The 121,896-nt window shown below is 44.8% G+C and overlaps 1 protein-coding gene across 2 annotated transcripts; it reads left to right on the top strand.

Moving 5' to 3' along the window:
- Positions 1–42,015: 42,015 nt before the first annotated feature.
- LOC117771988 (ephrin-A5b-like) lies at positions 42,016–121,236 on the top strand. Of its 2 annotated transcripts, XR_004615696.1 has the most exons (6): positions 42,016–42,903; positions 98,465–98,757; positions 105,967–106,032; positions 106,122–106,202; positions 107,092–107,623; positions 121,202–121,236. XR_004615696.1 is itself a non-coding variant. In XM_034602900.1 (5 exons), exons 1-5 carry the CDS (start codon positions 42,776–42,778, stop codon positions 107,214–107,216), a joined length of 693 nt encoding a protein of 230 aa, XP_034458791.1. In that variant the 5' UTR covers positions 42,016–42,775; the 3' UTR covers positions 107,217–108,568. The 2 variants fall into 2 exon arrangements, 1 of the variants encoding a protein (XP_034458791.1); XM_034602900.1 differs by lacking the exon at positions 121,202–121,236 and having other exon boundaries at positions 107,092–108,568.
- The last annotated feature ends 660 nt before the right edge of the window (positions 121,237–121,896 follow it).

Here is a 121,896-nt window from a genome sequence, read left to right on the forward strand (position 1 = left end):
GTGACGTTTTTAAAATCTGTATTTTAAACAATATCCTACAAACCACCAGAAAGTATTTGTCTACACCTGGTGAAAACTGGTTTCCCTATGATTTTCCCTTTTATCATCCATCCATCTCCTTTTGGCACCTCCCTTTCTCGTTGCCATAAATCCCACAATGCTTTGAGAGGTGCCGTACCCGCATTCCATAGAGAACTTAGAAAATCTAAAGAATTCGATATTTTTCTTGTCGTCCACTCCCGTGTTCCGACACCTCCCTCTCCTCTCATGTATGAGCAACCCTCAGAAATGTTGGAAGAGGTCATCTCAGTCCAACAGACGACTATCATTAGTGAACCACAGTCTGTGCCAGAGTCCCCACACTGTGATCATGAGCAGATTTTCAAACAGATTTCTGTCCCTGTCAGATACGACATGTCAGAGCCACTGAGGACAGCAGAGACGTCCCCTGTCACTGTCGGGACCTCTTACTCATCAGGTTAACACATTGTGAGCTGTGTCATTTTAAATGTCTGTCAGTTTAACAATAGAAGTTAGTGGTTATAGAATCATCGAGCGCGAGCAACTGAAAGACTTAAGGAAATGAACGTGTAATTAATTTGCCCTTTGCACAGACGTCGCCCTGCTACAGTGGAGTAACCTCCCATGAATTAACAATACAGTGCTCTTACTGCAATATCTTTGTTGACAATTTAGGCTTGTTTAATTATCTCAAGTTGGCAAATAACCCTGAGATTGCAGTTTGTGCATTGTGGGACTATGAGCCATGTTTCACACAATATTTTGTGTGTGTGTGTGTGTGTGGTCAACGTATTACTCATGTAAATCTTATTACACTGTCACATTAAGTTTAGGATAAGGTTAGGCTTAGAGTAAGTCCCCAGGAAATGAATGTACGTCAATGGAGAACTTTGTGTGTGTGTGTGTGTGTGTGTGTGTGTGTGTGTGTGTGTGTGTGCGTGTGCGTGTGTGTGTGTGTGTGGGCTTTTTAGTCACTTCTCTAAATGTGGAAACCATCTTGTCCACGTGCAAAAACCAAGAATCCATCCATCTTTCCGTTATGAGGCTCTGCAGGACAATAAAATCAAAGTGCAATGAGCAGACGCAGCTCTTCACTCGTAATTAATTTTCCTGACTATGAGGCTTCGAGGAAGAAAAAAAGAAAATGGGAGGAAAAGTCCTCGAGAGCCTTGTCAGGATTATAACTCCTCTCCAGACGCAGCCAGCACCGCGCTCAACAAAGAAAGCTCTTGAAGCTTTATTCTGACGTGCTGTGCCTCGCCGTGTGGACGGACTGCTCTACCTGATAGATAATGTGCAGCCGTAATTAGCTTGACATTTCCTGCTAATAGCACGAGCCTGTGTAATTGCTTGTTGTTGTGAATTGTGATGTTAAGTGTGAGATGCTGCACGAGCGTGCTGTCGGCCCACATGTTCCACTTGGACGTACGTGGGGTAAGGCACCGATTTTTAAGTTACACAAATTGTGTAAAATGAACTGATCAATCTGATTTTTTTAAGCGGACTCGTTTATGTCAAAGCATGAGTGACAGATAGAATATGAGTGGTTCAGAGAGATCTCTATAGTGTAAGAAGGAGTGATAATAGTCTGAGGAGATTGGATGACTGGTAATAAAGAGGTGAGCCGAGATGAGGAGGTGTAAACCTCTGGTGTCAGTGGGAGTGTTTTATTCATGCAGTCTCATGCTGTGGAATAATGGGTCATTCCTCGGTGCATTTATTCAGAGCCCTGCTCACAGATCATCACTTTCACATGACTGGACACAATGAATGAGACAGGTGGAGGGACAGTGGAGGGACAGTGGAGGAAAGATGGTGAGGGAGGAAAAGGGTCAAGTTAAAAGACATTTTATATCAAATATTATGTGTGTTTCATTATTAATTTGTGTAGATATAGAAAACAGTAAAATTCAGGAGTATATAGTGAAGCACAGAGTAAAGGTTTCCTCCTGAAGAAGTGCACACGTCTGAGGACAAGAGCAGGAAAGAGGGAATTGTTCATGCTGCGAGGGACCACATGATTTCTCTCCATCCCTGGTTACGCATCAGCAGCGTACTTATCAACCATAATGCACCGCAGGTCTGCAGACACACACTTCTCCGGACGGTGATGCTGCACTTCTTCCCTGAGTCACGCACACAACATCCTGAATGCTGCTTCTGGACCACACACACACACACACACACACACACACACACACACATACACACACAGGAATCACATTTCAAACTTGACACCCTGTCACCCTCCATGCTGTTGTGTCCCGCTGAGGCCTCTGTCAGCCGTGACTGACAGGATGACGGGGTGGGGGGGGGGACGCTGTTACGAGTCATGCCTGGGCTGGTGGCCTCGCGGCACCACACCTGGGTACCCCGGCTGCCAGCCCCCAGCAGCCAGAACAGCCGCTGACGAGAGAGGAAGAGAGACGAGCATCGCTCAGAGACAGCGGCTGAGATTCCAAAGAGATCATTCGAGATGGAAGGCGGACGTTGAATATGGATGTGTGGCCGACTGAAGAGGCTCGTGAGGTGAAACCTGCGTAACGAGGGGCGATTTGCAGGCGACGCGCTTTGCAACAACAAACCAAAGACAAAAGGGGAACGAGTGGAAAGTTTGATTGGGGGGGGAGGACTTGGGTCCAAAGCCACAGAGCTTTTTGGTGTAGATGATGGGATTAAAGGAATATTCTGTGAATCTAGTCAGTAAGCCTCAGTGATTGCTGTGCACACACGACCCTGCAGCTTCCAGCAGTGAGACGCTGATGGGTGTTTACACTGTTTAGACTCGTCACTGTCACACAAAAATAAATAAACTCTCAGGGTCTCAGCTCGCTCCTTCTGACAGCCGGTGGATTCAGGAACATAGCTGTGAACTTGACAGAAAGTTTGACTGAATGAATCCAGCTCCATGACGCAGGGCACAAACACTACAACACACTAACAGATGAAATTCGATGAAACTCGTAATCAGAGTTTATAATTTTGTCCAGGGCCAGAAGTCACCATATTTGGAGGAAGGAGGGGGGGGGGGCCTGACTGTGGGCTCTAGAACCACTAACTCGTGTGACCTGCACCCATTGGACGGTCCTAGCTGTCAATCACATGGAATCCACCCCTCAATACGTACGGTGCTTTATGGTCTTTTTGACTCTAAATGGATCATAACTTACAAAATGAACATCAGCCGCACAGAAGAAGACTTGAAACGAGAGATTGAGACATAAACTCCTCAGGAAAATGTTTCCTGACTTTTTAAATCAGATGAGAAGTGGAGTCGTTTTTATCACAGACCTCCACAGAGTTGAGAGAATAGAGATTTCATATTTCACATCTGCATTGGCTTCACTTTCTGGACCCAGAGTCTACATCCATCTTTATATCCAGCCTGTGATGTGTTCACATAACCGATGCGACTGTATCACCGCCGGCCAAGAAACCCGCAGCTGTGAGCTCATTAGTTTTCGACACGCACAGACATGTTGGCAAACGCGGAACATGGTCACCTTGTTTACTTGTTTACCGAGAGGAAAAGTTGGCTCGGCCGTAAGTTCTTGGGCGACTTCGCCCATCAGCGGCTAATCACGGTGCAGCAGCCGAATGTACAGTGAGAGACGAGCCCTGACCCTGTGACAGTCACCTGGCCGAGCCACCGGGCCTCAGATGCTGCTAATCCAATCACCTCATCCACATGGCAGCCCACTTCCCCTCACCTTGTCACCTTGTCTTTCAGAGGCACACACACACACACACACACACACACACACACACACACACACACACACACACACACACACACACACACACACACGCGCACACACAGTCTCCAGAACTTGTTGTACCCCAGCTGGGACCGGAGACACCCAGACACCCAGACACAGCTCACTGGAGCAGGGACCAAACCAGCACCTGCTGCCTGGCTGTGAAAACCACACACACACACACACACACACACACACACACCCTCATGATTTGAACTGTTTTGTCTCTGAGGTTTTGTTTTAAAGTGAATTCCCTGCCCTCCCTCATGAAGTGACCTTCACTTGTGCATTGGGTCCTTTTGTTTCTCCCTCGCTTTCATTCTTTCATTCCTCTAGTTTGTCTGCTTGCTCTATTCGGCCTGTTTTCACTTAAATAGATAATAAACATCTATGCTCAAGTCCAGTCCAATGATTTGAACAGTTTTTGAGGCTGCGACTTGCAAAAAGAGGTAAAAACTAAGGGTTGGGAGCAAATCACTACCCAGAAGCTTGAGAAAACACCAAAGAATATATATATGACATACATACGTCCTGTTGTCATCCCCTATGTGGGCTGTGTCCTACCGATACTTGACAGTGATTGGTTTGAGTGGTATTACTACCAGTATCACCAGCGTCGGGTCAGGCTCAGAACTCCACACTAGTTCAAATGCACCAAATGAACGTCCTCATCGTTCAGACATTATATCGTCGGATGTGAAAACTAAAGAAATCCTGTGAGCTGCTTTCTCTTCTGTTTCTTCTTCTATTGTTAAATGCCGTCTCTACTTCCTGCAACTGGTGCGAAAGTCTGTTGTCTGCGACAGTTTGATTCCGGCTGAGTCACCTTTCACATCTGTTGTTTTGGTTTGGACTCAAGTGGAAAGTCTGAACGTTCAGACCAAACGAGGTGAACATGAAAACACCCAAAGACACAAAAGGTGAATTTCAAAGCCTCTGACAGAACGTGACACACGCACTGCAGATACAGTCAAACTCCGACCATTAGTTTGCAGGCTGTAGTAAATACAGGAGAATTATCATGGGTGGGAGGTGTGTGTGGATATCCGTTGGCAAAATCTTTGTTTGCGTTTGTGAGACCTGTGGAGATTTTATTTATTAATTTCTCCCTGGTCTTCCTGATCTAACGGCAGAGAGGAAGTGTGGGCGGAGGCCAAGCTCCCAGGAACAGATCTGGGCTGCGAGCCAGACTGATTTACTACAAGTTCCATGTTCAATCGCTTGAGCCACAGTGGCCCCAGAAAAAAACCCTTTCCCAAATAAAATCGGCGGAAAAAGGGAAGGTGAATAAATCCGTCGTGAGTCACGCAAATATGATGCAAATGTTTTCCTTAATCTATTTGGTCGGAGGGTCCAGAAGAGCTGTGTGAGTCTTTAATCCTACTCATGTGTGTGGGGAGCCAACGACAAGTCAGATCAGCGAGTTGAGCTGGTCCCTCCGAGTCCTGCGCTCACTTCAATAATAGATCACCTTAAGGAGACAAAGGATTATTTAACCACTTAACCACCGACCTCTGGGGGCAACAACTCACCTGAATAAGAACTGCTTCATATGTTCAGAGTTTTCTTTGGATCAGATTCATCATGTCGCAAAGTTTTATTACAGAAGAGAAAGAAATAGAACAGAAGTTATTATCTGAACTGAGCATTTCATCGTCTCCTGCATCCCTTCCTCTGAAAACAAGGAAAACTACGATATAAAAACTCAATTACTTTACAGAATGCAAATGAATTGCATGAAAAAATGTTGGTCATAAACATAATATCAGAAATGGCGTTTGATTGTCTTGTGTCACGCTAAGTGTCGCACACAGACAAGACGAGATGCGTTCTGCACCTTGTTGTCCTGATGCTTTGTATTTCAGTTTGTGTGCAGCTGCAGCACCTGAGCCCACATGTCTTTATTTTATCTTTAACTGAAGAGGAGACGACTCTCACCAAAAGAAAAGATAAATAATGGTACAAATTAATGTGCAGGCCGATGCTGCAAAGCCCTGTAGATATGTTTAGTTTTTTAAATGATTTCTTAACGACTTTCCTTTCGATAATGTCGGCCTGTTTTGGTTCTGAATCCCCTGCTTCCTGGCCAAAGACGCCCTCACCATGTCTGTGATGGAAGGATTTGAATTGGAGATGGTGAATCGTGGAGGCATGGCGACACCACATCTGCTGCCCCTTCTCTGTCCATTTTTAGCTCATTACAGACCCGAAGCTTTTCTGGCTACTGTGATAGTCACAGTCAGTGGTCCAAGAAGGAGGCTGGTCCTGCTGAGTGCATGTGTCAGTGCATCCTGCACAACTGCAAAGTGCTGCTGTAAAAAAAAACACCAAAATACAAGAAAAACCCATCGAATGAGATCACACAAGAAAGTCACTTCAGAACGGTTGAAAACCAGAACAACAGTCAATGAAGAGATGAAGGTTAGTCTATGCTCAGCGTTTCGGACAAAGGGGCGTGGCCTTCTGTTGAAAAATGAAAATGAGCAGTATCGCCGAACATCGTGGAAAGGCCGAGTAGCCGATAGTTCAAGTGAGACGATCACAGAACACGAGGAAGACATTCCAACAATGTCCGAACCTTTCGAGGACGAATATATGATGTTACTTTCCGTCACGTCTTTTTACTTTCGCGTCATAACCTCGAAAAGTTTGTTGTTGTGATAAACTCTCGACTGTGGATAAATCGTTTAACAACCATGCCAACGGAAAGGATGCCTCAGTTTTGAAAAGGACGTACGTCTCTTTTCACACATTAAGGCAGAATCAGGGAACTCGTGACCAACAAGAGGAAAAGCTCGATGTCCTCCTCTGCAGAGATCAGCGATCACCCTCTGACAAAGGCAGGTCTGGCCCCGAATTAGCCTCCTGGAAATCACGGCAGCGAGTAAATGAGGATGTCACTGTAACAGTAGAACATCCTGCTGGTCATTTTCTAATAATAGAGGTGATAGAATAAATCTTAGTGTCCAGATACAGTGCGACCGCTGTCCTGATCGGCAGCGGGAGACACTGCATTTATCACAGCAGCATGAAGAGACGTGGACTTTCTCCCTCTGGTGCCGTTAATGCTCTGATGTTGTAGTTTTGGTTTCTCCAGTGAATGATGTCCAACCTTCTCCATCACCTGAGCTTTGCTGTAGCTTCTGGATATAACTGAAATGTTATCTCACATTATTTTTTTACCTCTGATGAACAGCAGTAATTTTTATAGATGAAGCTTCTGAATCTAAATTACCTTAATGTATCTCTCTGCTTTGGTTTAGGAACCACAGGACACAAGGCACCATGCAGGTTTAGTTAAAGAGTTGCTTCCATAGATTAAACTACTTAATTCAACTGAGCTTGTATTAGAAATATTTCCCAACTTGTGAGTTCATTCCTCCAAAAGAAGCAAAAAACTAATAAATGAATAAAAATACTCACGAATTAGATCAAAATCTAAGACATGTAATTTTTCTGAACCAAACACTAAATACAAGCAATTGCTAAACAGTCAATTTCATTACTTTATCGTTATCTTCTGTTTTTCATTTTAACTTCTGTAAAGCAGCACTGGAAGTTGCAATTAAAACAGAAATGAAAACACGTAGATGAACTAAACACAACCATTCAAAAGTTCAAGATGTTAGAAACATTATGAGTGGGACACTGGTGACTATTAAAATCGTGTGTTAATGATATTTAAATGATGATTTAACTAAATTGGGTGAACCTTCTCTGCAGATATAAGAGGAGGACACAGGCAGTTGTAGGTAAAATAACCTAAAGCATGATATTCAAATGATTTAACCACACAGATATTATGACCTCACCTTAAATATACTGACAGTGTGTGACCATATTGATGAATTAATGATTTAGCATAAATTCCTGTCGGTCCCTAATGAGCCGTACAAGCAGCAGACAATACGAGTTTGTCTCCTTAAAAGCCATCAGTGTAATTTAAACAAAAAAAACATCAATATATTATGTGAGGCCACGCCTCCCAGATAAATATGAACTGTTTTATTATCATCTATAATACACCAAACGACCACACTCATGATTAGGTTAGGATTCTGAGCCGTGCCCCCTCTGAGACAGTGGAGCCTTCATGGGAGGCTCCCGACCGGCTGCATATAAACTCCTGTTTCTTCTGCATCATTATTTGACAGAATTTCAGGGATGTGTCCACTGGTCTCTTTCGCCGCTTCAAACTAACTAACTATACTGTGACCACTCTGTAAAGTGGAGATTGCGTCGACTGCTGGGAGCTGCTGCTGGCATCCGGCTGCCCATTGTGTCATATGTCACCTGTGAGCTGGAGCAGGGCTCGTGTAGGATGGAGTTAATGGGGAGGAAGGCCTGTGCGGAGGCATTACTGCCCGTTAAATGCATTGCAAAAGAACAAGTCATTATTGAACAATAGAGCTAATGGAACCTTTAGGGCGCGCTATCGATCAGCGAGCTGCCACTCTTACAGACTAATGTGATCATTAATTCAGCCATAGCCCGGGAAAAAAAAGAAATCATACAGTGCCAGTGGCGTGGCACTTACTCCTCTGACTCCTTTTGAGAAGGACACCTTCCGACAACACATTTCCATTTGTGAGACTGCGGTGAAAGCTGCATGCTAGGTAGACGCTCTTAATACCTTGTGTTCACGGGAGAGAGCAGCTCTCGATGAAAGGCGGGCCGCTGCTCCTGCATGGTAAAATGGTTCGGATAATGGGATGGAGGGGATGCACCTGAACTTCGGACAGGGAGTAGAGAAGGTGAGAGGTGGATATGAATAGAGAGTGAAGGGGGAGGAAAAAGAGAAGAGGTGAGAATCAGTGTGACAAAAGAGAAACGCAGCTAAGAGCAGTTTCATCACGGGGACAAAGGGAGAGAAAGTATAGGGACCGGAGAAACTTGAACCTTTGAAGATTCAGGTTTCCAAGATCCTGGAGACACGGAACTGAATGAATAGCCATTTGACATTGGAAATATAAAGAAATATCCAATATATGAACATTTTTAACAAAAAAATTCAAATAATCAAGACATTTTGATGTGACTTGTGAATATTTTCAGTATTTGAAACGGGGACGTCAGGGGGAATAACTGAAACTTGTTAATAGTTTTTGTCGTAGTGTTTCCAACTGTCCCCAAAAAAACGTTTAAATCCCAGTTTGACCGAGTTAAATATGTAAATTCTTTCCTGCAGTGTGTTTGAAATAGTTATTTTGTGAATGTAAAAGTTCTGTGGTTTTAAAAAGCCAAAAGTCTGTAGTAGAGGAAGCTCCTGTCCTCCACAGAAAACACTGACGCCCCTGAAACACCTCGTCAGTCGTGGAGAAAAGTGAAGCTGTCTCCTTTAAGTTTTAAGAACATGTGACTCGTTGTGCTCGTCTATGTTCACTGAGGTGGTGGTCAAGAGATTACGTCACGTCCGATCTCGTCCCTCTGGCTACAAGGAGATGAGATTATTTTACTTTGGATAAAAACAAGAGTCACGTTCCCCCTGCCCTGTTTTCTCCTCCGACTGTGACGTGAATCGGGGACAACGTCACCATCACTCAGGATGTCTGTCCGTCCCTCGGCCTGTTAGTCTGACAGTTTCTCACCATCACAGAGGGTGTGAGTCCCGCTCCGTGTTTCTCTCTGATAGTTCTTTGAAAATGATTTGACAGCGATTGATCCCAGTCGTTTCTTATAAGGTCGAGGATGACGAGCTGCGGAACAGGGACTTTCAACAAAATGGCTGCGTCTCCGTCCCTGTGACCGTCCAGCTGGTCCATGCGAGTCAACCGCTGCCTCTGCCAGCCTCGCCACCCGGTGACACAGATCCCTCTCACTTAGTCATTATCTGGGCAGATACGCCCCAGGCCTGGATGACTCCTCTGTCCTCCTCCGGTTGCTCTTTCCTTCCTGCTCTCTCCATCTTCATCTCTTCTCCATCTCTCCTCTCTGTCCTCCCCCTCTTCCTTGCAGCACAGGCCCGGTTCTATAGTGTTTTCTAGACGGACGTAAACACAGATGGACGAACGCGACCTCTGCTAAAGCACATGTGAACTTGTCATTGGATAAATAATTTAGCAGGAAGTGAAATTTGTATGCTCGTGTGGTTTTTTGGACATTTATAAAGTTTTTGTTGGAAGTGACAAAAATGTAACATGAATTTACGACATGTGAAACATAAACTATATAATAAACTTCTATATAAGCAGATGTGGTTTTAGGACATTTCACATGTGAAAGGATATCTTGCCAACACGATCACTTCGGGGAAACAAGTAACATAAAATCTGATTTATAGCGAGAAGGAACCAAAATGCTGATGACAGAGTTGGAAAGAAGTGCAGCAAAGAAAAATGATCAAATAAACAGGTTTACAGTCACTGGTAGGCAAACAATGTCCATAAATCCAAAACTAGAAATCAAGAGGTATACACAGAAGGTAAGAAGCTTCAAAGTAAAACAGGAATTGACTAATACAAAAATCCAAATCTAAAATCCAATGAAAAATGTTTTGCCAGAACAATAAGAAACAAACAGAACAGCCTCAGTCAGGCCTTAAAAAGCTGCATAATAAACTTCACCCACTCATTACTACCTTTCCATCAATTATACTTTGCTTCAAATTCTGAAAGAAAAAATGATAACACAGCTTTTATTTCCCACTTAAGTGCAGCACCGTGCAGCGTTTTACCTTAAAACCTTAAAATATGGTAAATGGTCTGAATTTAATTAGCACTTTTCTCGTCTGGATCACCACTCAAAGCACTTACAGTTTATTACCAGCCACACTGTGCTTTCAGGGTTCAGTTTTTTTGCCCAGTACCTTCTGCATGCAGATGGGGAAGATTGGGATCGAACCGCCGAACTGTTCGACCTCCTGGTTAGACGACAACCACTCTACCCCGTCAGCCACAGGCGCCTCCAAATAGCATCTTCAAAATGAGTTTGACAAGTGCAGTGTCTGTTCTAAATATGTCTGTTCATCTCAGATATTCAGCAAAGAAAGTTTAAAAACAAGAAGAATCCTAAACAAAGTTCAGTGGATTTGTCACAGCGGCACATAGGAATTAGGACGCCGGGGATGATGGGTAATATCCAGCGTTCAGTTGGGTTTCGGTTCAGTGAGTGGGACGACACACTCAGAGCTCCACTGAACATATTCATAGACTTTGTTCTCTACATGAAAACTATTTCATCGCCCGGACACGGAGCCCAACAGACTTTAATCAGCACGTGTGTCTGCAGAGGGCGCTGTTGCTCAGTAAAAGTGATGTGGTGTTGCTTTAACTCCACGTTGCTGCTTCAGTTTCCTGGTGTCCTGTAGCTGTGAACACTTGGTCCCTGTCATGGTTTACTGGGACACATAAATAAAACTCAGCCTTTGTTAAGGTCATTAGTAACAATCAATCACAAATTCTGCCTGTGCACAGAATTATATTAATGTGTTTATTGTCCTATATATATATATATCTTTTTATATTAGATTGTCTCTTTATACAGCTCCCACCTTCTCCTGTCTTTATAAATGAGGCACGTTAGATGTGTATACGTTTGGGTTGACGGGTTTTAACTCTTCTCCTCTTGCTGTATGTTCAATATCTATCCGTCTCTCTCCGCTCCTCTTCTTTCTCCGTCTCTCCCTCTCCTCCTTGCCTCCGCTAACAGAATTACACAGATAACCGTCCTCGAGAGGGTGCTTGTTCCCACACAGATGAATAGGCAGGCAAACTGGCAACATATTCACCTCCTCATGTTCCGACTTCAGTGCAAACAACAAACAAGTAAAAAAAAAAAAAAAAGAAATCCTCCCAGCGTCCCGGCGCAGGTTTGATCAAGGCTGCTTTTGACTTTATCAGGCCCACGGGTGCTTTTACTTTTCTCGGCTCCATATACCTCCTCTTCAAACTGCACGCTCCTGAAAGAATTAGCAACCTGCAATAACAGAGTGCCGGGCTAAAAGCTATGGTCTGCTACACAGCGTCAGCTCCACACACGCTGTTCGGCTGCTTATAAATCTCCTAATAAACATCTGGGTTTTCTATAACGAGGAGGGGAGGTGAGCTTGTGCAGCGTCTACCTGACACCAGATACTCCCTGTGACACCGGGCCTTAAGGACACCTAGAAACAACTTAGTGCTTTTCCACTGGTGTAGACGTGCATGAAAGTCCCGGTGTTACCAAGCTGGAGGTTTATTTGGGAAACTTGCACCGTGTTTCCACACACCTTTGCCCCTGCTCCCAAGCAGAATTACCTTGTATATACAAGTTAAACCTAAAACGTATAGAGCCTGTACCTTTACCTGCTTTTATCAATTATGCCGTGTAACACAATATTTGTGCGCTTCTGGGGATTCGCTGAAAAACGCAGCATTGGCCTCACACTGAACTAGAGATTTCTGTTTCCTTCACGAGGGTCTGACAGCAGTGAATAGCTCGAGTGTGCGTCTGTGCGCTGAGAGCCGGATTACAAATACGCCGACTGACATATTAGCTGGTGACAGGATCCATGTCAGGGCGCCGGTTTATGCTTCCAAGGCCGCTGATCCCTATGCCTGACTGAAAGTGGGTTTATAGGACCCAGGGACCTGGACTGTTCCAACGTGACACGCTAATGGCTTTATATGTTTAAACGGTGCACGCTCTGCCATTTCCCTGCACGAGGACTATCTGCTAGATCTGACAAGTTGATTCCCCGGAGGACAGATAAGAGCCAATTTGTTAGTCCTGCAGGATTAACTACGCCCCTGCTCTGGATTGTGGCCTTGGCTTCAGAAGTGAAGGACAGAATCCAGCTGTTGGCCTCAGCCTGGGAGGCCGGCGACGCGGTGGAGTCGGGCTGAGGATGCATCGCAGATCACGACTGTTAACTCATTAATCGAGCTTTGTTCCATCACAGCTTTATTCTGCCCGAGCAGCCGTGACACCCAGGAGTTTGCAGGTTTGACTCAGACGACAGCCAGAGTTTTGGTGAAGTGAAAGCTGAACTTCAAACCTCCTTCGGGAATGTTGCTCCTGGCTGCGTTTTCAGCCGAGGCCCATCTGTTGAAATGCGATTATGTACACTGTGTGGGGCTCGCAAGAGAAATTCACACAGAGACACATTAGTTATGCTTTATGTCATACGACGACTGAAAAGCTGCAAAATCCCCAAAACAAATGAAAGGATAGAGTTATATCCAAGCAAAACCTTGTTTCTTCTCATTCTGACGAATCAGGAAACCTTCGCATTCTGACGGACGTTTATGTTGAATCATGACGTACGAATATATTTATGTAGAGTCGGCTGTCTGTACGTCTGTCAACAGCGTCGTGGAGGTGAACTGTTGTCATCTATTACCTTCCAGACTCAAAGTAAACCCGAGTCTGATTAATCTAAATCAAGAACAGAACATCTTTCTTTTCTTTTCCCCTCAAACAGGAAAAGTTCAAAGTTTCTCTCTCTCCTCATTTATCGATGTAGCGGCTCAGTTTCTCTGTTGGCAGCGCCGATCCCTTCCTCTCTGCCAATCCGCTCGACTCTGTACCTTCTCTTCCTGTCCAAGGACGCTTGTGGTTTCTGTAACAGTGGGTAAAGGTCTAGTATTGCCCCTCTGCACCTCTGATTTATGTGGTACGTGGGGTTTAGTGGATACATATTAAAACACAGCCGCCTCATTGGCTGCCAGCAATAACAGGCTGACTGGTTTCCTCTGTAAGGTTGCTTTCCTTGCAAGGGGCTTCTGGGACAGCGAGGCCAGCGGAGTCACAATCCAGAGGAGGGGGGGAGGGAATGAGAGGGAATTAAAGGCAAAAAAGAAATCTGGATAGGATAGAATAATAATCATCATCATCATATGAGGAGCGGTTCCCATGTGAATGCATTGGTTTTCTAAAACAGAGACAAAAGAGAGAAATGCAAACATGGCTCAGTCTGAACTGTAACAAGGACATGACCCCGGGGTCAAAGGCACAGTCTCGGTTGTGGAGAGCGGAGACTCGGATGAGGAGGGTTTCCTGTTCCGAGGGGTTTCCTGTCAGTGGCTCCAGAATCACGCTGACTGTCTTTGTCGTCGTCCTTCAACGAGAGGCTGAAACTGACCCGTTCCCGTGGCTTTACAGAACGAGCCGACCTCTCTGCAGTGTTGCAGCGTGTGTGTGTGTGTACGGTGTTGAATGAGGTATAAGAGGAATAGGCTGTCACATTTCTGGCTGCAGGACAGACGTCTTTGCTAAATCAGCGAAACTGTGTTTTATGTGCAGCTATTGTTGACATTTAACGTTCGTTAGCTACCTGGCTTGGATTCGTCTTCACTGGAGTCTCCACTTCCTCCCAGTATGCAGAAATGAAGCCAAATGATCCTGGATACGACAGCTACCACGATGCGCCGATGATGCGACCCGCCTCCTCCACGTTAGCAGATGGGACATGGACCTAACCAAAAAGTCAGTGGGCTGCAAAGGTCTGGTTCTTCTTTCTAACTCCACCCAGGCAGAACCCTAACCCTAACCCTTTTTTTATAATTTTCAAACTTGTTGTCTTCAGACCCACCGGATAAGTGCATAGAAGCAAATCATCAAACTTTTAGCAGCTCCCTCTTAGACTTAATGAAATCCTTTTTTTTTAAGCTTTATGACACTTGATGTACAACCGATTCGATCAAGTTCCACTTCAGCACAGGGTTTGTTTTGGTCTGAATATCCATTCAGGGAAAAGTCATGCAGCCAAGAAATTTAGGCTTTTCCAGGTGTGGACGAACGTCTCTAGAGGAGAAAATTATTAGTTCCTGGGATTCACATTTCACATTCCCCTCCAGATTATGTCTACGACCGCAATGTCTACCTTTCATGCATATGTACTGTAACACCTGCAGAGGTTGTGGTTAAAGAAAGAACATTTTACAAGCAGCTATGTCTCTACCCGTCCATACAACCATGCATCGTTGTGCCTAGAAGCAACTTCCCACACATCCAGCTGATTGCGACTGAAATCACAGAATCAGGACTTTGTGTGACACGGGGGGGGGGGGAACAGCAACATTTCCAAACCGACGTATCTCTTTCAGAACACCGTGACTGTTTTCACAGTCAGTGATTCTAAAAATGAACCGAACCCCCCGATGATAAAAACAAAGGGGCCAAAAATGAAAAGATCAGGTTCTCTTTGTTTTACCTCCGGGAACATGATATGTTGACGGTCAGAAGTGCTTCAGCCACCAATAACTGTTTAAGAGTTTGTGTTGGCAAAGACCTGAAACCTAAGAAGGCTTCACAGAATATAACAATGTCAAGTAAGGTAGAAGATTAGAATCTTATGGTAAAATAGGATATGTTTATAAACCAGAGACCCTGGATATTAGTGTAAATATACTGCATCTATTAGAAATATCTGGTGGAGGGTTGTGTGAAGGACGTTTGCAACTGTGGAGGAATGAGTGACCTTTTACTGCAATCTGGAAAGAAGAAGATATATTTAAAGATATATTGACAATTCTTTTAATTAAAATATCTTAAAACAACTAGACCGATGTTATATATAATAATTAAACTCACTGGTAGCCAGTTAGCCAGTCAGCTGTTCTTTCCTTCGTCTGTTAATATCGGTAATCGTAATGGATCACGTTTATTCATTGGCATTTACCGGGTAACGTGAATAAAACAACGTCAATAAATGAACATGAGCTTGAGTCGCTTCAGGTAGATTTTCATCGGCAAGGGGTTGTGAAGACAACAACTCCCATGATGCAACGCTGCTTCACGACGTCATCAAACTAGGTCTGTTGTCATGGTTTTGATTCATAGTCCTCTAGTGGCTGAAATTACACGTTGTACATTTAAGTGTCCAGACACATGTCGAAGCCACGAGAGGCTGCAGAGTGACCGAGGATTCTCTTTCACATAATGTTTTCTAAATATAAAGATATTGTTCAGTGTAGCTTTAAATAAATAATAAGCAATTGAGAACCCCACATTCCCGAAGCCGATATGTGAGGGTTGTAGCTGCTGTACACGAGGGTGGATGCACTTTAGGGATTATGGGGTGTAAACACATACCTACCCTGGTTTACATGCCAGCTGGCCTGAGGCATGTGAGCAACACTGGAACACATTTAACAAAGGCTGCTCCAAATCCCTGTGCACCTGAACACTGGGGCCTGTGGAGCAACAGCAGGATTATCAATAAGACAAATATGCTGACAGCCGTGAGGTGGAGGTCATTCATTACACATGTGTGCATGCACAGGCCTTCACTGACGAACACACAGGTACATGTACAGTATGCAAACCACATCCGTTCTGCCGAGGGGAGCGAGATGTGCCTTCATCTCCTGCCTCATTAGTCTTACATATTATATATACACACACATGTATTTATAAATGCACATACACGTGTGAAATAGCTGACACTGGGATGTTGCTGCTTGTTACCAGGACACAAAGAAACATCTTGAACAATCCAAGAAAATACATAAAGTAGTGTGAAGAGCTTCTCTCGTCTCTCCGCCGCGAGCGCACTGCACGATGGTAGATTTTGCTCGGTTAGCCACCGTCGGCTGTGCACTGCTTTTCACGATGCATTGTGGGAAACAATGAGTGCACGACATCAACTTTGCTAAACATGCAAAATGGACGAACTCACTACACAGTGCATTGTAGTGATTAGTGAGTGATTTGGGACACGGCCCAAGAAAGATTACTTATTATTTAGGGAACGTGAACAATATCAAAGCTCTATGATGTCAGCATCCGTTCCACTTGTTCTCATTGCCTCAGTAATCAGGGGCAGATGCTGCCTGTAATGAGGCCAGTCCGTCGACAGCTGTGGGGAGTCGCTCCATAAACGCAGCTGATTGATCGCCTTACTTTGTCACTGGTTTAAACAGCTTCAGATACACTGACATGAGCACACGTGTGTGTATGTGGTCCGGCTACGCTGTCATCCGTCCGATTAGAGGCCAAAACAACCGGAAAGCAGACGTACATTACACATCGTTAAACAAAATGTCCGTCTACCGGAGCAATGACGGCTTCACTCTCTGTTCTGCAGCCTTGGATCCTGTATGACCTTACATCTATTCACAAACACCTTCAGCAGCACGTCTACCACTCGCACCGTATTAACATCTGTTACAGTGTGTGAGTGTTGTCTCCATTGTGCTACCAGAACTAGAGGTGGTAATGGACGGGCGGGAGTTTGACATAAATATCTTTCAGTTCAGTCACAAGACAAATTCAACAGCAAACGTCTCATAGTTCTAATTGACTTTAGCAACCTATAGAAAGTGCATCACACAGAGCGGTTCCGACGAGGACAGGCTCCGCTTGACAAACAGTTGATTGATCGATAAAGACTAATTAGTTTGAGTGTGTGTGTGTCTTTCTGTCTCAGGCTAATTTGGTGACAACAGTCAACTGAGGACAAGCAGCAGATTTTGGGGGTCTTTGGTTAGGTGTAGGTTGAGGGTAAGTTTCCAGGATGTAGGTCTCTGTGTGTGTTTCTATGTGCCTGTGTGGTTTGTGTCTTCATGCAGGTTGTCGATATGTCCCAACCCTGGTCTGTCGTCTTATCAAAGCCTCCACATCAGGAGTGGTTCGGAACCTTTTTCGATTTTTTTAAAGCATCCTTTGCAGGCCGTACTAAATTATTGAACATATCTCGTCGCTCTCTAATGTATTGGCTGCAAGTGTCTTAGGCTCGGCGTCTGATGTCAGATGGTATTGATGATGGTGCTTATGGCAGATGAGGTCTCCAGGTTTGGGGTCTGGCAGTCTTCTGCAAGAGACCACGTTGGAGCTGTGCTTGTGGGAGGGGTGTTGCACGTACAGTTTGGAGTTTGTTGCCGTGCAGCTCAGTACTTTTGTGTTGTGGGTTTTCACATCAACTGATTCCACGATTCAGGGCTTTGGAAACAAAACAAAGAATGGGGTCAGACTTGGTTAAATTATCTCTCCACATTTTAGCCCTTTTCATCATTGCATACTTTCTTAACAGTTGCCATGTTTCTTGTTAGCTATGAAATGTAGCGTGACCTGCCTAACAGGCGTACAGCCAGTAGGACCCTGCCTGAAGGACGTGCTAGTCTACTGGTTTTTCTTTTTATCCCAGAGAAACTAACCATTGCTGCCATGAGAATGGTCTTTGCATTGCACTGAGTAGCTTTTTCTTGTATTTATGAAGTGTCTCGCTGGCCGGATCAGATTGTCTCAGGGGCAGTTTACGGTCGGGAGGCTGGATGTTCTCCACCCCTGCTCTGCGATGCTGGCTCCGCGTAGTCAAACATCAGGTGATTCCAATTAGAGGCTAAATGAAATTATCTAATGTCATTACCATTTTTTCCACATTACTTATAAAATGATTTGACCCAAAACTATGTTGAATACCTCAGAAAGAGGGATAGGTCTGCAGCGGTGTGTTCTGTGCCCACAGTTCGTCCCAAAGCCATTGTTCTACTTACGAGAGAATTCCTGAGCTCATGTGCTTTCCTGCTTTTCCTCCGCTCGGTTATTTCCCTGCAGCACAGCTGCAATCAGTCATACGATGTTCCCACTTCCTTGATAGACCACAAAAAACATCACTTTGCATAATGGCTGGAAAAATCTTTCAAAGAGGTGGAAAATGTTTTATTTATTGTCCTGCCGGTGGATTCAGGGTCATTTTAATCATTATAACATAATGTTGGGTAAATGAAAAGTCTCATTGCTCGGAAATGGAAATGATTCACTTCATATTGCTTTGTTGTCTTCATGTCTTCTCTACCGTTATTATTGTTTTAGATTTTTAGATTTCTGTTTTCTAATAACCATCAAGTCAGGTTAGGTTAGTGTTATATGTACACTATAATTAACAATTATAAAATTATAAAATACAGCTGTAGCAATTATAATTATTTAACTTAATTTGACTATTGTCTGCATTTAGCTTTAATAATTTCATGCACATCAAGTCACTGGATTTGCTCAGTGACCAGAGAGAATTATTGGGACTGTAATTGCTTAATAACAGTAAATTAACATTTTAATCTACATGAATCTATAATAGATAATATAATTGAATTTTTGTATTATTTGGCCTAATAGAAACTTGTACATTTAAATATAAAGACCCAATGATTCAGCCTTGGGGAACTAATGAGAACATAAGACTGTATGTTCTCATTATGAACATAAGAACATAAGACTGTATGTTCTCATTATGAACATAAGAACATAAGACTGTATGTTCTCATTATGTTAAAGAAAAACAATAAAACATATTTACTGATGGAAATGAGCTGCATATAAAGATCATTTCAAAAGGGGACGAGGGCAAAGTGTTTGATTGATGGACTGTCACATCCAGACGATGACCTCGTCCTTTGGCTGTGACACAGAAGATGTTTTTATTCACATCACTGAGGGAAAAAAAACATTCTTACATTTTCAAAAATAGCATCAACAATTATCTTTGAAACGCTCGTTCTTGATTCCCTGTTTATTTCTTACCTGTGAGAGATTAATCACCAGCCACATATTTAACTGTATTTGCAAACCCATTAATTACTAATCGTCTGATCCTATTATTTTTCTCATCCCAGAAACAGTTTGAGATAAAAAAAACAAAACAACAAAACAACAACGATATAACATCTGAGGCGTTCACATTAAACAGAACAAACATTATCTGTCACAATATTTAATGATTTTGCGTCTTTAATTTGCAAAAATCATTAGTGGTGTTATTTGCCTGCTGTGCTGAGGTGTTAGCAGCGCCGGCTAATATCAGCAGTGAGTATGCAAAACCATGTTGTCTATCAGTCTTTGAACAGTGTGTTGTCTCTGCACGCCACCAGCTGAGCTGCACATCCACTGTCAGCATCAATTCCCAGTACGCCCGTGTGTGTCTGTGTGTGTGTGTGTGTGTGTGTGTGTTTGTGTGTCTCTTTGTGTAAGCCATTGTTTATCATTAGGCCTTGGTAGACAACTCAATATGTTTGCGGTGGCTGACATCTCTGTTGATGGGCCCTGAGGTGATCATGTGACGCTGTTTTACTGTTTGTGTGCATTTGTAGTTCGACATCAGCAGGCCCCCCCCCCCCCCACACACACATGCACACACACACACACACAACACACAACACACACACACACACACACTCTGTGATTCTGTTTTATCAACACACAGACAAACTACTGGGTTCAGTTCCAGGAGGAAACAAGACCCACACAAACAAATAAGTGATGATGATTCACTCCATTGATCCAGACACATTAAAAACATTATGTATTATCGTTGTTTATATTCCATATGGTTGTTTTTAGTAGCGTAAACTTTTTAATAATAATACGAATATTTACCAGAATTTCAAAATAGAGTTGTGTCCCTTCACTGTAAAGTGTATGGATATTTTACAACTTTGTAGATGTGTGAACTTAAAATATTTCCCATTGTATCAATTAATCGACTAATTTTAATTGGAGGATAATTGATGAGCAGGAACTCTGACACTTTAATGACAAAACCTTCCAACATTTAAATATATAGTTTGAACAGTTGTCTCACCAACTCATTTCTAACCCACTACAATCTGAACATTCCAAGTGTTTAAGAAATGATATCCTGTAAGATATTCAGCGGAGCCTCCGTGAAGATCCAATAAATATTTCATTAAAGTCAGGTACAAGTAATTAAACATCAGGATCCGGGTAATTCACTTAGTTCCAATTGTGATACGATATTGTATTTTCTCCCTCTTGCGTTTCGCCGTCTTGTTTCCTGTCCTGTCTTGCTCTCGAAAGACAAACTTGCTTTGTTAAAAGAAGCTTTATAATCAAGTTACTTCTTTTTATTGGATCAAATCAAGTCAGAAACATTAATAAATTCCTAGAATAAAAGGTTTATTTTACTGAAGCCTGAGCTCCAGCGCTTGCTTGTTTTCTGTAATTCAATCTTTGAGTTCACAGTCTTGGTGATATTTGGATGTGTAAAGCTCTGGTCGGGGGGGGGGGGGCGCTTCATCTCTGCAGCTTCCACACCCTTGTGATGACTTCATGTGAAAAAGCCCCGACTGGCTTCCTCAATAATGAAGAAGATGCCGATGAAGATGTCCACTTGGAAAGACGAGGAGATTTGAGAGCTTTTTTAAATAAGGGTCGTCATATACGTCATGTCCGGCCTCCTGCTGCTCTACTCAGGCTCCACCCCCCCTCGCCGTTGTGAACAAGTCTGACCCGGACAATCTCCTGCTGCTTCTTCACATGTGGAAGACAAACTGTTTTCTAAAAGAAGAAGTTTGTAGGACTTAAATGTGCCAGTTTACCAGAAACATTTCTCCAAGTGAATGATTACATTGCTCAGTATCTGCAGAATTAAGAAGAAACAGTTTTAACCTAATTAACCATTTTAACCAGCTTAACCAGATAAGTCAGTGTTGCATTGGCAGCCGGTTTCTGCTGTTGGACACTGGCACCATGCGGAGAGGAGGGAAAGTCGGGGATCACAGAGTGAATCAGGATTGTGGGCAAGCACCTGATTGGGTGGAAATGTGCATTAGTGTTAGGGTTGAGTAAACTTTTCAAATTGGGACGAGCCGCAGCTTAGGCTTCAATCACCGGGATGTAAAATGTAACCAGTGTCCTCTCACGGAGCTAAGGAGGGCCGTGCCACGACCTCTGACCCCTGCTGCGCCACAGGTCGCTACGCTCATGCGGAATTAAGAGCTATTAACTCTGAGGTCATTGTTAATGAGGACCCCTGTCTGGACGTCCGAGCAGAGCTCCGTCTGTGGAATGTGGACGGCTCATGTGCTCCGCGAGGAGTTAGCACCGCAAGCTCTCGTGACGCAGGATAAGGTGACAAAACATTAACACAACACACTTAGGCAAGTCCAGGGTGTGGGCGAGATTTACCTCATTAGAAACAGAAGTTGGTGGTGATACAGTTCAACAACAGGCTTTTGTTCAGAGTCATGTTTTTGTTTTTCATCCTCACGGTGGATTTCCTTTTAAATTTGCTGTTTCCCGGCAGCAGATGTGCCCTAAAGCGCTTGGTGACCTCTGACCTCTGCCGTAGTGATATCATCAGGTCAACATCTCCCTTTAACCAGTAGTAGTAATAATAATAATAACACCATACAAATATTTTAACAATATTTAATACATTTACACAAGTATAATACAATAATAGGTCTAAATTTTGTATTAAATGTTAATACAATTACGTTTTAAACAAATATCAGCAGATTTTGAATTCATACACTTCATGAAACACCTGTATTCATTATGAAAATCAATAAGAGGCACAAGACTATTGAGTCGTTTGTTTTTTCACATGAGCTTTAATTGTCCAATTTTGATTGACCTCACTGACCTCACAGCTGAATCAGCTGATTATTATTTTCATTCAGTTTTTGATTAACTCCTCATTAACTCCCCCCTCTGTGTCTGAGGAGGGTGGGAATTAGTCGGGAGATGTTTTTCTCTGTTTGTGCTGTGATCTCACGCCAGCCTGGCCGCTCGCGCTCAGGCACCAGGAGGCGCTGCAGCCAGGTCACAGGGGGTCAGTTAGTTTGAGGTCTACAGGATGAGGAAATGATGTCAACTCCTGTGAAGCTCTGTTGTTTCAGAGAAGAGAACAGAGACATGAACACTGGACGTCACAGTTACATATTTGTATTGTACATAAATAACTTTCTGTTTTAGCAGCTTTTGAAGATAAATACAATAAATTGATGCGTTGAACAATAAAATATCTTAATTCCGCTTAATTACCCTTGAAGGAAACTACTTTTACAATTCTGTTGTGTAAAAACAGCAGCGACACAAAATCACAACCTGGTATCAAACCATCACCACCACCCCCCCGCCCCCCCCGCTCCGGCCATGAGATAAGTCACTGTTTACATTCCTCTGTTTTCAGATGATTAAGGTTGATTAGCTTAAGTTTGTGAACTTAGCTTATCTGAACCAACACGGTGGGAGAGCGGAGAGGAGGTTTGTGATTCCTGCTGCTGTCACTCATTCAGATACAGAGACGTAAAGACTGTGAATCCAGCCGAGTCAAGACACAGAACCAGTCTTATAACAACGTGTTCTCATCAAACTGTTTCTAGGATTATCTAGAATGAAACCTCATTGATGCTGAAATTCCATTTAATTTACTTCTCTACCCATAAGCGTTTGAAAAGGCTTCTAAATGATTTTTCTCCTCGTACATTCTGCTAGAAATGTGTGAAATAGAATTTTAAAATGAGATTTAATGGCTCCTCTTACATTTGTTATTTCAGCTGTGTTGCAAGTGTAATAAAATCCAGACGAGACTTCAGATACTCACATGTGCACTTCATCATATAAACTGTACGTGTCTCTTTTGGCCGGATCACAAATCTAATTACAATCTCGTCCCGGCTGCATAGAGATCAGGATCGGGCCTCCCACACTCCAGAGGAAGGTCGGAGCCTGGAGCGGTTTAATAAAAACACCAGAAGAAGAACTTTTGTAGTTTGGTTACAATGATAATCATTAAGTAATCATCAGTCAGTTAACAACTACACATAAAGTAACACAAAGACATGAATGACTTGTGTTTATGAGCTCCGAGTGAAATACAAGTTTCACCATATAGTTGAAAAACTTTCCCCCTGTTCCCCTGGTTCCTGGGAAACAGACGTGTCAGTTACGCTGCAGCAGCCTCGTTTCGCTTCTAAACAAAAAAAAACACACAACATCCGCTCGGTGATGCTTCCTGGTCAGAGTCTGTCTGTAACTTATCACACTGTAGGATGATTTGACCACGTTATCTGTTTGGATCAGTCTGGGATCGACAAGGGGGCCCCATAACCGTCAGGCAGCTGACCTGAAAATCAGGCAGATTATCTTCTCAGTCTGGGGCCAACATGAGAGACAAGATCTCTGGAAAACAGACAGAAAATAATTTGGTGATGTCCACGTGTCTGAATGTGTGATATTCCCCTGCAGGGGGCAGGAGTCTGTATCCAGCCCCGTGTGTCATCAGTGTATCTGCTGCTGCTGAACCTGTGACAGTTGCCACATAATGGATCGCTGGGGTGGCAGAGTAAACAGTCCGGGGCGCGATCCGTGTGCAGGGGAGGTCACACGTTCTGATTTATTGCCTAAATGATAAATCACCTCCTCTCTCAGGGAGGAGGTCACTGTCAGATCCTCTTGACTGAGCAGCATCTGTGGATTCAGCTGTGGCCCCGTGACCTGCGGACGGGCCCTTCGATGCAGCCCGGAGCTTCAGTGCCAGTCACATACTCCTCTTACTCCATGTCAGTCATCTCCTCCTCCGCCCCCTTTAAACCTTCCTCCTGCGCCTCCTCCTGCTCGAGTACACTGAATTTGCCATCTATCTTGTGCTCCTCGTTCTCGTGTTCCTTGTCCTCCCTTCACTCCGACATGTCTTTGTCCTCCTGCTTTTCATTTCTCCTCACTTTCTGTCTCGGATTTCACAGAAAACCTCGTTCCCCTCCATCATTCTGATGCTTCTACTCTTTCACCGTTTAACCTTCTCCTCTTCTCCTCTTCTCCTCTTCCACTTCTTACCTCTCGCTGCTCCTTCTCCTGTCATTGCTCATCCTCTCTCCCCAGTAACAGGTAGTAATGGTGTCATTTCCCTCTTCTTCTTTCTGTCGTATCATACCGATGCATATGTGCACATTGAGAGTTAGGGACATATTTGAGAACTTTTAATCATCAACAATGATTTTGGCTTATGTGCTACTAAAAATAGTTTAAAAATAACTAGTGAGTTACTTTTTAAAAGCGTCAGTTCTTTTATTAATGCTCACGCAGCTCTATATTGAGCCTGTGACACGGAGTAGGACACGACAACTGTGAAAATGTGTCCGTGGCTGTGCCTATTATCAGTGTGATGAAGTAAGCAGTGGAACAATAAAACACAACTGACGTGTTGTGATAGGCCTATTCATTGTCTCCTCAGCAGGACTTAAATCAAGCACCAAGTCAGTAATAGAGTTTTGCTGTGTGAGATGAATAACAACTGATTCTCCGACATTTACCAGCTTCTTCAGAAGATTATAATTACGCTCGTAGATGTGGAGAATGTCTGAATACATATTTGTGTCCTTGACTTCGTTCCCAGGATAAAAAAAACCTGGTGTAACTCGGACTGTCGACCGCTGTGTGTGTTTGTAAAAATGCTTATTGACTGAATCAGAATCGAGTGATGGGTCATTTGTCTGCTGTGGTCTGTCACTGTCCATTTCACAGGAGACAGAATTGATTTTACCTCATTATTAAAGTAATTAGTTACACTACTAGTCATTGCTATAAAAGTAGGGGGTTACTATACAACATACAAACCCAACGCTGCCCAGTTTATATTATCTGTTGGGTGTATTTTTCCTGTTTCATCCAAGTCCTCAACGGCTTTTTGATAGAATTTTTCGTTTTTTTTAAGACAGAATATTTTTTTAAACCAAGGCAGAATTTGTAAAATAGTTCAGGTGGATGTGAAATAACGTAAAACCTGATATTACAAATGCCCTCAGAATTCTAGAGAATTTGATAAAGACATATTCCTGGATCCACGACTTTGTCCAGATCTCTGCCGAAGATTTAAATCAAATCAAATCAAATGTTATTTAGAAAGCCCATATTCACAAATCACAATTTGTCTCATAGGACTTAACAAGTTGCGACATCCTCTGTCCTTAACCCTCAATAAGAGTCAGGGAAAAACTCCCAAATTTAATGAGTTCTTTCTTAGACAATGTTCCATCCTTCAAACTTATTTTGTGGAAATCTGTTCACTAGTTTTTGTCTAATCCTGCTGACACACAGACACACAAACACACACACACACACACACAGTGGTGAAAACTGTGAGTGTCATTCCGTGATCAATGTCGCTGATCAGCTGATCTCTGTGTCTGAGACTGTGACGGGAAGGAATCACTGTGGAGATCTGTGTTTGTGTTCTCGCTTCAGCTTCATGCAACATACGTGATTGTATTGGTATGTGTGTGTGTGTGTGTGTGTGTGTGTGTGTGTGTGTGTGTGTGTGTGTGTGTGTGTGTCACCGGACCCTGTCATTCGATTACAGGTCACACTAATCTAATCATCCAGCTGTGAGCTCAGTGAGCATGTGTTTATGAAAGAACTGTAGTCCCAGTGAACACCGACCTCAGTCTGTCAACACGTTACCTTTTGCTCAATGACAAGCTGTGTCTGGGCCGACTGATAGCTGCCGGCTGTTTCCCAGACTGATTACTGTGGGAGAGAGCGGCCGCTGCTTCAATTCATGCACCTCGCAGCTCCGCTCAGACGCATACGTTTAAACGAGAGGTCACGCCTGGCCTCCCCCGGCACACTGCGCCACGCACATCTGCATCTGGAAACCTGGAGGATGTCCAGGTGTGACTGAGGACGGAGGGCGTCCCTGAGATAAAGCTGTTATCAGTGGTGACTTACGGGACAAGCGCTCGCGCTGCTCCCTGAAATCATATTGACAGGAAACGTGCTTCTCTCAGATGAACTGGGAGGCGTTCTCCTCCGGGTTATCATTCTGGGCCTGGCTTGTGAGGGGTTTGGCGGCTGATACAGATTTTCTCAGGCTCATCCGTTGAGCGGCTTGAGGGTAAAAAAAAAGAACGATCAAGTACTTTCATTTTTTAACACAGAGGCAATATCGACCGCTGAACGGGCTCTTCAGTGGGCACGGGCCGACTTTCACCGCTGCGATAAGAGGCGTATTATTTAATCATCATCATCTTTCATTTGCTCCTCTCTTATCTGTCCGCCCGTACACAAGAAAATGGTTTAGGAGAAGGTGGCAATAAGAAAAAAGCTTCAGAGCGCCGCCGAGTCACAGAGCAACACAGACGAGTGGACTCACCTCTGAACCGGGCACTTCTTATTCTGCTGATTCAACCGCAGCTAATAGGATGACATGCTGCTGCCGGGTTGTGAAATCACAGAGTTAATTAAAAACCCTGATTCACCAGTGTACCACCCCCGACTAATCATGCAACCACTACTTCTAATACCAGTAATTGCTGCTGCAGTTATAATAATAATAGTGGTTTTACCATAACCACCACTGGCGTTTTCAGCGGTGCCACCACTGTCACTACACAGGGAGAAGTAAATGTTGTCAAAGTGGCTGCTGCGTTCAGGGGCATTGATTTACTCCCAAGTCTTGTGGTTTTACTAGCTGCTAACAGGCCGCAACATAAACTGGGTGCACGGGCGTGTTAGGGTGTGTGCGAGTTCTGTGGTTTGCGCACGGTCTCGCATATTTTGAATTTCCTGTGAGGACCGTGGAAATAAAAGCTCACATGGAAAAAATGTTCCTGAGTCGAGGTCCCAGATGAGGCTGAACCAGAGCAGGTCTATGGAATTGTTTGAATGTCACAGTTATTTAGATCCTGTATCGAGTAAAGATGGAGCCTCCACTTCCTCCTGTAAAGTTAAAACTTTCCAGATACACGTGCTGCCATCGAGGTCACACGAGCTCGGCCAATCACGAGTCAGTCTCATCCATGTCCATGTCCCAGCTGCTAACATGGAGGCGATCCAGATGACTTGGCCTCACTCTTGGGAGTTGAGCGATGTCGCGTCGTCAGAACAACTCGAGTCCTGAGCTGCTGCTGAACTTTGAACTCTGCAAGTGATTGAACGATGTCAGTTTTACCATCCGATGTAATAACAGAGAGGCCACAAGACAATGTAATGGTCATATTATCATAAGTAAATTATCAAACGCATGTATTCATGACCACACACACACACACACATGATACAGAGAACAATGGACTGATCATGTTCCGTCCCGCAGCCTGATGGAAATCACCAGAGTCTTGTTCCATCACAGTTTGTCAGGAGCCGCAGAAACAATGAAACTGCTTATTGGAATTTTATTCATTGACCAAATTGGCAGAAGAAATACAAACCATATTCATGAAGTGGCAATAAGAGACGGAGGCAATACAAAGTTAATGGCCATGCTTGCGCAGCAGGGCTTATTGTTTCTCTGCTGTAATAGACTCTCAAGGATAAAGTATTTCTCAGAACTGGCCTTAATGCTTACAGAAAATCACATAATTATTCTGATAGATGGAACGCGGAGGAAGTCAGCTCGGGTGTTTTTGCATTTTTCTTGAATTTAATGTTTTCATGCTCTCATAAGTACTAGATAAACACCCCCCCCCCAAAAAAAACCCAACAAAAAGATATTTCTTGTCCTACAATCTAAAATGTATGTTAAATTTTACTTGTAAAAGTTGCATGAACTTCATAGTCATTATTCATATGTTTTTTACATCTATTTTAAGTGTTTCTCTCCATTGTAATATAATTAAAAGAAAGAACAAACACGTTACTGTTAGTTGTACCAAACAATGTCATATATAATGGTGATATGTCATTTAAAAGAGCTACAGTAAAAATAATAGTATATAACCAGCATATTTCAGTTAGATATAGAAATGAACTGGGTCTGAGACTGGAACCGATGGCTGCCGGGTGAAGTCATCGATCTTTGTGTTGGTGCCGTATTGACCCACATTGGTTCGATTCTGACCCAGTTATGTTCGGTGTGTGCACTAACACTGGAAGTCAGTTTATCAATAACTTTATCTTTCATATCGTTCATTGAGCTGCTATGTGAGGATTTATCATTGTGCATTTAGTATATTTATGTTTTGGGCTGTTGGCTGAACAAAGTAAAAAAATCTGGTTATTTATTATTACATTAAACAACTATTTGATGCAAGATTTGATTCTTAAAATAATAATTTGTTGCAGCCTTATGAAACTAGTACCGATTCTTATTTAATTTTTATTTATTTGATGAAGAGCCCTGGAGAAAAGAACATTTAAGAATAGAAGTAACAAAAACCTTCCTGGATCTGCCTCTTTGTCTGAATTCATCCCAAAGTCTAGTTCTCCCCCCCCCCCCCCCCCATGTCTCATCCCTCCACCAGGTTTCAAATTCAATCAGTAGTTCTTGAGTCGCCCTGCTGACAAACAAACAACTGGACAGGGGTGAGAACATAACCTCCTTGTAAAAGTTCTATTCAATAAAAAGTTTTAATAGAGCACTTTGGAGATAGTTATTGAAGTAAAGACAAACTTCTTAGTCCTACTTGACAGTGTTTTGATACAGGACCCACTGAGAATGCTGCACTTTAGCTGCGTGAACAGTCTTTGTGAAGCTTCAATAGAAAGACAAAGAAAAGTCTTTCAGCTCCACAGCCTCTTTATGAAGAAGACAAATATAATGGACGCACCGCTGAGCCGTGACTGAGGCACCGCTTATACACGCAAGACAAAAAAATATCCAAGAAGACGCAGTTAAGGAGAATTGCAACTGCAGGAACGAGGACTAATTCGGCCCCTTTGTTTTCATAAAGGTGACAATAGAGACTAAGTGTGTCAGTTTAAGCATCGTCTTCATCGTCGGGTTGCGTCTCGACCTCGTCTTCATCGCTCCAAAAAGACAATCGTTCGCTCTGGAAGCAGAAGAAGTTGCCGCTCAGCTGTTTTCTCCTTCCTTTGTGGAGGGGAAGAGACGGAGCTTCAGTTCAGCTCATGATGAGAATCCTTTGTTTTTTTCATGACAAGGTTACAATAACCAGACACCTCCGTCCCTGGAACACTGATTACCTTGAGCTATCACCGCTGCTCCCATTCAACCTTGTATGAATCACTTCAGCTGCGTCCATTGTGTGACACAAACCAGGGGCCGAGAGGAATTTACTCACGCTGTGGAATCCTGCAGGTAAATGTCAAAGTCAAAAGTTTCTCTGCTAGTAGAAGGAGAAAAAAGAAGCGTATTTATAGATTGATGAACATGTTTTTGTTTTTTTTTAAACATTCGCTTTCTGTCCAGTTTAAAGATAAAGTCAGAAGAGAGCTGCTCTTCCTCCCTCAAAAACAAATGACCCCTGCTTTCAGGCCGAGCAGCCCCTCACAGATTGACCCAGTAATCCTCGCTGACAATTCACCAGCGAGGGCTTTCAGGATTGTGAAGGAGATTAACTAAACAAATACATCACCTTTGGAGGCTAAATCTGTCTTCAAGGAGACCGGCGAGAGATGCGTCTCTGCACAGGGGGAATAAAGACCACGAGTGAGGCGAAGGTGTCTGTTTGTGTCAGCGGGGGGGGGATCCGATAGCCACCGAGGGCATCCTGCGACTTGGAAATCACACATTTCATCTTCACGGCAATCACTCTGTCACTCACCGTTGAAGTGTCCTTGAGCTTAAGCTGAAGAAAAAAAAATACATATTTTCTGCCGGGGGCTTCCACACCTCTGGTTTACATGACCTTTCTTTCTGAAAATACAGGGGAATGAATAAAAGCGAGAGAGCTTGCGCCTTATCACCCTGAGATGGAGCGTTGAGTTAAAATGCAAAGAGACATATGACGGTTTTTTCCTCTAGTGTCATATATTGGTTCTGAAAGGTTAAAAAGCCTTAAGTCCGGGATAAAAGGTGAAAACACAGATTCTGAAAGTCCTCAAACGCAGCAAAACATGTTAGAAAACGTAAACTGTGGCGCGTTGAACTCTGTCGTGTGTCGAGCTACGGCAGCTGAAGTCGTTCACTGCGTTCTTGTGGCAGAAATCTCAGTAGATGACATTTATTTAAATAAGTGTTTAATAATTCAAAATACGCTTTATGTTACAGTCTCTGCTTTTTGCTGTCAGGAATAGCAGGTAATGGTTCTTTCAGTTTGATGCAGAGCTTTCACTCGACACCCTTTCGCTTGTACTCGAAATCGAGAGATGTTTCACCTTGCACAGAAGTGGCCGTGAGTGCGAGGAGAAGAGCTGAAGCTGAAGAGCAGGAAATCCATCTAAACAAATCTACGGACAAGCGGAGGCTGTTTGAGTGCAAGCTGCAGGGTTTTGAGTGAAAAATCTAAAGGCACTGATTTTTTAGAAACGACAGGATTCATTTACTCGTTGCTGCTGATTGGTTAACACCTCGTGACACACCCACCAAACGGGAGAAAAACGCACCTCGAAGCCTCTTCACACGGTTTTGAGCAAACGTGTTGTTCGACGCGGAAACTTCCAGTATCAGAGTAATCATGGTGATTGTTATCTGTACAGTGGGAACAGGAATCAAAGGCTCGAGGTAAACACTGTAGTTACCTGCTCTTTGTTGTCGTCGTCCCTCTTTTCCCTCTTTTCCATTTGTTTTCAAAATCAAACCAACCTGTATCACATCTCTTCTCTTTATTGTGTTCCCGCCTCGTCAACTATAAAGACTCCACTCATTTCCTTTGGGAGTTGAGCAATTTGCTTCTTGTTTTCCTCCTCGTATCTTTTCTCCTCCTCGCGCAGATACATGTTTTTCAATTTTGTTCACATGGATTTGTCTTCGCAGGCAGTTTACGATGATCAGGAATCATCTGCTTTTGTTTGATGAAATAGAGGCATAACTCTATATATATATATAATATACTATATATACCTCTATTTTGAAGGCCTCTCAGTAACCAAAGCACTGCAGGGAAGTCTCTGCCTCCTGATGTCACTCCTGCTGCACTTGTGCCTGAATACAGGCCCTAAAAAATCTACGTGAATATGAAAATCTCCCAGTGCTTAGATTTGGTTTCACCCACTGTTGGAGGTAATTGAAAAATAGCACCGTTAGTGCTCAGACACTAATTAGGGCACTTACCGCCTGCTTATACAGTGTAGGATTACACTGCATAATAGAAAATCCAGAGGAGCCAACATACATAAGGTGTCTGTTTGAAAAGTTGTAGATTTTATTATCTGATTGTAGCTTTCCTCGGGGTTGTGGAAACGGCGAAACGAGCAGAATAAGAGTGGAAACTCTAACAAGCAAAAGGAAAAGAGCTGCGTTGCTGGAGGAGGCGAAAAGAGACGAAGAAAGAGAGACGTAGAAACGAAGGAGGTGAACCTCAGACAAGTTCACACGATGGAGAGAGGGATTTATTTATATATTATTTCTAGTAGGTGAGTAAGTGGGTTGTATTGTTTCTTTTATCCAGATTAAAACTCTTAAGTACAAGATGGAATAAGTGAAGGAGCAGATATTTCGCAGCTGTCTCCCTCCACTAAGCCCTGCCTGTGCCGCTCTGCCGGGCTGGCACAGAGACGCCTGTGATCCATCAATACCAGCCCCGGCCAATGCAGTGTCACCTCAGCCCCACACTTCTCCGCAGGCTGTCTGCTAATTAGGAGAGGCAGAGAGTTGTGGAGTAGCTGAGCTGTAATAACGTCTACAAGTCATGCATGCGTGCCCAATGTGGAGCGGTGATATTTTAGCCGGAGCTCGTTGAGGGGATGTTTAAATACGCCGGTATATCAAAAAGTTTGGCCCTAAACAAGAGGTAACTTCCACCGGGGAAAGCACAGAATTAGAATGAAACGTGAAAGTTGGGTGCAGGAGACAAAAACAATTATAGGGTCCATGCATCATCAGATTTAAGACATATATCAGATATTTGTCAATTTTATACACGGCATGAATACATCTACTTCCAGGAGAGGTGTCGGTAAACGCCGATGACTTTCAGGTGATCCTCGGAGTGACGTCATCCATGTCGCCCACGTACCGGTGTTACCACATGTTCCCGCCCGTCGCTGCCGGGTGGCTGTGTGACAGTTTCACGATGATTCGCTCGCTCCCAGGATGCATTGCAGGATTTCCTGGTGCGGAGCCACAGACACACTGTTCAAACTGACAGCTCATGTTTAAATCTGAATCTGAATCCACGTTAAAGTTGTTCGGCTTTATGCTAAATGTGAATTACATGAGGTTGATTGTTAAATTGATGCACTTTCCCCTTCAGGCAGCACAGAGTTGTTTCAGCTGGATCCTGTCAGTGTCTTTATGGAGACGTTCAGAATGAGACTGAGCTCTAACGTCATTATTGTGATGGGAGGATGTCGCTTGTGAGAGTCTCACATCTCGACGCTGTTTCCTCTTCACTGTAGGTGAAAACTGCAATCACTGCTTGAGTGCTGTATTTTAAACTATACGGCCGAAACACTTAGATTTTATGATCTTATACGATGGCATTCCAAGAACCATCCACATTAATTTGCAGCTATAATCGGCTCCACTCTTCTGGGAGGGTTTTCCACCACATTTTGGAGCCCGGGTGCAGGACTTTACTTCCATTAGAGCCTGAGTGAGGTCGTTCACTGTCGCTGGCTGACGAGGCCCAGCGTGCAGGTCATCTCACGAGGTTTAGAGTCAAGTTCTTCCACATTAAACTGGGAGAAGCATCTGTTTATGGGCTGATTCACGAGATTATGGGCTGGACTCAGAGCAGAAGAAAGAGTCAGACAAAGTTTTAAAAGGTTTATTAACAATAATAAAAAATAAATGTTCTGGTCCAGACTCGCAAAAATGGAGAAAATCATAATCTGTCGCCAAAATATTCTGAACACACATTATGATTTCTGCTCACGGGGACTGAGGCACAAACTTTGACAAACAGACAAAAGTTCAAATCGCAGGTGAGCATGGGCGTCCAGTGTCTCAGTGTGATTTCTATGCATAGCAGGAGTTTCGTCAGAGGTTCTGAATAAAACATAACGAAAAAATTCAATCTACAAACTGCTCAAGGCAAAATTATTGGTTCACAAATACAATTTTTTAAGAATGTTCTGACGTGTCTCCTCGATCCCGACTGTGCCGCTGGAATCTATTGTCATTTATATGAAAAAATATTCAAAAGGCCATTGAAGATTGCATTTTATTTTTTAACCAACTTCTCAGCAGAGTTTTATTAAGAAAGGTTTCAATGTGAACTTTCTAAACAAGAAAAGCAAAAGTGACAGAAATCATCTGATTTTTCTAATATTTGGTTTTTGGAGCGTTAAATCAAATTAGCTGTTTGAATATAATATTTACACCATTTTAAAATGTTCTTTTTAAGCTTTTAGTTTATAGACAAAGCAAAGAGTCATATTTTATCATGTGTTTTCATCATTACGCCTTAATTAGGTAATTTGTGTGATTTGGTGTTTTTTCTATTCAGTGAAGAGTTTCATTTTCACACGGACTCGACCGGAGGGGGATCAGATATCTGAGTCGGACGATGTATTACCCCCCCCACCCCCTTTACCTGTCGAGATGTCGACCTGCCAACACATGATCCCCCCCCCAACCCCCCGACCCCTCTACCTCATTCATCGCACGGAGACACATGAGCTGATGAGTCCTTTTCCATCATTGGCGTCAGATAAATTTTACCGCGCTCGGAGCAGTTCTGCTCCAGCAGTCGGACTCGCCGCTCCCCGATGTCTTGTATGAAAGTACCCACTTCGGCTTAAAATGCCTCAGATCAGGGGCTAATGAATAAAAGCTGGCTAAGCTAATTTCCAGACGTTTTCATTCGATGAACTAAATGGTGCGAGAGCCGCATGTATGATTAATCACTGTGATGGAGAAGAAGCAACTTGAAACGGCCATCTCTTTGTTTACAGGTGCCACAGGCGCCTGAGGGGGTTTTTATGTTTCTCAAGGACCTGCGCTCAATACATATGTTAATCCCATCTTTCTTATTCCTCTCCCAAATCTCATCTCGTTTTTAAAAAATAAGCCTATTCCACACAGACAGAATTGTGTTATGAGAATGGGGGGGGAGGGGAAGGATTGAAAGGGCAATAAGGGCGGATCAATACGTATCTGTGCGCTGGACCTTCAGCTCCACAGTGTGTGACTCCCTGAGGCCGACTCAGCTTTGATTTGGATGAGGCCCTCTCATTTAGTCTTGACCGGGAGCCGCTGACAGCTCTGTCTGTTCCAGGATTTCGAGTGAGGCGGCAGAGCCACTGATCCTGGGTCAGACCCGCTCACCTCTCCGTGAACTGCATGAATCAGTGTCGTACACAGATTCTTGAGGGGCCGAGGGGGAGAATGATGAAGGGCCACGTCTCCTGCCTGGTATTTGGTCCCATTGTCGCATGAGAAAAGGCGTCTGAGGTAACCACAGGGGGAGTTTGGCTCATTGAGCAGACCACTTGGTTTGGTCACAGGGACACTTTGGGAGACGAAAGGGTGATTGAGTCTTGGCGTCAACTAGATGAATATTTGATCTGCCACAGGGCACTTGGGACATTTGATGGACAGGGCTGTTTGGACTCACTAGAACGGCAATTTGATTACTCCAAGGAAACAAAAGTTGACCGGAGGGCGTTCAGACTGATTAGAAGAGCAATTTAATGACCAAAGGTTGCACATTATTCACCTAGAGGTTCAAGTTGGTTGAGCACCGTGTCACTTGGGTCAACCAGAAAGACCCCAGAGGCCCTGGGCACTTTGGTCCACTAGAGCGACACTTGAGCTGAGTAGAAGAGCCAATTGGTCGAGGCTGGACTGGTACAGCTGGTGCTGCATTTTGGTTTACCTTCTTTTCACGTGCTCGGCCAATCACGAGCCAATCTCGGGCGTCAATCGTGATGTTTCACCTCGTTTTCATAGCATCAAATACGAATCAAAACCGAATCATCAGAAGAATGAAGCGGCATGGGGCTGACAGGGCTCAGGGGAATATCCAGACACTTTATTCAACCAGCACTTCATGGTTTGTTAGTATAACTTGGAGACACTTACAGGGACGTGATCTGTGTCCTTGGGTCGACCAAGACAACACTTGGATTGGTTGGAGATATTTTTGGTGAACCAGAGGGACAAGAAGGGCAAGTTGACTGAACTCACGGTGACTTGGATTGAGGGGAATTTGGATTGACGGCTTTGAGCGACCCGACAGGCACTTGGGGTGACCACAGGTGCACTTCAGGGCCCTCTTCACTGATCACAAGGCCACAACAGGATGGATGCTTAGGCCAAGTAAAGGGGCACTTGGGGGTAATTTGGAAGGGCAAAGGTGCACGGTGAAACAGAAGGAAACTCGGGCCACCCAAGTCCAGTTTGGGTGTGAACAAACCTGAAGCACGAAAACCTGGAAGATAAAGGCCACAAAAAGGGGCACTTCATCTTGCCACCCCCCCCCCCCCCCCCCCCTCTCTGTGCACGCCACTGGAATGAATGTACAGATCTGGTGAGAACCTCCCCCATCAACATAGCTGGCATTCCAGTGTCAGCGGCGCTCAGTTTGAATGACTCTAAGCAGGGCGGGCTCCACGGGTCACAGACATTACTTACCTACATGCAGGGAAACAGCGCTAAGAAAACATGGATGGAGAGGAGGAGCTATTTTCTCCATAAAATGTGTGTGTGTGTGTGTGTGTGTGTGTGCGCGACCCTGCACACACTCTCTGGCCTTTGTATGCAAGTGTGAGCTTGTGTATTTGTGTTTGCAGAGGTCATGTATACAAAAAGAGTTCAACCAGGTGCCACACACACAGACCCACAAGTGCAGATTCGACAGGAATAACTTGGACCTCCCACGTCTTTCTGCGACCGAGTTGTCATCGTGCATCTTCCTCACCCCCCCCCCCCCCCCCCCCCCCCCCCCCCCCCCCCCCCACCCCCCCCCCCCCCCCCCCCCCCCTTCGCCCTCTTGTCCAACTCCTATTTCACTTTAACTTGTATATTTTTCCATCATGGCCAAATCTTTTATTAGAGGCTATTCCTCTTCTAACCTCAACACCTTGGTCCTGAGGCCTGCGCTGCACGAACGAGCAGATGGGAAGGTTCTCGCTGGAGTTTCAGACGGAGCGATGGAGAAGGAGAGACGGAGGAATAAACCGCTCCCTTGGGGGAGAGATAAACATTTACTTTTCCATGAGGCGACGGTAATCGCATTACAAGCAGCGGAAAACAAAAAGAAAAGAGAAGGAAGTGAGAGGAAGTGGAATGGGACAGTGAGAGTAGAGGAGCGGGACAGAAAGGGAAGTACACGTCTCATCAGTCTGTTTATGATGCAGAGTTTATTCCTATAACAGAGCAGAGCTTGTAACACATGTGACCGTAACCAGCACCAGACACAGATCTGTAGCCGGGGCGAGTTCCTGCAACACCCTGTGGGTTTCAATAAGAGAGAGTAAGCAGAGCGAGCTTTGATTGGTTTAAAAGTGAAAAGTTTAATATCAGCTCAGTCTGATCTCATTTGGAAGAAATTGATTGCAATTTGTTTTGCATCTGATAAAACGTCCGTTTACAGAATCCTAACCAGAGCAGATGTAACTTTACTTTGACCTTGACATTTAGGATGAATTGATAATGTGACTGTCACGCTGCTGCAACAAAACAAGATAGAAGAGGGCGACTCCACTGGGTTTGGAAGAAGTGAGTCTATTAGAGAATGATTTATGACGTCAGTAAACATTTGCCAAAGGAGTTTATGTCTCAATCTCTAGTTTCAAGTCTTCTTCAATACAACATCATGTTCATTTAGTAAATTATGATCCATTCAGGAACTAAATCAAAATGAATACAAACATTCTGACAAAGAACCAGACAGAGGATAATGTAGAAATCTGACATAAACAAATTTTGAATTGAGATTTAAAAAAATCAACTTCCACATTCATATGGTAATTTTACAAATGTCTGCATGCACCAAATAATCGATGTATAGAAAAGATAAAGAAAAGAAAAACATAAACAACACTTTAGAGGTTTAAATATTTGTAAAGCTATTTCATGTCCTATTATACATTATTATTATTCTGCCCTGGGGAATAATTGTGAGCAACAAAAAGAAAAACACATTTAGAGAAAAGCATTTTGTGTTTTCAGAAATATCAATGGATTTATTGCAGATCCTTTTTCTTCCACGTCCCTGATTTCTCCGCCGTTTTGTATTATTCGGTCTTTGGACAGAAAAACGAAAAAAGATTTCTTCTCCTCACATTAACACCAACAGATCTTTGTTGAAGTCTTCAGAAATTAATACACAAAACAATAACAACTGGAGTGGGTGCAGCGAGACAACAGAAACAATTTGTTCTGGGCCCGAGTTTAGTTAGGAATATTGAAATGGATTTTTTTCTTTGCGGAGCCACAATCTGTTTACCAGCTGCTGATGGAGGACGACCGGGGGGGGGGGGGGGGCTGTGATGTCTGTGTCACAACGTAAACACACAAAACACAAAAAATCGGAACAACCTGCAGCTAAAACTGTGATTTACTCTACATGTAGCGCGTTCATTCCTCGTGTGTGTGTGTGTGTGTGTGTGTGTGTGTGTGTGTGTGTGTGTGTGTGTGTGTGTGTGTGTGTGTGTGTGTGTGTGTGTGTGTGTGTGTGTGTGTGTGTGTGTGTGTGTGTGTGTGTGTGTGAGAGACCTATAAGGCCATGAGAAACATTAGAATGCGCGGCTGTGTGTTGTGCTCGCAGCCCCACTGACCCTAATTTATAATGACTCCATTGTCTTGGGGGACACAGACATATATCAGCCATAAATGAAGTAGGACAGGCACTTTAGCTGCTGAGATGAGGTGATTATAGCTCGTGGATTAGTCTGCCTGGGCGAGGTGATGATCAGCCTAACACACACACACACACACACACACACACACACACGAGTTCACATGCAAAAAAAAAAAAAAAGCCCTCAGACGTGCAGGGGTTGTGTATGCACATGAATGCATTGACAGGTCACACGCGTGCACCCAGTGACCTCACCACCACACCCAAACAAACACAGTGTGCGGAGGATTTACTGTAACGCCCGGTGGAAGATGATTATGATGCTGTCAAGTGTAGGTTCGGCTCGATCCTCGGTGATTTGAGGAAGTGTGTGTGTGTGTGTGTGTGTGTGTGTGTGTGTGTGTGTGTGTGTGTGTGTGTGTGTGTGTGTGTGTGTGTGTGTGTGTGTGTGTGTGTGCAGCGTAGGAGCAGACGTGCACAGAGAGGGTTTCGTGACGTCACGCTGCTGCCGGTGAAACCAGGTTTATTTCAGGAACTCAGGCTTCTCATGACAACAGGAAAATGTTCAGGAGAAATCCAGGCGAGCAGCAGGAGGCAGGACGTGATGTATAAATTCTGCTGTGGAAAGATCTGTGTTTTTTGTTTATCAGCAAAAACTCACGAATCTCGTCGTCTTTGTCAGTTCACATCTTCATCTGTGTCTCTAGTTATTCTAAATATGACGTTATTATAATCAGTACAACAGAAGCTGCACAATAACTGAAGGGGAACTTGCTGATTGTCTCATTTTCTTGCCTTGAATTAAAGCTGGGGCTGCATTTAAAATATCAGGGCAGATTAAAGCCAAATCGTAACTTAATATGTTCATTATTTTTGACTCTTTGTAGTGGTTATAGAAGAACACTCATATTCAGGACATGAACCTCCGTTGTCATGATTACAAGCAGCCGCAGACGGAGCAAACAGAGATCAGTGAGTTTGTCTCGGGTCCAAACCTGAGCTCACTGCCGGATTACAGTTTGAAAACCTTTTCTGAAGTTTTGCTTTAATAGCCGATGTAGTTATTCTTTATGCTAAATGTTTAAAATATCCTGTGTCTCACAGTCATGAACTAAACGAACTCTGACCTCAGATCAGCTCTAACCTGCTCATGGAAACTTTAATCTGCTTCAGTTGGTAAATATTTTTACAATTGAAGCCTGTTTCTCTGCTCCAACTTTATGAAACACCCGTCAGCTGTAATCGTTTTTAGAGCAGAACCCATCTGTGGATCCATTCAGCTCTCTGAGTCCTTTATGTTTTTCATATTAACAGTGAATCAAACTGGGATGAAACCACCAGGCTCCACCTGCTCAGCTGCAAACTACAGTTAGAGAACATGGAGCAGATAAAGAGCCTGAACTGCAACAGGAAGGTAACGTGCACATTCTAACTACTTTCTTCTTAATGATTTACTGATTATATTTGATAAAACAGTACACAAATACTATACATACAGTATTAAAATTCAAAGTTGCACAGCACCTTGGTATTTTCTTTATTTAAACTTCATCTTGTAGCCACATTTATCCAATTTTTCATGTTTCATTGATTTCAAACATTTGATTCTACTGTGTTTTTTACTTAGAAGGTAGTTTGTGCTTAAACTTGAAAAGTGCCACATAAATCTCAATGTATTATAATGTAAATACAACAAGAACAGTAAAGGAGCATGTATATTTACAGCACCACAGTGTTTGTGCTCCTCTATCAACCATCTGGACGTCAAAGATACGACCACATCCATTTTCAGACCTCTACATTGAAACCTATTGCCTTGAGTTTTCTCAGCAGTATCTAATGATCCACTGTGACAAATGCTTTTCGCAGCGCCGCTCCGACACAGCGACGTGCGCCTCTTAGCTACCGCGCAGCTAAGTCACAGGCAGTAAAGTATTTGATGTGGTATCAACCCATCGCCCCTTTTCTATTTCACTTCATTCTGCGGGTGCTCACCCCAGAGCTCGTGTCCTGCTGAAATAAAAAAAAATACACACCTCATCACGAGAGGAATTATCCCGACTCGTCCGTTATAAAAAGCTATTTCACTTCTGTGCTCCGCGAGGCCCGACACTTTCCGAGCGAGTGTGCACGCAGCGGGGGTATCAGGGGCCAAACAGATGGAGAGGAGCTGTGGAGCGGGCGTGATGGAGTTCACTGAGCCCGTTCAGGTGGAATAAATCAGGCTGTTTGTGAACCGAAGCCACCGTTTGAGGAGACTGTTCAGTGTCTCCATAAAGTTTACAACCCTGCTGCAGGAGCCCAGGCCAGCTTCCCCAGTGGTACGGTTGTTACGAGGAGGATTAGTTCAACCACCGGGCCGAGCTCCATGCGTCTCTGCACGGACTCACTGATGGACCATCTCCCTGGTCCACCCGGTGGTGTTTATACAGACTAAATACTTCATATTCCTCTATTTTAACCCCCAGCGGAGGATAAAACTGCCTCCTCTTTAATGAGCAGGGCGTTAACTTCCTACAGAGACTCATTGTGGGTCCTCGAGACGATTTCAGACGTGACCTCTGGAGCATGTTTGCAGACTTTCTGCGTAGTTTGTCTTTTACACATGAACAACGCAGCAGGAGATTCTCTGTGCATTCATAGCAACACAGAAACTTAAAATATTAATATTAACTAACCCTGACCCTCTGGAGAATGTCCAGGGATCTCTGTCATCTCAGTTTCACTTACAACAACGGCTCGCACTGAAAGAAACCAGCCACATGATGTCTCGTTTATTTTCAGAGATGCTTTTACTACATATATCGTTAGTACATGCTTGGTAGTCAGAGGGATCTAAGTGCTTATTGGGGGGGAAATGCCACCGCACAAGTCAACACTGAGTTAGAGGAAGATCCTTTTGCAGGAGGTGTTTAAAATCATTTATAAAATCACCACATATGGAGCTTCTTGCTTGTCCTCTTGATTTAATCCAGCTCAAACCTTCTCTAATCCACACGCTTCTCTTTTAACACTGTGGTTTATAATACTATGGTTTATAATATGGTTTTCCCACGACCACCACTACGTGGCGCAGTGAGTCCTGGTGCCTCTGCAGATCTACAGCCTTGGAACCTGCAGGAGCCTCAGTTTCATCATGACTGTGAGCTGAGTTGAATGTGTGGCCAATAAAAGTGCCGAGGACATGAAAGCTGATTTTGTGCATGACTATAAAATGCTTCGGTTATTAAGTGCAGAGTGGAAATATTGTTTCCCCCCAAAACAACTGGAAGCTGTGCCAGATGAGCCTCCTGTCAGCAGACTGGTTTCTGGGCATCTCTCTGCCAGTTAAAACCAGTGTCCTGCAACCGGCTGGAGCGATATCATCAATGTTGGTCACCTCGTAAATTTGGTTCATTTGCAAAAGGAAACAGCAGAAGTTCGGCTCCGGCAACAAGAGGATGACAAATGACTGTAACTGGACAAATGTTGAAAAGGGAAACTTGGACAAATTGAGCTTATTATGGGTTTGACTTTAACCGGTGGAAGGAGGCTTGTTATGCGGCGTGTTTATGAAATGATGTGAGATCTGTGCGTCGGCCTGGGAAGCTCAGATACCCCCCAGGAGGAGGGATGTTGTTTTTGTAAGCGAAACGCCCGTCATTCAAACTCCAAGCCAACGAGATCCGTGCGCAACCGTGAAACTGTACACTGCAAGAAGTGAGACAAAAAACCCCTACGTGAAGACAACTGGAGTAAGACTGAGCTGCGTAAAACCTGTCGTCTGTGCAGGAGTTTGACTTCTCACGTGTGGATGGAGACGATTCTTCTAACACATGTGACAAAACGACGACATCTGGATCAAACCAGCCCCTGATTGATCCATTTCTCATGTCCCCATCGTTTCCTCTGAGAAAACCAGCTCCAGGGATTTGAAGACTCGACGCCTCTGCGGCCAAGACGAGTCATTTTTTGCAGCGTGCTCCGGCTGGCACGGTGGGAGGGGGGTGGGGGAGCTGGAGGCGGAGGAGGGGGTTTGGTCTGTGGGAGCATGGCCGCAGCAGCAGCCCGCTGACTCGGTGTGGTTCCTCCACATTGACAACACCGCGTCCTGTGCGCTCTCGGGTCGGAGTTGGAGCCGCTCGTCCGGACTGATTTTCCCCCGGTGACGGTGCGTTTTACGCGCGGCGGAGAAGGTTCCATTCACCCGCGCGTCCTGTTGTTGTTCCGCGGGGCAGGAGCGGGTTCAACCGGAGCCGCTGCTGCGGGGTTGAGCTCCTTCTTTTCGGCGTCTTAGTGGCAGAGATCCCGGGTTGGAGACGGAGGTGGCGCCGGGACTGTGTCTTCGCTCCTGTTGCCTTTTTTTTAATCTTGGAACATTTAACCTCTGTTTTGTTTTTTTATATTTTTTACTTCTGCGTAAACGCGTCGCTTTCTCTCCGGGAAACTGCGAGTTGGAGAAAGTGTTCGCTGCGCGGAGTTGATCTGGGGGAAGGACGAACTGCCACGGTCCCTGTGGATGTCCCCCCGGTTCCCGAGAACTGATTTATTCCTCCAAGTGAAGGGAGACGATCTGAATGAACAAGTTTCCACAGGGAGATTTAAAAAATAAGATTTGTGTTTGGTTATAAAACACCCGAGGAAGGAGCTACACCTGTGCGGGTACGAGTGGACTCTCATCCCCGCGTTTCACCGCCACATCCCCCAGAACCGTTCAACCAGAACCAGGAGGGACTGTAGTCGACCATCGGGACTTCCAGTGCAACTATGCCGCAGTTGGACATGCTCCTCTTCGTCCTCCTCCACCTCATCGGGGTGTGTGTGCACGGCCAGGACCCGGCTTCCAAGGTGGTGTCCGACCGCTACGCCGTCAACTGGAACCGGACCAACCCCAAGTAAGTACCTCGATCGCCCCGCTTTCTCTGCCGGGACACACCGGCACACCGGGGCTCCCTCCCCCCGGCTCCAGTCCCCACTCTGCCCGGGTGACGCTGCACTCTGCCCGGTGTGCAGTACTTGGTGGAGTGTGGTTGTGTGAACCTCTATAAATCAAACTGCTCCACTTAAACACTCAAAGCAAAACCCCACTTTACATGTGCAATTTTTTATTAAATATCCTTTAATTGCATATATTTCTACGAATGCTTCTCACGTTGTAACATTTGCTCTGAATCACCACATTTATAAACTCGCTCTCCGGGTTCAGGGGCCGGGTCCTTCCCTCTTCTCCCGGTTCTTCTGGTCACTGGGTGATGATTGAGATTTAATAATCCTGACTCATCTTTGCAATCAGGCGTGCGCACGGTGCGGCATGAATCACACCTGACACTGGAACACGCACAACGCTTTCACGCAGGCTGCCCAGCTATTACGCGCTATTACGCATTAATGCTCAGTATTCGCTGCACACACTCGGGTTCGGAGAGTGAAACGGGAGCGTTAGACGCGCCGGGAGAGAGAGAGGGAGAGATGTTCTCCTGCTGGGATGAAATGATGCTGAGTCGCTCCCAGTCTGCTGCCGTCGATTAGAACTGACAGGGTTGTTTTTGTGCCAAGCGCGCAGCCTCCTCCTGATCCAGCGGGAGCTTGGAGACGTTTCATGCCAAGTTATGTCGAGGTTATGCCGCTTATTATCTGTCGGAGCATCTCGGTGACACACTGCTCCGCAATCAACTGCTGATAAAGTGCATTTCTCTTGTGTTGGTTGAGTAAACTCCAGCAGTTGGAGAAGTTTGAGCCGCTGCCTGGTTCTAATTATCACAAGTTTTCTGCAAAAAGTTTTGGATTTGAGCCCAGATTCCTCCAGAGTGGATACAAAAGTGACATTACTCCTCCTAAACTCCCCGCAGGGCACCTCCCTCGGTGACTCAGTGGCTCCTGAGCTTAGTGATACTGTCTGTGTGTCTCTGTGTGTCTGTGTGTGTGTGTCACATTGTTGTACTTGGCCAGCAGTGCCATCATTTACCAGCATTAGCCTCGACCACAGTTTCAGGGTGAGTCAAAAAATATTCACATTTGTTTAGGGATGAGAAACTGGTTCGTTGGGCTTTCTGCTGTGTGTCTTAGTAACAGCGCCCCAGTGGAGATGTGTGTTCACGGAGTTTATTGTGCGTGGAGGAGTGGAACTGACAGGATGTTAATGACACAGATGCAAATGTGCTGGTGTGGACATGAAAGGCTGAAAGTTCCTGCTCTGCTATCAGACAGATATCTGAGGCTGATAAGTCCCACTCACGGGCTGCAGGTTGTTTTTCTGTTCAAACAGTTCCCAGTTCCCAACTCTGGTTTCTTGGTTGCCATGCTTCCCCCCTGTCCAAGTGTCCCCCCCACTCCCCACTCCCTCCGCCCCCTCTGCCCCTCCACCCCTCCACCCGGCCCACGCTGGGGCAGACAATAAGGGGGTACACAGGGGTATTTCAGCAGCGGCCAAGACCCAGCGTGGTGCTCGGTCTTGTGAGAGATCCACACATGCTGAGGTCACACACTCGGTAGTAACCAGGCGAGTCGCGGGTTAAGCAGCACAGAGGGGACCGTTGTCAGGGTCAAAACCGGGGCAGTACCGCCGGCCTTGGGGCCCGGTGACGGCCCCTGCTCGGCACCCCGTCTGCTCGGGCTTTGTCTCGGCAGAATGGGGGGCTAAATAAATGAGTAACTCTAAATGACTGTCTCCTTTTCTCATTCATGACTTTAATCTAAACCTGACCCGGGCTGTATAATGTAATGGAGGGCCGTGCTTGGAGCCTCGGGGCCCCCTGACCCACAGTGGAACCTGACAGCGTTCCATACGAGCTTGTGGGCCCTGGATCCCCACTGTTTAATGTAACCATACTCGGTTTTGGAGCCCTGGGAACCTGCTGTGGTACAGTCCCAACTTCCAGATGAGCCTCTTACCCCCCCCCCCCCCCCCCCCCCCCCCCCCCCCCGCCCCTGCCTTCAGTGCTGTGTATTTGACCAAAGTAGGGGAAAATGGCATCCAGAGCAGCAGTTCATACTCAGCCATTCATGAAATCCCCTACAGGAGCCACGGAATTGAAAAGGGAAGTGAATCGTGAAAAATGGAAATGCAATGACATTTTCATGTTTTTCTATTGTTTCAGTGGGGACAGAAAAGAGCCTTTTTGTAATTTAGATAAACGTGTGCTCATGTTTGCTGTGCTTTCATCTCGGGGCCTCATCTCCCTGCACTGATGCTTGTTGCTGATTGGGACTCAGACGAGCAGGCCTGGGAGCGGTGCGGGGGGGATTTACAGCCCCGAGGACGGTGCAGTCTGAAAAGCTTCCACGGTGACAGCGAGTAGCTCTGTGCTCGTAGAAGCTACTTAGTGAAATTAAATGAAACTCCTGTATCAGGGAGCCTTGTTTAGAAACCTGCTGAAACACATTTCCAGTAATTACTCCGGTTTCTAATGTCTAACCAACAAAAAAATACCTGAAACAGCCTCAGACAACTGTGCTGCTTTGTTGGTGGAGAGGCTGCAGTGAAGTCTCCTCAGAATCAGCCCATTAGAGTGCAAGCGGGGCTGGAAACTCTGGGAGGAATCCAGGTTTGGATCTAATCATGAAAAAATGTGATTCACGCAAATCTGTTAAGAGTACGAGGGGGAAAAAAGCCCCTGTTTTGTCTGTTGTGCACTCATGTGGTTTCTACTGTTGGCATAGTAATGAAGAGTAATGCGTAGCATCCGCACTATTGTATTTAGTTTATACAACAGCAAATCATAACACATGTTATCTCAAGGCTCTTTCCAGAAGAGGGTCGAGACCTGATAGTATTTTACATGCAAATAAAATCGGACAGAGAGAAACTACGAACGAGCACTGCTTCTCTTCTCTGCTCGTAGAAGCATCAGCAGCACAAAGAGGTTCGTCAGGAGCTGGTTTCACTTTATGTGAAGGCAGATAATAATCAGGGTTTAAAGGTTATAACTACTGGTTACATGCACCAAGGACGTTCTGTTGGTCTGTGTGTTTGCATGATTACGCAAAAGCTGTACAACCGATTTTTTATTGAAACTTGGTATAAGGGTGAGCTGTGAGTCAAGGGAGGACGCGTACAACTATCGGAGCTGAGGGTTGGATTCTAGAATTCTTTGTTCGCTTTCATTAACTGAATGCAGAGATCTTTATGTAAAGATATGTGGCATGTGTAGAGTACTTCTATCTTACATACATTAAATTAGGTGCAGATCTGGGTAATGAACTGAATATATCTGATCTCAATACATTTATATGTAATATGAGGATTTAGTGGCTCAGCTGTTCCAACAGACCGTCCCACGTCTGTCTGTCTGGAGAACATCTCGACCCATTAAACTGTAACATTGGAAACTGGATTGTTGTGGAAGAAGCCTTTGTTTATGACTTCCTGACCTTTATTACCACGCATCTGTCTGCTCAGTAAAAAGATAGAAACTTATAATTAAAAGATATGTAGCAAAATAAAAATTTAGTTGTAGACACGACATATTTTCAGATATTGCAATAAAAGAGTGTAACTGCTGTTATAATGCAGCTACGCTCATATTGACAGGAAACTATTAGAAATCAATAAATGGTTAGTAAATTATTAATAAAGTCTTTGTAGATCAGAGTGTGAAGTAGTATTAACATATTAACATATTAATAAATACTTTATTAATCATTATTTAACATTAGTTACAACTTAAAAAGCCTTCACATAATGTGGCACAAAAAAATATAAATGTTGATTTTAACATGTACACGATCGATACTAACTGATTTACGATCTATGAATAAACAATATCGATAAAGCCATTAATTACTATTTATAAACTCTTCATGTTTAAAGTATGTCTGTGTCTAGATGAGATCGAACATGAAACGAGCTTCTTGTTTAGTATGTGAAGCCTCATTAGCAGATTAATTAATCATTAATAAAGTCATGGTGAGAGTTTACAAAGCTCGTGTTAAGTAGGGTTTGTACATAAGTGGCTTTAAAGCCATGAAATCAAAGACGTGGGGAAGAAAAGCTGCAGCTTTTCGTGGTGGAAAAGTCATGTAAGGAAAAATGAGTCACAGATGTTCCCTGTCAGCTCCGCCGTCTGTGTCAGAAAGCAAATGATGGAATAAAGTGTGTGAGTGGGGTATTTACCGCTGCTCTGACAAGGAGCTATTAGTGAATCTGCTGCTCACCAGCTCTTTAGCTGCTTCATTAAAACCCGCCCGGGTCCATATGGTCTGCACGCAGGCGGTGCCGTGGCCCAAGGTGTTTATTTGTTGCTGATAGGTGGGATCAGCGGAGAATCAGGGCCGAGTTCCGTCCCTAATCTCCCAAGCTGTTTGTGTCTCGGCCGCCATGGAAACCGATACCTCTCGTCATCAAAGAAGCTCATTGGGTGGGACTAACGACCTGACAGCTGGGGAGAGAGGGATTCCAGCATTCAGGGAGAGCACCGTCACCCCAGGGGTTTCCTCTAAGCCCTGATAATGCCCGTCCAAAGCTTTCCCCAGCAGATGCAACATATTTCTCCATAAGACAATCAAACAATCTTTTCTGCGGCGTCTTTTCATGTTTGGTTTAAACGTGGTTATTGACTTTAAAGAGCCCTCTGCTGATCCCAACCTTCTTCTCCCTCACGGTTTCTGGTTATTTCTGGCTGAGGTGACACCTCACGAAGCTTCATGACTTGACACTTGTGCACATTTCTTCTCAGAGCAGAATAACTTCCACTATTTGCTTTTCTTACACTGCTCTCTTTTTAATCTCCACTTAAAGAAACAATGCTCCATTTTTCACTTGGTGGTGAGCTGATGTTGTGATAGTTTCCCAGTGGCATTGTGAGTTTCCCAGTTCGCATTGTTCCCAGTGTTTACCCTCGCTTTCCCCTCTCAGCCTTTCCCCTGCTCCCCGCTGCTCGGTTCCGCTTGGATTAAAAACGGACACAAAAAGGCAACCACGTCCAAATATTGACTGGGTCTCAGGACTGCAGCCCTCTCCCAGCGCCCGGCGCAGACTGCCTGAAAGGCCGCTATTGTTCCGCCCGTACTCAGCGGCCCATAGCCGTCTTTTAGCTCTGCAGAGAGGAGACGGGAGAGGTGGTTTTGGAGAGTGTGTGCATATGTTATCCGAGGTGGGGCTGGCGGGATTGCAACAGGAGGGGTGACACAGTCCTGGGGGGGCGAGAGAAACTTCCGCATTAGAGGCCAGAGGCTACAGGGTCCCAGGGTGGGGTCAGAACCAGTGTTTCCACCCTGAGGAGGTGTCAATCTCTGACGGCATCAAAGAGAGTTGACTGGATGTGATTTCCTGCACAGGGGGCTTCAGGAACTATCAGACTGAGGATGAGAGGCTTCTTATCTGAGGTTTACCTTCCATTTTACTACAAAGTGCCGGAGCATTAAGTCCCCCCCGCAGCATTTTAGTCTCTTAGCGCACCAAATGAAAGAGTATCACATCTCAGATAAGATCTTCATCTCAAATTATTTCAGATACCCAATTGTACTTTACAGAATGTAGTTAAAAGAACGAACAATTGCAGGACAATTAAGCAGTGTGTTCTGCCGGGGGGGTGTGTGGGGGCGGGGGGGGGTTGGGGTTAGGGTCAGTTGTCCTGTGGGGACGCCCGTCATTCCTCGCGCTCTCTACGACCCTGCCTGCAGAGAGAAGCCGCCCAGACCCTCCCGTTCCGCTGCGACTAATAAGGCCAGGTCCTCGGGCTGCCGGGGCGTGATTGACAGGAACTAGCGTCAGGAGGCTACTAATAAGTGTGGCAGGTTTATTGGTTTACGGCAATAATTCTCTGCACCCTGGGCCCGGCACATGTACCGTGGCTCCGATAACTGTGACAACTGGCTGCAGTTTACGATGCATTTGGCACCACGGGAATTTCCAATTTACAAAAGTGACCCAGGTTAGAATGATTAGCTCAAGCAAATCAAAAAAAAATGAAGTCAGCTATAAGAGGAATTTTCTATAATTTTGTTAGTATCTTGCAAGAAGATTACAGAACAAGTCAATTCAAGGATTTTGCTAAAATCACGTCTCAGTATCTGGGAATAAGGCTGAACACAATAAAGTTGCTGCATTGTGGTTATGATATCTGTTGCAACTCTTGCTCGATTTATTTAGAAGAATTTCCAATTAAAACATTTGAGCCCTAAAATCTTGTTTTTCCTGAATCGGAGACCAAAACCAAATCCAATAAATAGAGTCGCCTGTAAGAAGAATTTCCTATGATTTTCTGCCAGTTTCAAGGAAAAACTCAACAGTATTGAGAGAAATCAACCTAGACGTTAAAAAAGCAAACTTTTTTATTCAAATTACAAGAATGTTCCGAGTCTCAGTATCTTGGAAGGAGTTTATAAAACGAACATTGCTTCACCGAAATCCCCCAAAATGACTCTTTTCGTGATTTCGAGAAATGGGAGAAGAAGCCGGTGCAGCAGGATCATCTCATCAGATTCAAACACAACAAACTTTCATCCCAGGATTTTCTTTTAGAACGTGGAAAACTTTCTCTTGGAAAGTAGCATTTTCTTCCAGTTGTCTTAAGATCATGAAACAGAAATTGACCTGATGAGATGCTTTGTGTTGAGGTCAGATTCCGTGTGTTTGGCTTCCTGTGTTTGATATGCGCGACCGTCAGTGGATTAGTGGAGGCCTAATCTCACAGTCTCACTCGGCTGCACAGAGGTTCACTTTTCTGCTGTTTTAATCTTAGTGGGGTATTTTGTGTGTGTGTATGTGTGTGTGTGTGTGTGTGCTGTTTAAATGTGAGTGGTGAAATGGCATCCCCTGTGTCTTTGTAGGCACCGGTGAGGGTATTAGCAAAGAGGCTCTAAGGGGCTTAAGAGGTCAGCCTTCCCTTTGTGTGGAGACACAAAACACTTCCTGTGGGACCCTTCACCCCTCTCTGTTCTTCTCTCAGAAAGCCAGGGCCTGCCTGACCATTCACATTAATCAGTCTTAGCTCCTAATGACTGCAGTAAAGCTTCTGAAAAGTGCCTCCAAAACGGTCCTAAAGAGCCACTAAGCCGCTAACAGACTGGGCCCGACTGCCGCTGCTCGCAGGGCAGCGCACCGTGTCGGAGATGGCAGGGTGGGTGCGTGGCTGCGGGTTTTACGTTTTAAAAAGCCTTAAAAAATGGTGAAACTTGAAGTTTAGATGGTTTGTCAGGAGCTGCTTTGGGAGCTGGAGCCAAAGAAAACCCGGCAACTGCTTCTCGTGTTGCATCTAAAAGGTTTCTGGTCAAGAATGCACGGGGAAAAAATGAGGAAAGTTATATTGTTGAGCTTAATGTGTCATAAAGGCCAAAATGACTTGATTGCATGGAAAGAATTGAAGGTCTTGATTCCTGGGTCGACTCCCAGCCTAGAAGTCAATTTACTGCATCTCCTCACCCTGTCGAGCTTCAGACACAGATTCTGGAAAATGTCTGGAGAGTTGGGTCTGGAGATTTTGCGGAATTAGTCCGCAGCATTCAGGCGAGGGGTGGAGCCTTAGGAGAGCAGCGGGAGGCGGGACATGACCTTTTCTTTCAGGGAAGGTCGGTGTTGTAGAATCTCCTCGTCTTTCCAAGATGGCGTCTGCGTCTTCTACGTGTTTGACTCCTCTTTTTCATCCTGAGATATTTGTATTCTTACACTTTAGGGTCATCAACACGAACACTCGCTCGCTGGGAATTTTCCGCACATTTTCCAGCTGTCCGGATTTACATATTTGTGTTCTCACGTACAGCCCCTCTGGAAGATTTCTGGAAAATGTCCGTACTTCAGTGCAGGTCTGAAAACAGCTGTAGTCTGTTTCCTGTCTCTTCTTCTTTATCTCTGTCAAAACATAGTCAAAGAAATCTATAATAAAATACTGAATAAAAGAGTGAGAACGTCTCTGGGGATCTTTAGCCTGTATTTTGGGTTAAAACTCGTCAGTTAAACGTGCTCAGCTTTGACTTGGCTGTGAGGTCAGTTGTTCTATCGTGTGGACATGTGCTCTGTCTTTTCCGCTTTGAGACAAATGGAGTTAATGAGAAATCTGGCACATCAGTGGATTGGAATCATTTGTGATCACAGCTGAAATGTAAATAAAACCTTGATAAAGAGCAAATGTGATCACTCTGACAGTCGGGGGCCAAACCTCCGAGTAAATATTTCTGGAACTATATTTGGGTCAGTGCGGCTTTGGAGCGAGGCCCGAGACACAAAGTATGCACCTCCTCATCAGGCCGACATTTCCTGATCTTAAACGGCTGCTGACTTTGAGTTTCTCTGTGTATCTTGGAAGAAATTAGACAAAGCTGATGTGTGAGCGGATTACTTTTCCACTGAATCACTTGTGATTCACAGAGCGATAAAGTTCCCCGAGCTGCACACACACGATCGCCAGTTTTTCTTTTAGCCGCGGAGACACAGCAAAATGTCTCGGATGAAGCAAAACATGCAGTTGCTGCTTCTCTAATTGCTTTTGTTTCTCCAGTTCAAATGTCTCGTGTAATGGTTCGGGTATGAGCGTTTATCTGATGATGGTTTGGAGCTGTGCTTCTCACACCACAACACAGGAGAAGTTTCAGCTTGTTTTGCCTCTTTCAGAATCCTGCGGTGGGGAATATTGAAAAAAAGACCACTGTTATTTATCTCCGGGTGAGGAGCCGTTGTTGTTCCCTGAACTTGGTGTGACTTTGCGGGACCTTTCGTGTGGCTCCCTGCTCCGCGGAGACCCAAAGTGTTTCCTCCTGCTGGATTTCTGCTCACTCGGTGCTTTGGGACACATTCAATATTAAAAATGCTGTTTGTGATCTCACGATAGCGCCTGGACAAACCTTCACACGCAACCAGGAGAAATCCAGGTCAGGACCGCCATGACTTTAATAGAGGGGTCGACGTTGTGTCGGCTTCTCTTTTTTTCCCCTAAAGTTCTTTCCTGGCCCCGTGCTGCTTCGGTGATGAATGACTGTGATTAAATAGTTTTTGGTATTTTATCATCCTGCAACTTAAGCTGCAGGGTCATTAATTGAATTCTCAGACTGCCAAGATCCGTACACTTCCCCATTGACGGACTTCTCCCCGTCTCGCCTTTTCTCTGGTGTGTGTGGCGGAGCAGGGAGCGCAGGCAGCCATTTTCCAAATTCCGACTCCATTTTGTTTCAGGGAATAAAAGTAGGTTACGAATCCTGGGATGTCACTTGAGCAGTTTCTGATCTTTCTGATCTGATAGAAAATCTCCTCGTGAAGTTATTGACGTCTGTGGTAGAAATCATTCCTGTCTGCTGTTCCTTTTTTTTATTTGATTTTCCTCAAGCTTGAAAAAAGTCTGTCAGAGAATTTCAGTTATTCTGAACTCTCATCAGCTTATTTAAATATTTTATTCTTTTCTTTAATCCTTTTTGTTCCCACTGCTGCAGTGACCTGTGGCCTGGGATACACAACTCTTTCTAGAAATTAAAAGAAAATTTGTTAATTTCTATTTGAAACAAGTTTTTCGTTTGCAGAAATTTAGATTTCTTGATTCTCATTTATTGCATAAAAAAATATATAAAGTTCTGCATTTCTGAAAATGTAAATCTTCATTCTAACTTTGTGGCTGCTTCAGATTCTAAAGCCTGTACAGGCTGATCAGTAAAGGAAAAACATACTGCAAAAAAACATTCAACAAATAAGTTAGATTTTTGTTTTCCACAAACAAAATCTGCAAGTGGCGACAAGATTTCCTAAAACTATCATAAAAATCTTGCTGCTGAAACATCATCCAACATCGACTCTTGATGCATAATAAGCAATAAAGTTGTGAAACTATAAAAACTGGAGTTAAAGTTAATTGACTGTGTAGTTTTTTGTCCAGTTTTCAAACTTCACTTATTCTTGGAATAAGTCAAACTTCTTGAGTTTTCTCTTGGCAGATGTTTGAGTTTCACTCTTCAGACTCCTCCTCCTCTGTAAAATAAACAAAACAGGACTAATGACCTTGAAACAAGATCAACAATCAAACTCAAATGTGTTTTGATTTATGATTAATAAAATAAGCTTGTACGACTTTGCTGAATCAGCCCCTTTGACCCACTAACACAATGCTGATGGGACGACCTGCCTTGTGTTTGTTTATGGCGTGTGCCACCGCCGCCGCCCTATACGAGTTGGTGCGTCGGTGCTCATATCAGTGGTCGCGGCGGCAGCACGGTGGGAGCACACGGGCAGACGCTGCGAGCGCTCCAACCGATGATCCCCTTTTATGTCTTGGCTCCATCAGGGCCCTGAGTTATTCTAGTGCATAATTGATGGAGGAGTTAGAATAGCAGAAGTAATGCGATGAGAGGGTGCAGCCAAGCGGAGCGAGGGATCGCGTGCGTGGGGCTGCAAACATTGCAGGGGACGAGAGGAGGGCATCTGGCGTAACAGGTCCCAGGGCTGAGTTGACACAGAATATGTCACCGGCTCGGCCAATCGCAGCGCTCCCCCTTCTCCGCCAATGGGACGGCTCCACTTGAGCGGAGTACTACGTTCTCGTGAGTCGGGGAAAAGACACTCTTCGGGTTGTTAGTGTTTCTCGCAGCTTTTTGTCGTCGCCTCTTATTTAAAAAGGTCTTAAAGCTCCAGTTGAATCTTTGTAAACTTCAGATTATTCACATTTTACCGGAAATTCCACTTTGACTTCAAAGGAGTGTTGTAAATCACCTCGGGGTTTTCCTCTTGTCCTCCCTCAGAAGGTTTTCTTTGTCCCGGCGGTGCGTCCTCTGCGGTATCAGCAGTGACAGGGTGGATATCACACCTAGACGAGCACCTACAAAGAGAAGCTAATGGCCCAACAAGTCTGCATTGTCTGTTTAACAAAAGCTACAAGGTCACAGATAACCTGTCCCGTCCTGCTTCAGAGAGACGAGCAACTCCGAGGGAACAAATAAAACTATATAATAAAAGGCGACAGGTTTCACCCTCCGTCTCCCTCCTGTCATTAATTATTTTAATTTGTATATTCAAGAAGCTAGTGGGTCTAAATACACTCCCGACAACTTCACAGGAATGAAATAGAAGCAGATTTGGACTGAATATTGAATAGTTGCATTTTCTTTACATTTTTGGATGTAAAATATTTGATTAATATACATTTGAGTGGTTATTTTATGTAAATATGTATGATTTAATTGAACATATTATTTTACAAATGCCATTTTACTTGAGTCAATCGCTTTTTTAGTAATTTAATTCTATATTTTATAACATACAACACAGCACTGCAAAAAAAAATCCCCTTTAAGTCGTGTATTTTTTGTAATTTTTTGTAATTTTATCTCTAATTCAATCTGCAAACTGTATTTTCCTGTAAATAAAATCTCCCGCTGGTGGTGAATCCCCTCGCTCCCGGTGCAGCTCGATAGAGGAATGGCAACGAGAGTCAGTATCTTGAAATACAACAATATGAAGTTACAATACAACAAGAAATACTCAGATTTAAACTTAACTCGGATTTCTGCTGAAACGCGGCATAATTTTCACCAAGAAAAACAGAACTTCACTTATTTTAAATATGGTTTTACAGTGTAGTTATCGCACAAAAGAGAAATATCAACTCACAAAATACTTTTCTCTTTTATTTTATTTCCTATTCCACGGACCACACGTCTCATACACACGTCTCATTGTCGTGTTTCAGTTAGTTTCATGTTTATGTGCGAAATGTGCACAGCTAATGAGAATTCGTTGAAATTTCAGGGGCAGAGAAAGTCTTCTTATAATTATCCGTCCGGCGTAATGAGAACAGTGAGGTGTGCAGAGTTGTGTGTCTGTGTGTGTGTGTCTGTGTCTGTGTGTGTGTGTGTGTGTGTGTGTGTGTGTGTGCAGACAGTAGCCGGTGTTTGAAGTCGGCTCTCAAACACAGACCTGTCCAGCGGAGCACTTAGAGGCCACTGGACCGGGACTGTGCCTATTAAGATCATAAAATCTGGCTCATAAAGATGTTTTATTTGTTTCCTGAGTGTGCCGGCTGCTTAGGTTTCCATCAGAAGTCTTTATGGCTCGCTGCTCATATTTCTGTCTGTGGATGGAGGTGATATTAAGTTTTACTGGACTTTAAGTTGCAGGAACCTTGTCACCAAAAGTTCACCAGTGATTTTTTTTGGTTAATGACCTTTTATTTTCTCCAACCGCAGTTTGATTCTGAGCCATAAATATTTCTGTCGTGAGGTGTGATTTTACGGCAGGTGTTTTATTTCGGCGTCACAGTGAATTAGTTCAATTTATCGATAAATACCTGAATCAGTTGTAAATAATCCCTCAAAAGAAAGTTTTTTAAATAAATATAACCATATAATCTATATCTGCATAGATATTCGTACATATACATCGATATTCAATTCATCTGACATTCTTTATACCCATTTTTTAAATAAATATATTGTTTTATTCAAAGTGACAAAAAATATTTAGATTTCCTGTTTCTAATTTTCTTTAAATTAAATCTTATTTTAAATGTTTTTTTAAAATGTTAGCATAACGTGTGAATGTGTAAATAAGTATGTACGAATATAAGATACTGTCGTTATACTGACAAAAAAATACTCTATTAAAAATACTTTTAATATTACTGTTTCAGATATTGTATTATTATTCATTTGTCATTCTTAATACCAATTTAAAAAAAATAGCGTTTCTTATTTTCAAACTTTCTTTAAAGATAATATTATTTAAAATGTTTTAAAATCTTAGCATAAACGTTAGAATTTTGAATCATGTTTTATTTTGAAAGTAAAATACTCTATTTCCATTCAATCTGATATATTTCTCCTAATATAAAGTTTTAATATAAGTATAATCACATGGATGTATTATTTGTACGTACACGTCACATGTGAAATTACTTTTACCAACATGTATAATTTCATTACAGTTACATTGAGTTAAACATTAAAAGTATTTTTAGAATTTTGAATAAAATCTTGAATATTGACTTCGACGTACAGAATCGATTAAATAAAAATGGGGAAAAGAGGAAAAAATTCCAAATTAACATTTGCAATAAATGGAATTACCTCGTATCCGCCAGATTTTTATTTATTAATATTTTTTCAAATTGCTTTGCTAATTTTGAAAGTTAAAGTAATCCTTAGTCCTGTGACTTGAGTTTTAATTAAATTACGGGGTGCAAATAGTAAATTGTGAGGCGTGCAGCCATTAGCGGGGTGGAACCCGGCTCTGAAGCCGCCATGTGTCGCCGGCGCCGGGTTCCACTCGTGTCGCTTTCCCTCAGTTTCACACATTTCAGCCTTTTTGATAATAGGCTTGAATAAAAGGGACGAATTGATCGAAGGGAGAAAACGGGGGCCTGATGTGTGGATGTTGAATTCCTGTGACTCCTGTGGGGGGTCACGTGGTCCAGAAGAAGAAGAAGTGCCGGTGAGGTCTAGACACGCGATACACGGGGGGGTTAGGAAACACGCCGGCTGAAACGTCACGCACATTTACCATCCACCAAGCCACTCCTGTGTGGAGGCAGGCCTGCTCCAAAGTTTGCCCAGCAACCCAGCGGTGTAGTGGGAGATGTGGTGTTGTGGCGCAGCTCCGCTGTTTGACACACTTCCTGACTTGTCCAATCAGAATATACATTATTTTCTGATCATAGAATAGATTTAAGTTTGGTTTGACGCCATGAACATGTTCGTTTAATGATTATTCCCTCGTTGAACTTTGACTCTGAGGAGAAACTCTGCAGCAGCGCAAAGGTTTTTATACATTTGGTGAGAATTGTGTCTTTTGGGGCCAAAAAAAGTGTTACCAGAAAAATTAGGTTACAAATCCTCCGTCCTACAGTGAAGAGTGAGAGTGGATGGATATGCTAATACACCCCCCCCCTCCCCATCCCACCGCCACGCCACCACCATGAAAAAAAGGAAGAAAACAGGGGTGTGTCCTCTCGGAAAAAAGTCACCAATCAGACCTAACCCATTACCGCGTGGCAGCCAATGAGGCGTGGAGCAGCTGCGCCCCCATTGGCCCGCTGAGCGCCGATCACCAAAACTGTGCCAGATACACCAGGGTAGAAATAACCCAGAATTCCCGTTGCCTGGAGGGAGTGGAGCTCTTAATGCAGCGTGCTGGATCCACGCTGCAGCAGCCTGCTGCTTTCTGGGGGATGTGAACTTAAATGCCAACAACTATCTGAATAAATCACTATCAGTATGTTCTCCATGCATCGTGGCAAGGACAACGCACACATGCACACACACGCACACACACACACACACACACACACACACACACACACACACACACACAGACAGATACAGTGTCCACCCCAGTGTAAATGTTAGAAGGTCACAGGGAAGCTGACTTTGCTTTCGTGCTCGCTCATTATCTTTCTTCACTTTGCGCTTCTTACTCATTCTACAGTCACTCTTAGTTTAATATTTCATACAGAAAAAAACACAAATCTTTGTTATAATCTCACAATTTGCTTGAAGGACCTATTTTAATGTGTTAATGGGACTAAACATGGAAAACAAATCCTCTAAATCCGATGTAGTGCAACTAAAATGTAAATATAACTGCAAACCTGTGTCGTAGCACTTCATCTATCTATCTATCTATCTATCTATCTAATGGACATATCAGTATCTGCGTTCATGTTTGCTGATATAATTCATGTAAAACATCTTATTTTCTGAATTCAAGTTCTATATTTTTGGTTGTATTTGTGCTTTCTTTTTATTTATAGTATTTATTGAAGGTTAAACTGTAAAATATGATGCCTAAATTAAATTTCTTTGTCATAAGGGTTTGATTCCGACATCTTAGGAATCATTCACAATTTGTTTAATATATCTGCTGATATATTAGGATAGAAAATGCCTTTCTCCCTAATGTCGGCGTCGTTCTGTCTTCATGAAGAACACAGTAAATGTTCCTTTAAAGAACGCGGTGGAGTATCACCTGATCTAAATGTCATAGTGCACGCAGCTCAGGTTTTCTCTGTTGATCCCGCCCTGCTCTCCGAGGCCTCCAGATGTGAGTCATCCAGCTGCTGACTCCTGCTGCTCTGCTATCAGATACGAGAAGAGCGATTCATCTTTCTCACATTTCACAGCTTTCTTCTGCCTACCCCCCCCCCCCCCCAAACAAAAAACCCTACACTTTCACAGTTTTCCTGCTCTCGGCCACTTCCTCCCTGTGAGAGACGTTCGACCACTGGACTCTTGTTTGTTGGCTGCGATCGGTGCGAAGCCACTTTTCTCTATTTCTTAGTGAATTTGAGTCGATCCTCCTCCGCGTCTTTTAGAGAAAATCGCTTCGCTGCACAGAAACAGGTTCAGACGCTGCACAGACGAATGTCGGTGCTCTGGTGACTTTAATTTGGCGATGTGCTCCGTGGGTGCCGACACACACGTTTAATCTGGTGTGGAAAATGAGTCTGCAGACTTTGGGGAGACAGTGTGATGGTGCACACACATACTTTTAACACACACACACACACACAGCGGCCATGCATGCCTGCACACGGAGGCAAACACACACACACACAGATGCAGACGCAGACTTGTGAGCAGGGTGTCGTGTATTTATCCTGTAAGTCAGCTGTTTGATCATAATTTGTGATTAATCAGCCATGAGAGCTTTTGAATTAAGTGCAGCTTTTCATGTCGGAGTAATTGCAGCCTAATCCGTCTGGCCTTTCCCAAATGCTTTATAGTTTAGCGGAGCAGATGACACAGAGCAGGGTGGCAGGGGGCAGACGCTGGTCTCTGAGGGTTCCACAGCCGTGAAGTCGCTGGTTTTTTTTTTCTCGTCCCAGTTTGTGTCGAGAGTCCAACGAATTCCTGCTTCACGGATGAATTGTTCGTCTCTAAAGCTTTTTTTTTTTTTATTCCTCGTCTGAGTTCGACTTGTGACAGTTTGTGATTTCTAGTTAATTTGAGGAGGTGAGGAGCCTGAACTCTCCTGCGTCTGTTATTTAACGGCTCAGTTGTGTGGGAAGACGTCGGGGGAACCAGAATATTCAGTTAAGATGCTTGTTATCGGCTCCAGCTCCTCCTGCAACCCTCAGAAGGATCAGCGGTAGAGATGATGGACGGATGGATGTAATATATATATTAATACAAAGTTAAGCTAAACTACATTTTGAACCTTGGGTTCACGAATCCGAGGTTTAAATCAGTTAAACTCGGATCCGCGTGGGGAAAATCTGTAAAAACCACAAACAATGATTCCTGTACCTTCCCGTCGTGTTTCCTTCTCTTGTGTTTACTCTCCATCTTCTTTCTTTCCAAGGCAAATCAATTTGAAACTCACTTACGATATAAAACCACGTCGAGTCCAATCTACTCTCCAGAAATGAGTAAAGCTCCCTTGGGAAATTCACAGTTAAGGCAAATTCATAGTTTGGTGATGGTCCTTGTGACGTAAATGGCGCCGTTCACCCGAGGCTACACGTGGACCTCTGTGTGGACGTCCACGTGCACCAACATCTGTGACCTGACCCGAAATGGAACAGAGGGCATGTACGTGGGACTTGAACGAGTACGTGGACAGTGTGGTCAACCCTTCAGCATCCAGATGTTAACTCAGAGCACGATTTCAGACAAATGTTGGTCAGTGTTTCTTTCTCTGTTGCGTATTGCTGCAGGTTCAATAACACCTGCACACTCACCTGCACTCACACGTTCCTCTGCGTGTCTGAAACATCCTCATGAGCATCACTGCCATTAAAAGGCCTCAAACTGCATCCCACCACGGCCTGGCCCTGGGCACACGGCTCCCTCCCCACAAATGTTTCTCCTACTGCCCCTTTGTTCCGCTCCAGAATGGAGTTGACGCGTGTGAAACCGAACGTGATACCAGGGGCCCGAGAGTTCATTATTCGCCGCTGTTCTCACGGAGCGAGTGAAAAATCACCCCTTTGTGCAGGGGAAGAAAGAGCCTTCCTCTGACCTCATGGCTGCGCAGTGTAATGTCAAAAGGCCCCGAGGTTTGTGCGGTGTAGCCACACCCACTCTGTTGTGGAGCCGCCGTGGAATCTGACCAGGGTTCCCCCGTCCATGAGAGAGACAGAGAGACAGAGGGACAGAGGGACAGAGAGAGGGAGCTGAGGAAGAAGCAGCCTCTTGTAAACAAATGTTTGGATCCCACATGTACACCACACTAATTGGACTTTGGCTCCTCTGAGGATTTCTTTTCCCTTCCAAATCCGAATAGTGCATTTTCTGCATTCTCTGTACACTGTCTCCTTCAGACCACACTCAGTCTCCAATTAGGCTCCTTCTTTTAACGGACATGTTAAAGATTTCCTGCTCGCCACCATCGCTCTGATGCAGCTCTGTGCCGCATCAGACCAGTGGAAATTATAGGTTTCTCCAACTTCGGCTCGGTCTCTCTTCTGCTACAGGCTCTGTTCAGGACCTGGCATTAATTTAACATGCGTCTTGGGTGATCCCATCACGCACGGACATCACAAATAAAGGTGTGAACGCAGCCAAGATGCTTCAGACGTGCAGTGATCCAATCGCTCAGACCACACGGGATGCACGGGGCCACATTCTCTCAGCAGCGTTTATGCACATGGATGCAATCTGAAGTTCTTCGTGATTCGTACGTAAGCTAGCTTCGTCCACAATGTCTGAAATAGAGACAACGTGAAACATCTTAGGTGATTTGGTTTGTCTGGATGACGTCAGGGAAAATAACAAGTCTGAATTATTTTGATTTCTTTTAGTTTCTGGCAGATAAGGCACCAAAAGTGACAAAACGCTGCCAACACCTTGGTGATGTTAGTATGGGGAGAATTATGGAGCTAAATTGCTCGTGGATGAAGATCATTTTAGTATTAAAACACTGTTTTAGTCAGAAAACCTGTGAGTACGGAGGTAACAGGATCAGGTGTGAACATTGTACTTGTCCGATCACCCAAGGAGACGCACGTTGCTTCAGGTATGAACATCAAACCCTTTCCTGCCCCCGGTCTGAACGCTACCAGATGACACCGGCGCCCGCAGGAGCCTGCTGCCTATCAGCTGCTCATTAGAGCTGTGGGTGGTATGTTTATCTGCACATGTCGATAGTTATGAGCTCCAGTTTGGGCTCAATACCATGATTGAGAGGACGTTGGTTTTAGGGTTGGAATTAGGTTTAGGCATTTAGTTGTCATATGTGTGTGTCTGTCTGTGCCATGAATCCAATTATTAAGATCTGTAAATCTTTATTTTGTCACACAAACCAGCCAATGAACCAATTATATAAACCAGCTGAAGATACTGTATAAAAAGATCATTTTGATTTATTGTAGTTCATCAATCTGCCTCAATCATTCATGTATTATATTTTATACTGTTGTATTGTATTTTTTTTTACTGTTGCAAAACAAGACTTGTAGGCTTTGAAAAACAAATATGATTCAGATCCTTTTGCAGCAGATGTAAAATAACATGAAACTTTCCATCTTATATTCTTGTTTTTCAAAGCCGACGTTAATTTAACATCAAGTGGATTTTTTCTTCTTGGTTTTTTTCGCAGTAAAATCCTTTAATTCCCCCCCCCCCCCCCCCCCCCCCCCCCCCACTGATCTCATTTCATCTTCAAACTATGTCTTTATGTCGTCGAGACACTGGAAGTCATTTCTAGAAAAGCAGTGAAAAAACCCATTAAGCGTTTTCCATCTGCTTCAACACAACTGGACTTTGAAGATCTTCCTCACACACAACACAAGCATGTCCTGAAATGAGTTTAGCAGCTGTCGTTAAATCCTGCGTTTTGTTTCCCGTTCTGACTTCAAACCGTGTTGTTCCCCTTGTTTTTAAGACAGTGACTCATTTCTAGAAAAATTCTTGACGCAACAAGACCCTGTCACTTTGCTCGGTAACACGCCACGATGGCTCGAGACCTTCTCCGCTGCAGCTGCTGATACTTCTCCAGCCTCGGGATCACAGGCAGCGATGCAGTTCTCGCTGCAGATGCTGGTAAACTGTGTGATATACGATCGCGTGCTTTAATCACTCATAATCACGACACCGCTCAGCCACTCAGCCGACGCTCTCCTGAGGTCGGTCTTGGACGCGGCTCTGATGTTCCATCCAGCTCCTCCGTCTTTCCGTCGTCTCCCACCTCTCCCAGCTCGCGCCGCCTTGTTAGCCAGGAATGTGGAGACGCCGCGTTTCTGCTAAACGAAACCTTCATGGGAAAACGTTGCTTCTTCTGTGGAGGAAGAACCGTTAATGGATTAAGTGGCTGCAGTTTCCCGCCCGGGGGCCAAGCCTCGATCGTACCCCAGTTTATTCAAGCTGGACCCCCCCCCCCCCCCTCCTCTGACTGCTCGCAGGCTAATAGGAGCGGCTAGCGTAGCTCAGCTTTAGACCCTGGTCCTCTGCCATGAACTTGGCTTTCCTGCCCCTCTTCACCCCATTCATGTCAGCAGGCCCTGGCATTCTTGTTGGGCCTTTTAAGTGTGTTCACTTTGGACGGCGATGAAAGGAGTCGGGGGAACACGGGATCTTAAATCACTTAATGAGGGGAGACAGGCAACGCTTTTGTCCAGCTTGTTCTGGAGCTGCGTCCAGCCAAAGGCCTCTAACGGGCTCTGACACCTCGCTCTGCTGCAGACCCCAGTGTGTGTCTGTGTGTGTGTGTGTGTGTGTGTGTGTGTGTGTGTTGCTGCATCGCCCGCATCCGTACAACTCCTGTTCTACATCTCAGCATTTATTCGCGTTTCCTCACCGGCTCGGCATGCTTATTTGGTCTCAGCATATTTTGTGTGTGCGGGCAGCGGGGAGGGATATTTGTGTGTGTGGTGAGGGTTAAGTGGGAGGCAGAGAGAGGCTGCGCGATGCGCGAGGCAGCGGTGACGAGGACAGGGCTGCTCCCTGCGGGTGTTTGGCCTTGGCCTACACTTAGCGTGTGCTGACGGAGCCGGAGCATGAAGGGAAAACCCAGAGAGAGAAATAAATAAACAAGTGGCAGCGGCAGAGTTTCCCGTTTGTGTTTGGTCGTTACGCCGGCCTTGCACTTTCTAACTCTGCTGACCTAATGAGCAACACACAGTTCTCGTTTCGACTCACATGGCATCTGTAGTAACATACTCTCGCTGCATACTGTAATCCCCCCCCCATTAATAATGGATTTCCTTTATTTATTTTGCAGACCATGTTCTTTGCCAAGTGGAAAATACCATCTCTAATACCCCTACGTTATTTCAAGGAGGTTTACGTGATTCATAGTTGGACTTAGAGCTCGTCTTTGGTTTTTCTCGCCCAGTTCGGGGGTTTGTGTTTGATTATGGTTTTGATTCATGATGGTCGAACTCCACCAGAGACGTTTTTTCACACGTGAACTCTGGAGACGAGGCGGTCAGGACTTTCTCTGGAGCAGCAGGAGAGTCTGTGGTCAGACGTGTGTAAACTATAAACACGTGTAAATGCCACGGTGAGGATTACGTGCTTGTGTTTACAGTAAACCGGCTTCGGCCTGTATCACCCAACGCTCTGGGATCTCCTCATCTTTGTGGTTTTTCTCCTCCTTTGTCATCATAATGTCTGAAAGAAGGAGCACGAGCTTGTCTTTAGTTTTGATTCATGGTCAGAAACCAGATAACATTCAATTAATTTACATTTTTATTTATTTAGTGCCACAACATACATTATCTCAAGGCACTTTACATAGTAAGGTCTAGACTTTGCCTGATAAGATTGAGGCTTGGGGTCAGTTTTAAAAGCTGAGGCCTCCACGCTGTGACGTCACAGACCAGGAAACTCCCCCCCACCTCCCCCAAGCCCCTCGCTCTCTCTCTCTCACCTCCTCGAACAACCGCTGCTCCTCGCTCCTCCAGCCGCCTGATGAGCTCCTCTGCCTCCTCCACCGCCGCTCAAGCTCCTCCACCTCACTCCACAACTCACTCACTCCATTTTCACTTGTGCGCTGCTCTTAACACTCTCCCACGTTCTTCTCCCGCTCCTCCTTCCTCCCCCCGTTTTCCTGTGACATTTCTCCTCAAGGTGCGTATTAGAGCCGGGACTGTTTGGCTTTGACACTTGGTCCTGCTCTCTCTCTCTCTCTCTCTTTCCCTCCCTCTCACTCACTCACTCATTGTCTCTTGCCATCTACCACCATCTCCCTCGTCTCTGTCTTTTTGCACATGCTGCACACACACTCACATTTCACACATGCCCGCACCCACACTGACGAGCTGGCAGCCTTGTGTTGGGTTACAGGACACCCTTCAGTGGCTCTCCTCTGTCCGCCGTGTGCAAATGAGTTTGGAGAACTCGTCTTCATTAGAACCGGAGCTTTTTTTCCGGAGGCCGGTGTTTTCGGGGCCCTGGCTCCAAACCAGCCCCGGGATGAACTATTAACATATCAGCTGTAAACAGTTGTTTTTCTGCAGGAGCGGCTGTGCATGTGTGTATCATTGGTGTGTGTGTGTGTGTCTGTGTGTGTGTGTGTGTTGATGCTGCTCTCTAAAAAAGCCAAGATTTATACACCGTTCTCAATTTAGCGTCACTGCAGCCGTTTCTGGGCTGTTAGACCTCACTGTTCCTTTCAGCTGGCTCGAGTCCGCTTCCTTTCACAGTCGTCCAAAACAAGAAGAATGCCATGAAGTTCCCATGGTAAATCACACTCACATTTACATTTCAGGCCTCATCCAGAATGCAATGAATACCACGGGAGAGGCTGTATTCACAACCACAGCAGCTGCATCAAAACAAAAAAAAACATAACTTTCTGCACTGGTGTTGCCATCGGTAAGAGTGAAAGGGTTTTTAAAACACAGCTCATTTTACAGCAGTTTATTCTCCTTTTCGCGGCTCGGATTTACAACTTGGTGAAGTTGTGCATGAAAACAGAAAACCTGCTCGTATAAAAGCTCCTGATAAAAGGTTTTATTCAACGTATTCGCCTTTAGTTCTGGAATCGGTCATTTTTCAGGCTTTTTCTTGTGCAATATTTGTGATGTAAATAGTAGAAGTGCCTAAATTTAAAGTTATCAAACCAGATCGGACAAGTATTAGTTCAGTTGAGAGATTAGTCATCAGCAAATATAGGAAAAACAAATAGATAGGGATGAAAAGTAAATATTAATATGTAGAGTCTAATTTTATCCAAGCTACATGAGCCACTGGGTTTTCTACCAAAACGTAAACTTACTTGAGTTAAATGTCTTGCAACAAAACTTGAGTGAGGTGCAACCTTATGCAGACAATGAAACATTATTTATTTATATTGTCGCATCTTATTCTGCATGAAATATTGTCATTGAAATAAATGAAGAAGCTGTTTTGGAACGTTGCTCTATTTTGTTAAAAGTTGTGGAAACATGGGCCAATAGGTGATTATCTGAAATTAATGTTATATATACAACACCATGCAAAAGCCAATGGTGTTAAATTAAAGACATTTCAACGTTTAGGTTAAAATCAGGGTCTATTTATTTAAAAACTTTATTTAGACTCATACTTGACATAGAAATGTTATGTCAAAGTATTCTTGTACTGTGAAGTTTGTGTAACTCGTGATTTACATTAGATTTTTAAACATTGACATCATTGTCAGAATCATATATTTCTCCTAATTTGGTTTCAGACCAGAACACATTTACGGTATAGAATGTATTTACAATAAATTAAAGCTTTAAACCAAATACATGTTCAACTTAATAGCAGAATTGTTATTGTCTGCTGTTGCCAACTCTTTTCTGATGCTAAGATTTCATTTCAACATCTTGTATTTCTGTGGCCATTATGAATAATGACTCGTCTTAATAGGGGCCCAGACTTAGAGATATAAAAGTTGTTTAACACAGAAACTCAAGGTTTTTTTTAGTAAACTCTTGTAAACTTTAGTAAAAATGTAGAACAATGTTTTTTATTTTATTCACAGTAAAACGATTCCGATCTTGATGAAAATGCTCGACAACACGTTTCTAAAACATCGCAACACGTTGAAATAAACAAACACAAACACAGATGGAAATCACCGGTGCAGTGTTCACGAGTCCTTCGGGATGTTTACTGCACTAAACGCAAAGTTTGGGTCCAAAAGACAAATACATACCAACCCGACCACAGTTCACCCAAGTGGCTGCCGAGGAACAAATCCTGTTTCCAGAGACTGGGAGTCGTTTGCCAAGCAGCTCTCTGCCTGCGCTGCCACATCTGTGCCCACTCAGAGTTTCCCTGCTGATTTCTCCTCCACAACACATGTAGATATGTTTTCAATCTCTCCAGCTCAAATACAATAAGATCATGATTTTTATCAGTTTTCTCTCCAATCCGTTCAAGCTGGGATTTTCTCCGGCTTTCATACTCGAGGTTTTTGTGAAAACAATCTGCAGTTTTGACTTGGAGGGTCTGAAATGACCGAGTTGGCAGCGGCACTGAGCTCTGCAGCACTTGGGTAAATATGGATCCGTGCTTGTGCGACCAGACTACAAAAAGACATGTGTACTTTGCTTCGCAGCAGCTTTGCAGGCTGTCTGAATGGGCGGCTCGGTGGGACGGGAGACCATGAGAAACCCCCGACATGAAAGCCATCGTCTGCTCACCAAGGAAATTCTGCTGACACCTAATCACAAAAAGAGAGAAGTGAAAAAAAAAAATCTGCCCCGGAGCCCGCGGCAATCTCGGCGGGTTATCTTGAGGGAGCGTGACCTCTGTGACACTGATAGGATTGTACACAAAAGACGGCGCTTTGCTTGTGCTTCGCTGCAACACACGCAACTTCAACAACTTTTTTTTCTTTTCCAGCCAGCTTTCTTTGGAGCGTGTGAAGCAGCGGAGGTGATGGATGTCACGTTTCCCTCTGTCGCTGCTCCACTCGCCTCAATGGACCTTTTTTGAGACTTGAGTGAAATTGATGGGGAAACTAACCCCCGAAAGAAAACAACCTATAGACTCTTTTCTGCTCCTTTCCTCGGCCTCGCAAACCGCACGCCGCCGTATCATAAAAGTCTGTTTCTCTTTACCTCCTGTCGCGGGTCAGAGCGTACGGAGCGGGATGTCGAGGTCGGACTGGGAGTCAACCAGTGAGACCAGTCTCTCTCTTCTTCTCTGTAACACCTCAACGTCCTGTGTGTCTCCTCACCTGACGGGGGTTTCTCTCATGTCAGATCCAAACACGGGATCCTCTTTAACCGCTGCCCTCGAGCAGCTGAAACCTCCTCTCAGCGCAGACAGACACACAACTGTTTGTTTTATTTACTATCTATGGAAAGAGTCTATTTCTGGTCGAGGTGTGAGTCCAGGATGATGAGGTGTTTAAATCAGGGGGATGAGGGCCGACCTTAGGGCTCTGGGACGCCCACTCTGTCTGGACCTGCGAGGGACCGGGCTTAACTTTATCCTGGTCGAGAGAATGAGAAGAGAAGTGAAAGAAGTTGGTACAAATACGTTCTATGAGTTATTCTAGGTGGATTTTTAAATTCTAGGGACATTTACCGTTCTGTAAGATTTGTACGTTGCACTATTGTATTTTATGTTGTAGATTTTGCGTGTTTTTAATGGTGTTGTGACCTAAGGCAAATTTCCGCTGACGTGGACGACGTGTGTTTATTTGGTATCAGCTGTGACCTAAATATTTGCACGTGTGTGTCTGTGCATGTGCGTGTGTGTAACGACTTGTTGCGTGTTGATCACAGCGATCAGATGAGCAGACAAACAGGCGGCAGGAAGCTCCTCATCACACTCGAGCCTCGGTGTGAACAGATGATGTTACTGGAGGTTTATCTGGCAGGTTTTTCCCTCTCGTTGTATTTCATCGTGATATTTTTCTGGCGTTATCCTACAACGTTGCAGGAGATTACCTGGAAGGTATTGTGTACTCGTGTTTCTCTTCTTCCACAACAGATGGTTTCATTCATCTGCGTGCATTTCATCTATTTTTTGCAGCCTGTGCTCGTGCAACTCGGAGGCTGTAGCACTCTCTTGTTGCTGGTTTTACTGTCACAATTTACTACCACCCTGTAGCTGCTGAGCTTGAGATGAGACGTTTGAACATCTCCTTCATGTGTGTACAGGTGGTGTGAATTTACAGCAGCTACAACACAACACACCTACTTGCTCCTTTAAAGCTATTTAAAGTTTCCATTTGTAAGACAGAACTGTGTCAGGTGGAAAACCCAACATGGGCTCCTGTCTCCTCACGTCATCTTGTGCCGCCATGTCAGCAGAGGTCACCCGGTCTTGACCCGCTGACCCCTCTGTTCTTCAGGGGACCACAAAAGCTTCAGACGTTGCTCATATGATCGCTGCTGACAACAGATCCTCCCTCCCGCTCCCTCCCTCCTTCCACCCGTCCTGCAGCCATTGTCTGAATGTCAGCCTGCAAACAAAACGCCTGTTCATACAGCGCCGGAACAAAACACAGCATCCTCCATTCACACTGCGACTGTCAAACACTCCACAAACGCTGCCCTCGCCTCACAAGCCCGGCTGTCTTGTTTCTTTCTCTCTTTCTCCTTCTTTCTTTTATTTTTTTCATTCCGAGGGCAGAGAACTTCTCACCCCAGATCAAAGAGGGTATCATAGCAAACATGGCAGAGATCCCGTCCCTGATACCCACTCTGTGTGTGTGTGTGTGTGTGTGTGTCTGTGTGTGTGTGTGATTTGTGTGTGTGTGATTTGTGCATGCAGGCTATGAAAAAGCCCATTGTGGTCATGCCAGTGTGCCTAATTAGTGTGTACACAACTATGTCAGTTGTCCTGTGATCTCCTCTTGTGTTCTACAGTTTTATGGTGCCCTGTTGTGAGCGGAGTGGGAACACTGAGGGACGTGTGTGTGTGTGTGTGTGTGTGTGTGTGTGTGTGTGTGTGTGTGTGTGTGTGTGTGTGTGTGTGTGTGTGTGTGTGTGTGTGTGTGTGTGTGTGTGTGTGTGTGTGTGTTTGTGTCCTATAAGTGTTATCAGAGACACACATCAGCGTTCCTGTCTGTCTGCTTGCGGTCTCATCTTTGTCTCACCCGCGAGCTCGGCGTCTCGGATGCCTCTTGATTTACGGCGACGAGGCCCCGCGGCTCCGGGATCGGGTGGCGCTGCTGCCCGGTGTGCCAGCCGAGGGCCCGAGGAGCCGACCTCAGCTCGGCTGTTTACTTTATGCCCTTTAATAACTTACGTTTATTGCTTTATCAAGTGCTCGGGGTCGAGTTTCTGAAATGTCTCTCTGGACTCAAGTTACTCAATAGATAATGTTTATATTGCCCAGAAGATTTCACGGGTTTTTAAAATGCATTTCTCGCATATTTTTCCACTTTTCCTCCCAGAAAAGTGTGGTAACAATAATCACAACTGAGTGAACAGTTACTGGAAAACTGGGCGGGGGGGGGGGGAGTTTCAGGAATTAACTTGATCTGTTTTTTGCATGAAGAGGAATTAGTTTTCTTGTTGGTAAAGAGACGTGTTGACAACTGAGCAGAGGAGCGAGGGGCCGAACATGTCCGCAGAGCGCGGTGTGAAGAGAACGTGTGAGCTCCACACATACTGTACATATGTGACTACCACAAAAATAAACAAGAAAGAATTCCTGAACCCTCTGAGTGGTCTTATAAACCCCCGGGTTGTTTGACGACGCTGAACTTAGCCTGAAATCCAAAGACAACCTGCGGGTGTTTGAAGCGACTGAAGGAAGGGGCAGGATTCATTGCCTCCCTAAAAATCTGTTATGTCAATTTATATAATCTCCCAAGTTCCCATGTGCAAAAAAATCAAAATAAGTGTTACATTTAAAAAGCAGAACCTTGAAAAGAAGAACTTTGATAAGAAACAGCACAAACATGCATTTTCAGCACCGAGGGACGCCGGGTACCAACACAGAAAAGAAATGTTTCTTTTCTGAGACTTTCAGGCAGAAACACTTTGATGGGTCCCATTGTGACGCGGCTCGGTGAGTTCAAACTGTTGGAAGATTAACTTTGACTCGATCAAATGTTTTCTGTTCCCCCCTCCCTCTCCTGTTTGCGCAGATGAAAGAGCTGAGTCAATGGGCTTTGTACTGGATGAGGGATAAGACTATTGTCTGGATTCGGCTTTTGTCAAAATGCCCAAGAATTCTCAGTTTACCTTGTCTGACTGTGATTTCGTTGCAGAGTGTTCTTGGAATTTCTTCTAGCGCCTTCTATCAACTGAAGTTTTAAATAACAAAATGTATTTAAATGGCTGCGATAGTTTATTTGCAGATAAAAAAAATCTTCATTTCCATTGCGGTTCCCGGTTGCAACTCATGAATGTTCAGATAAACTGGAGGATTACGTGCTCAAAAAACACCTTAAAGTCAAAGTAGCAATGAAAAATACAACATCCTGCATGTTCCTCTGTATTAACTGTTCCCTTATCTCTCATTACATGTGAAGTACACATAAAAGTACTTCTCTTTCTTTATCCTGTAAATCAAAAACTATGTTTGATGACTTATTGTGCACCCAGGGCCGGGATTAGCTCACCTCCCCCATCGGATGTAGCCGACAGTAACGTTCAGAGCAGTATTATCCTATAGTTGTTTGCATACAGCTGATAAACCAGATTAAATAAAGATGGACGACGTGACTGATCCCTAAAAGTGAAGCAGAAATCATCTTGACTGCCCCCTGGTGGTTGCCTGTAGGTCATAAGCCCAGCCTCCTCCATGTTAGAAGATGGGACACACTAAAACGTCAAAGAAAATGTTATTTTAGTTATTTAACGATAGAAAAACAGGCTGAAACAATATCTACTGCACAGACATGACATCATCTGTCAAGATATATTAGTTATTAATCATTTTTGTACAATGGGAGAACGTGGAAATTGGTTGAGGTCTAAATTCGTGATTGAACCATTATCCTAAGTGCTGACGCTGACAGCTCTGCACCTTCTTTCTTATTCTTGCCTTTTTCTTTCTTTCAGCTCTGTTGCGTCATCATATTTGCGGATCATCTTAATGAATGCAGCGGCCAATCATGTGTAAGGATTTGACTCAAATCCCTCTAATAACCCTGTCACTCTGAAATACGTTGAATAACCACAGATAACGACCATCTGCCTTTTGTTTTACTACGACTGTGAAACGTGACATTTCTGTGACACGTGCGACAGCAGCAAACGAGCAGAGCGAAGTTTACTGTTAACGATTCTGCTTATTTTGACTGATACAAATCTTGTTTATAAAACCTTTAGGCGATAAACTGTAAACACTTTGAGTTGGATTTTCCCTGTCGACGCCCCGCGCTGCCTGAACGAGTGTGGGTGGTGTCGTGGCTGCAGACCAACCTCCAGGCAGATAATCCAGAGGTGTGTTATCAGTCCCTCTGGTATGGCTGTCTGAGTGTGTGTGAGTGTGTGTGAGTGTGTGTCCTGCTTTATCAGCACTGAGATGTAAGAGGGACTGACCTTATCAGGGTGTCGCTGCCTCCTCCCGCATCCCGTCCTCCCCTTCCAACTCCTGAGATCATCAATAGAAACACACCCACCCAAACAAAGCAGATGAGGGGAGCGGGTCAATACATCCGTCACTGATGCTCTTTGAGAGGACAGGATTCCTGCCAGTGTGCGGTGACGTGTCCAGACAGCTGATATTGATAAAACACTTGATGTCAATATGGCAGAAGGAGTGGGATGGTCCCGGTCATTGACCTGTGGTCACTTACAGAGAAGAGCCGCCGTGACAGAGGGGCTAGTTTGCTGTTGCACTCCTGTGGTCCTGCACAGGTCAGTGACGTACTGTAACTGTGGTCAGAGTCAGGGTGAACGGCCACTTTGTTGTCATAGTGATTGTATTTCACATCACGTAGGAACATTTAAGATCAGTTTGTACGTAACATTTTGGCAAAATCTCCTAGAATCAGGCAAAATATGATGTTTTATAGTTTAAGATTTTGTTAAACAGTTATATAGATGCATCTCCCCTTTAAAGAGGCTCATGTTCAGGTTCATAATTAAAATAATTATCATTACTTGCTGTAATGCTCAGTAAAAACATCACTTTGCCTCAGACTGTCCATTGCTGCAGTTCCTCTTTTCAGCCTCTGTCTCAAACACTTGGTTTTTGCTCCTGTCTCTTTAAGACCCCCCCCCTCCTGATAAAGCCCCGTCTTCTGATTGGCCAGCTGGTTCACTCTGTTGTGATTGGTCAACAGCCTCCAGCGTGTGTAGGAAATGTCGGCCTCCGCTCTCTCGCCTTTGCCTGGTTTGTTTAGGGGGCGTGCCAGATTAGCCGCTGGGCGTGCGTTAAGTAAATGTTGGGTATCGTGATGTCAGGAGCCAAATCCTCGAAGGTTTGAGTCGGGTTACTGACGAGGTGTTTCAGGGGCTTCGGGACTGTGGGGTTTTTAACTTTGCAGAACTTTAAGATTCACAAAATGCTATATAACACACTAGAGGAAAGAAACATCGTGTGTCTCCTTTAATATCTCTGGTTGGACGTTGATGATTTATTGCATATTCGCTTTAAACCAAATCCCTGGTGTTGTGGTTGGTTATAGTGAATAATCAAACAAGTTAAACACACAGTAAATACAGTTTGAAGGAGGATTCCTCAGCTAATTATGTCACATTAATTGTACGGACAGAAGTAATGGTGTAAAGTCGTAGCACATGTTGTTAGCGCTGCTGTTCCCCCTTTTGTAAATGTCCCCGCTTTAAAGAAACCGATCAGATCAGCTCTTATTACTCTGCTGGGAATTGTTGTCCGCGGGTTTCCAGCTCGTGTCTTTGATATGAATCTCTGCGCCATTAGAGGAGGATTTTTGAGGTCTAGCTTTCCCTGAGCTGGATGGAGGCGACTGGAGGCGTTTGATTTAAGAGCGTTATTTTCGCCCAACACTTCTCCGGCAGAGGAGAAGGAGCAGGCTTTAATTTACGTCCTTTCTGCGACTGTGCGGTCACAGCCCTCATCTGTTTTAAAGCACGGAGGGGAAGTCATTCTGTAACCCCTGCACACGTGTGACTCGTTAGCTAACATGGCTATTAGCCACAGTTAATTCTTTTCTCTCCGAGGGCCTGCGGAGACAGACACACATAAATATCTCCAGTGGAAAAACCAAAAGCGAGGACACGTGACCCGCGGCCGCGTCCTGACCACCAGCTGACCAGCTCAGCACTTTTTGGGCCGTGACAAAGTCCTTGACATACCTCCTGACCGCCGCAGGGAGAAGAGGGGACGTTCCCAGGTGTCACTTGGTCTTGATCAGCATGAAATTTACGGTGACCTGACCCGGGGGAGGCCATCATGGGGTTTCTGGAATTATCCCAGGTCACCTCCTCCTGGGAGGGACGGCTGGAGGTCAGGGTGAGGGATGCAGATTTATATAGCCGGAGCTACACGCTGCACATGCTCTTTCTCCATTTAGCTAATGGGTCTGCTGTCATAATAGCCATCCTTTCAGGCAGGAAGAGTTACGGCCTCATTGTCTCCCTGCTGAAGTTGTCTCCCTCTTCAGAAGCTCTGAGAGGGAGCCGCAGGTTTGGTGCTCGAGTGTTGGAGCGACCTGATTGCTCGCGGCTTCAATGTCACATCGTGTGGTTTGATTCCTGCCAGAGCTGCTGTGTCCTTGACCGAGACAGCGAAGACACCTTTGGCCTTTTGTTAAAATAACTCATCGCTTATGCTTTTGACTTCAACCGTCACTCGTGGCGTCCGCTTGTTTCGCTGCAATCTGTATCTCAAATTTAGTTCCTATTCAAGCCGAGAAATAAACAACGATTTCATTAGCATTCGGCGACTACAGCTCCCATAAGGCTCCCACAGCGTGCCAGTAGCTAAAGGGCAACACATGCTAGCCCTGTCACGTAGCGTCATGTCATTACATGCCTGCGGCGCGCCCCGGATGTTCTACACAGACAATGTAGTGGAGGTGCATGTGCCAAATGTGAGGAAACTGGTTGTTTTCTAGATCATCAACTTTTGTCGGGGGGGGGGCAGACGCTGTCACATGTCGGCCCATGACGACACGTGATGGTGAGTGGGCTCGCATAAAAAAAATATACAGCACACCCTGGTGTTGTAATCGTAAACTGTGGGTGTGTTTTGCCCCAAAGACCTAAAAAGTGTCAGAAATGCAAAATGGAAAAAAACAAATGATTTAAACTTTCAATTCCTGCTGAAATATTCACAAAAGTAAATTTCTGTGGAAACTTGAAGATGAGTAATCAGCCTTTCGGTGAAGTTAGTGTCACACAAGGAACGATGGAAGATAAAATGTAAAATGTTGGAAATAACAAACACAGTAAAAGATAGAAGATAAGTTTTAAAATTATTATAGACAGTAACAAAATCATGGGACAGAAGCAAAAGCATCTCTCATATATCTCATTCAGATCTTTTTATACTTAATTTTATTTTCATATTTTTTACGTAGATATTTGTAGACGGAACCAGTTAAAGACATATAGATAAATAAGAATTGAATTATATTGATAACTTATTTTTGCGTATGACAATAAAGCCTTTAAATATAGTTTCAAATCTAAATTAAGGTGGAGAATTCAATATTTAGATAAATAATTGCCACAAATTAAATTACGCAAAGTCTCGAACATAAAAGTCAAAACAATATAAGAAACGAAAAATAAGGTAATCCACAAAAGTAAAAATCCCATCGTGCACCATATATTTTGTAATATTCAGTAAAAACAAATCTGTTACAAATTTTGACTCTTGAATATTTGAATAGTATTTGAGATTTGAACGACAGAGTAACCGACTTAAATCCATGAGTGAAAACCGCAGCCCACTGACAGCTCACGAGCTTTATATACACTTAATACACAAGTAACAGGAGAAACATGGCGTCACGCAGCGCAAATGAAGTGTAGCTGGAACGACGTGATAAAAATTCATTATCCTTCGACGCAGGTAAGCACATGTCGGCGCCAAGTGCACATTCAGTCCAACAGTCAACATCTGTGCCACATTCCTCCCTCATTCACACCAGTGTAAAGACAGGCGGCGCGGTTGGACTCCAGCTAACCCCCGAACACTGCGGATTAGCAACGCCACGCTGGCTAACGGCACAATGCAAGAGTGTTGAGAGGAGCTAACACACCGTGCACTGGTTGTGTGTGGAGCAGGTGTGCCGGGAAAATAGTGCAAACACAAGACAACACTCGCACTCGCTGAATTCTCCTGTGCACCTTCAAATTCATCATGGCCTCCTCAGACCGGCGCACACGGGGCAGACGGGTGGTTGTCGATGGACGCCGGCCGTGCGCCAGTGAGCCGCACGGTCATTAGAGGGGAGAGGGCGAGCGGCGGCGAGCAGGAAGTGAGACTGAGGGGGAATAACCAACACCTCCCGGGAGCCATTTGTGTTCGTGGCTCCACGTATCACATTACGAGGAACATAAAATTTTATATTGTCTTAGATGAGATTTTAACTTTGTTTTAGACCAGGTCTCGCCCCAGGATTAATGTTGGCCCCCCCGGACAAGCATCGAGCTGACGCCCCAATGAAAACCTCAACTGAAACGGATGCTAATTAAACGCTCTCGGGCAGCGGGACATCTCAGGTGCAGAGCGATAAAGGATCAGGAGAGCTGGAGTGGATGCAGCTTTTCTGCTGCAATAGCTGTTGAATCTGTCGGCTGCAGGAAGCCGACAGATTCCTGATCCACGTCTTCTCTGTAGGACTCAAGTTTATTGGGGTTTGCTTTAATCAAATGCAGTAATTTCCCACTATTATCCTCTCGTTGAATCGAATTGGGTTTTATTTGGAAAGAACTTGAAACAACGTGTGTTTGTCTGTTTATCAGCGTTTGTCGGTGGAGGAGCCAGAAACACCGGTGGTCCTGTTAATTTCCCGCTTCCTGCAGCTGCTCTTAAAAAATGAGAAGATACAGCAACAACAAAAAAAGAATATGTGAGATGTAGATTTAATTGAACACATCAAACAGCAAATTAACTTTAACGACTAATTTGGTGCTTGCTGCAAATATTGGACGCAGAACTATTTCTTTTATTGAAGAAAGTCTATCTGGAGATTCTCCTATAAACTGATGTGATTAGATACATAATTCCTCCGCGAGCTATAAAAACACACCTTCTGTGACACCGGCTCACAAATGAAGCCGACTGCAGTCAAACTCGCACCATTAACCGATGTTTGTCGTTTTAAAACACCGACTTTCACAGCATTCGTTACAGTGCTAATAGCAAGGCTTTGTAGTTTTCTCCTGAGAACCCCACGGACTCGCCTGACGTCTCCTCCGCAGTTTTAAAGCTGCTAAGATAGAAACGTTTGGAAAGGGTTAGAAGTTTTGGTCTCGTTTTAGTTTGAAAAACTCAGGGGCTGTTTGGAAAGATGACGTTCACACTCACAACCGCTCGCTGAGTCTTTTCGCTCGTAAAGATGTGGCCTCGTTGTATAGGAGACATAAAAAGGCTCATTAAAATGATTATCAAATCATTACTCAGCAAATCCAGACAACATTTACCGTCTTAAAACTTTGGCTTCTTCTGCTGAAACAACTCAATGTAGGAATCATGAAAAGTATTGTCCCGAATCGCAGGTCTCGTCACCAGGAATCTGAAAATTACCAACAACATCCAGCCCTTAAGTAACATATGTCGCTGTGAATTTATTGCTCCAATTTATTTTTTATGCGAGTGTGTGTTTCCGTGTGTGTTCAGGTTTCTGTGTGTGTGTGCACACGGTGTTTATTTAGGCAGTAAATCCCCGGCAGGCAGGGCCGAGTCTGGCAATAGGTCTGTGTGTCAGGACATACTCATTGGTGTTTGGGGAAAGGATTATGAGGGATGAGAGAGCCACATTCACACAAAGCAGGATGAAGGGAAGAATACGGAGGAAGAGCGTCCGCTTATTAACAGCAGGCGCGTCCTCCTGTCTCCTCCTCTCCTTTCTCCTCCTGCACCATTTATCCAAAGTGCCTCACCGTACCATGCGTGGGTTCGTTTTCAGCACCGCCACCGCCACCGCCACCCGGGCGACGGCAGTGCCGTGCTCTTACCGGTGGAGCCCTGCACGACCCTGCACTCCTCGTTAGTCCCCGTTCTCCTGTAAATAATCAGAATAAGGTGGAGCTCCGAGCGGCAGCTGCTCCGGTCACGGTCGCACCACATGTCTTATTGTGTGTTTGGAATGTACACACTGTGTCAGCAGCCTGTGGGACATTGTAACGTTAGATGTTTTACAATGTTTCTGGACAGTAAAGCGATGGTTACAGCTAATATTTTTACAATAACAACAGTAGACAGTGATAGTCATGAGATCACAAAGTGTCTATCTACATGTTCACAGGGTCGTTCCGCTCATTGTTTAGGTTTCACAGCCCACATCTTTGTGAACTCTGGAAAATGTCCAGAACAACATTGCGCCTGCACATTGTCTAGTTTCACGTTCTAAGAACATAGCAGGAGATTCTCCGAGGGAATCACATTTTTGTTCATCATATTAATTCTGGCCGTTATCGTCAAAGGCTCTCGAATCTCGTCATCTTTTAAGGTTAGCATCTTTTTATCGGTATCTTCTACGTCTATGTCTTCTTCCAGTTGTCGTCCGTTGTGCTTTTTAGAAACGTTATCAACACTCGCCCACTTTTCAGGACATTTTCCAGCTTTATTCTTATACAGCCGCACTCAGACAACTATAGCTGTTGAAGAAAGTTGGAGTTAATATTAGACGTGGATTCAACAGGTACAAAGAAAAATGACTCCACATGACACAACACTCATTTAGTTCTATGGCGGCTGTAAATGGACTAAATGTCTGAACGTGTGTGAACTTAAAAAGTAAAAATCTGTAGCATGTGACTAAATAATCTCAGCTCGGCGTCGAACAACAGAAAGAGGGAGACATGCTTTCCGTGTCACTTCCTGCGTTATTGTTTTATTCATCCCATCTTCTCCTCCATCACTCTGTCGCTGGTCCGGCACAGCTCTCCTCCCCCCCCCCCCCCCCCCCACCCCACCCCCCCGAGCTGTCAGGCCCAAATCAGGGGAACAGATGAGAAGCAAATGGGTTTTGTCCGGCACACATGAGGCAGGGAGATACGCTTATCAGGGTGGTGGGCTTTACCCGACGCACCTCCGCTGCCCTGAGCCACAGCTGCCCCCTTCAGCTTCCTCCCCTCGTCCTCCTCCTCCTCCCCTCGTCCTCCTCCTCCTCCCTACCTGCCATTTTATCTGAGGAATGTGGGAATGCATGGAGATCAGAGATGGAGGGAAGAGGGGAAGAGGGATGAAGGGGAAGAGTCTCCGGGTGCTGACAGGCCGGCTCTCCACGCCGACACCTTCTCCAGAGCCCGGGCGGATTAGAGCCGCAGTGAAGGGCCAAGAAGCCCCTCCTCCATGACTGCCAGCCCCCCCCCCCCCCCCCGAGCCCTTCATCATCCCTCAGCAGTCCTCCCTCCTCCTCTGCCCCCAACCAGCCTCTGCTCCTTACTCTTAGGGGTACAGTCGGACTTATCGCAGCTGTCACACTGGCATTCTGGTGATTTTCGGCTGAATGGAAACCGAAGCTGGCACTTAGCGGCTTAAATTAAAAACGCTCCAGCAAATTTGCAGCCCCGTGGGGCGACCAAAAACGGCCAAAATTGGTAAAAAAAAAAACACAAATAGCAATGTGCAAAGTGCCATGATGTGCAGAATTTCCCCTGCTACATTATTTGTGTCTTTAATCATGGTCTCGAAAACACACACATATATTTATAAACTACATATATTTACTGCAATAATGAAATAATCTGTGCTGAACATATCACTGGCACTGCGTCCTCCCCTGTTTCCATTAATGACACCAGACTGGAGGGCGATGTGCAGATGGTGCATCAGAAAGGGAAATGCTAAGAACAACCATCTTCAGGCTTTTGTTCTCTGATCTGAGAACCCGTCGCAGATGAGACAGCTCTGGATCCGTTTTACCTCCTCCTGAAGGTCTTTAACGTCTTTAACGCCGCGCAGTGGGTCTTTGTGACTTCGGATCGATACTGATATCAGAATTCATGCTGCTGAATCATCATGTGCGGTCGTTTACCACCGTCAGAACAACCTTTGGACAGACAGCGACTCTCTGAGCTGAGAAATCCACTCGGGGCCATTTAAAAACTCATCGAGTGTAATATCATCCTATTGTGCAGCGTTCACTGTCAACACCGTCCACTTAGCACGGCCACAGATGCGCATATCGGCTGGCACCGAATCTGTGACGTGTCATTTGTGGGCCGGTCCCGCTGACCGCCGGGCCACCCCGACGCTCTCATCCATTTAGGGCGAGGTACTGAGTGCTTCACTCAGGACGAGAGGCCCAGAGGCAGCGCAGGCGGAGCCCAGGAGTGTTTGTGAGAGGACGCTAGTGAGTGATTGAACGCAGCCTCCTGTGATGTGAGTGGCAGAAACTCAGAACTGTGTCAAATACTCGGTGATGTGCACGATGACTGATTCTGCTGAAAGAAAACCCCCAATTTGAGACGTTCAGTGCGAGTGTGCACGTGGATATCTGAGGGTGCATGTGTGTGTGTGCGCGTTTGTGTGCACACATCCGTGAACTTCACTGCAGTGTTAATGAGAGGTAGAACAGCCTGGAGGTGTGTGTGTGTGTGTGTGTGTGTGTGTGTTTTAACACGTACTGGATGAGCTCTCATCTCCGGTGTCAGATCACCGACGCACACACAGGAAGCAGGGAGCTGAATATTTATTCCAAACAGGGGAAATTCCTCTTTATGAAGACAAATACAGGACGAGACAACGCCGGAAAGAATTTCAAAATTAAAGACCATCCCCGAGATTCATTAGCAGCTGTTAAGAGTCACTAGTTTCCCCGTTGAGATCACACGTGTTGTGATCGTCTGTCTTTCAGTTGAGTCGCGGTTGAGGGCGGATACATGTAGATACCACACATACCACTACAACCGCAAATACATTGTAAACCTACGTGCTGTACACACGTTACTTATATTACTTAGAATAGAATAGAATAGAACTATATACACATGAACAGAGTGTAAAGAAAAGGTGTAATGATATTTGATCTGCGCTACATTTGAGGACAATGAAAGACCTTCTGCCAAACGGGCATTTAATGAATAAAGGATCAATTAATCACCAGGAAACATTAAATAGACAAAGATTTGTCTTAATGACGCCGACAGGGACAGTTTATTCTCAAACATGTGGTAAAACATAAACAGAGTCCTGCAGACGATATACAAAGACACGACAAGACATACTGCTCCGCGCAGAGTAGACTATACATACACTGCCACGTATAAATATGAAATTCTTTAACTGAGTACATTTTCTATGTACTACACACGTATAAACACTTTTAGTGGACACATGTTTGCGCACATAAACCACAGTGAAGTCAATTATCCCTGAGCCCTGGTCTAATATCTCCTGTAATTCTTTTTCCTCCTCCCTCCCTGTCTTTTCCTCCTGAGTGAAATGAAGCCAAGTGAGCACAGCTGGTTTGTGACCCTTCAGTCGAGGCCCCGTCTCCTCCCCAGAACCCCCCCCCCCCCCCCCCCACCCCCCAACAGCCTCGCTGCTTTATTATTCCCTGGTAAATAACAAAACATGATAAAAAACAGATCCACTCTTTACTCATTAACGGATTCTTTATTGGACTTTGTTCCATCCTTCTACCAAGTTTCGTGGAAATCCGTTTTGCGTAATCCTGCTGACGAACAAACGGACCGAGGTGAAGACAGAACCCACAGACACAGATACAGAGGCAGTGCTTTTAAAAACAACCGTAGTCCAGGGAACACACTTTTGTTATTTCTTTTATTAATATTATTTAAATGATGACGGGAGGTGTCACAGATCTCCGTCTGATTGGTGGAAAAGGTCGTGAAGGTCACGCGCTCATGAGCTGTCTGTCACAAACCTGCTTCACATCTGCTGCCGAGCTGAAAGAGCAAAGTAGTTCCCTCCAATTAAGACACACACATCACCGCCAGCACTGACCCCTGAGTGTCCGTCTGTCTGAGCCTTTGTCCGCACACATGTCCCCCGTCTGTCAGTCCGTGCACACGCCGTGAATACATTTTTATTACAGGCTTCGTCGTCGTGTATTTACAATTGTGAAATTTGAGAATGTGAGAATTTTCTTTGGAGTTTGGTGCATAATAAACATAGCAAGTAGAAAAAAGGGGAAGAAGTACAAGGAGAAAGATGACGGCGTGAACACAGTGCAAGAGCAGTACGAGGAAGAAAATAATAAAAGCAAATATATAAAAGTAAAAACTTGTGTAAATATAATATAAGTATATGAAATATGTTACAGATTGTGCAGAAAAAGACGTGCAAGGTTTACAAGTGGCAGATGTGTTGCAGCACATAACGTCTCTGACCTTGCATAAATAAATAACGTAAATAAATGTACTCAGTTTCTGTCCACCTCATGTTTATTAAAGCTCATGTTTAAATAAAGGTTTTTTTCTAAAAAAAAAAGCAAGAGCCTTTAAATTAAGCCTCTTGTTAACTACTTCAAAATAATTATAATCCAGACTTGACTGGATGTTGTCCGTTGAGCCCGAGTGACTCGGGTTTCCCCCTCAGAGATGTCGGTGCTGCAGCCTCTGGCCTCCGGCTCTTGTCACCTGACACCATGTGCACGCCAACAGGCCCCCGGCCGGCGCACACTGCAGGGCCCCGTCGCTGCCCGGTGACAAGTGTGGAGGGACGAGAGCCAGGAGGCAACACAGGAATGCAGCAGACGATTTTCTGTACATGTGTTTGTGTCTCTCATTCCCCGCACGGCTTCAGAATCTGAGAGAACTGCAGTGGTCCGCTTGTTGACGTCAGTTTGCCTCTGGATGAATCCGCGTCTCAACCAGCCTTCACTTCCCTTTTCATATCACGCCAGCTGCCCCGGTGCACATTCTTCCTCAAGTGTCGTAATTAGAATTTATTAAGAGGGAAATGTATTTTGCTGGGCCCTGTTATTTAAATGCATGTGTTGCTGTTGTGTGCGTCAGAAACACCAGATCTTTAAACCTGATGCAAGTTGAACCCGAAAGTAGGTGTTATTTTTAACCGAAATTTGCATCTTTATTAGTTTTTACCAAAATGAGCCGGGGAGCTTCATTAAAAAGTTTTTTTTTTTTGTTCCTGGAGTTCAGAGCCCGTGTCTGTGCCGCCACTTCTGACCCGAGTCTAATCATTTGAGGGATTATGGGGATTTGAGTCTTTACCTGCCGTGAGAAAAGTCGACCTAATCAGTCTGTCTGGCTGTGACGGCCGCAGCCTCAGTCGCGGCGTTGCACCGTCTCATGTCGGGTGAAACCTAACAGGTCCGGACACGTCACGCACACACAACCACAGACACACACAACCACACAGGCAGGCGGGCGGGGACACACTTTGTTGAATGCGTTTGTGTCGCCTCACACACCCACTCAAACACACAGAGCGGTCAGTAAAGCCACCTGTGTGTACTGTGGTCAGGTCGGAGCAGTTTGCTTTACCTGACTGGTGATCGCTCAGGCTGTCGGAGCCGCACACAGCCTTTGTTGAGGAGGATTAGCCGCCTCCAGGGACTCGGGTTTCTCCCCGGGTTCGGCCTCAGCTCGCGCCTAGTGACAGAGGAAAGGTGCGCCGCGTGACCTGCGGGTGTTAAACCGAGACCTCTTCTCCGCGGAGACGACCTTGGCTCTGCCCGTCGGACAGGTCGAGTGTGTGAGGTGACGTCTTCACCCTCAGCGCAGAGCTGGCTTTCCATGACCTCACAGGGGCAACACCAACAGTTATGGTAAAACTCAGATGTGTTCAATTTGTGTTGCAGCAAAAAACACATGGACGGGAAATCTTTACACAGTTAATAACTTCATAAGAATCTTTTTATGTGGAGTGAACGATCTGTCAGTTGGCGTTACTACAGTTTAAGAGATTGATCTGTGAAGGGAGCAAAAGGTAAAACTTTATTTAACTTTCCTTTAATTTTCTAGAAAGAATTAAACCTGTTTCCTTTAAGGATGAACATAGTGTGATACCAACAGGAAAATGATTTAAATATTAATTATAGAATCTACAGAAGTCTTGAGTCAAAGAACAGCAGGTAGGTTAAACATGCAGAATATAAAAAAAAACTGGAAAACGACTTTAAATTGCAAAACTTAAGTGTAAGGAAGCTAAAAATAGATATAGAAATATGAATGTAATTAAAGTAATATATACAGTGTAAGACAGGAAATATAAATGCAGTGTGAATTGAGGATTAGTATCAGCAGCGTTGAAATGTCTTATGGAAATCATCACCATCCTGTAAACTCAACACAATCCCAATAAATGTCTCAGAACTTCGGCTCCACTTTCCCTATAATTAATCACAAAATACTCAGATCGTTCCAATTATTTATTGGGAAATCACAGACCCGTTGGATTAAGATTTGCAGAAAATAGATTTTATAAATCAGCTGGAGGAGGAGATTTTCCGCAGTAAAATAGTCAAACAAAGCTTTGATTTGATCTTTACGACTTCCACACGCTGGTATAATAAATCTGGACGAGTAGATAAAATGGGAAAACTGGATATAACAGAATTAGCTTTGATCCCCCTCTTAGCTCTGCTGAGCGACAATGAAGAGTAATAACAACCAGATAAAATCACATTTAAATCCAGATTTTCATTCTTTCTTTTTCGATCCGAACCAAATTACAAACATTCACATATCCGTCCCCGAAATATGCTTTTTTCCCATCAAGATCAATGAACTATTCTCATGGAAATTGCTAAAAATGTGTTAAAAATAACCTCACAAAGTTAAAGAAAGTGATAAAATATTCGTGGAATCCGTCCGTTTGTTTGTGTCCACGTCAAAATGTGACGGGTTCTGTTATAGCCAAGCTTCAAGTCAGTTTTTAAACAAACATCGTCTCTAACGAAGTTTTAAAAAGTAAAAGTGCATTTTAATCGTTGCTATAAGAGGAGTCAAAGTATTTCGTAACTACTTCTTCTGCAGCCAAGAGGAAGCCATGTTTTTGCCATAACAGGTCAACACCCGGTCTTGTTTGTGTGACAGTTTCCAGCCATGTTTTATAAACAGTGTAATAATAATTAGATTTGATAACACTGACACTTTGACGGCGGCTGTGTGTTGAAAACGGTTTATTTATTTCCTCAGCGAGTTCCGTGGGTCAGTTTGGATTTTATTAAATTCAACTCGCTCTGCAGAATAACGTGAAAAAACGTCCAAATGTTTGCGTCTCTGTGATATAATGTCTCGGCTTTAGCTGCTGAAAGCCGCCCTGTCCATGTAATTGGCCGATGTTCGGAGGGTAAACACTATCTGAGGAGTGTTGAGCCTGTGAAGTGTTGTGTGTGTGTGTGTGTTGTGTGTTCAGGAGTGTGTATGTGCTGACTGACGCTGGTTCAGAGTGATTTTAAACTCTGGCCCTTTTCACCTAAACTGTCTCCATGAGCGCAGCTCGTTTCCCTCAGTGGTCGAACCTCAGCTGGTGAGTTTTATTCACTGAAGCTCCGACAGTCGACAGAAACACTTGTTCAGCACATGTCCCCACAGCCTCAGCTGCTCTGGGCTGTGGCTGCGCTTGTATCTTAGCCTAAAAGGCGTCAGATGCTCCTGACGTCTTGATTTCCAGTGGATTTCATAAAGTTTTTAGTGTAATGTCAGACGTTGAGTCAGTAATTGAGTTTATTTTTTTGTCTCCTGTCTTCCAAAGAACAAAAACTAAAAAAATTACCAGGATCACGAAGGCTCTGGGGATATTGTTACCGTGGTTACAGCTACGTTTTCAAAAATCTGCACTGATCAGAATCCTCCAGTTTAAGCAAACGTAAGAAATATTAAAAGCATTCAACGAAGGTCGACAGGTTTAATGCTGCTCTCAATTGAACTCAGGGCTCATTTGGTTTAACACAGTGGATTTTAAAATAGAAATAGAATAGGGTTGACATTCCTGTTCCAGTTTTAAATAATGCTAAATCATCCATCCATCCTTTTCTTATACTGCTGATCCTCCTGAGTGTTGCAGGGGAGTAGAGCCAGTCCCCTGCTGACATCGGACGAGTGTCCATCCTGGTCGTTTCTCCACCGCGTCCCAGAGCCCCATTAATCATTCAAAGTACAAAAAAAAAACAGTGCGGCATCATAACCTGGCTGTAATGAAACATGATTACCTTTGTTATTGAACCGCTGCCCCTCCCTGGACGAATAACGCTGACATTGATCGAGTCCGGGAGCAGAGCTCTGCTAATTGGTGCAGAGATTGAACCTGCAGCTGTTTTGATCACCGGATGGTTTCTCCCACCGCTAATCTGCTCCACTCCTCCGGGTTCGAAACGCTGAAGGACAGGAAGGATGTGCATTAAGGGCCAAAGTACTCAAAGTCGTAAAAAGTAATGACAGCGTCTAGCGATGATGGCGAGCGGCTTCTGTCCAACCTTGTGCCTACAGTCCATTATTTGAAGACACCATGAGTGGTCGTATCTTTTTACTACGTTCCTAATGGTTATGGATGAAAATCATGGCACACATGATGACGCTGCTCTTTCCACAAGGCGATAATGGCGGTCACATGCCATTTGGGACGGGGGTGAGGGGCTGGTAATAGCGGGGAAAGGGCAGAGAGGGAAGGCGGGAGGCAGAGGATTAGGAGTTGTATTAAAATCATTACGGCTACAGGATTACGATGGCAGCCCGGAGAGCGCGTGGAAGAGGAGTGGGCAGAGGGATGAAGAAAGGAATAGTGTAAAATGAGCAGAGAGGTTAAGATGGCAGGTCCGGCCCTGCTCCGCTCGCTCCGTCTCCCCGGGGGGGAGATGAGGGATGAGAATGCCTGTCGTTCAGTGCGGTGGAGTATATTTATCCAGTCCTCCACCCCCGACACTCCGGAACATGTTTCTGTCCCTGGTTGAGCTCTCGCCCCTTTCCTCTCCTGCCTCTTTTAAATCTTTCACTTTCAATTTTCTTTCTTCTGGTCCCGTCCCAGGAAGGAACTCATTTAATATATGGTCATTTAGAAAACTGCAAAAACTAGCCCCAGAGCCAATTTACACATATATACGACCTGCAAATCTCCTGGGTCACAAATCACTTGTACAGAAACACTATCTCCTCCTTTGGCTCAACAATTAGTCTCTTCATCTGTATTTGTTGGCGTCCATTAGAAACAGTTTTACTCTCTCTGTTAGAGCTCTGCGGCCTTTGCCAAATCCTGATTTCCGTGTTTTTCAGTCCTATTCACAAACAGGCCCGGGTGGTGCTTTAGCGACAGTGAGACGGAGCGGAGGGCTGCAGCAGTCTGAACAGTGGGATCTCCACTCCGATTATAATTACATCAAGTGGTGTGTTAAATGAGGTGGCCCAAGGTTCAGCGGCTGGGCCTAATCGCTGCAGCCTGCTCCCCTCAAATCTCCGGCCCAGGCGGCGGATTCGGTTGCCGTGAAATGCCTAATTTAACCCAGGCGCGCTCTGTACATGTAAAAACACTCAGGGTGGCGTAAATGGAAAGAAAAGGGGAAGTTCCCAACACCGAGCTGGAGGTAGAAAGAGATACACATCTGTCTTGTGTCTCTCTCCCCTCTGTGAGCCGCGGAGGCGAAGAGGCCTCGTCTTCTCAGAGATGGAAATCGGCCGGCGGTGAGGTGATCTCTCAACAACGGCTCTATCTCGCCTTTATGGCCCTCTCCATCATCACATCCACACAGTAAATCCTTCCTCAAACTGACACGCAGCCGCTGACATGTGGTTCCCATCTAGCGATTCCCCCCCTCCCCCCTCCCGACCAGCCCCGGATTCGGCGGAGGCGGCGCTCACCGTGGCGTGGAAGGCGCATGATAGCTGAGCTGGGGTCAGTCGTGAGGTTCAGGGAGAGTCGGACGGGGCTGAATGTGAGCGAGCGTTTTCAAAACACATATACGAGGAGGACGACGTGCACATGATGGGTCTTGGATGTGATGTGGATGTAGTTTATTTAAACCTTTTGGCAGTTCTGAATGCGAGTGGGTTTGTTTTGGTTTGATGCCGATCAGCTGTCAGAAAGCAGCCGGTGATGTTTCTCTTGGCGAGTTCGCCCCCGCCGGTCCGGTCGCTCCGGCCTGGACCAGGTTTCTGCTGCTCTCCGTGGCCTTTCGCTCAGAATTATACGAGCTGCGTTTTGCGAAGTGCACGTGGGCGGTGGGATTTGTACGTGTGCTGTTTTTCTTAATGTTTATTTATCCAGGCAACGCCCTGTTTTAGGCACATTACCACCTACGGTGCTCTAACTGCTGCAAACAGTCGCAACTGTGTTTAAGCATCTGCTTCCTAAGTAGTGAAGTTAAGAGACACATGTTTCTGAGAGATCTGCTTCCATCCTCAAACAAAGGAGCTGAACAGGGTTTCAGTTTGTTCTTACAATATTTCTGCAGGAGCGTCTGAATGGAGCTACTTTCTTTAATAGAAATAGTCCCAATGGAATCGACTGGGGAAATAACATCCTTTGGGTGAAATGACCCTTTTAACAAATCTTAATTTCGTCTCTTGTGACAAAAGTTTTATTCTTTAAACTTAATTATTCATCAGTATTGAAAAGAATAATCCCTCTAGATTTGATAAAGATATTTAACGTCCGTGTAATAAAATCAACGAATGTCCGACTGCAGTCGTTGTAGGAATGTGTTTATTATTCTCACTCATATATTTCCCACTTCGGTCGGGGATTCAAACCAGCAGCCTTTCAGACACCTCCATAAACCTTTAGCTCCCGCGCCCCACTGTGTGTGTGTGTGTGTGTGTGTGTGTGTGTGTGTGTGTGTGTGTGTGTGTGTGTGTGTGTGTGTGTGTGTGTGTGTGTGTGTGTGTGTGTGTGTGTGTGTGTGTGTGTTCACACCCTATATATCCCCATGTGCTTGAATCTTTGCAGCCTCTGAGGTTCATTTATGCTGCAGCAGTGGGAACCCGTTTTATATGCATTGAAATGTGCCCAGTGAAGTCCCAAAAGACGGGTTATTACCTCACGACTGCTCGCCCCGCGCTGCGCCGAAGATGTGAATGAGGAGCGCGGCCTCCACGGGCGCTCACACCGGAATGCTCTGCAGCAGGTGTGAATATGAAATACGGCCCCTTAAGGTGGAACGCTTGAATCCGAGCCCGGGACTTCTAAAGGCGGCCCGTGTGAATCCGAGCCGGGCCTCTCTTAAGGCGGTACGTGCAGATCTGAGAGTGTCCGCTTTGCGGTCTGATGGACGAGACTATGACAGGCACTCTGTGTGGAGGGGACGGGGCCGAGGGGCGGCGTGGGGCCCCCGCGGGGGCAGATTGAGCGGGCCAGGTGGTACGGCTTGGCACTGGCATGCAGAGAACTCGGAGGGCACGTCTATGTTTAGTCCTTACATGATGTTACATGTGCTGTTTTTTCTGGGCCTGCTGCGGGATGTAAAGGAGCCAGAGCTGCACCTCCTAAGTGGATCTCCTCCTGTCGCCCTCAACACACTCTTCAGACTTCTGTTACTGACTGTGGGACAATAGCATTAGTGTGTGTGAGTGTCACACTCTGTCAAACATCACACAGAAATATATCCACTCAGTTCTGAATGTGACAATTACCGGTCAATTCAAACTTCAACCTGCTCGTCTTAATCCCTTAATCCCCGCCCACATAAACACCTCCACTGCAGCCTCGTAAAAAAACGTCTGTGTTGCAGCCGACACAGATGTTTCGGTACATTTAGCGTTTGCGCGGTTTTCCGACAGGAAGCAGCGGCGGAGGGAGCGAGGGGCGGAGCCTGTAGAGCAGCGGGAGGCAGGACATGACGTATAAATTCTGCTCTTATCACCAAAAGCTCTGGAATCTCCTTGTCTTGTTGACGTCTTCGTCTTCTACGTGTACGGCTCCTCTTCTTCCTCCTGATGCATGTTACCCTTTACATTTTTAATATCTATTGCAATCATTTCCACAGAACCAGTGGTCGAGGTCGTCCTCTCACCCGAACCTGTAGCAACAGGCCCACATGCCTTTTTTAAACACCGTCCATTGTGAGCGTCGTAAGAGGCGGTTAGACGAGTGGGTGGGAATAAAGCGCGCTCCTCTCTGATCTCCTGTCACTCAGCGGCTCTGCAGAGCGGCTCCTAAACCTGGAGGGACGATCCTGACGTGTGGATCCTGGTAATTTTAGGCAATTACAGCGATAAATCCACAGGGAAGCGTCGCCGGTTGTTAAAGCCCATTTATTACATGTAGAATTTAAGGAGAACTGGGATGTCCACTTCTTTACGAGTCGCCCGCCAACGCCTTCAGCTGCCTCCGTCCATTACGAGACGCCTCAGGCTCCATGAGAGACGTCCTGTCGTCACCGCCCCTCTCCCTGCTTGTCTGCTCTGTCAGAACGTTTTTTGGTTGCGTCATTTTTCCCTTTGAAATACACAGAAGAGCTCCAACGATTTCTCTACATCTTTCTTGTTTGGTGTCTTATTGTGCTGCTTGGGAGCCATTGATGTTGAAGGCCTGTTGAGACATTGTGTGTGAAAGTGGACCAAACAAATAACTACACACAGACAAACACACACAGACCCACACACACAGACACACACACGCAGACCTCCTACCTCCTCTACAGGACCTGTGGGAGTTTTAAATCAGGGATGTGCTCTCTCTCGCTTCCCTCGCTCACATTTTCTCACATCATTTTGGCTTCTTCTTTCACATTTCTTCCAATAGTCAATCTTTCACTCAGCCACTTATTCCCCCCCACACACTCTCTCTCTCTCTCCCTCTCTCCTTCCAAACCGTGCATGTAATCCTCTCTCACCCTTTCTCTCCCCCCCCCCACTCAGAGCCTTGAACACAACAAATTTCCGAGCCTGAGTTTTGAACATTTCACCATCATCTCCCCACAGAACGCCTATTACTCAACCAAGTGAGCTCCGCCGCACTTTGATGTGTGAGAGACCTCACTGGTGGATAAGTGCTGGCGTTGGTGTGTGTGTGTGTGTCTGTGTGTGTGTGTGTGTGTGTGTGTGTGTGTGTGTGTGTGTGTGTGTGTGTGTGTGTGTGTGTGTGTGTGTGAGTGAGGGCTTTGCTGGCTTGTCATGGGCGGGTGATTGAGTCCAGACGTTGTGGGTTCCTCTCTCCAGCGCCCGTCCCCTCCCTCCTCCTCTGGCTGTGGGTTCAGAGTGTGTTGGCCCCGGGCGGGCGGGGCCACGGCTCCCTGGGGTGCAGTAAAGTGATAGGGCAGCGCAGGGGGCTCGGAGCGCCCCCGGGGAGGCGGGTCGGAGGTGAGAGTCTCGGCCCTGGCGAGCCGGGATCGGGGCCGTGTTAGTCAAACATACCCGAGGTGGGGGCCTCCCCGAAGTGGCTGCTGCTTTGTCTACTTCACATCTGGGTTTGTCTGTGTGGACATTTGTTTATCTGATAAAAATCAATCCATAATGTTAGTTATGGATTTAATTTTCACATTTTCATACACGTCTGAAGCGAAACATGTAGTATGTGTAACAGATTCCACACGTGCAGCAGCAATCCAGAATAATAAACATGAGTGATAGAAACTAATAACCTAAAATATCTAACTGCTAAGATACAAGAAGAAGTTTGTATATTTGCATTTACTGACTTTTATGTGCTCTTGGCTTGGAATAGTTTAGTTTAGTTTAGTTTAACAAAACACTAACACACTAATACACATTCTATGTATTCCTTGCATACAAATATCTGTATTAACATAAACACAGTAAATATATAAGTAGATTGGTAGATTCTAAACCAATCAAATTATTTAACAAATCTATTTTAAATCAAGAAAATACATTTGAGAAACAAACCACAGCAGAAAAGTTTGTAGAAACTTTAGCCCCATCTGTCTTTTAGTAAATAACCCCAAAGAGGAGTGAGGAGGAGGAGGAGCTTAGCAAGAGGAGTCCAGTTCACAGGGAAGAAGCTGGAAGTGTTTCATGGGAAATTGAGTGTTTTTTTCACGGGCTTTTTAAACTTCGCCTTCCATCCCTCAGCAGCTCCTAAGATGGACGGCAGCGAGGTCAGCCCGTCACCTGGGCTCAGACACCGACCAAACACTGGCTCTCAGGCTGAATAATGGGCTGTCGCTGACCCCTGACCCCAGCTCAAGGTCTAGGGTGTCAGATCGATACCGGCCGAGCGCGGCGAGCGGCTCGACTGGCGAGCGGCATCTTGGGATGTGCAGCAGCGCCGCCGTCTGTGTCCTGGAGCGTCCGCACGGAGCTCAATTAAACAGGAATTCATTCAGCACACAGTGTGATCGTCAGCATAGAAACACGAGTAATTAGAAGGTGAAGTGCGGCGTCGTCCATGTTGTGCTGCAGGTGCTGATGGGCCGTGTGTGTTTCTGTTTGGAGCCGTGTGTATACAAACACCTGCATGTACGTATATACACACACACAGGTACGAGCTGCTGTCGCGTTTGTCATAAGTGTCGTCAGAACGTTGTGTAGTTGTTGTTAACCGCGTCATGGCAACACGAACAACCCTGTTTGTCACAGAGGGGGTTTATGAGTCTGACTGTCGCTCCCCCAGGGTTTTACACTGACTGAGTGATGGAGCCCTGCTGTGTGTGTGTGTGTGTGTGTGTGTGTGTGTGTGTGAGTGTGTGTGTGTGTGTGTGTATGTGTGTGTGCGTTGACTGACACTAACCCCACGCTGCTGTTGCTGCTTTGACCCCTGTAACACCAGAATAGAGTCGCCAATAATTAACCTCATCCACATATCACAGGATGCGAATATTCACGTTCAAGTTTCATTCCACTCAAATCAAATCCGACTGCTTGTTGTGTGTTTGTAGAAATACACACGGTGATGTGTGAAGTCTCAGTATTTTGTTATTCAGAGTTTTAATATAATTTTAACAGAGAAGTCAGTAACAGTGAGTCGATATTTATTTGGATATTTGAGATTAGAGGCTAATGTGTAGCTCACCTGGACCTGTAGATGATGTCAGATTGATGGTTTTAATATATTTGTTCACATGACGTCATCATGGTGTAAATGTTAACGTGCAGTTTGCTGCAGAACATGTCTGTGAACCCAGATCCTAGAAAAGTGACTGGACCTTTCTGCTCAGTGTCTAGTTCCCTGAATGCGTCCGTTCTGATCATGAAAGACATCAAACAGAAAGAGAGGGTCAGAGGAAAGGTGGTGTTTAGTTGCATTATGGGAAATCTAGGTCTGACTCATAACAGAGACTAATACTCTTGAGTAACTGCCTTAACTTTCCTCATCAGTTGTAAATGTTGTTCTGGAAAAGTGAAAGAGTTTTTCTAGAGGTCTTTTGTTCGAACAACATTTCAAACGTGTGAAATCAGTCTTTTAACACGAGGAAATCATCATTAATTATTCCTAAATACGCACATCACATGTGGTGCATGCTACAAAGTGAGCCAGCAGACGGATCACAGTGTACATGCAGCTTTTACATAACACACACTGTGTGTTGTTCTCGTGGCACATTGTGCGTCTGCAGCTGCACCGAGGGACGACTCAGTGATTGGCACAGTCAGGACCACCAGGATCCACGAGCAGGCCCCCCCCCACCCGGCTCTGCCCCCCCCCCTCCCACTCTCCAGCCTCATTCTCTTTAGTCCGAGGTGCCTTCTTCCCACAATGTGTTTTCAATCTGAGGCCAATTATTCACCTCCTCTGGTTTTTTGTTCCCAGTAGGAGAAAAAAAAACCAGAAACAGGGAACTGTCTCTGCGTTGCCGGCTCCATTTTTCCCATCTCTGCGCTGTCGACACCCAGTCGCCCCCCCCCCCGGCCGACACACTATATGTTTAAATGCCGTCCCCGTGCATGTGTGTTTGAGACATGCTCGGACAGATGTGTGTATATAATTAGCCAACTAAGTAATAATGGCTTTAACCTCCCAGAGGCGAAAAGCCTTGAATGATGGTACAGGTGGAGAGAGGCTGATCGAAACCCCCCCCCGCCCCCGCCCCAGCCCCCCCGCCCCCCCGCCCCAGCCCGGAGGGCGACGGGATGGACAGACCCCCATCTGGTGACGTCACACCACATGAACCAGGCCTGATATCCCCCCCTTTCTGGCCCCACAAAGAGCTCCCCCTAGAGGCTGTGTTTGGGAACTGCAGAGTTTTAATGGTGTGGGTTTTTTTTTTTTTTTAAGAAGTCATTTCGTACACATCGTTTTTTTGTAGAGCAGCAAATTGGAGGATTTGATATAGAAGCAGCATGAGGTCTGTGGTTTGTGTGTCTCTTGAACTCAGTCAGCGGAGACAGTGTCGCGGTGTGTGTGTGTGTGTGTGTGTGTGTGTGTGTGTGTGTGTGTGTGTGTGTGTGTGTGTGTGTGTGTGTGTGTGTGTGTGTGTGTGTGCATCGTGTGTTTCTTTGAGCTGAAAGCATCTCCTCTTTTCTCTCCTTCTGGAATAAGCCTGGGAAGTTGACCCTCGTCTGACCCAACTGTTCATGAGGAAAACAACAGGAGGTTTTTTCCTCCCTTCTCCTCCCCCTGTTTTTACTTTCTCCTGCGCTCCTGTCTACATTCTTCTCCTTCCAGTGCATTTTCTTCTTCCTCTCTCTTGCTCTTCTTCCCTTTTCCTCCCACCTTCGTCTTTCTTTTGTCTTCTGTTCTTCTACTTTCCTCCTTTCTTCACCCCCCCCCCCTCTCCTGTGCTCTCATCTCTTCTCTTTCTCTATTGTCTTCTACACTTTCTTTTCGTCACTTTTGTTTTCCTCTCGTTTCCTCTCCTCTCGTTTCCTCTCCTCTTCTTCTCTTCAGGTTTCTAATTGCTCCCTTTCTCCCTTTTGCTCCTTTTCTCTTTTCCACTCACTTCTCCCCCTCTTCTCTCCTCTCTTCTTTCCTTTCCTCTGCCTCACAGAACTTTACTGTTGGTTTTCGGTTAGTCTTGAATTTTTGAAGAAGACTTAAACTTAACAAACGAGTGAACGAAGTTGTTAGGTTTAGCTTCTACGAGAGTTTTTCACGAGGAACTTTTCTAGAAGTGTTCTGGGATTAATTATATTTTGTGCTGTATTTTTATATTCAGTATATTTGATGACTTTGATGCCATCTGTGCACACCTGATATGTGGCAGGTGTGTGAGAGGAACTAAAGGTTTCACTCTTTCACATGGACACACGGAGAAAAAAACATTTTAAAACAGTTTAATGTTTCCAGTAACTTTCTTCCACAGTTCTTGGAACGAGCTGCGTTATCTGCCAATTAAAGTTCCTTTAGTTAGAGTTCAGTGAGTTGTGTTTATAATCACTTGCTGATTGCCAACGGAAACTTCTCCACTAATGGAATAATTACCGCCACCATGGAGGCTGTGTTTTTGTTTGTTTGTCCGTTATTTAGCAGGATTAGGTTTCAGCGAAAGGTCCATCGAGGTCAATCACTGTTTCCTATTCTCCTCCTCACCCTCCATCCACCACTTTAAACCCACACCCCCGCCCCCTCTCTCTTTGTCCGTTTCCCTCCGTACGTTACCTGCGCCGGGGCCAAACACCAAATGGGCCTAAAGAAAGCAAACAAGTGGGGGGGGGGGGGGGGGGGGGTAACAGATAAGAAGGATTATCCTATAGATGTGTGCTTTGTTAAGAGCTCCAGCGGCTGATTCATCGATAAGCCTCCTCTAACTAGCCGTGAGTAATTCAGCCAATCAGGGATCATTAATCCCCAAGACAAATGGATTTAGATTGTTTTCTTTCTTTATTATTATTTTTTTTTGGATCGTTCTCTCCGCCTCCTGCTATGAAAACCCTGAACCCTCCATCAGCCCTCGCTCCCCCCCCCGCTGCTGCTCCGCACAACGCCAGAAGGAAAACACAACTGTTGAAATTGCCCCGATCAGCCCCGTGAAGGCTAAATGACTCAGTAAATAGCCTATGACAACTAAACCATTTAGAGAAAACAGATGAATAAATCTTGCCGGTAATGAAAAGGAAGAAACCCGCGACGCTGCTGCAGATTACGAGCGCCGCCGAAGGTTTATATCTGGGTAAATGAACGAAGGATGGAGGGGTTCTCACGCTTCGGCCCGGTCCGCACCAGGCGGGGGGGTGGGGATGGATGGATCAGAGGCTCAGTGTAGAGATGGTGGAGATCAGAGTAGAAACCAGCAGGAGAAAGACTTTGGTGAGTCTCAGTTAAAGAGGAGAACAGGAGGCGGCGAGAGCCCAAATGTCATCCACCACATCTTGAGTCGGCCGCTGTGTTTATGGCTCCGTGTCTTATCAATATTTCATTTCTGCCACTCAAAGAGCTCCTCGTGGTCGTCCATCTGGCAAACATCTGGAACATGTGCCGGATCTCACTGTGCATTTTATCGTCTTTTGTAACAAAAAGTGCAGTCGGTGGTTCAGTTGTGTGTCACAGACTCGTGTGTTCAGCCGTGTTTGACCCCATTCACATGTGTGTTCTGTGTATTGACCATCAACAGCCAATAATAATAAATATGCAGGTGCACAGGGATTCATGTTGGGATTCATAAACCAAGGAACATTTTTAGTGATTAATGAACACACACACACACACACACACACACACACACACACACACACACACACATCTGGGGAAATTAGAAGTTCATCCACAAAGTTCCCTCTGGCTGCAGGACGAAATCCAATCAGATTTCAGTTTTGGTAATTTTTTGAAAAAGCGCTTCTTGTTTAATTCTTCCTGCCTGATCTTTATCAAACTTCTTGTTATTTTCATAGTCATTCACATTCCCTCGTTTGTCAGACGCACAGAGGCAACATTTAATCACTTCTCTTGTTCTGTTTTGGTTTTGTTTGGTTTTGAGTTGTCGATCTTTACGATTTTTTGCTCTCCCAGCACAATATACTGGAAGTGAGTTGTGTCTAGTTTGTGTTATTCACAGTTTCAAATGACGTTTCAACTTCTAGAGCAACATCCTGTTAAAGTGATGTCTCAATTTGTCTGGATTATCAGGATAGGATCATTCCATCGCCCCCCACAGGGTCATCGTCACTTTCACAAAGTCCTTTCCCACCTTTCTCCCCCCGGAGGTTTGAGTTAGAAATTCCTCTTAATCCCGACTAATCTCACTCGTTCCTCCCGGGTCAGCTTTGATTGACGGCCGCTGACACTCGCAAGGTTGAAGCTAACATTTAAGGCTTAGTCCAGACACGGGAGGACAAAGCAGCCCGTCCCCACAGCGCTTCTGGGCGAGGACACGATACTGTGCAGGCGCTTGACCCCTGGAAGTCATAATATCGGCCTGCAGCTCCGGAGCTCCGTGCTCCGTCTGCCCGGGGACAAAGTGCTCAGCTGGGACTGGAGCGAGGACAAAAACCTGTTTGAGAAAACAAGAGCTTCGGTTTCTCCTCCTGACCAGACTATAATTAGAGAGGGAAAAAGATTACAATATGGCCGACGATGCCACAACACACTCCGCTATCATGCACACACACACACACACACATCCGCTCATTTGTGGCCCCTGCAAACCCAGTAGGACGGCCACTAATCCGGCAGCACATTTACAATCTGTGCAATGACAACTTGATACCCCCAGCAGGCGAGCACACACCTCTCTTTATGCTGCTCATGCCTCCCGAAGCCCGAACATGTACGTGTCAGCGGCAACAGCTGCGTCTCCGCCCCTCCCTCCCTGTCACACCTGGCCTCAGATCAGCTGACTGCGACTCTGTCTCCTCGGCGAGCAGCAGGAGTAATATCCGATATGTGACCAGCGATGGCCTAACGTCAGTGTAAACCCCCCCCCCCTGTGGTGCAGCGGCGAGTTCACTGCTATCGGATCGTCGTCCCGCTGCATGTCTCAGTCTCTGGCTCTGCCGTCGGCCCCTCAGTGTGTCAGGGAACAGAGCTGGCGTATTGAAGACATCCGCAGGATGACAGTGATACTCGGGGCCATTAGCAGCTACGAAGACACAACCATCCGGCCCTCCAACCCTAATCTGTCTCCGCTAAAAGCCTCAGAAATGCAACCTTATACGGCGCCTTTGGGAATATGTGTTTCCAATCACTGGAACGAATACCTGGCATTTCTCGCTGCTGCTCTTTTTTCGCCCTTTCTCCTGTCCACTCGGTTTACAGTAAACACCAGGCGCAAGATCTGGGGGCCTTTTCGAGTCGATGCTCGAGAGCGGGCTTCACTTTCCCAGACTCGGAGATTCCACGAGGGGCTCCTTCATCAAGCTGTCATATCAGGCTAATGAAAATCTCATTCTGCAGAGGGATCCTCCTAAAGCTGCTAAAGGCACATGCTAACCAGGGGATTAGCCCTGTAACGCTAGGGGACTTTAATTTCAGCACCAGCATAAGTCATCACCGCTGAGCACTAACATTGATATATGGCTTAGGACTGACTAGCGTGTGTGGTAAGAGGTTTGTGCCGCGGCGGGTGTGTTGCAGGGGGTTTCATCGGAGTCCCACGAGAGGCCTGGGATGATTGTGACTGACGTGATGAGACCCTGTAAATAAAACCAGAGGAGCCGCAGCTTGAACGTGTCTTTTAAAGTACGGCCTCAGCTTGCGAGCGCATTAAGTCAATTTTTCTTCTGTTGTGGCTTCGCTGAGATACCCAAGGTTTCGTTGTAGCTCCGTAGCGAAGCATCGAGGGCGAAGGACACAAATCAACGTCCGCACACTTAAACAGCTGCTTCTGATGTGCCCCTGAGCAAAGCAGGGCCTCAGGGTGTCTGGGTCTTAAATGTGCACAAGCCACAGAGCATCATGCTGCAGGGAGAGGATGTGTGCACGATTAATAAATCATTAGAAAGGTCATGACAAGTGATCACATGGCTGTTTTCTGTATGAAGCCGTTGTGGGAATTATCTTTGCATCTAAACATCGAGAACCACACGACCGATACCAGATACATGACAAACACCATCTGTGTTCACTGTGGTTTGAGCTGATTCCAGACATGTTAAGCTGAAGTGGCCACATGTTCCTTCTGCGTAACTGAAACACGGGATTGTATGAATATATCTTTCAGAGCTCAGGGCCTGAAAACCTGATTTACAGCTTCGGTGTGTGTTTTTTCATGAAATCGATGAAACGCAGCTCTTGACCCTGAAGCCTAACAACAGAACTGAAGAAGCTTTGTAACATAAAGACATCTTCAATATGTGCAGTTACCTTTGTGCTTAGAAATACCTCGACCTGGAAGACCGACATCACAGACATCTGATAAACACCTTTTTACTCTCACTGATAGAAATGTAGTTTTGCATCACACACATCTTTAAATCCTGAAAATAAGGATTTAAGACTTGAGATTCACTGAGGACATAACTTAAAGACCAAAATATAAAACTTTGAGAGGTAGAATATTTAATTTCAAGGTCTGTACATTGAAGGAAGTTTTGTATGCACCTCCAAACCCATCTTGTTTTCCTGAATACTTTGCGACCTGTTATAATGAACCTGTGGGTTTGTGATGACGGACACGTGCATGTTTAAGAGTTACAGAGTTTATTTATCTCCTTGCATGTCGTCCAACACTTTCGTCTTTGCCTCACTGATTATGGACTTTATGCCAAATGAGCATCTGGAGTCACTGACTGTCATGTCAAGTTTAACCAAATCTGATTCTCTAAACCTCAGATCAGAAAAACATTGATCATTCATTTGTAATATCCTCAAAATACTTCTCTCTGCATATGTCCTAAATTCCTCTTCTCTCTCCTCCTCCTTAAGGTTTTACCGGGGCGACTACCACATCGACGTCTGCATCAACGACTACCTTGACGTCTACTGTCCGCACTACATCGGCCCGGTGGCGGACGAGCGGGCCGAGCGCTACATCCTCTACATGGTGAACTACGACGGCTACAGCTCCTGCGACCACACCGCCAAGGGCTTCAAGCGCTGGGAGTGCAACCGGCCTCTGTCGCCGAACGGGCCGCTCAAGTTCTCCGAGAAGTTTCAGCTCTTCACCCCCTTCTCCTTGGGCTTTGAATTCCGCCCCGGCAGAGAGTACTACTATATCTGTGAGTATCCACTTACCACCCTGGAGTATTTGCAGAATCGATTGTACTTTTTCCCCATAATGTTGTAAATGGCCTCGAAAACTTTGTGATTTATTCCTGATTTATTCAAATGGGAATTGAGCTTTTTATTTAGACTAGTTGTTGAACTTTTCACATTCCTCGCCCCTCAGTATCAGTTCTGAAGCTCAGGTATTATATCAGGATGAGTGCGAGACACCCAGCTCCACCCAGGTCTTACATCAGCGCGTTGGTATCAGCTTCATCTCAGAAACTTGTGAAAACACAGCAGCAGTGTTTGGGTTTTGTTTTGAAAGTCCTTGGAAAGATGGTTGAGCCAAAACATGAGCCTGAGGGAGCAAAACATCTACTGTCGAGGTCTCGTCTGAAGCTCTGTTCTCCTCGCTGCTGACTGGCTGCACTCAGCTTCCTCCTCCTCCTCCTCCTCCTCCTCCTCCTCCTCGTGAGAAGGCTTGGGAAAACAAGCAGCTGGGAAGTCATGTTTTCATAAGTGAAGTCAGTGCCCTGCAGGGGCAGAAGCGAGGGACTAAATGAGATACAGCCAGCTCCACGCTAGATTTGAGGAATTTAGCCGACACTTGTGGTTAGAGGAACTTCAGAAGTTTTACCAGGAACCAATCGTGAGGAGAGAAGGTGCATCGCGAAAATATCAGATCCAGGGAAAAAGATTTGGTCGAAAGCTTTTCAGCCTCCAGACTCGGAGCAGGTGTTTTAGAAAACCTGCTTTAAAATCAAAATTCTTAAAGACATTACATCAGCAACGTGTCTCAATTGCCTCCTCCATGTTAATGGAGCAAAGTCAAAAGTCAAAATACAACGTAAATTTCTTTTCAAATTAGTTTTCTGTCATTGTCGGTAGTTCTTATCACACCGGTTTAAGTTTTATTTAAATTTTAACCATAAGTTTGGTTTGGTTATTTTCAGCAACGTCTAGATCTAAAATAAAGTCGATTTCTTATGATTCTGGGAGTAAATCAATCTCCTTACGTGTCGTCTACATCATCAGAATTGTCCTGATGCAAGTTTAACCGAATCTAAATCTCTTCACTACACGTTTCTGATGGATCTGAAACCAACTGCATGAAGTTAGTGGAAGTTGTGGTTTGCTGTCTGCCAGAGAATAGATGACGTCACCGCCCTTGGACGCCGATAAGAAAAATCATATATTGGCTAAGTCCGCTTCATTTGTTTCCGTTGGCGCCGGTTGATGTGAAACGAAAGGGAAGACGAGTTTCTCTCAGACTTTGATGATGATTGATCGTCTTAAGATAGAGAGAGAGAGAGAGAGAGAGAGAGAGAGAGAGAGAGAGAGGGGTTTATATATTGATAGAGAGAGAGAGAGATAGGGAGGGAGGGATGGAGAGAGAGAGAGAGAGAGAGAGAGAGAGAGAGAAAGAGAGAATGGCAGAGAGTGCGTCCATATGGCTTTGAGCAGTTTCAGACCATATGGACCGATCTCTCGCTGACTCAAATTCATGACTCATCCATCAGATCATTGTTCGGCGAGGACACGTTTTTTCCTCCTGTGAGGAGACGAACTCCGAAACAACAAGAGACACCTCAGGGAACATGCCTCGACCACTCACTCATAGAGATCAACGTGAAACCAGTATTCACTCTCATTGTGTGGAGTTGTGTCGTTGGAAAGAGGAACTGCTTGAGGAAGTGTTTTCTACCAGTGTGTTCCACTGTGAAGAGTTAAACTACAGAAGTATTATGAACTTATATGATAATAGGTGCACTTCATGCAGAAATAGATAAAACACATTCACGGACCTGGAGAATACGACTTTCTCTATAATACTGTGTAGACCTGAAGCAGCTGCAGAGTCCATAATTCTCTCCCTAATAACTGAATGACTGCTCTTACATAACAAAGTAATTGAATCCATTGTTAATAAGAAATGTTTATTAGTGCAGCTGAATGTTCTAACAGGTTTCTGCTGTTTAATCCTTTGCTTTAGTGCGTTCTTAGAATTTCAGGCTCGGTTTTGTTCCTGAAAACATTTTCTATCCCCACGGGCTTGTACTTTCTATTCTCTCTTTCAGAGAACAGGATATTTTAAAATGCAGTTTCCTATAATTTGTACGAGAGTTTGACGGCTTTCCAGAGCTTGAGGTGATCCAGCCATCGTCAGTGACCCTTTAAACGGTTTTCTTTGATTAACTCAAAGTTTATTTCATCCGTTACTCACTCAGACTTTTTCTTGGAAGTCTTGACATGTATATTAATGCAGTAAGAAAATACATAAAGAACACGTTTTCCCCAGATGGATCCTTGTTTTTCTTCCCATCAGCATCGTCCCGATCCAGAACCTCAGCAGAGGAACTCTGTGTTTTATCAGCTGCTGGAATCAGACTCACATTACGTGTTAACAGTGTCTTTCTTTATCAAAGCCAACAATAGCTGATAGTTAATACCTGTGTTGTACAGATAATACGGTTTGGGAATCTGCTAAGTGGTCATGTAAGTGACATAGACGGGAGGTTCACGTCTGCTTGTCTCCGTGAAGACAGGCGCTCCTTTGTCCTCCGTCGTGGTGATTGTCATTTGCCCGAGGCCGGGGGGGGGGGGGAACGGGAGGCGGGGCCACGTCAAATAGATGACACCTGCAGTTGGCTACCGGCCTGTCCGTCTGGCAGACAGACAGACACCCGGGGGAAAGCCTGGTGTCGGATCAGTGTTGCGGCTGGTCTTAGGAGGTCAGAGGTCACCGCCATGACGACGAGGTCTGCGCCGCGAGCTCCTCGTGGCCTCGGAGGGCGGCATGTTTTTCTAATAGAGCCGCGGTGGAGCTGGGGAAGTCTGATCCTAATCTCAGGGGATAGAAATCCAATTTTCAGAGGAGACAGTTGAGAGTCTGGCTCTCCCCGTGTGAGAGGGATGACTGTCTCCCTGCAAAGCCCTCAAACGCTCGGGTCCCGCTCTGTGCAGCCAGTGCAGATTCACATCGGTAATGACATGAACCCCGGCAGCGCAGCACCGGTTTCCCTTTAGCTCCTCGCGGCTGAGGCAAAGACAACGGGCTTTGTTCGCCAAGATAAACTGATCATCGCAAGAAAAACATCAGATCTCACAGTATTAATATGTCCCAGTCTCGCTGATTCACCTAAAGCCGAAAGCCCGGCGTGTTCAGTAACGTGTGGCTGATCAACATCACATGGCTGAACGTGTACAGACTCTGACTCCGAGCGTGTGACCGCGAGGTTTAACATGGCTGTGGTGAGGCGGCGTCCAGATGACCTGAGTGACGCTGCAGTGTAGAGTTGCAGGCTGAGCTGGAGTTACAGTCACGGTGAAGCACGGCTCTGTGTGTTGCTCGAGGACAGAAAACCCAGACTCTGACCTCCGTGGCAGACATGAGAGAGAGAGGAAGAGAGACAGTCTGATAATTGTGTGCGTGCTGGAATCTGTGATGTGTGAGATGAGAGAGGAACAGGGGGGGGGGGATGACGAAGGATGAGAGGAGGGAAATAATAAAGGAAAGATCCTGCAGCAGCTGCAACAAGAACAAACAGGACAAAGTTTGAAACGTGACGAGGCTTCATCCACACGTCGACCTTTTCTTTTTAAAACTCATCTCTGTTGCTGTGTTTACTTTGAGAGTCGGAGAAGTTTTAAAAAACGCTGCTGCTCCTGTTTTTAAAAACGTTAAATGCCGTCTCCTCCTGATTGGCTCAGTCACGACTCGACTGTCACTCTTTCAGTTCCACTTTCCAAGAAAAGAAATCTCTCGTCTTGTTTCTCGTTTGTGGTTTAGAGAAAACCTGCTTCCTGTTTACACCTGCACACACACGTTTCTAAAGTACGAGTGGTCATGTGATCTGCACTTTCAGGTGTGTCAGTAACTGATGCGCAGCTAAAACACGCGTGTGGACGGAGATCGATAAAGTATCAGGATGAAGCCGAACATGCATCTCATGCTGGTGTAGTCACAGATCCCTGATCAGCAGAAGGTATAGAGACATGTACAGAAACAAATATTATATTTAAAATACGTGTTGTCAGCCTCAGAAATAAATCAGAGCAGATAATGACTACGAGACGTCTGCTGATATTTGACTTTGCAATATCCTGCTTTCACCACGATCACTTACCAAAGGAAAACAGGAGCGGCTGTGTTTTATTCCCCTGGAGGCCGAGGTTTCTCCTCCGTGGATTTCAACCTTTTAATGTCGCTTTTTTTAAATCTAGATTAAATGTCAGCTACTGTTACTGCTGCAGCCGGCGTGTTATGTTTGAGGCTTCCATCTTTACTTGGTTGCAAAGAATTAAATTAAGAGTCGTATCATACCTCCTGCGGTTTGCTGTGGTTTTCTCAGCTTGTTTTGTCTTTACAGAGACGTCCTTCATTCGTAAGAACAATAAGAACATGGCCGATAACTGCGATTTCAATATTTATCCATCTCACATATGTAGTCAGTTTAAACTGGGTTCAACGTGAACTTAAAGCTGCACGAATCAGTTCTAAAGCAAAGTAATGAGTCGTAAAATGTTCATTATGCCGGGGAAGGAAAGCGTCGGCGTGCAGGATCAGCTGTCAGCTCCGGTGAGCCGTGCACGTCCTGAAGGTTTTATTGTGAAACTGCAGGAACACACATGGTGTTTAAGGTCAGACGTCTCACACTGCCACTGTTTGTCTAAGGCTGTTTAATGAAGACTGTCAAAGCTCCGTGTCTGACGTGTCCTCAGGGTCCGAGGCAGGTGAGACAGATTCACACGGAAGGTACATCACGTTGTGTTGTGATGAAGTGATGAGATGATGCAGCGGCTCAGAGTCACTGATCAATAACACTGATCAAGTATTGACAGCTCGTCAGCAGTGAAGCTTTGCCTGGTTACATCTTGAATATGACGTTTTACATTCATGTAATACATCTGGCATTTAACCAGGGACGCTTATATTAATAATATGATAATATCAGGACATATAATCGTATAAAATCAACCTAATCTTAATACTTTAGAGTTGAACCTGCTGTCAGCTGGTGTTTTCGGACACGTGCAGATCTTTTCTCTCGACCTCTGGAGCTAATTTCGTTTTTTGGCGACATTTGACATTTTCATAAGAGCATCAATCATGTCGGCAGCCGGGGACGACAGATGTCCATCAAACATGCGTCACATACAAATTCACCTAAGTTTAGTTTCTCTCGTCTCCAGGAAGCAGTTACGTTTTTTAAATAGCTAAAATCTCTGTTGTTGTGGAAACATTTTTTTTCCATCGTACATCCTTGGCTGTTTGTGAATTTGTAGGAAATCCATCTATTGACACGACAGTGTGAATGTGCATTGTTTCTATGGTTACCTGCAGCTTTATATTTCACTCACGGATTAAAAGAACTAATTCTAAATATCAGTTTCTGGATAATTATCTGAATAATAGAGCTACAACGATAAACTGAACATCAGTTTGTTTCTGAACTGTAGAAAGCTGCAGCTCTCCTCTGTTTCATATCGTTATAGATTTAATATTTCTGTGGTTTGGATCATTGCTTTGACAGAATATGTCTTTTACAGACGTCTCCTGGGACTGAAGGGACACCGTTCTGCCTTGTGACAGTTCTATAGATAAATGACTTGTAATATAATCAAGTGTCACCAGGAGATCAGCTCGTAACCAGTAAATCGGTTGGTTGCAGCAGTAACTGGAGCCGTGGACAGTTATTCTTCTGTATTTTCTTTCAAGTAGCTGCTCGTCCACATGCAGGAGTTCACAGGTCGACTTTTTAATGAAGTAGTTAGAGAGAGAGATAAAGATAGAAGAGTTTAGTCCAGTGGAGATCAGACACAGGCCGTGAGTCAGTGAGTTCCAGCCTCTGTGGGGGTGTGAGGTAAGTTACTCGATACCCGCTGACACAGACAGAAGCAGCGTGATTGACACTGTTCCTCCCTCGTTTATTTCCCCCCTCTGCTGGTGGAGTTTTTAAAGATGATTTTTATCTGCGCTCGCAGCCGCACGCCATCTGATAGAGTGCCTTTTGAAATGAGAGACACTGGAAACACTGACATGGTTTACTTTTATCCGGGAATTCACCGCCGGGGCCAGAATCCATCACACGGAGCGTCTGGCTGAGAGGATTGAGGAGTGTGTGTGTGTGTGTGTGTGTGTGTGTGTGTGTGTGTGTGTGTGTGTGTGTGTGTGTGTGGACAAACTGTGGACACGTCCGTGCACAGATGCACATACTCAGGAAACCACAGCCACATACATGCACGTATACCCAACACACGGTCGAGCATATCCAAACACGCATAAGCTTGTTTGTGTGTCTTTGTGTGTGTGTGTGTGTGTGTGTGAGACTCAGCAGGCAGCAGGAGAGGTCAGAGTATCAGTGCACAAGAGGAGAAGAGGTAGAGAAAATCATTTGCAGGATGAAGATAAGACCAGAAGAAACATAAACATTTTCTAAAGTGAAGACAGGAGCAGAGTCGTTGGTCACAGCTGGAGACGTCCTCGTCTCTCATGGTCCCCAGCTCCACTCCTAAACTAATTAGTTCTGTTAGTTCTGCAAAACAATCACAACAACAACTCAAAAAAACAAAAAGGAGATGTTTTTTTAATCTCCGCCTTTAACAATCAGGAAACAGAGGGAATGAGGTTCTGCAGGTGAGCAGAACATCTGCAGAAACGACAGCCTGTGGCCACATTAGACTTCTGAAATATGAGGGTGACATTGAGCGGCTTCATGTCGTAAAACACGGAGCGTAAACGCTTTTACACCGGGACGAGAGGGAAGTGGAGCCGAAGCCCTTCAGACTGTAATTAAAGACGTGAAGTGAGGAGGACCTGTGATGAAGAAACAATCGACCTTGTCAGATTGAACGTTTCTGCCGCTGAGTCTGAGTGAAGGTAGATTTCCGAGTGGAGAGTTCTCCGGTGAAGAGGGAGAAAGTCGAGTGCGACTAGAAAACTCCTCAAAACTGGAGTCAGACTTCGTGTCTTTGGTTCATAAAGTACATTTAAAGCTGTTTTATTTATATTGTTTGTGTTTGAAAATGTGGAAATGAAGTCTTTGCTTTGTTTAAAATCTTAAAGTTTTGCATCCGACAGCAGCAGAGTCATGTTTTCATTGTTTGAGAACAAAGTGGTTCCATTCATTTCACTGTTTAATGACGCAGCCGCAGATTAGATCACGTTCAGGGTTTCGAAATGACAAAGTGTAACGTGTGGCGCTCCCGTTTCTCCACAGCCTCCATCACCGACGACAAGGGGAGGAGGAGCTGCCTTCGACTCAAAGTCTTCGTCAGGCCTCAGAGTGAGTCCCAGGCTCCGTCCACTTGTCCACGCCGTCCTGCACGTGGGGACGTTCCACTAATCTTCACATCTGCTCTTTGTTTCCCACAGACAATTGTGTGAAAAACTCCGGGAGCGTTCAGGAAGGGGTCGACTTCGACGACAACAACCAGAACTCACTAGAACCCAGAGGTGGGTGGGAAGATAATGAGTGTGTGTGTGTGTGTGTGTGTGTGTGTGTGTGTGTGTGTGTGTGTGTGTGTGTGCGTGTGCGTGTGCATGTGTGTGTTCCCATCATTTCTTTTTTTTCATTTCCTTTTGAATTTTCTCTTGTTTTCTTTTCATTACTTCATTATGGACGACTTGTTTGAAGCCGAGTTTAATAATTGAAGAATTAAATTAAAAGCAGAACGACACTTAAAGCTTATAAGCTGCTAAAAATGTCACATGTTGATGAAGATGGTGATGAAGAATAGTTTGTTAAAACAAAAAAACAGGATAAATCTGTGTTTCATTGAGCTGTGGATAAACACTACGGCTGTTAATAAACTATTTATTCTGTGTAAAGTAGATTCTGAGTGGGGTGATTGACAGCTCGTAGCGTCCAATGGGTGCAGGTCGCAGGTGTGGGTGGGCGTGGCTCAAACCAATGGCTGACGTCACAGTGACACATGATTGGACCTGACAGACGCTAACCGGAGTCTCAGCAGTGAACTGAATCTGAGCCGTTATCACTCTATTAAACTAATAATCCTTTCGTCATTAGTTTGTGTAAAAGTTTTTATATTTTCGTACCATTTCACATGTATAAAAACTTGTAATACATAGACCTCAAAAGTTTGTAGTTTACGTGAAACTCCGACTCGACGTCCGGGACATTTTGTCTTCAGTTCTGTGAAGTGGGAGGAGGTGGAGACATCTTCATTCACCGTCTATGACGCATGATTAATATGCAGCTGTGGCCTCGGGGCCGCGGCGGCTGGTTGATTCTCCCGCCTCGTTCTACATGCCGGTGTTTACCTGCGCTCGTTCACACACGTCAGCTGTTCTCTCCGCTAACGCTCGTCTCTTCCTTCCTCAGACGGAATCAGCCACGAGTCGCCGGAGCCGGCCCGGAGGAACGTCAACTCCGCTGGTCGACGCCACACCTCTGTCCTCCTTCTCAGCTCCGCCCTCATACTCCTGGCTGCCATCTTGTCTTTATAGCACCTGGTCTGAGGAATCGCCATCCCCGCCCCCCCCCCCCCCCCCCCCCCCACCCCGCCCCTCTCCAGGAATGGACTGTCCTGATTGGACCACAGGCCGCCCTACCCTCCAACCCCTCTCCCCTGAAGGAGCACTTTTCAAAACAAAAGAAAAAAAGAAATTAAAAATAAAAAAGAAACACTGACGGTCTCTCTCGGAGGAAACGAGAGACGACGGGACTTCGACGCCGAAGCCGTTGTTGTTTTTTTGACTTTTTGGAAAATGCCAACTAGTTCGATTCCTGACTTTGCGGCTCCCGGGTGCGAAGGTGGTCGCACCGGAGCTGAAAGAGTCTCTGACCTGTTCGCCTTGCTGCTGTTCACAGTTTGCAGATATTACACATGTATCTGTGTCCAAGAGAAGCACACGTACACGCTTTTAAACACACACACACACACACACACATCAAAACACAATCAGTTCCCAGTTCACAGCAGGATCAAGAGTTTACAGACGTTTGACATTTTTGTTTTCAGAAACACCCCCCCCCTCCCCCGCCCAACATGTAACATGATTAAATCTCACGTCAAAGCAGAGAGAAGGTTTTAAAGAAGAGGAAACACAATGAGGATGCTGTTGCTAGGAGACTGTTGCCAAGGCGTTTGATGACTTAACCTTCCTCTCAGGTTAAAGAGGAGTGGGGGAGCCTCGTCGAGAGTTAAAAAAAAAAGAATTAAAAAGAAGTTTAAAGAAGCACTCATCTCTTAGTGGTTGTTTAGGGGCGATTTAATGACGGATTAATGTATTTGTTTGTTTTTTCTTTTTTTGATAAGTCACGTAATTCAAGTGTAGCAGCCAACACGGGTGTACAGTAAACTATTTGAACAGAGTGTAGAAGTGGATTTGGGTATTTTGCCAGGCGAAATGTATTTTCCTATTTATTGTGAAGTCCTCGTGCTTTTTTCTGTTTCTGGTTCTAGTCCGTACGTACAAAGTAGAAAGGCAATAAAAAAAAAAAACCACCTAATCCATTACAGTTAGTTCACGTTACACAACGTTCATTTGATACAATCACACGGAAACAGTTTGTGTATCTGCTCCCATCGATTGCTGACGATGGATTTTAATTGTTTTTTATTTTTATTTTTTAACAAAGTCCAGGAAGAAAAAAAGAGCCGTCTGATGTGCATCAGGGTGTAGAAGTTGGTAGAATACTTGTGTTTTTGTCATTAATGAATGTCACAAATGTCGTTTTTACTATTACACTATTGCTTTTGTGAATCACTGTCATAACACAACTGTTGTATATAGAGGCAAATTTCCTACAAAGTTCAGGGATGTGTCCGTGATTAACATGAGGTTTTAAAAGATGATTTTAGTCTTTTGTTTTTTTGAACGGAGGGGGTTTCTCCTCCTCCTCCGGTGGAGCAGCACAAGTCTCCTGTAGCTGAAGATGAGCGGGTTGCAGAGCAGGTGGCGGCGGTGGCGGCGGCGGCGGCGGCGGCGGCGGCGTGTGCGTGTGGGGTTGCGTTCTTTGATGTCATGTAAAGTGGCGTCTGTACAGAAGATACACCAGGGGCAACCTCGCAGCCGGTTATTTCTGGGATGAAAAATCGCCCAGCGGGGGAGAGATGGGCCAGACAGAGCGAGGTGTCCGGTTCTCCCCCCTGGACGGAGTGAAACCGAGACCCGGGACTGGGGGGGGGGGGGAGAGGAGGAGAAACGTGGAGCTGCGTGTTGCTCCTGCTCCGATCGATACTCATGTTCTCCTTCTTCTTCTTCTTCTTCGAGTTTTTCTTTGTTTAAAGACCAGATGCAGCACTGTTACCTTCACACGCACTCACTGCCAAACACACAACCTGCTCGTCTGCAACACAACACAACACAACACAACACACGCAGCTCCCGCTCATGTCACTGTGCAAAGCAGTTTAGGGCCACTTCTGTGAGGAAAGATCTGAGACTGAGATTAAATCGTCATTTTGATATAAAGAGTCTTTTATTAAAGTCATGTCAGTAGAATAAAGTTGAGTTTTACCATAAAAAAGAAACAATATGAGGAGAACAAAGAATATTATGGTGTTATTATAGAGAAAAAAGGAAAAATAATAATTTTAGAAGAGGTCATACATTTAAAACAAAGATAAAAATAATATATGAATAAAGATGTAAAATCTATTTAACAAATATTCATTATTATAAGACTAAAAATTATTTCCTAGACGTGTATTTCTCTCGTCCCAAAAACTAGCGAAACTTCTCGGTGTCAGCGAGATCGAACCTGAACCCTGATGATGTCACTGTGATGTCATCAGGGTCAGACGTTAAAAACAATGTCAACGAGTTTAAAATAAAAATCCCAAATAGTCACAGAAATCTCTGATATTACTGCGTCTCAATAACCTTGTATTATTTCTTATATTCACTCCAGATAAAAAAAAATGTATCTCATATCTCAAATGTGAAATCATTTTAAAAACAGTAAATCTCAGCTGAAAGAGGAAATAACTTCCGGTGATGACGTTAAATTTATGATTATTAAATGAAGCATGTTGAGGGTATGAAGTTTATGTGTTTTCAGCATGTTGATTATTCAGGGAATGATTTTTAATTTGAGGGACAAAAATGTTAAAAACTATTTTCCTCCTGACACCTTTCCGCCTGCGTACATTTCACAATAAAAGTCCACTGTCACTGGAGTCCTTCGCCACAACGTCAAAACCCCGATCAGTTTGTTTTCGTGGATACTGTGTATCCAGCAATTAGCCTGTTGTAACATATACGATTTTAGATACTTCCCCCTTTTTCACACCTCTTTTCAAGGAACGATTTAACTGACACATTAATGTTCTTAGCGAGAAAAAAAAAGTCAACGTTTGATATAATAAATGCTTTAATTCATTTTATATGTCTTTTATATGAAATAGAAAGAAAAAAAATGCAGGATCGTAACGGCGCCCCCCCCTGTGGGCACGTGTGTCAGTGCGAGCGTGGCGCATATCAAACATTCAGCGTGGTCGGGCGGCGATCACGGATCGAAGAGAAGAAAGAACGGAGAATCTCCTTTATTTAAAAAAAGAAAAAGAATCTGCTTTTGTTCATCTTTGACGTCGTCTTCGAGGTGCACGCACGTGACGGCCTCTCGCTTATTTCTCGTCCGGCCGTGAAAACGCTCGATGTGTTTGTCTGTGGATGAAAGAAAAACGTGTTTTCCGCATCAGATATCAAAGTTTTTTTGGAACATGTGCTAGAAGGAGGACGACTCTTCACATGGTTCGAGTTCCACGTAGCCGGAAGCTTCTCTCCATCCCGAGAAGGGACGTGTGCTTTTGTCAGCGTTGGGAAACTTTAGTTGTTTTAGCCACGTGATGTTTTCGCAGCCTAACGACACCTGGACGTGCCGCAGCGCCGCACATTTCTGTTTGACATGGTAGTATTTGTACCTTGTGCCTATACGAGCTCCGTCCTCTGCTGTTACTCATCCAGACTCTTCTGCTGTCTGTTTCCTGCTCAGTCCCTCACTAGACTTTTCTACAAAAAGGCCATTTCTTTGTAAATACACGTGTCGGAGCAGCTATGACTAACAAGATAAGCAAAACAACAAAAATGATTTAATAAATATTTCTTTGTCGTTGTAATCACTGTGTCTGGTGTTGTTTTATTAACGCGGATGTAAATGAGTGACAGTTTGTGAAATGGAAAGAACATGGAGGAGGCGTGACGGCGGCTCGAGCGAGCGCCGCGTGTTTGTCTTGGTTGTCACTCGCTGCATAATCACACAGTCCGGGGGAAGTGGGTGAACAGCTGTTTCTCTATAATCTGGAGGTAATTCGCAGGCTGAAAAAACAAAAACAGAAACAGCTTTGATTAATCTTGCGGGAATGTGCAGCGCTTTCGGGAGCTCTGCCAAGAGAACTTCGTCTCGCACGCTCTCGTGCTCCTCGCCTCCTCTGCTGTCTGCTTCCATTTCTCACTTTCACCTTGTCTGTCTCCTCCCGCTCTTCTTCTGACTTTGCCACCTTCCACCAGGACGTTGCACCCGAAGCATTTAGAACGGCACGCTGTCGGGAAATCTTTCAGAAAAAGGTCAAGAACACGCTGTTCTTTGGTCAGATGTAACTAACAAGCTGTTTTATCGACGGTAATAAAGTGCAGCTGAGGAGCGAAATCCAGGTTTCTGCCTCGGAGGAGTCGTGACCTCCTGGTGGGGAAGGAAATCTTCTTCTATCTCCTCTGGACTCCAGCGGTTTGATGTTGCTCCTCCGCAAAGTTCACTGAGTCCCACAAAAGACACTGAAAATAAAATATCCTTGATTTTATTCCCTTTCAATCGATGAAGCTACAAAACGAGAGTTCTCCAACTTCTGTGATGAAAACCTGACAGTGTCGTTCATTACACCCACACACGCCATGGAGGATTTAAACTCTCTTTAACATTGTGAGATTATTTTACATTTTCACTGACAAGGAATAATTCACAGATCTTGATGAAAGAAATCAGATGGATTCAGGGGGAATGTGTGAAATTTGCTGCAGCTTTATTAAATTTAAGGGACAGTTGAGATATGAGCTCTACAGAGTGAATTCCAGTTTTAAATGATTCTGCACATACACATTCATGACGGGGTGAAAAACTAACTGCAAAGCAACTCAGGAATTAAAACAAATTCCCACGACAGCCTTATTTTGTCTGTTTGAAGAACGTGTCCTTCGGAGCCTCTGGCTGAATCCCTGTCCGCTCAGGGTGAAGTAAACACACATGTCCCTGTTGTGTGTCTCACAAACATCACGCTGCAAAATAAAAATACATCCAAGAAGATTCCAAGAGAAAAGAACAACTGATAAAGAAAAGTGCGTCTAGTTCACAGCGATGTGGAAAATAAACACAATCAGCTGCAAGGACGAATCCACTGGTCACATTAGAACTGGTTGTTTTTCATGTGTATTTGTCACGTTGAAGTATTTTTGCATGAATATTAATAGGTCACTGTGATTTATTTTCTGTTGTCTGACCTGGAGTGTCTGGTTTTCGTTGTATCACGGTTCTCCTCTGGCAGAGTGGGCAGCCTGTGCTTTCATGTGGTGTCAGAATAATCTGAAAAATCACTTTCACACTTGGATCATCATCACTTATCGACTCATTAACATAATTTTACAGCCAGTTCTAAATATAACCTTTAATGTGAACACTTTCAAACTGCATGTTCATCTCTCACAAGCACCCGACATCACTTTTTGGCAGATAAAGACGTTTTTATGATTAACGTGCACATGTTTTAAATTATATACATTTAAGCCTGTAACACCTGATGCTCACTATGTAAATGTTGTAAAGTTAAGATGTTGTTTAAACTCTAAACACATAAATACAACACATGTTGTTCACAGGCTCCGGGTTTTATCCACATTCTGACCTCAGAGCTCATGAACACGACTCCACCACCTAGGACACGGGACTTTCCGAGGAGCACTTGAACGCACCATCATTGGTTGTGGGCGGGGCTTCGCGGTCGGTAACCAGGAAGTGGATGGAAGCAGGAAGTGGAGCTGAAAGTGGAGGGAAGCAGGAAGTGGAGGAAACCGGAAGTCGAGCTGCAGGTGGAGGGAAGTGGAGGAAACCGGAAGTCGAGCTGCAGGTGGAGGGAAACAGGAAGTGGAGGAAACCGGAAGTCGAGCTGCAGGTGGAGGGAAACAGGAAGTGTGGGAGGAAAAAGAGACACAGACAAGTTACTGAGCTAATCGCTAAGAAGCTAAAACTGTGAAGTGTTTGTTTGTTGCTGGAAACAGAGAAAGTGAAATTGTTCCACCTGAAGAAGAGTCGCACGTTTGATCTGCGACGAAACAACAAACAACGTCAATCTTTCATTTCTGTCGAGTTTGATACGAGGGAGGAAATAAAGTCTGTGAAAGCCGAACATGGCGCTAACAGAGAAAGTGAGGATTTATTTGAGCGAGTTGTTTTCTCCTCATCACTACCACCTGACATCAGACGCCTCACCACAGCTCCAGCCGTCGCTTTAAGGTCAGTAAAGTTTATTTAACTGCTTCACATCATGAAAAATACACAATTAAAAACTACATAAAAAATGAATAAAGGTTATAATTCCATTCGAAAAAAAATTAATTGATAGCAACATAACGATTTATATTATACATTGTTATATTGCTTATGCTTTGTGTAACCACAGTACAGACAAATAACACGATGATCTACTTCTTACAATATGAACCTTTGGCCACTAGGGGTCTCTCCATCAAAACAATAACAAAATACTTTAATTGATGATGTCGTGAAGCAGCGTGGGATCATGGGAGTTTTTGTCTTCACCAGCGTTGCAGATGAAAATCTACCTGACGAGACTCAGGACAAAATCATGAACATATTAAAACAGCCACAGGAAAAGAGGATCTGACGAAAATGAAACATCAGTTAACTTGAATAACAAGTGTTTGAAGAAGAGATTCAAATCACAACCTCAGGAGCAAAGATCTGTCTTGTTACGTTTTATAAAGGTCATTATTTAAATCGAGTAATATGAACATTTTCATCTTTATATAATTTTCCAGCATATCATCAAAACCCTGCATCTTTTGAAACGGTCAGGTCCAGTTTACAGAGTTATTTAGGTAATATTGTATTTGCATAATAACCCATCTTTATGAAGGAGTTTCTAACTTCCCTACAGTCACAACCCCCCCCCCCCCCCTTTGGTTTGCTGTCTCCTCCGTGTTGACAGCCGGTGCACGGTGGGAATGTGTAGAACTGGACTTCCCACTGATAACTGCTCTCCTCTTATCTGTGTTTTGGCCCTGATGGATAAAAACAGTCTCTCTCTCTCTCTCTCTCTCTCTCTCTCTCTCTCTCCGCTCGCTGTGTCCTCGTCTGTGTCCTCGTCGGCTGAGATTTTTTTTTTTTTTTCTACTCGAGCGCTGTCATGAAAACAGCATCGAGGAGTAAACGTGCAGTCATGGTTACCCACGTCTCTCTGCGAGGGTTTAATCAGTGTTTTCCGGCACTGAGGGATGTTTTTGTCCGATCCTGGAGGATAAAGGCAGGAACCTGTTGACAGGAGCAGGATTATCTGCAGAGAATCACAGTGTGTCCGCTCTGCTGCTGGAGAGATTAACGTGAGACTCTCACAGATTATCATGAGGGACGTGTTCTTAAAAACTCATCTCTGCACTTTCACTGTGAATCAAAGAAAAGAGACAGTTTTATAACCCTGGGTGGATATTTCTGTTCCTTTTTATAATAAGACCATCGTAATCCTTTCTAAAGTTTGTGGTTTTTTCCTCAGTGGACAGTGACGTGACATCATGGGAGAGTTAAACCACCTGAGAGCGTGCGGAGGAAACCAGCTCCATTATTTCCTTTTAAAACCAGTAAAAGACTAGAAGCTGTTTCCTCTCAGCTCCTCCATCTGCGGCGCGCCTCCCTCCGCAGACGCCTCAGCAGGAGGTGCGAGGTGCGTCACCTTTATTAACGCCGCCGTGAAGAAACCTGCCACCTCCAGAAAACAGGAAGTGGAGTCTGTTGTGTGGTCTGAGAGAGTCTGAGAGAAAGTGGAGACACGGCAGCTGCAGAGAGTTTCTCCCCAAAGATTCACCGTGTGGCCAAAACTATGTGGACACTGTCTGCTTCGCTTTGAGTCTGTTTTTCATGGTCTGGGTTCTTCTGGGGAAATGTTAATCCAACGATACGACACAAATCCATAAAGGATGAATGGAAGAGTTGAATCGACCTGACCTCCAGCACATCCCACACCGTGAAGGTGATCTGGAGCTTATGGAGCCAGATGCTATCACCAAACATCTGCACAACGTCAGGAGCAAAATCCTGTGGACGCCTTAAATAAGCAAAACGAAGTTTGTCTGTTTTTTTACTGTTTAACTGATGTTGGCTGTAATGTTCGGTGTCCACACACTTTTGGCCTCGTGGTTTATTCGCTCGCCAAGCGGCCGACACACGTGTAGAAAACGTGTCGTCACGGCACCTGGCACCTGTGGGTTCTCACCACAGAGAATCAGTTTCTCCTCCTGAACCCAATTACTGTTATTTCTATTCAAACTAGATGAGTAAAACATCTTGGAACCAACCTTTTCTTTTTAGATTAACGATCTTTCTATCTGATCATTTGACCCGGGAGTCAGGAGCAAAGATGAAAGTTAAGGATCATTTCCTTATTTTACCTGAATAGTGAGAACACAAACAAACGTGTGTCAGGATTTTCTTTGCTGTGTCTAATCACTGCAAAGCGAAGAGGGAAGATTTCATTTCACTGACCTGGAGCCACTCCACAGTTTCTGGGGTCAGGAACAGTAAATGCTGAATGAACTGTATTAACACAGTTTTCCAAGTCTTAGCACTCAGAGTCGACTCACTTCCTCACAAAGCTTCTTTACATAACACCTTTTCACATCAACAGCTCCCCTGAGTTTGTCCTTCAGCTTTTCTGACTTCACAGATTTACTTTGAATAGTTGAGTTCATGTGCTGTGGTTCGATGAGGATTCTTCAAACCTTTAACAGAGTTGTCTCTCTTTGTGTTCTGGCTTCCCGAGCCGGGTCGTGTCAGGGAGGATTTAGTATTCGGTGTTTTGCCACTTTGGCATCGGTTGGTGGACGACCCACTCTACCTCCTGTGCCACAGCCACTCAGGAGAATTGTACTAAATGAATTAAACCTGTGGGTTCAACGCTGGCCTCAGCGGACATGTGCCGGGCATCCAGACAGCTTCACCTTTAAGTGAATCTCTGTGAAATCACACGATCTCTGCAGCAGAGGTAACAGGTCACTTCCTGTCTCCGGCTGCTCCCCCTCTCACCTGAATCTGGTGGAGGATCTGCAGAAAACCTCCGGCTGTGTTGTTTATGTTTGAAAAGAAAACTGTGAGTAAAGTCCGGACCTGATCAGACTTTACCTGCAGGTCACGTGTGAAAATGGCTTCAGATTGACTAATTTGAGCCTGTGGCCGTCATGAAAGATAAAGTTTGATCTGGTCCTGTGTTGGATTAAAGCTTTGAGTGACTGATCGGTCTCTCAGGTTGTATTAAATAAAGAATCACAGTTTAAGGGAAACGCAGAAAGTTAAAGGTTTGACACCTTCTCATTCATAATCCTCCATTCCTCTGATTCATTTTCCCGTCGTGTTGATCTTAACAGCGTCTGGTGTTAATTTAATCTCACAGGGAGATCTCCAAACTTTTATTCCACTCATCTTTAATTCCCCTGAAGGCCCCGAGCTGATGGAATCGGTCGTCTGATGAATAGTGTTTGAGGGAGATGAGATGTAATATCAGCAGCCAAAGAATCGCACCGCGTCACCTTCGACCGCGTGGCAGCGCAGCAGCGAACCCGGAGGACGAGCCCATTTCAGAAATCATCGCTAAAAAATCATCTTGGCTGCGTGCGCGTGGTACAGCGGAAAGGCTGTATTACCCAACTCCCCCGTTTTCCCATAATAGAGACCGCACAAAGGCTCGCCGGCCAATTCTCTGCCCTGCTGTTAAAATGAAGCCCTATTCAGTTTTATGTAGGCCATCTGTAAGTCTACTCAAACTAAAAATAAAGACCGAGTGGAATAGAACATATTCATTGCTCCGTGCTCTCGCTGTACAAGGCTCCGAGCTGAATGGGCTCCCTGAAAGGAGAGAGCCAGAGAAAACACAGCGCCGAGCTGTGATTGACTCAAGGCTGCTGAAACGGGCCGGATCTATTATTCAGACAAATACAGGAGTGAACGGTAGAACCCATACCTGAGGGAAAAAAATCAATATTGGCAAAACGGCCCAGTGTGGAGCATCCTGTCTGATAATTAATCTTTTTCTCTCTACAATGGTTCTTTCCATCTTTCCCAGTTTGTGTGGTTTCCTTCTGTGAACAGACGCAGTTATCGGCACAGTTTCCTCAAACACCAATGACGACACCGTTTATTCCTCAAAAAAGAAATAATTGCATCGTTACTAAAACTGATTCTGAAGAAGGAGTTCACCAGTTCATCTTCACAAGGCCTTTTGCTAACTTTAGTAGTTTGATAAAATGTTCAAAGTTTGACTTTATTCTCAACATTTTAACTTTATTCTTAAAAGGGAAAATGGAATATAAATCTTCTTCTTCTCATTTGTTTTAGCTCTAATGCTCCTGCAGAAAAGAGACCATGATTTTGATGTAAGAAAATACTGTGATATTAGTTTTTTTAACGAGAGATAAATAAAGAATTAACACTGGGAAAATATGTAGGAAATATTTAATAAGTATCTTAACCTTCACTGGATCTTGCTCTGATCGGCCTTTGTGAAAACATCCATCAGACCTGAAATATGCAGACCCGGGGCGAGGAAATGACAGAAGAGAACGTCTCTACATGTCTGGAGATGCAGAAGAAATGTGTTTATTCATTTCAACAAATGCAACACATTGATTGAAAGGTGACTCACCCAGAATCAATGGGACACGTTGTCTTCTCAGCTGAACAAGTTCAGCTCGTTATTCACTCACATCATGAACCTGCAGCTTTCACTCCAAACTGCAGTGTTGTTGAAACTGACTTCTCATGAACTCATTAAATAAAATCCCACTTGAAGGCAGCAGCAATAAATGCACCAGGAGATTTATGGACGGAGACGAAACGCAACCACCAAACAAACTGGAGCCCGGTGTTGATTATGTTCTACAACAGGACACGTAGATTTATGATTATATATCATGGACACTTTCCAAAAGCAGCCGCTGAAAGTGGATTTTTAATATTGTGTGCTAATGAAATAAATACGATTCTGCAGATGTTTTATGCTCATGTTCACAGCATCAACTCACGACTTGAATTACTCACAACCCAGTTCGACATGTGAGAGTAGTAGTGAGAGGTACGAGCGTGTTTCAGTAACTGTTACACAACAACATGAAGCCGAACACACACGGGAAAACCACGGAGCTGCAGGCACCACAGAGGCAGGTGTTCTCCCAGCCCGGGGCCTCGGGAGACACACACAACACACAACACACACACACACACACACACACACACACACACACACACACACACACACACACACACACTTACTGTTACTGTTACTGTAATGTAGACACACACTTCACAACAATGTCACTGTATGAGCTCCCAGGAGCCAGCTCAGAGACAGGGCAGCTCAACAACACACACTCACACTCACACACTCTGACACAAACACACACAACCTGTCGCTGCGGAGGTAACCTCCTCCCGGGCAGAGTTAGTGCAAAGTGTTACGAGGTAACTGGAGCAGTTCTGGAAATAAAATCTGGAGCATCCGATCGTAACTTAGGCAAATAATAAAAGTCTTTTTTCTTAAAGACAGTTTAAACTCAGCAGCTTCCGCCCTCAGAGAGAATCGTTGTTCTTGAAGTGGTTCAGTCGCTCGGTGACTGGAAACAAAATAAAAGCGCGAGCAATGAAAAACTGGACATTTAGTTTTTTTAATTTTAGAACATGTCACAAATCATTAGTTTGGAGCTCTTGAAACTGTCCATGTACAAACCTATTGAAGCCATGTCCGTCCAACTGGATACTGTCTGTCTCACAGACTGTAAATAAAGATGCCATGATGGTCAAATCACCTGGATCGCCCCCTGGTGGCTGGCTGCAGTATAAGGTCATAAAGCCTGCCTCCTCCATGTTAGCAGATAGGACACCAGCCAAACAAAGAAAATCAAAGTACACATCTAATGTTCTCTAAAATGGTTTCTGGCCTTTTCAGTTATCACACTGATGTTTGTTCATGTGCTCATGTTTCTGATGAAGTTCGGTTCTGATTGGTTATTTGATGATATAGAATCAAGGTGAACCGTCATGATTGACAGCTGAGCGTGACTTCTGATTGGCCGAGTGCATGTACGGGCAGGACGCCACAATCACACCAGCAGTGAGATCCTGGAGAAAGATCCTGGAAACCAACGAGTTGAATCGTCAGTGTCCCAGCAGCTTGTCCCAGCAGCTTGTCCCAGCAGCTTTATAAGGACATTCATGATGGAGAGGTTGACCTATTACTTGTGAACATCAGCTCACATGTTCCTTCTTCTGTGGGAACGTACAAACATACTTGTGTTAAGTCGTCCAGGCTCTCACTCGGCCGGGATGCCTTCTGAATTTCAGCAGATGTTATTGTTAACGGCAGCAGTGGAAGTGAGGAATGACTCTGAGCTGAAGTACCAGCGTCTCTCTGATGCAGACCAGGATATAAACTGTTTGTCGGCCGTGTTTTAAATATTTGGGCGCCTGGTGAAGTGTCTGCAAATGTCAGTGATAAGACCCGGAAGGACCAAGACTCCGACAAAGTACTGACCCGCTCGGCCAAAAGTGCATGAACCCGGTGGTTTTAATCAGCTCTGCACATAATGACTGTTGTTTTATTCCGTGAACAGTTTCAGTTTGTGAATGTGAAGAATCTCGAGGCGAGGGACAAGATTTGGGGGTTGGAATCCCTCCGGTTCTGACCAATCACATTTGAGCAGATTTCGGTTTCCCACAGGTGAACAGTCTGTGTCGAAGGAGAAAGAGACGGAACATGTTGATCAGCGATCGGCTTTTAATTTCATCTCCGCTGTCCCGTCAAACTGCTGCTGCTTTTAAACCAGCAACTACATCACCACAGCCGCAGCTCCACTGTTTGTTCTTCTATTATAGCCTCATTAGCGCTAATGTTTGTTTGGACTAGTACTTAATTTATGTTGCTTTAGTAGAAAGACAAAACACTGAGGGCACTTCAGGGTCTCACGACTCCATAAGGTCGTTCAGGGCTTTCCTTCAGTTTGGGTTTTTTGAGGAGATGTATTGTATATCAAGAAGTCTTGTTGGAATCATAGTCCACGTTCAGCTGCCACCACCATCACGATCCACAATCCAAATTTTGATAGCTTAATCAAAAAGGAAGGTTTTAAGTCGACTCTTGAACGCAGAGAAGGTGTCTGCCTCCTGGACTGAAGGTGGGAGATGATTCTGCAGGAGAGGAGCTTGGGCCGGAATGGCAGCCTGGTGTTTTCAATCCTTCACCTGACTCTCATAAATACTTGTCCAACACCCAGATGTGCTGGAATCTCCAAGTTCTTCCTGTTTTGACTTCTTTACAGTCCGGTTTACTGCCTCACATCGACGCAGCTGCGTTTCTTTCGGTTCAGGAAGCTTCCTCGCTGCACCTCGTACAGCTGCTCACTGTTTACAACGTGATAATCTACGAGACTGAAACTGTCCTGTCAGAACTTCTGTTGGGTAAAAAAAATAACTGAGGACACACCTCATCATCGTGACCTGTATGAAACAGGGTCACATGCATCAGACACTCCAGATGTTGTGGAAAGAGGATCTCGAGATAATTCTTAAAATGAAGTTGTCAAGCTAAATATGCCTCATAGCCTGGGGATTTAAGGGAAGTGAAAAGTCTCGTTATAAATATAAGTATTCAGAGTCTGAGCTATAACGAGAGGTTTAAGTTTAAGAGGAAAGATTGTGAGCATTTTGCCAGACTCGTTATAGTTGGTCCAACACCTTGGTCCAGAATGGTTCCACAATTACTACATGAAGACAATCATGGTCCCCAGAGTAGGACTCCTTATGACCTCCGTGATCCAATGACAACCGTGGGTCAAGATTTACAGTTTTTGCTGGAAAATGTTTAATTAAACAATAAAATGTTTGAGATTAATACATTTACAACTGTATCTGTATTCCTGTTTACATACAATTTGATCATAATCACATTTTTAACCTTTAAATAGACGTACGTACACTCGTTAATATGAACTTGGATCTTGGAACTCCTCGGTGTAGTTAATTAAACATTAATAGATTTTTTTCATGGAGATTTATCAATTGATAAAATCTACAATTTGAGCATTAAGTGGTTGTCGACAACTTCTGCAGAAAATTGTTGGAAATATCAAATAAAACCCCTCAGACGACATGTGGAAGGGGTTGGATTTTCTCAGACATTGTGGCCTCGTACACAAACCCCTTAACGCGCGCCCACACACAGACACACACACACACACACACACACACACACACACAGACACACACACACACACACACACACAAAATGCAACCCACAAAGCCCTGCAGACAGACCGGAGCACGTTCACCCTCAGCTGGTGTTTGGTCTTCGACATTCCTTCTTTTGTGAGCCGCAGTTTGAGTTCCCTCTTCGGACATTTTGACATTCCTTCCTTTTACATGCCTTTTAGCTCTTAATTATCCCGAATGTTTTTTATTGCCGGGGCTAATTAGCATAGCTTTACAGTGAGGTGACACCTGGTTCTGTTTCCCATGTGGCACTAACCGTGCGTGGGGATCAGGACTGTGTACGGTGGCTCGCTGACGCCTGCTCACATGGTTTGATGGATGAATAACCGCGGTCCATTAGTCACGCATGTGCCACTAAGAGGCACCACTCCCAGGGCCAGAGGGGTCGCAGGGAGACAGCCAATTATTACAAATGAAAAATGTAACTGCACTTAAATTATTTTGTTTCAGTCTGAGCATTTGGCCGCTCTGTGTTGTTTCTTTGCGTCACTCCTCCAAACTATTTAATCATAGAATATTTATGCTCATTGGGATTTGTCATCAAACACCACCTGATGTGACTTTTAAGACGGATCCACCATATTAGCGGCTGTGACGTGTTAACTTAACCATACATTGTCCGATCTGCACAAGTTTCATGACAAAATT

The sequence above is a fragment of the Hippoglossus hippoglossus genome, chromosome 12, assembly GCF_009819705.1.
Source record: "Hippoglossus hippoglossus isolate fHipHip1 chromosome 12, fHipHip1.pri, whole genome shotgun sequence".
NCBI classification, from domain to species: Eukaryota; Metazoa; Chordata; class Actinopteri; order Pleuronectiformes; family Pleuronectidae; genus Hippoglossus; species Hippoglossus hippoglossus.

Excerpts from the sequence above, each read along its gene's own strand:
- LOC117771988 (XM_034602900.1), top strand. The coding sequence starts at position 42,776 with ATGCCGCAGTTGGACATGCTCCTCTTCGTCCTCCTCCACCTCATCGGG. Across the intron at positions 98,758-105,966 it reads CAGAGAGTACTACTATATCT|CCTCCATCACCGACGACAAG; the intron begins GTGAGTATCCAC and ends GTTTCTCCACAG. Across the intron at positions 106,033-106,121 it reads AGTCTTCGTCAGGCCTCAGA|ACAATTGTGTGAAAAACTCC; the intron begins GTGAGTCCCAGG and ends TGTTTCCCACAG.